Genomic DNA, 141809 nt, shown 5'->3' on the forward strand with positions numbered 1-141809 from the left:
AGGAAACACTGGATCTTGTGTCCCCACCTTCCCCAATTATTCTTGCTGCTGTTGCTTAAGAAAATGTGTGTAATGCTGCACGAATACTGAGGTTCCCTTTAGATTGCCATTTTTAGGAATTTTTATTAAAAAAAAAATTCTGTAGCAATTATATATATAAGATAAAAAATAATTAAAGAATGTATTGATGAAAAATGTAAAAAAATTTTCTGTGAAAAACTACAATCCAAATAAGGCCTGAATTTTTTTTTTAGCAGAATAGGAAAAGTAGCAACCACCGTCTGATCCGGTGGTGGTTCAATTCCCTCCGAATTACCCCAAGACCTCTTCAGGTCCTCCCTTCCTCATAGTATAGAAAACTATCGTATCGAAAAAAAAAAGTAGTATTATTATATATAAAATATAGCACTCCTTTCGTCCCATATAAAGAATAGGAAAAGTTGTAGTATTATATATAAAATATAGTGCTCCTTCCATCCAATTTAAAATATCACACTTTCTAATTTGAAATGTCCCAAAATATTTGTCATATTGAGAAAATTAAAGCGCCTTTTAGTCTCTTCTTCCAATATTGTCTCTCCTTTAATAATATGTATACTACCATTCAAATTCAAATTCAAATTCAAATTTTGAATTTGTCGGGATAAGATTAAGATTATAAAATGAAGTACAAACATTACAATCAAACCATTGTTTTTTAAAAAAGTGGATTCGTGAAATTTGACAAACTAACTGGGACAAAAGGAGCACTGGTAATACATTCTTTATGTTGATACTGGTAAGTGGTTGATACATTTCTTTTGAATTTGTCGGGATAAGATTATAAAATGAACAAATCATTGGGTTTGTTTGGATAGAGATTTATTAGCCAAAATTTATTTGCTTACATCATCATTACAATTTCCAACGCACCTTTTTATCTTCCCAATTACCTTTTTATCTCACAGACATCACATCACAAAAAGTGCTACAGTAAAAATATCTCAAATAATTTACAATCCAAACAGAGCCATTGTTTTTGCAAAAAGTGGATTCATGAAATTTGACAAAATAACTGGGACAAAAGGAGCACTGGTAATACATTTCTTTATGTTGATACTGGTAAGTGGTTGATACATTTCTTTTATGTTGATACTGGCAAGGAGTACTGGTAATACATTTCTTTATGTTGATACTGGTTACCACTTACCAGTAGCAGTATTATAGACTTAGTTGTGTTAATGAATCACAGCAAAAACAGGGAGTTTGTCCGAGTCGAAGTACCATTATCACCATACTGATATGGGCTGATGATACTGCGACTTCCTACTGTTCAACTCCACTCCATCACGCAAAGAAAGAAAGAAAAGAAACCTAGCCAGTTGCCTGCCAGTAGCCACACCTCTGATTTCGCACTTGTTTCCAGGTAACCAATACTACCAGTACATAGTAACTACTCTGAAAACGATCCAACATCTCACCATACTTGGAAATACAAATTTTTTTAAAAAAATAAAGAAGGAGGAGAAAAAAGAAGTTCTACTACCCTCAACATCAGACAACTAGAGAGAGATCTCTTGTGGGCTTTTGCTGTCTGTTACTATTAGCATTCACCACGAATATTCATTTTTGAAAGCAGCATTTGTCCTTTCCATATTTGAAGACTTGTCTATTTCTCAATACATGTCTATTCACCTTCACTACTCATCAGCTGCATTAAATCTTGTTGAAGCTTATATAATTGGACAGGGTGCGATGGTACTTATAAGGTTTTACGGCGGTGAAGTTACTGTTACTACGCTAGACAGCTTGGAATTCCGTTGTTACAGATGTTCCTTCTTTAGTTTCATCTTCTCAGTACTAGTTTCACATATTATAAGAAAAAAAGCGTCTACAATTCCGTGTTCTCCCGGCGGACTCCACAACAGCAGTACTATTGGCTGCACAGTATCTTGCTGAGCCGTCGAGATCAACACTGCATTTGACATATTGATCTCGGATGCATGACTATACCTTTCCAACTCCGCGTAAGTTGAACTTTATCTCAGATTTCTTTTGGATCGATTTTCCTTAGCTAACGTGATTTCTTCTCAAGATTGGTCACAGTATGGTTTGCTTGCATTTAGTTAGATGTTTCTAGGTTTCCTTGTGGAAGCTTTGTTTAGTTGTATTTGAGTACATTGCCCGGATGTTTGTGATGTCTCTGCAAATGAATCTCAACTATCAAGTCCAGCTGTCCAGTACAATATATTATCAGTGTACATTCTTAACAGTATGTGAATTTCTGTAGTACCAAACTCGACAACCACACGCAAACATTAATTTGACCATTAATCGACTAAATACGTTGTGCGGGATTAAACCCTTTCCGGTGCTGTTTTATCAAAGGCAGAAGCATCCATAGACAGGGACTTGTAGATATATCAAAAGATTTTTCACCACTCCTTTTTTTAGGGTTTAGCAGATGGCTTGACATGCTATATAGTATCCACAGGATTTCTTGGTGGAAGCTTCTTTTACATGGTTAAGAAGTAACAGGAATCTTGAATGTCCGAGAACTTGATAAAGAGTAATCTCAGAACTCACGAAATATGGTGTCTTGTGGTTGCTCCAGCATGCTTGGAAGTTTAATCCTCAATCATGTTGGATCACGTTCTCATATCCATTCATTCAAAATCTACAAGACGGATACTAATTAGGGCCTATTGTCATGTAATTCCGCTTTTTAAGGGGTACAAGAAAAAATGATCATTTTAAAAAGTTGTTTAGCTATTGACGTGGTGTTTTTGTCTAAAAGTTTGGTAAATTCAGACAATGTTCTTGCCAGTTGCCAGTAGCTATAGCTGTTTTTGAGAATCTGACTTCTCAATAAAAAAAAAAAAATGAGTTAAAACTTAAAAAGTAGAGAAGTAAAAAATGTAAACAAGAAAAAACCCCAAATCTGATTTTAAAATTAAATGCCCCAGAGAAGAACTACCGGGTGCAAACTTGGACATCTAGCTACCTGAAAAACGAAGAAATTTATTTGTGAATTGAAAGAGTTTACAGGGGGGAGAATTACTAAAACCTAAAAGTTCATCACTTTCTAATAACATGATGGGTATTAAACCCTTGACAGGCCGCATTTCTAATTTCTCTTTCTCTAATGCAGAAAAAGGCAACACCAAAAACAAAGTAGGAAAAAAAAAAAAAAAGGAGATAAATTACATCAGTAGTTTCTTCACCAGAGGTAAACGTTGATAGCCTATTGCTATGGTGTCAAATTTTCAGATGTCATCATGCAGGTTTTTAGCAAGTACGGTAGAAAAAATGTGATATTCAACCATTGCACTCTGTGAAACGTTCTTCCTTGAAAGCAACAAAATCTAGCAAAAGTTTGCATAAATTTAAGATTGTAAACAAGTGGTTTTCCTCCCTGGCATAATTTTCGTTAGACAATTTTTCCTAGTACTTGTTTGTAGCATGTATACGTGTCTACAAGCACACACAGAGACTCGTTTTTTTTTTTCCCCCGAAATTTAGTTTGAAAAACCACATCACATTTAGGTTTTCACCCAAAAAAAAAATCCGATTTAGGTAACCTGGATTGGTAGCTTTCTGCTTTTGATTACACTACTAAATCAGCATAAAATTCTAGAAGAGCTTGGGATATGAAGACAAAATAAAAAATACAATTGCCTCTTCTTTTTAAAGAAAGGAGACCATACTCCCAAGCCGAAATACAATTTCAAATTAGGATCAAGAAAAAAAAAAAAGAAAGGAGATAATACTAGTACAACCAAATTCCAACACCAGGATTCGTGAAGTTCAAATTAGGATATACTCCCAAGCCGATATACAATTTTTGAGCCATCCCTGTACAAGTGTCCGGGAATACAAAAATGAAGACAAAATAATGCCCTTGCCCATGTACTATATCACGGACATCTAGCGATTTCTGGCATCTTTTTTTTTTTTTATAAATTTTTTTTGGTGTAGAAAATGAACATTAAAGGAGAAGCTCTAAATAACGAGTCAAAGAAAGGAAAAACTTAAATTTCACTTTATAAGACTTATGGCCAAATTCTTTGAGCTTCTTTTAGTATAAACTCGTATTTACACGGAAACTTATGGATAACATGAAAGCCAGTCACAGTTATGAAAGTTCAGAAAATATTTGGGGGTGTCAAATAGCTCAACTTCTGCTTCATCAATCAAAACATGAGTTATATATGTTGATGGATCAGCTTATTGAGTTATATTTGTGAAAGAGGGATGCCCGCAACAACTTCTCATTTTTTGGCAGAATTAGGTGATGTGATTCCGAAGACAAACAAAGGTTGGCCAAATTAGTTAAATGTTCATTAAAAGGAAAAGGAAGTTCTGAATTGACGTGGTAACAAAACTTTCCATGTTTAGACTGGCTACTTTCACATAGCAAATTATATCCAAAAAAAAGAAAAGAAAAGAAAAGAAAACAAGAAAAAATTAGGAAAAAAAATTCCAGATATGGAGAAACGGATCATGAACGTGCAGTACAGACAAAGAAATATCCGCTCAGGAATACAAAGAAGATCAAAAGAAAATTTCACCTTCAAGATTACAGGGTTCTGGAGTTTCAAACTGAACCCCCCAAAATATAAATTGAAGGAGAATTACAAGACTTACGTGGATCTATGAATCTGCCTGCCACATGGAACTTGATTGTTGTTGCTTTTGTCCTCGGAAGGCTTCCCGCAAATTTGAAGTACTACAAAAAGATTTATGGGGATGAAGGAAAAGATCAACATTAAAGTGGTAATTGAGTGTGTACACAGCTTTACTTCCATATTATTCTTAATGGGTATTCTGAGTTACCTTTTGTTGAACTCGTGTTGGTAACAGCACATAAGCTAGAAGATGTCATGCTGCTACTAATGCCCCAATTTCCATTCGTAACAAGTGACCAGCTGTCGAAATTTGGACTTGCTTCTTTGGAGAGAATGAGGTTTCTCTGAAAACCTAGGATCGAAGAAGGCTTCGGCTTTCTTATGATCCTCGGGGAGTCTTGAGATATTTCTTCCGAGCCTATTGCGCCGGCTCGAGGATTAAAACAGAAAAATCCATCATCCTCTTGGATACTTGCATTCAACTTCAAGGAGGAGATCGTACCAAGCATGCTGGAGTCTTTAGTTTTGCAAGTGCCAATTTGGCTCCAGGCTGCAGGCTTTGTATGGTCTGGACTGAGGGGGATTAGATCAGGTGACTTCTGGTCAATACTCAGCTTCCTCAGGGAAATTTTTTCTCTTGTTCTTTCCCTAGCTCTTGCTCTCGCCTTTGCCCTAGACTCTTTTACAAGTTTACTTAATGCAACCATCTTTGGATTTTTGGCTTGATTAGTCTTCTTTCTCTTCCTCTTGGAAGCTGTCTTCTTTGATTCATCTTCTTTAGTGTTTGTTCCTGCAGCCACAACATTGCCTGCTTCAGACCAAAAGCATAGACACCTTGCATTTGCATCATGATCAGTATCCTTCATGTCTAGTAGTTCCTTAATGGCAGCTTTTGACTTGGTGAGCAGCCAATCTAGAGTTTGGCTTGCTTTATCATAGCCTAGCAAGTCTTGAAGACCGAAAAACTTTCGTGCAATGTCCATGGACAGCCTAACTCTCCTATCCCTTGGACCTTGGGCTGTACAAATCTTGCTGTGCCGATCCCTTTTCGCCGGTTGCTTCCTTCTATAACGTGTGTGGAGAGGAGTAGCACTAGATATTTGTGGGTTGGTGGTCGATGCAGTAGTTGTCTTCTTGGTTGAAGTGGGAGCCGTCATCGTGTTGGCAGTTTCGATCATGGGCGCTACAGCAAGGTAATGAGAGAGCAGATCCTGGTGATGAAGAAGAAGAAATGCTTCATTATTGCCATTGAGGCCCAGGGTACTGGAAGTAGAGGAGGAGGTGGTGGAGGAGGGAGGGCACAGGTATGGTGAAAGCTGTGCAAAATGTGTAATCTCACTGCCAGAAGAGAACATTTTTTTGTTTCTTTTTAGTATTGGGCGATCAGTTAGCTAGCAATCCTACCAACACTCAACAGTCACCTCAAGATTCTCAGAGATACAATACTTATGATTAGCAGGCTCCATGAACTTAGGCATTCATCAGCTTGAGAATACATATCTGTGTTAGAAATCTGTTTTTTGTCTAGGGCTAGGGTTAGGAAAGTGGTATTATTGAAGGCAAATGACGGAAAGGGGATTCAGAATCCATGTGCTGAGTGGGAAATGTTGGAGAGGGGTCAGTGTCGCCTGTCACGTTGATAAGTGATTCCATTTGGGGAATAAAATAGGGGCAATTAGCAATTTTTCCTTCCGTTCTGTTTTTAGCAAAATTTCCGACCAATTTCTAGATGGGAAATATTTTTGTACCCTATTTTAGCATAATTGCACACTATTTTTTTTTTTTTTTTGTGCTTCATCCTATAGTTTGATAAATAAAAAATATATGACTAAAATGATAGTAGGAGTGTGAATAACAAAAATAGGAGTACAAATAATATTTTCCTTTCTGAATCACTTGTGATTATTATAGATGGTTAATTATTTGTTGAAGATTTATATAGTCGAATTCAATTGTGTTGACAGATATGGATCAATTTTAAAAAAAAAAAAAAAATGCCCGAAGTTTAATAGTGGATCCTGCTGTTTCTATATATTTATGAAAATTTAACTGCACAATAAATCGAACCTTGCCTATGATTAACTAGTGCCTTGTGATGATTTCATTGCTGGATGGAGAAAGATTCATATAAACAGAGAGCAAATTGGGACTTAGTCAAGGAGCTTGACCTGCATCATAGTTGCTTCAGATGATGACTGTTGTATAGAATACTGATCAATATAATATGTGTATAGTACAGTTCCATCCTGATGCAGTGTTTGAAGTCTTTGTATTCCTTGTATGCACTCAATTTGCTGATCAATGAGAAGAGAAAATTTGCCCCAAAAAAGAATAGAAAAGAAAGATGATTACGCAAATGGCTATAGACAGGAAAGAAATTTATCATAGTTGAGTACGCAAATGGTCTCTTCGCTTTTGTCATATTCAATATTGTTGCTCAATATCAAGACCAGCTTCTTAATGCTTGAGTCCAAATTTTGTCATAGAATTTTCTTTGACACATAACATTACTTCGCCATATGTATGTAATTTCTTCAATTGCAGAAAAATGGCTACTTCCCCTGTGTATAATCTGTGTTGCATGCAGATGAGTGGGAGCGCAAAATCCAAATCACTACAAGGTCCTGTGTCACTTCGGAACAAGAAACTCTAGCGAAGAAAACAAGAATGTCACTCAAGAAAAATTTGAAAAACAAAAAAGTGGGTTTAAATCCAAACCTCTTAGATGACAATAGTTAAAAAGGAAAAAAAAAAAAAACACACAGACATACAACAGATACATAATAATACACAAGAACAGAAAGGAACATAATAAAGGTACAATGAACCCAGACATTTTTACAAAATATACACAACTAATGCCTAATCTAATCTGATCTAATCGCTAATTGATTGAGTCAGTCAAGGTTAATATCACCATGTTGACTCCTAATATACAAGATACATATCTTAACAGTAAACGTGCACCAACAACAAATGGTCCTCGTAGGGTTTCCATGTCCTTGAGCTGTACGTCGTGGGCCTGACGGTCGACCATGCATCAACAGTACAAGGCACAATCCTGGGGCTGTTCCTGTAACTGTGCAAGGAGGCTCCACGTATTGTCGAAGATCTCAAAACAAACGACAAATTACTACTTGTCCGTTGCCTTCGGAAGCATTCAACATCTTCATAAAGTATTGCCTTCTGAATCATTCAACATCTTCACAACCGCTGCTGTTTTCTGCTTTAGCGATATGCTTTGACACATCTTCTGTAATTAATTCCTGTTTGAACTGGCATACAGGTCTTTTTCTCTCCTTTTTCATGTACTCGTCTATCAACATGTAAGACCTGAGACCTTAAGCGAGTGAGCCGTAGTGTCTTTCCGTACAGGTAAGCTAAGAGCCAGCTTGTATTATCTTGATGGAGTATTTGGAGTCTTGGATATTACTGGTAGTCCATATATGATGTACCCTATCAAATAGAGATATCTCTTAGTAGTTCTTAACCGAGGATGTACAAACACCTATACCTTTCGACCCAAAAGTGGGATGCGTTTTGACGTTTTCTCATAAGAATGGTTTTCAGGTTGATACTTGGTAATTTTGCATGAATTTTTCTAACAACAGCACTCATTGGTTTAGTTAAACTTCACATTTTCAAAACAATACCCAACGCTTGCAACCTCCTTATTAATATTAGCATATATTCTGGCCTTCCTAGTCCCGTTAACCAGGTGTGATTTGATAGTTTCTCGAATCTTGCTAAATGGACAACTTTCTGCAAGTCATTTTAGGAATTTAACAAGCGGGGAACAAAAAGAGGATTTGAACATAGAATCCTAATCTTTTAGATTCCAATTTTAACCACTAGATCAAAACTTTTTTGGGCTACCGTCTAAATTGTGGTGCACTGCTATCAAGACTTTTTCGGCTACTGTCTGTCCAAGCTGTGGTGCACTGCTATAAACAACTTTGTGATCATTTAGGGACCTTGAAGATACTCGTAGGCGATTGTCATCGTTAGTCTCAATTTTTATTTGCTTCCCAGTATTGGAGGAGACGAAGTTGATCTGATGATGAATAATTTTTTTTTTTTTTGAGGAAAAATATGTAGCTATTATATGCCATATATATTGAACGACATCTTCCAGAGTTGGTCAGAAACGATTAAACCAAGAAAAAAAAAGGAGTTTTTAGCAGCTGATAGTAAGAACAAATTCTAAAACTTCTGATACTTCCAAAAACCTGATTGGATTTTCAATATAACAACTTTGTATATTGCGCATTAGTCCTTACCATGTTGTATGTCACCGCAGCCTTGTTCCATAAACCCTAACTGACGTCCAAAGGTTTAAAAAGAGGAAGCGTTGGACAAATATTTGGACTTTCTTTTAACCGAGTTTCCTGTGCGTTGTGGTGTATCTCGTCTTGTCTAAAATGAGATCCCTCAGCGGCTCAGCCCTCAGGTTAACGTAATAGCCTGCGAACGAGAAGGACATTACGGGAATCTGGAAATCGCCAACCTGTTTGATTTACCAGAACAATTCTCAGACCTCTAACCTTGCGGAGTGTTGTGAAAATAAAATAAAATAAAATAAAATAAACGATCAGTAATTGTCATACAGTACAGCAGTAGTAGGAAAAATGTGTCAGCTGCTCCAGAAGAGTCATTCCACCGTTCAAAGTCAAGCTGGACCTGCTCATTATCTTTATGTCTTTACTTATATCTAGTACCATCATTATTTCACTACCCCAATAGGAGGCTCATTATCTTTATGTCTTTACTTATACTACTATTTGTTAGCTAGTACCATCATTATTTCCCTCCACTAATAGAGGCTCATTATCCTTTACGTCTTTAGAACCATCATTATTTCACTACACTATTTGGAATAGGGATAATTTCAAAAACCTCCCATGAGGTTTTTGACTATTTTACTGGCATCCCTTCGAGTTTCAAGAATTACACTGACTTTCCTTGTGATTGATTATCTTGTAACATTTAGGTGCAGTTGATAATTGAAAATTGACATTAGGAGAGAGTGTGTATGGATATAAGATTATTTAAAATAATTATTTTAACGCTCTTTGTGATGCGATGTATATAAGATAATAAAATGATTGAAAAGATAAAAAGATATATTGAAAATTGTGTTTGTGATATAAATAAATAAACTTTTTTTCCAAATCATGGTTATCCAAACACACTCATATGATTCCATTATTGTCTCTCATATATTACATTATTTAATTAATTTAATCTTAACCCACATATTAAAGAAAATCACTAAAATTGTTGTTTAGCATCAAAAAATAGTACTATATCATTTGATATGTTTCACTTAATACAATATTTAAATTACTCTTGTTAGTTACATACTCATTGTCAAACGTGATTATTAACAAATAATCAAAAAAATTGCAATCAAAATATTACGCAGAACAAACTTTAACATCATAAATATTCTTGTCAACATATTAAAATTAATTGTTGGGATTTTTATGGTATTAAAATTCATGCTTTGTAATATTTTGGCTACGGGTTATTTGATTATTTGCTGTTGATCATGTTTGATAATGGGTTTGTAACTAAAAAGAGTAATTTAGATCTTACATTAAGTAAAATATATAAAATGATATACTAGTTTTGATACCATGTGTGATTTAATCTCTGATGATAAATAATAAATTCTAGTGTTTTTTAATATTTGGGCAGGCATTAGATTAATTAAATAATCTAGTAGATGAGGGGTAACGATGAAATTATATTATCTTATCCATTCTAATATTACTTTTTAATTGTTGGTTGGATTTAGATGTTACAAAATAATAAAATTTTAAGGGAGATTAGTGTAATTTTTAAAATCTAAAGGGAGGCCAATGAAATAGTTAAAAACCTTAGGGGAGCCTTCTGAAATTATCCCTATTCAATACCATTACTTTCTAATCTTAAGTTGGTTCGTTCGCTGCCAGGATGCTACAAGGCATAAAGATTCTAGTTACGGGGCAATGAGCCCCAGCGTGCACCCACTCCTTTTCGTTCCTCCTCAATTGTAATTACTTACTAGCCCTAATGATTTACGTGATGAGTTAATTGTGTGTGACATTTCTGTGTAGTTCAAACATTTTTTTTGGCGGTCTCCTGTTGACGAGTTCATCCACTTATCTTGAATTCCTGACATTTTATTATTACAAAAAAAATAAAATTCCTGACATTTTACAGTCATTTAATTTCCACTTCTTTATCCCAGCAAAATAAAGATTGGAGATTTGCATTGTCACATTTTCCAACTTTGGGCTGCCTGGTATAAAATGGGCATCTCATCAACAGTGTGAACATCTTGGGCCTCAAATAAGTAAAACAATTGCTGACCCAAGGACCAAGTGCAGACCAGAAACCCATTCTGTAGCTGGTACTAATTCAATTGGGTTAGACCTACGTTGTGGTTACAAGTGATGGATTTTTTTTTTAAACTAGCCTTCCACCCTGCAAGCCCCGCCCCAAGTACGTGTCCTGAAGGGGAAAAAAATTCTATATATATATATATATATATATATATATCTATGTATACTTAGAACATGATTGACTAAAAGTTTGTAAGGTCCTTCGGATACCATAATAACGTGGAAATGGGGTAGGGACGGTCATCAATTAATGGCCATGATTTGGTCAAAAAATTTTGTGTGCTCCAAATAATAAGTTGTGCATCGATTTTTACACCGTGTGTGGGGCCCGCAAAATTTTGTACTAAAGTTACACGTAGAGATGGCAACGGGGCGGGGTTGGGGCGGGGGACCCCTCCCCCGTCCCCCGCCCCGTTGCCTATTAGTTCCCCCCGTCCCCCGCCCCGTCCCCCGCCTCCCGCTCCCCCCGCCCCGCCCCGCCTTGCCCCGCTTCCCCCGCGGGGTTAATAAAATTTATATATAATAAGGGTAATAACTCTTGAGATTGCTGCATAGGGAGATTAATCTAAAGAATAAAAAAAAATTCTCCTATCAAGTTTGGGACTCAATTTGACCCCAAAACTAAAATCACTACTCAGGCGAACTGAAATGAACCTCCTATCTGGTTGGTGGCATCTGGAGGATTAATTGAAACCCAAAGAAGAGATATGATTATGGCTACGAGTCCTGACCAAACAAAAACAATAGTAGGCGTCCTTCCTCTTCTGCCCATGAGCCCCTTGGCAAAAGGGTACAGATGTGCTAGAACCCAGAAACTGAAGAAAACTCCCCCTAACAGGCGGCTCCATTGAGGTATAACACTATATATTGTCCGGCTAATTCCAACTGCTATTGCAATGAAGTTGACCATCATAATCGTTATCGGCGGAATCATGAGAGACGTCCACTTAACAATGTAGAGATCTGCAAACTCATCCTCCTCGTCATCACCAGCTGACTTTGAAGTTAAAGTGAAGGAAATTTCATATCCGGCAATCACTTTTAGTAGTCCCTGGAGCACGGCAGCCAAGTGGGCACTAGTCCCTCCAATCAACCAAAATTGTTCATTCCTCCACCAGTCCTGTAACTCAATGCCCGACCATTTAATCTCTAAAATAGCTAGCATGGAGAGTGTGAGAGTAATCTCAAGAGTTGTAACTAATTAACTTACATATAATATAAAGTCATATATATATATATATATATATTTTTTTTTATTTTTTTTTTTTTTGCGGGTGGCGGGGCGGGGGATGGGGCGGGGGAGTATACCCCCGCCCCGTTTCTAAGCGGGGGGAAAAAATTCCCCCCCGCCCCCGCCCCACCCCCCGCCCCAACCCCCGCCCCGTGAGCCCCCCGCGGGGCGGGCACCCGCGGGCACCCGCCCCCATTGCCATCCCTAGTTACACGTCGTGTAAACAAAGTTACGTGCTGTTGAAAATGGCCAAAACCCTGCAACCGTCCGTGCCCCTTGTCCATAATAACGTATTTATAGCCAATGATGAGCTGTGGGTCATTAAATAAGAAAATACGTATATTCCTTCTTTTTCTTTTTCTTTTTTTTTTTTGGAAACGGAAATATGGACAACACTTTATAAGAGGTCGATATGACAACTACTTTGCATTTTTTTTTTTCCCACATAGTGGGTGCTTCAACATAGAATTTATTTGAAGAATTGAACTAAGTAACAACTTTTGCATGGAAAACGTGTGGCATCCATGCTTTTCTCGGACTTAGATTTAAATTCGAAGGCTGGGAACATGAAAAGGACTCCATCTTAGAAATTAGAAAGGATTCAAAAACTCATATCATTTTTCTTCAAGTCCTCATATATGACCCCAAAAAAATGAAAGAATTCCCAAAACTCCCAAACTGGGAGTATTTGCTTTCTTTTGTCTAGGAATGCATACGAAAAATAATGCAAGCTTGTTTTGTGTTGGTCATAGTTGTATTTTTATGAGAACTAAAGTTAATTAACAATTAACCTTTTTTTCCACCTTTTTGCTTTGGGTAAATACAACTGGACTTCATTTACCAGTCTTAACGTGAGGGAATGATGGACGGAGCGGACGCGTTGATCTCATGTGCGCATGATATGGAGCAGGAGATAGTGATTTGTGGGACTTTGTGCTTACGGGCTTAAGCCCAAACATTTCATATATGGGACAAGTGAAAGGTCCCATTGCCTCACGCTTTGCTTGGTGATTACGTGAAACGTCAAATTCATGGTGGGCCTTGCGCACGTGATTGCAGTAAAGCTTCCATTGACCGTCAAAACCTTTGTTTCCCCAAAACATCTGGTGGCAACTTAAGGCCCGTTTGGATTGCATTTTTGTGAATTTTTTGTAGAAAAAATACTGTAGTAATTTGATATATATGAGATAAAAAGATGATAAGAAAATATGCTCATGAAAAATGTAGTAATTTTTCTGAGGAAAATCGCAATCCAAACAGGGATTGCAACTAAGTTGTCACCAGAGGTTAAATACTTAAATCATAATGATATATTTTTTTTTTTGTTTGGTCTAATTACGGCGCCGTTTGGCAAGTGAATTTTTTGAATGTTTGTCTAAAATTTTACTATAAATCATTATAAAAATTATTAAAAAACTTTTGTAATATGAAAAACTTTTTCTTTTTTGCATTTTCTTCCTTTCATTTTCTTTTTTATTTTTCCCCTTTTTTTTCTTTTCTTTCCTCCCTTCCCCTTCCCACCCCTATTCTCTCTCCCAAAACTGCCAATGAAGCAGCAAAAGAAAACTTTTTTTTTTTTGCTTTTTTCCTTTTCCTCTCTCCTGCTCTCCACCTCTCCTTCTTCACCTCTCCCCTTCTCCTTCCTTTCCCCCCGCCACCCATCTTCTCCCTCTCCATTCCCCCCTTTCCTCCCCTCTCCCCTTCCCCCTTCCCCTTCCCTTACCCGCCAACTCTCCATCCCTCCGACAAATAAAGCAACAACAGAAACTTTTTTTTTTCCAATTTTCCCTTTCTCCCTCCTCTCATTCTCTTGCTTAACAAAGTAGCGACAGAAACTCTTTTTTTTGTTGCAATTTTCCCTCTCCCCCCTATTCTCCCCTTTCCCCGCCACCCTCACCCTTCCTCTCTCCCGGTGCGATCTGGTCTCACAACCAGAGAGAGAGAAAGGAAAAAAAAAAAAATCGGCAGCGGAGGTGGTGATGGTGGGTGGGGGGGGGAGGAAGAAGAAGAAAAAATGAAGGAATTTTTTTTTTTTTTTGGATTTTAGGTATTTTGAAGCGCGTAGGTAAAAAATTTTGAGAAATTTTTTTTGTTACTATAACTAAATTTGATAAAAAAACTAGTATAAAACAAACTTAAGTAAAAACTCAGGTGCCAAACAGACCCTACACTTTGCGCTCCAATATGAGTGTCATTTGCACTTCACTTTCTTCAATGCGGACTATCAGTGGGGTTGAACCATCCTAAGTCTGGCGTGTTCAGTCTAAGAAAAAAGTCCACTAAATCTAATTTTTAATTGAGTTGGATAGAGTTTTGGATATGAATATTGATTCAAATTAAATGTGAATCAAGTTCGAACCTTACTAGGTTTATACTCCCGCATGTATATAAGTATAATTATATGTGTGTATATAAAACTTATAATTGTACATATTATAACATAAAAGATTAATAATTTATGTATATATAATTTTATAGTAATTCATAATTATTAAATACATATCATATATAATTGTGTACTCAATTATGAGTTTATATTGAACTCGATGTGAACCTGAAACTCATATAAAAGTGTGAGCAGAATTTGAACCTTCTAGATTGGGAACTTTTTTTAGATTCTTTAAAAAAAAAATTTCAGCACACATTAAATTTAAGAAGCGAAGAGGCTACAGAGAGATTAAAAGCTAATATCTCTGATTTTTAGAATTTCAATCTTAATCATTAGATCAAGATTTTTTCGATAATTTTTCTTAGATTATTTAGAAGGTATTTAGTTCTTCAGTCCACTAGTTATCTGAATACATATGAACACAAACAAGTGGTAAATTACAACTCTAATAAATACTTCCTAGCTCACTTATACAACCTAGAGAAATTTGAGAGAATTTCAAATTTTTTTGCCATCTCCCTCGCTCCAAATGCCTAATAAAATTTTGCGGAAGGCACAACTGTAGCCGGAATCCCCATGCGGAAGATAAGCCAGTTTTACCCCCATCGCGATCAATAAGATCATTTCCAGCTAATTTTGAGCTCAAAGATTCGGTTTCGATTTGTCATTTTATCTTTTGGAGGGTACAATTGGATCGATCTACTATTCATCTTTACATACGTCTTTCTTTCTCTTTTGGTGCTAAGGGAAATAGTGGTACTACTACCAGTAGGATTCAGTCTCGTCAGTGACATGATCGTAGTCCACGACTACTCACACGTGCTCTAAAGCTTTTAGGGAGTCTTGGAGACCTGACCCACGCCGACGACTCTTCACGCAAATGATCATTAATTCTGGTCTTACTAAAAAATAATTTTTATTTTATTTATTTTTTAAGTTTTCCCGGTGAGAAGTGAGAACTAATAAGAACTAACAAATGATTGGCGTACCATCATCACAGCTCAGAGCGGTGGCCAGTCAAGTCAAGAATAGCCACTTCCGGTTCACGGAAAATTGCTCGTGTTACTAACACTAGCCCAGGGGATGGGCAAACCCTCAGCAGTACTTCCGTTTGGATTGCAATTTTTAAAATTTTTTTGTTTATAAAAAATAATAAAATATAATGATTAGATACATGTGAAATAAAATGATGATTAAAAAATATGTATTTATAAAAAATGACTTTTCAAGGAGCATTGCTTCAGAATGTGTAACCTGTTTTTGGATGAATGAATTGTTGCCGTTTTAGACAAAAAAAAAAAACTTACTCGCAACCTGGTGAAGGATGAAGGTTGGAAATACTGCAGTAAGTGACACTTTTTTAGTACACTTGGGTGCGATTAGGATTCTAAGTCCAACAAATGAATTAATTCAAACACGCCTTCTCAATCAATCATAATACGGGAGATTAAAACTCGAGTTGGTTGAGCAAATCCAAATTCACAAGCAGTGTCCATTTTCGTTGATTATGGTGGCATCCTTCACAATAATATTGGCAAATTTTTTCTAGTGACTCTGCAAGTGGAATAGGATGCAGGCGTCCTCCTCGGCCAGTCAGGAAATGTCAGGCCTTGTTTGGATTGCTGTTTTTCGTAAAAAAATTACGTCATTTTTCGTGATCACATTTTCCTATTACATTTTTTTCCTCACATACGTCAAATCATTACAGCAATTTTTCATGAAAAATGCAATCCAAACACAGCCTAAATAAAGCTAGCAGTGATGGTTGATCATCGATTGCTGCATGAAAAGATCAACAGCACGGGCCACTCTTGCAAGTGTTCTGGAATTCTTACCCGTATCCCGCAATAGAGCTGAGATTCGGAAAAAAAAAAAAAGAAGTCGCGAAATTAATCAGGGGAACAGAAAATATGAATATAAATCTATACGGGACAAGTACTTCATTATTATTGTTTTTTTGTGCAGTAATTGTACTACACTACTATTTACACTGCTTCCGCAGTAAGTAGCCATGCTTCTAAAAGTTATTCAACAGTCCTGCAATTGTACGTATCACTGCACCTTTACGAGAGTCATCCCATGAATAATACAACCCTTCTCAGCTCTCCCCTCTTCACCAAAAGAAAGACTCACTGGAAGGAAAAAGTAAAAACCAAAAAATAAAAATAAAAATAAAAACTACAAAACTTGAAACCTACAGAAAAACAGGCACAAAAATCGAAACTTTTTTTTTTTTTATCATATCATATATCCAATCAGTAGTAACAAAATAATAACAATAATAAAATGCCTCGTGGACTTCAAGACTAGGTGTTCTAATTAATATATCTCTCTGTACAGCTTAATCTGCTTGCAAGTTGCATGGAGCCAGGAAAAGGATAAGAAAAGAAGACTCCAATTGGTGCTTTCTCGCATCTCTGCTTGACATAATCTTCTTAACGTCAATCGGTAAGAGTAAGAGCCTCGAAAACTCTCCCTGTTCTCCATGCAAGTTACGACAAGCTAAGTAAGGTAGCATCTATACTAATGCCTAAAGGCTAGATTAGCTTAACGTACAACTCTAGAAGATGGAGTCTATTTGCCAGTGTTTACAGTCAATTCTGGATGAAGAATGTTTGTCAGTGAAAGAGACCATGAGATCCCTCTCCAATCTTCAGGAACTTCAGTCATGCCAGCATAGAAGCATGACAACGCATCTTCTCACTATGTAAAGCCTCCCTCTCTGTTCTTTGAGAAATCTTCCAAGTCTTCTGCGAGTGTTTGACCACTTCTTCTTAGATCCTCCAGCGGCTGCTTTGCTGATCTTGGCATCCATATTTGATGGGCTACGGCTTTCTTGATCGAAATGTGAATATGGAAAGTGAAGGATTAAAAAGACTAAGGAATCGATAATGTGCAATAATATGCAATGATCTTTGTTTTAGCAGAATATACAAGAAACACTCGAGAGGAGGATGAAAGGGTGGGGGGCGAGCAGTCGTGTTCCAGAGGTGTGGGCAAAATGAAAATGGCCCCTTCTTCTTATAGAAGAGGAGGAGGAGACTGGAGAGGATGGCCGGGTGGTCCAAAGCAACAAGGCATTCCTGTAGGGGCCCCGTCTACATGACAACACTTGGAAATTGGAATCTCCTTCTCCTCTCTCTCTCTCTCTCTCTCTCTCTCTCTGCCACATCGTCAACCTCTGGTTCAAGATTGATTATTAATCTGACAAGAAGATTAATTTGGACATCATCCCACGAGATGGTTGGTCGGCCATAAATGACATAGGGATAACATCCTAATATTAATTTAAGTAGCCCTGTCTTCAAAGTTTCATTTGGCTCCAAACTTACTGAGATGTTCCCCAGCTCAGTAGTTAAAAAAAAATTATGACAACAGAATCATGTGTGTGCCCCGGCTATCGGCAAGGGCAAACACGACCGCAATAAATCTTTCTGCATTCTTGAATTAATAAGAGAATTAAGGATTTTACTGTCTTTAACTAATACTGACGCTGCAAAAGACTAAACAGAGTTTGTCTTGCAAGCGAAATGCTTAATTTATCTCTTGTCGCTTCTTCTCTTTTATTTTTGACGGGAGCGAGAGAGGGGTGTTTTTGCAGTGTCCTCGTCCTTTCACCTCTCTTTTCAGCTCGTCCAGGATTGGTATGGTCTAACATGCAGTTGTGCACGAGCAGGTTATTCAACGATCGAGAATCTAAGTCACTGCCGCATATCCATCCCCTGCCACAATAGTTCACATTTGAGAAAGGGACTCTTGAAGAGGGACAGCCTGGAGACATTTAGGATCTTCAAGCTCATAAAATATGATCATCAGCCGAAACAGATAAGCATTACAATTATTAATCAGGAGGGTTGCTTTTATTCAACCAAGTCAGCAAGCTGTTTAATTAAGCCATGGCAACCCCTTACACGTCTTGCCCGGTGCCAACAATTCATAAATAATTGTTGTCAGCTTTTATAGCAAGAGAAGTGCCAACAATACATTGATTTAGGTACTGGGCTATCAAGTTTGACCACCATCTTATTCAGTAATTCTAACGTACTTAATGTATTCATGATTGTCGATATTAAATACCAGAGCAATATTTGGTCCCCTGTAGCTCAATAGTATTAGCAAGATGTTGCAACGACTAGTTGCTTTCGCCCCCAGAAAATTCAGTACTACAATCTGTTGTGCAGAAACAGGTCAGCTGCGTTACTCGTCAGTGAAATGTATTCACCACCATAACAGAAAAGCATGATAAAGGAAAGGAGGCGAGAGAAGGAGCCTTGATCATCAAAGGAGACAATGAAGAGTTAAAAATTAAATTTTATACTACATATTTGTTTTGTATATAAAGCAAGAGCAGATAAATAACAACAACATTATTATTATTATTTAAACCGCTGAGAATTACTAACAGAGGGTGGTGGGCCAGTTTGGTCGAATTGGTTCTTGCTAATTTTGAGTGTAATATATAATCTGAGAGTAGAAAAAGGCAGCGTTGTACCGCACAGGGAGGACCATTGGCACTGATACTCCCGTGACAGATGTGGTCTCCTGCCTGCGATTCGAAAAGCTAAAGCAACCTGGAATTTTTTTTTTTTTTTTTTGTTAGTGTTCTTCGACCCTCGTTAGATGACTTTTGCTAATACTTTCCGCGTCTTACATAAAATTGCAGACACGAGGATCGTCTTCGTAAGAAGTGAAACGATTTGCAAAACCTCTGTTTTGATTAGTTCAAGAGATTCCGTATCTGGACTGGTCCATAAAATGAAGTTCCAATGCCTGAATATACAGACTCGCTGCAAAAAAAAAAAAAAAAAAAAAAAAATCTGCCCCTCCCCGGCTTCCTGGAAATGAATGACTGTCAAGTTCATTTAATCGGATGAACGATCTTCATACTTGCCGCCTTCCCAGCTTCCCTTTCACAAATTGCCGAGTATCTTCCCCTCTCATTTGACCAATGGCTATCAGTACTCGGGTGGATGAATCGTGAATCGTGTAGCGGAGCTACGACCTCTTAGTATTTGTTTATTTCCTTCTTTAAGGTGGGGAGAGGGAAGGGTTAATTATTATTAATATTTATAAAATAAACAAAAAAGTGACTTATTTATGTGGATATTCTCTTGTTGGGCCTAATGCGAATAGGGTCGACCGTGTGCCAGAAACGTGATACTAGCGGCCAGGCTAAGGTTTAGCATCCCTAGCTGTGATGCTGTCATTTGGGCCTAACGTTGGTTGGGCTGGGCAAGGAACAGTGTGTGGAAATCAGCAGAAAAAGGGGGTTCGAAAACGATTCGCCGTTGCCGGGGATCGAACCCGGGTCTCCCGCGTGACAGGCGGGGATACTTACCACTATACTACAACGACAAGTTGACGTCTACCACCACCATGCAATCTATAAGAACGAGAAGAAAGCCGGTTTAAAATGTTAGAAACTTGGAGTTTCTACTTCACGAAAAAGAAAAAAAGGTCAAAAGTCATCCTTCGGTCAAATACATTAGTGTGCTCCATTCCGTCTCCGTGTTTCCTTCCTATAAACATTTTTCAAGGCTCGTTTGGAAGAGCCCGTGAAATTTCCCCAACTCACTATTATCTTTCCGAAAGTTAATTAATTGTAGAAAGGAATAGTTTACTCGCAGGCTTTGATCTGCTAAAATTTTATTCAAGATTTAATGTAGTGTAGAATATTGAAAGATTCTGCGTCATCTTATAGTACTAGATATCAAAGTTGATAATTATGAATACGGGTATTTGTATATAACCATCAGGATAGTATGTTATTTTTATTATCATTTTTTGGGATAGAAAATTTCTTGTTTGGATTGTTATTTTTTGAAGGATTATATTTTCATTTTTTATGAGTACTCTTTTTATATATTTTTTAATCATTTTTTTTTTTACTTTGTATACATCACATCTTTAAAAAAATGTTAGTATAATAATTTCTTCAAAAACTTCACAAAAAATGCAATCTAACCGGGCTATAAGTTTAAGGGAGGTTAAGCCATTTCTAGACTAAGGCAATCGATCGGCCTCCAAAGGTTCAAATACGTACTTTTATGAAATTACCTACGAATGGGACTTAAATTGCAGCAGATTTCGAGCTTAAGGATGCAATCCAACTTTCGTTGGCAACTTTTTCCTTTTCCAATTGCATCGACATTATTGTTGTCAAGAAGATAGAGAATTTGCAATAACATCTACCTTCTATATAAGAAGAAAGCTAAGTTACTATAACAGCCCATCTTTTTGATATATATATATATATATTGCACATATTTTTGACAACTAGAATTTTGGTCATTTTAGCTAAAATTTTCTTTCACTTTTTTGATTCGATTGGGCCAAAATGATTAAAATATTTTTTTCCTTCAGAAAATCAACTTCATCTCTTCTTCTTCATCTTGCAGCAGCTGCTGTTATCCCTTGCTTTTTTTATTTCTATTTTTAAAAGCTAATATAACTAAAATTGTTGCCATGTTCTTTTTTTTTTTTTTTTTCCTTTGAGATGATTAACTACTTAGCAAAGAAAAGTCTTTATTATTTTTTTTCCCATTTTACGTTTTCTTTTCTTCCTTTTTTTTCTTCATCACTAATGTCTCATGTTTGCTCCACTCTTCGATCATAGTGTCATAGTTAACTGGCATTTGTTTGTTAACTTTGTAGGATGGCGTTGTAATTTGGTATTTCATCATGGGATAAAAATGTGAAATGTTCAATTATGTAAAAAGATCTTAAAATTCATTTTATACCATTGGTCATCTTCTATGAAGAATAAAATAAAAATTCATTTTTTTCTTTTCTCCTCCCAGGATTTGATTTCTTACTTCACATTTTTTTCCTTCTTTTTGTTTTTGGTTACATTTTGTAATTATCTATAATTTTGTGTATTTTTTTAGGAGAAAAGATATATCAAACGATGTTTCCACTGAGATAAATCTAACTAGGCATTCTTTACCTCTGTTTTTCTTTGTTTCTTTCTTTTCCTCCCATTTTTGCAATTACTTTATGGTCTATTCAATTTAATTGAAGGATGCAATAAGATTTTGTATGTATTTAAACTAATGTTAATTTTTTTTTGTTTTTTTATTACTCAAGTGATGTGGTATCAATTGGGTTAGCATACAAGGATTGTAGTTGGTGGTGGAAGTCATAATTGAGACTTTTAGCTTAGAGTGTGACTTGATAAAAAAATTGTTAGAAAATTCAATTTTGATCAGGAAGATGTTTTTGCAATAAAAAAATGATTCGATTCTAATTTGTATATGTAGATCATGAAACATAGCAATTCCTATTTTTATCTAAACTTGCTATTTATATTATAGATTGTGCCATGTCTTAGTGGCATTCTAAACTTTTTTTCATTATTAAAGTACTGGAAGTATTATGACTGCTTTTGATTTAGTTACAACTAAAACTGCTATTAATATAGCAATGCAGTTATATTGTATTTATTCTCTTTTCTTTTTGGGTATCATCATAATAGTCGTTCAAAAATCTTTATTCAAATCACAATAAATAGGGGGTTGATTTCATAGATGGAATTTTTTTCATAACAAATTTTAAGGAAAATTTTATTTATACTCCATATTTTGTTAATTATATTCTTACAATAAATAAAAACTATATAATAAAATAATAATAAAAATGTGATTAACAAAAATACGAGTTCAAATAATATTTGTCAATTTTAATTATTTTGATACTCAAATTTTCTCCTATATTTCTATTCATTCATCGTATGCCAAAATATTTTGATATTTCATGTTCGACTAAATTTCTGGCAATGGACCTAATTTTGCGTTAGCTGAAGAAAGATACTAGTGCGTCCAGTCATTTTCTTGAGTCAAACTATAGGAATCCGTATACATAACACTTCACCAATCCTGCAGTCCATAACAATGATGATATAGTATCTCTCCCAAGTCCCAACTTATTCCGCAACGACGAGTAAAGCGCATCAAACAACTTAAAAAAAAAAAAAAAAAAAAGCCTCTCAATAAATCCCTTCATTATATGGAACAGAACCATGATAGAACCCTTTGAAACTGCTTCACCAATTCCTTGTACGCGAAGATTCAGAAAGTTTTGTCATGGAGAAAAAAAAAAAAAAGAAAGAAAAACTACCCGAATAAACAATCAGTCAGCTTGCGGCTTTGAGCTTCTTGCCAATTTTTCCTGTCCATTTTTCTCTCCCTGTATCTCCTTGCCAGTGGACTAGACCCACCATCAGCCCCCCAGTTTCGACCCTCCTTTCCTTCCCCCCTCCTCTTTGGGGGGCCTGCCCAAAGTCCCCCTCTTTCGCTCTTTCTCCGCAGTCAGTAGTCAGCTTCCCTAGATAACCCACCCAAAAACAGCAGTGAAACACCTCCACAGACACACACACACACACCCACACACACAAAAACAGCTGATTCGGAGTTGGGATTTCTCCAGTTTTTCAAATGGGTAGTCAATTTAGCAAAACCAAGGGACAGAGCACGCTCACCCCACCGCATCGACAGGGCAGCAACTCCAGTCACAGCAACCATAGTAGTAGTAATGGGGAAAAAGCTGAGGATGTCGCCTCCGAAGCTGATCTGAGCTCCTACGAAGCCGCCTGCCAAGCCGATCCACAGCTCCGGTCTTTAGACGCCACTCTCCAGGAACGCACCAGCCGAGCCATCAACTCTATAGCGGTAGGCCTCGACTTCAGGGCCCTCTCCCTCGACTCCCTCCGGGAAGTCACCGAATGCTTGCTGGAAATGAATCAAGAAGTAGTCAACGTCATCCTCCAATGCAAAAAAGATATCTGGAAAGACCAAGACTTATACGATCTGGTCAACGATTACTTCGAGAATAGCCTTCAAAGTTTGGACTTTTGTACTGCCCTCGAAGCTTGCCTCAAGCGTTCCCTCCATACCCAATCCATTGTTCTCCTCGCCTTGCAGAAATTCGAGGAGGAACATGAAAATGCCCAAGCCCATTCCCAAGAAGAATCCGTCAATCCTTATCCGAAAACCTTACAGGAGTTGTCCAATTTTAAGGCCACCGGCGACCCTTTTACTCAGGAGTTCTTTTCCTTGTTTCAAGATGTTTATAAGCAGCAAGTTTTGATGTTAGAGAAACTGCAAGCTAAAAAGAGGAAGCTTGACAAGAAATTGAAGTCAATGAAGGGTTGGAGGAAGGTGTCTAATGTTATTTTCATAGCAGCTTTTGTCTCTGTTTTGATTTGCTCCGTCGTGGCTGCGGCCGTTACGGCTCCGCCGGTGGTGACGGCATTGGCTGCGGCAGCAGCGGTGCCATTGGGGTCGATGGGTAAATGGTTGAATTCTATTTGGAGTAAGTGCGAGAGGGATTTGAAAGGGCAGAGGGAGGTTATTTTCTCGATGCAGATTGGGAATTACGTAGTGATTAAGGACTTGGATAGCATTAGGGTGCTTGTGGATAAGCTGCAGATTGAGATTGAGGCATTGCTGCAGACAGCTGATTTTGCCATGAGAGAAGATGAGGCTGTGGTGATCGCCGTGACTGAGATAAAGAAGAAGGTGAGTGGGTTTATGAAAACCATTCAGGATTTGAATGATCATGCTGACAAGTGTAGCAGGGATATTAGGAGAGCGAGGGCAGTGATTTTGAGGAGGATTATCAATTATCCCAGTGGCTCAGATCAGAGCAACGGTATGCCGTTTTTGTCATGACAGTGTTTTGTTGACTGTCAGTTCCATTCAACTCGTGAACTCTGTAAAGTATTTTGCTGATATGCACATTGGGTCTATAATTTTTTTTCGAACCCAGTATCAATAATGATAAAAAATCATTAATCTTCCACAGTTGAGGATACCTGGCAGTTTACATTTTTTTCAAACATGTTCTATTTCTTATCAGAGCTTATGGACGTTAGTAGCCTTTTGCTTTTGTATGTTTCCGCTGGTTTAAGTTTTAGTTCTGCCTGATATTGTAGCGGAGCATTTGTTTCTAGAAAATATTAGCGGAGCATTGTGTCCGAATGAGTGTTTACTGGTGTTACCTAAACGAGAAGCTAACTCTCTGTGCGTGTGTGTGCGCGCGCGCGCATGTGCGTGTGTGTGTGTGTGTGACATTTTGGTGACCATATAGTCTCAGGATAAAGGATGTCTTATACAGGCTTGTTTCTGAGAAAGGTTTGGTTGTCTGCTTTGCTAATTTCTAAGGAACTCCCACTTAGGGCGCGGTTGATAAAACTGAAGTATGAAATCTCTAAGTCTGAATCTATTAAGTCTAATACATTTGAGTGCATATCGCGTTCAATGATAAGTGAATAGTTTATCATTTAATTTTGGGAGCAAGTTTTGTCTAGAAAATTCAGTGTCACTTAATTAATTCAGATGTTTAATTTTTTATTATCAAACTGTCTAAATACATTAAGATATGAACCCATTAAGTTTAAGTACTGAACTGGATTATCAAGTAAGGTCTTAGTTTTGTATTTTGGAAAGAAGTTCTCCACTGTTTTGAACCGCAAAAGAAATGAGCAATAAGCCCATATTTCCATTTTTCTGGTTCAGTTGAAACCAAATGCATTATGGTGAGCCTGAACGTTGTAGCTTTTGTTTGGGAAAATAGAAACAAAAAAAGATTGTGCAGTTTAGATCTATTTGACTCCATTTGACAACTAAAGGAGTTTAGATCCATTTGACTGTGTGTGACTGAGAAAGAAATACATGTGTTTTCCTCCTCCTGGTATGGTAGACCATCATCAATTACCACATTTGAGGGTACCTTATATGGTAGTTTAGCGTTCAGGAACAAAAGTATCACAGCCATCCATATAAACATCAAGGCTCCAATTGAAAATGCTCACTCTCTTGAGGCATGTGAGAGCATGAAAAATGAATATTTTGTTGGTGGCTCAGATAGTGAAGTTCCAGGATTGAGATCTTTGGATATGGTTTTTGTGAGCATCAGATTTCTAAGTTGATGAAACATGTAAAGAAAGAAGTGAGCATGATTTTTTCCCACTCTGAGAATGCTACTACAATTCCATTGCAAAACAAAATTGAAGGATGCGACTTTTTAAGTTTTACCTATTGTGGTGGTGTCGATGCCATTTTGGTCAATGATGTGAAAAAGGTTCTTGTCTAAAACCCGTATGTCTTGTAAGGACCAACCAAATAAGAAGTCTCCGGCGTCAGTGTAGGTAATTAACTGCTGGCTGGTTGAGCTAAATCACAACCGGCATCTTGTCTTTGGAACTGCAACTCCGGTTTGTTTCTTCATATCTCGGATCATGTGCTCATCTCTCGAAACTTTTCAAATTAACGCAGCATCCAGTTCTTTATTTTTTTTTCCCCTTTTTTGGTTAGCAGGGAGAGGCTAATGCCTCCTAACAAGCTATAAAGAGGGGCTAGCCACCCCCACAAACGTCAGCACCAAGTAGTTGTTGTGAGCATAGGTAATAAATTTAGGGCATACCTCAAGTACTCAGCCATTACTTCATCATCTCTCTCCGTCTCTATGTTTGTACTAAGTCGTAGATAAACTAACAAACGTTAGTTGGGGTGGAGAAAGGAACTAAACCTGAATCGCTGAGTGAATTGGATGAGTTTCGGTTCACGATTTAACTAGTTCAACTTGTTAATTGAGGGATTATTTTAATAATGTTATATGTGATTATGTAGGTCATATAAATATTCTAACATTTGTATGATTCCCTCAAGGGCCTCTTGGATAAACCTTTGATCGACTTGCGTACGAACAATTTCCTCAGCGAGACAATCCGCACTATTGGTGATGCTGGAGGTTAGGGGATCTACTCCTGCCTTCCACAATTTGGCCACAATACGTGGCTGGTTTTAGTTAACCATCCCCTTGCCCATTCCCCTGGATTAGGCTAGAGTAGGTTATACAACATCTATCGTTGTCGGGAAAAAAAAAAAAAGAGACAATCCGCACTACACCAATTCCCTAGAGAAGCAAGCGAACGAGAAACTGAGCTAATGTTGTTTCAACTTTAAAAGCGTTGTTGAGGGGCTGAATACTCTCAAATAGAAATATAAAAGAGGGCCGAAACTTGGGCAGGCCTGATCGCCAAGTGGTGTGACAAAATATGGATCGGGTTTAAGTCTTGGAAATTGGGTTGACCTGAATGTAAGCATGACAGATAGCGTCCAATATTCATTTGCTACAAAGGCCATAATTGTTTCTCTTATAATGCAATGTGCAGAGCTGGAATGAGCCGGGAGAAATGTTGATAATGGACCGTGACGCTATCTATATACAGTGGTGTAATACTTCTTCTCTCCCTTAAAATTGTTATTTTTTTTTATTTTGAGATATTTCAAAATATTTGTATTTATCAAAATTTATCCCTATCTTATTTATATTTTATCCTAAATTAAAATTTGAATTTTGAATTTTAGAGGGCAATCTTGAAAATAAATTTATTAACACTACAATCACGCCACTATTAATAAGTTAGAAGTAAAAAATGCGACCAATAATTTAGTATGGAGGGAGTATATGATAATGTTGTTTACTATAATTTTCCCAAATTTAACACAAAGGGGATGCTTACAACAAATCCAATTGCAAGACATGACTGATGCAACCGTGGCTTGCAAAGTAAGAGCATCACCAAAGGAGGAAAAAAAAAATGAATGACTTAAGCAGAACAGATTAGGGTTCGTTAATCAAGCAAAATAAGCAAATTATAACCCGCTCGTACATTTAGCAAACAAAATTCTGACATCAGATTATCATTCTTGATGATAATTATAAATTGGGTAAAATGCACGAAAAGGTCCATGTGGTTAAACAAACTTACAAAAATACCTCCTCTAGGTATCTCGTAACTTAAACTAATTTGAAAATGTAATGAAAAACGTCTAAATGAATGAGTTTGAGATACACGCGCCTTTCTCGCGAGTATTTGTATTGGAAACAAGTAAAATTTTAGTTGATAAATTTATTATATCCTTTAAAGGTAAAATGTCAGAAAAGCCCTTGTGCTTAAGCGAACATACAAAAAAAAATCCCCTATAATTTTAAAACTACATATTGGTATCTTGTAATTTGAACTAATTTGTAAATGTGATGGTTACTTCTTTATTTGTCCCTCCTAAAATATTTGAAATTTTTATGCTTATCAACTTTACTTCTCAATATTTTTGAAATTCTCTTTCTCATATATATTGTCCACTTAAAAATTTTTAACATGTCTTTCTTATTTACATTGGCCTCCCTTAATAAATTAAGAATTCTTAATTCTTATGCTTCATAAAAGTGTTAGATTTAATTAAGGTTAATTATTGACATAAATTAAAAAAAAAAACAATCTCTTTTGACGTTACCAAACTACCACTATATTATAACATAATTTAGATGTCAAAGTATAATTGAAATAATAGAAAAATATGCTTAATATAAGTGCTTTTTGATTGTAAATTTACTAAAATTATATTTGATGTGATATTGAAAATTGACCCATTTAACTTTAAGGTCTTGACTTCGCCGTTGAGGAAGAGATGGGGAAAAGTGAGAAAGAAAGAGAAGGAACGAGATAAAATGATGGAAAGGAGGATGGTAGCTGAAAGCGAAGATTAGTGATAGCAATTGGTAACTATAGGAGGCTTTTTTGGCTAATTGACTTAATTACAAAGGGTGTTTTTTTTTGTAGATTTGCGTAACTAAAGTGGTTGTTAGAAGGTTTTTTTACTTATATATACTAGGAGGAGTGCCCGCGCATCGCGCGGGTGTTTAATACTTGTGGAGAAAGAGATTTTTTTGTTGAACAAATAATAGTACATTATGAGAAGAAATAAAATTTAGTATGAAAACATAAACAATATAATCAATCAATTCACATAGCGTTACAGTAAAATTGTGTCAAATTGAAGGTCGTTGATAATGCAGAAAAGCAGAGCAATACAGAAAGCTAACCTTATTTCAGAATCCCCATCGAGAGCTCTTTCTTGTTGTTGCTCCAAACTTATAAGATTATAACTAATCCAGATCAATTGGGGTTAGGCAACACGAAAAATGTTATTTTGCAGCTAGGCAACGCGATAAGAGTCGCTAATTGTAGGTACTAAGAACACACTGGCAAAATTAAATGAGGAACTGAAAAATTGGGAGAGTGAAATCTAACCTCACGCTAAACCACCAGGAGTAGTTGGGATTGAAGAACATTCTGAGCTGATTAGTATGAAGTCGGGTAGAATTATCCCAATCCTGAAATATGAATAGGGAGAAACTGATAATTAACCGTTTAGGCATTAACATACCAACGGTTTGACAATTGAATTGGGTGTAATTAATGACGAAATAATAGTTAATTTCAAATTTGAATTCGGATGGAAAAGAAAACAATGAGACAAATCGTTGTAGATAAAGACAAAAAAGGAAAACTTAACTCCTGAAACTGAAAGGGTGTAAACTGACAAATGTTTGTGCCTTATAAATGCAGATTATAAATGATAGATAAATATGTTCCTACTATTGATAGAGAAATCGTTGGCTCATTTTCTAAATCTGATTGCCATTCAAACGTTTCAGACAAAGCAACATCTCAAACGGTTATCTGTGGTTGAAAAGGGGAATTATTGGTAGTTAAGAAATATTCCGGTAATTACACCAACATACAAGTATATATAGGTTGTACAAAATGTAAAAATAGTTGCACACTAATTACACATTCCATCAATACCCAGATGGCTCATCAATAACAACTTTAAATGTATTAAAATATGGTCATTTCAGTAAACATATCCAAATACATGCTTCCTTAACTTGTATTTAAAGATTTTATACTAATACACAACATTTCACATTCCCAAAAAACCCCCACCTATGCGGTTGAAATTCAACCTATTTTTTGACTAAAATTCAATCTTATATAGTATAAGAATATATTAAAATAATTGCGTCATTTTATTTGCTTTCGTTACTTTTGACGATTTTTATCATTGTTTATATTAATTCAAACCAGGAGGTTCCAAAATATATGATTTAAAAGTACATAAACCTCTTCCGTAGGTTAGCTTAATACACGAGACTTTTCTGTATTTCACCCTCGTATACTTGTGCCTTCGTTAGCTCCGGACTTGGAGGAGTGTGGGCTTGCACAGGCTTAATGATTGTACAGGTCCACTACATTTAATTAGTCGAGGGGTCAAATAAAGAATTGAAGTAGCTTCAGTTGAGATAAATGTGAGCATGCACAGAACTCCATAATATGTGAGAAATCCGAAGAAAACCAAAAAGGAGAAAAAAGAAGAAGCAAGCTAAAATTTGGCACCGCCATTGCTTAATCTTTTATTTTCCAACGAACTTTCTTCTTGGTGGAAAAGATCTTACGTAGCAACACACACAGTAGTTGATCCTGCAGCTGCTGCCTAGCTGTGTCATATTTTCCAATGAAAAATTTGATCTATGTTTACTTCACATGGCAGCAGTAAGTTTCTTAGAAAGTTCCAGTGCTTCGTCGTTGTACGCCTTGATAGGCCTAATGGTGGGTATTGCAAGATTACCACCGAATGTATGTATTCCTATCCAAAACACCAACACCCGGAACCTGTTCGACAAAACTCCCCAAAGACGAAGAAATCTTCCAGATTAATTAATAAACGAGATGCAGAGCCTAAAACATATATGAGGGACACCATCACCAAAATATCCAATATTTTGCGGTATTCAACATGGGATTCGGCTAAAAACCAGCTAGAGGGGCTTGCTATAAAGTGGGATTCTTTCACAGTTAATCAAGTTCTCAAGACCCATCCGCCAATGGAGAAGACTTGGTTGCTTTTCAATTGGGCCGCCGGGCTAAAAGGGTTTAAGCACGATCGTTTTACTTATACGACTATGCTGGACATTTTCGGGGAAGCCGGGAGGATATCATCAATGAAGTATGTATTTCAGCAAATGCAGGAAAAGGGAATAAAGATTGATGTAGTTACTTATACCTCTCTTTTACATTGGCTATCTAATGATGGGGACGTCGATGGGGCAATTAACTTGTGGCTGGAGATGAGAGCAAAAGGATGTCATCCAACAGTGGTGTCCTACACTGCATATATGAAGATCTTGTTTGATCACAACAGAGCTAAGGAAGGCGTCGAGGTATACAAGGAGATGCTTCAAGCTGGTTGTAAGCCCAACTGTCACACATATACGGTTCTGATGGAACATCTTGCCAATGCTGGTGGGAGTTAAACTTCTGAACGTCTTTCAAACTTTTTGTTTTTGCTGTATTTGTGTTTTTGTACCACTTTTCTTATTTCTTCGTTTTTAATTCTGTTTTACTCCTTATTGTCGTGCTCAGATTGGTGAATTTTACATATGGGTTCCTGTACTGTTACATTACATTTAAGTCTGGGAACTGCATTTTACTTTTTTTGATAGTTTTGCCTTAGCTTTTCTTTGGGGCTTAGCTTTAGAGATTGTAGTTTAATTTCCATTAGAATGACCGTACTTAACAACTAGCCATTGTTAGAGTGACATTCTGGGAACCTAGTGCAGTGAGCTGAATATTAGCCCGTTCCTTTCATTAGGAATGGTTAGCTTATATGACCCTTTGCCATGAATTTAATTTTGTTTTTACCTTTCCTACTGTATTTCCGTGTTTTTTAAATAAAGCTACTTATTCTTAGTTTTCATTTATTTCACTGAACATCAAAACACATAATGCTCATTTCCCTTCATCTTAGCTACAATTGACTGTACAATAATGCTGTAGATTTGCTAACTATACTGGGCTGTGGATGGACTTTATATTCATGCTGTAAAGTTTTCTTAATTGACTTCAGGGAGATTCAAAGAAGTTATGGAGATCTTTAGCAACATGCAGGAAGCAGGGGTACCACCTGACAAAGCTACTTGCAATATTTTGGTTGGAAAATGTTGCAGTGCAAAAAACATAGAGACAATGCAGCAAATCCTCCAGTACATGAGAGAAAAGGCTCTTGTCCTTCGTATTGGTGTTTATCATGAAGCTCTTGAAACTTTGATGGCTGCTGGAGAGAATGATATACTCCTTAAACAAGTTAATAACCATTTATCTGTGGAAAACATTGAAAATGTAGAGAACAATAAATTTGTAGGTTTCACTGGGGACAATATATCTTCTCTGGATAGAGCACTTGTTTTGCATTTATCAAGCAAGCAAAATCTTGTAGCTATTGACTGCTTGCTAGCTGACTTGAGAGGCAAGAGTATCAAATTGGACTCTGGAGTAATTTCCTTGATTATAGAAGTAAATTGCTCTCATTGCAGACAGGTTGGAGCTTTGACAGCATTAGAATACAGTGTAGAACTAGACATAGAAGTTGAAAGAACTGCGTATCTAGTTTTATTAGGTTTACTTATTAGAACAAATTCCCTTGCAAATGTTGTGGATGTTGTTTATGTAATGGCTAGAACAGGAGTATCTCTTGGTACTCACCTAAGTGCTCTGGTTATATATCGTCTTGGCTGCGCCAGAGAGCTTGGTTGTGCTGTAAAAGTATTTGGTTTATTGCCTGATGAACAAAGAAGTACTACTACATATACTGCACTAATTGCTGCCTACTTCTCCGCTGGTGATGTTGACAAGGGGCTGAAAGCCTTTGAAACCATGAAAAGGCTGCAAATTAATGTTGCACTGGGGACATACCGTGTGCTCATAACCGGCCTTGAAAAAAGTGGCCAAGTTCACAAGTTGGACACCTATAGGACGGAGAAGAAAATCCTGCAGGGCAGAAGCTGTCCCCAAGACGTTTCAAGTGAGGAAATCATATGTAACCTTCTATTTGCTAGTGATTTTCTAGTTTGACATGGAGGAAAACCAAATAGATGGTCTGAATGTTACGACTTTAATGGAGCATTGAGTTTATCTATTTCCAGCCGTCGAGCATTTTTCATGTGATTCATGTGGCAATTACCAATCGTAATAGATTGGCACAAGTTTTGAATACAGATTGATCAAGTCATTGTGCTTGCGATGCATATAGTTTCTGGATGATTTGTTTTTACTCTGATAAAGTAATTCATGGATCGTGACTCTTGGAAACGCATCATAACAGGTCGAACAAATCAAAGAATTACTGTCAGATAGCTGGCAGCACAAACAATTATTGCTGATAGAATGGGTTGCTCATACATCCATTTTTGGTTGGAAAGGTGTATGATGACTTGTTCAATACCATGCAAGTGCTAACTGCTTAATCATGTGATGCTTCTCCAACTCCAACTTACGGGTATGGTAGCGTGGGATTTAAACCTGGTTCGTATCTGAGGTGGTGTTCTTATGTCCAAGTGCTCATCTCTGCATTTGCTGTGGATTAGTAGGATTCAGAATGCATTGATGTTGAGCAGATGCCAAGACAAGAATAGGAACGTCTTCTGCGTACTCGTGCTCGTCTGGTCTGACATGATTGCTTGCAAGGTTGTAGCTATAGCAGTATTAAATTTTAATATTGTGAATTGCTTCCGTCAAAGCAGAATGGTATTCTTTTTTTATGGAATAATCAGTGTGACTGACAAGAGAAATGACTGCTCTAGGCATAATTATGTAGAGCCTCTTGTTTGGAGACATTTTAGAATTCAGTTATTATTTCGAAGAATTCATTCTCTTCTAGGAACATTTGCCGTCCGGTTGATGGATAACCTTGTAACTCGCTAGATTGCTGTTGTATGGACACTAGCAGGCTAAGGTTCTTTAGAGATTTCAAATTCGATTCACTTGTTCCATGATCTCAGATGCTGTTGGTTACGAGCAGATCAGCAACCTCACGATGTGGGCTTTATATATATTTATCATCTTGAAAAAGAAAGGGCATATGCTGAATCCGGCTTATCCGTTGTATAAAAACTTGCTCATGATCCATATTTTCCTACTTCGCTTGACCCTATAGTTTGTGTGATGCTGAGATCTTCTGGAAGAGTTAACCTTCGAAAATGGCAAAGACCGCGGTTTTAACAGCTCTGCTCGAAAATGGCAAGATTTTTCAGGTGGTGGCCACGCGACGCCTTTCAAAGCTCCCTGATCATAATCTACCGAACTATAAACGCTGCAGACTGCTCAAGTGCGGCATCTCATGTACTACTGTCAACCATCCACTGATAATCCAGTGGATGGGAAAAAGAATTGACTGCTGTCATTCAATCTCATCCTGATCACTCAAATCTTCTTTACTTCTCTTTTCGCCTGATAATCGCTCAAATTCTCTTTCTGTGATCCTCATCATATTTTGTTATCCGCCGTCTCTTTCTTGTATACATTCATAACCTACCAGTGCTTCTTCTTTCCCTTTTCCTTTTGTCGGGTTTGTGCTGATTTACGCCTTTAGCGTGTTGACCCATAGTAGATTCTGATCAGAAAATCCCCGCTTTCCTTCGATTGACCGGACCCAGATGTCATTTTCAAGAGATGAAAGGGGTGATTTAATAGCAGCATTTTTTCTTTAATGGAGTTTTAATTGTTGAAAAGACTAAATAAAGGGGGTAATGTCGTTCAAGAAGTAAGTTGGCTGTGCGTGACATCACCTCTAACTAAGCTGACAACAACTACAAGGGGGCGCATTCTTACGGCTATGAAGTATGGACAAAGTCATCTTAAATTCACAAAGTACAGGAAAAGAAACTGAATGATGAATGCACTTGCGATTATCTTGTGGGATGAAGTCAACAGAAGTGTTTTGTCGATTTTTCTCCTCTCTTTGGAAGGCGGCCATTTCAAATAGACTAGTATTTCCATGATTTGAACAACTTGGCCGATTCGCAAAAGTTGCACAACTTTGATTTTGACGGATCAAAGAAAAGCATCCAATCCTCTTAAATTATTACTGCTCAACAAAGGGAAAGGCTGAAATTCTTCTCATTGACATTTTCTGGCCTAGGAACTCGATTCTTCGAGTTTCACTCTTCCCTAAAATACGTTGAAATTATCCAAATTCTGATCATACAAGTTGTTAATGCAGAACCCTATGCCTCAATGATTGAATGCATAGCATTTGCAGTCTTTACTTCTTTTTTTTTTTTCTTTTCTTATCTTAGGCGGAATACTAGGTGATTTACTGAGAATGTCAATTGAATATCAAATTCCTAGTAAATTAGAGGCGATGAACAAGAAAGAGCCACACATAGTAGTTCCATGTGTCTGCAATAGAGATGTTAAAATGGATGACTTTGATGGATTTTGAGGGGTCATAATTGGGCAATGTAATGCGGATGATTGAGTCAACTTGTTTATACCCATTTAATAAAGGATTATGATATACCCAATTACTCATTTATGACTCGCTTGAAATTCTACTTATATATATATTTTTTATTTTTTTTTCTTGTTGTTTGATAAGAAACGACAACATTTTATTATGACTAGATTGGTTAACATAGAATTCTACTCGCCAACAATTTTATCCAATATAGTATGCTCTAGTCGCTACACACATTAAAAATTTGTAGAAAAAAAAAGAAAAATAGAACTCTAAACTTGCAAACCCATAGGAATTCAAAATGTATTCCAAATTGAAAAGGAAGAAGATAACTCTATCTCATAATTACATTTATTAAGCAAATTAGAAAAGAATGATGTTGTTTGGTGCCTCTTAATGTTGGATATTATGACAGTTATATATGTTAAAATATTATGTGCAGGGTTTCACTAACAAATGTTCAATAGGCATTCCTTCAGAGAGATCTGCGGTGCTCATCATTTTTGTACAAAAATGAAGTTAATTTGAAAAAAAAAAATCTAAATACAAGGGTGTAATTTTGGAAAAAAAATCTAAATTCAAGGTCGTAATGAATGTAATTGTATACATTCACACGTAAGTTACATTTATTTTTGATGTACTAATAAATACCCACTGAATGCGAATTAGAAGAAGAGTCCACCTAATTTCTAAACAATAAACGCAAATATATAATCTCTAAATTTAAGGTGGTTGCTCATCTTTTGCATTATTTTTGTCGATTAAATCGTATATTAATTAGGATGTGTTTGATAAAATTGAAATCTGAAAATTAAAATATGAAGTTTCAAGTTTGAATTCACTGAATTATTGAATTGTTAAGCACTAAATTTGATACATTTGAAGATTTAATAAATAAATAGCTTATCACTTATTTTTTTGAGCAACTTTTGTCCAGAAAATTTAGCTGTTCTATTTTTTTTTTATAATTATCGAACGCATCTAAACACGTTAAGATCTAAACCATTGACTTGGATTATAAAATAGGGCCATAGGATTTTCCTTAGAAAAAGAGTACACCTGCAAAAAAAAAAGATTGAAAAGCAAGATATTTGTAAGCAATAGAAACAAATATGGAATTTCAAAAATCAAGGACATATAGGATTTTGTCCACTCACAATAAATCGGACATTGCCAAACAAATATGAAAATTTTAAAATCAAGGAAGCGGGCATCTTTTACGTTATCACTAAAAATAGTCCCAAAAGTATTGTCACTATCCTGCTTGTGACATACAACTCAACTCAAGTTTTTAAAACTCAACTTTTAACACATTTTTTCCTATTTTAACAACTCAAGTCTTTTCTTTCTTTTGAAATCCTATTTTATTATAAGGAGTGATCTCGAAGAAGGGGATGGTGGGAGGAAACAGGGAGCCTTCTATTGCTGTCCTGTGGTGTACCAGCCTATCACTACTCCTTGGTGGAAATGATATGATGTTGGCAGGGTTCGAACTTTGACCAACATTCTAGGGAAGAACTTCAAGCTCGAACCCATCCTAAACTTAGGGGAAAAAATGTATATGTTTGGATATTAGATTATTTGGGATAATTTTGTGAAAAATTACTATAACATTTTTTGAATATGATGTATGTTAGATAAAAAAAATAGTTAAAAAATGTGTTGATAATATAAGCAAATAAAAATTTAGCAAATAATCTCTAACCAATAAGCCAATTTAGTGAATATGGTACATGTCTTTTTTTTTTTTTCTTTCTTTCTTTCTTTCTTTTGTTATAAACTCACAAAGCAGCGTAATGGATACCAATATACCCTGCCCACCCAAAACTTGGGCCGTGATATTTGAACCCACCAGCCTGTATTGTTGGAATATGTTTCTCGAATAATACGTCTCTTCAAACCCCATTCGCATTAAATGCTAATAAAGAATTTAGCATTGGTTAGGATTAGACAACTGGTCTAATTGAGGTTTAACGTCCGGCTTAAAATGCGTTGGTCTGCGTATGAATGCCAGGCTGCTAACGGATGATCATCAACTCACAGCACATTTCCACGTACGCGGCAAGTTTCTTACTAACTCCTTCTCTCTCAACTCTCAACTCTCAACAAACCGGCCGTAGACATATTCCAATCCACATCCAATACGAGAAAAGAAGCTCCACCAGGGGATAATAATATGCGGCGACACGGGACAATCTCCATTCACGATTTAAACAATTAACTCCACGTCTTTAGATATGTGGCGACGCGATTGCGTTAACCCTACTCAAGCACCTTTTTTTTAATGTTAGATTATATTTTTTTTTATTTACAGCGTCAACGCATTTTCTAATTGTCTATTTTTTATTTTACATATATCGTATTAAAAAAAAGTAAATTCTATATGTACTATCAGCGTATATATTATTACAGTTAGATGGATGGCACATGAATAAATTTTGAATTTCAAATTCAAATTTTATACATGTATCATATATCTAATGGTGATTGTGCATACACTGATAATATCTATAATATTAATCCTTAAAAAAAAAATACTCCTACATTATTCTTTACAAAAAAAAAAATTATCTAAAATAATCTACCGCCCAACGCAACATCTACTGAGTACCACTCGACAACGTCATCTGAAACTCTTGAAACGCGCTGCAGCTCTCCTCTTTCCTTTTATTTTTCCTATAGGCCATCCATCCAGCCACGTCACACGGAGCTTTCTCTTTGGGACTTTATCCTCTGCATCTCCCATAATTGTGTTAGGTTGACCAACGCCCTCCTTTAGCCCTCTATTCCTGCCACGCGAGTTATACTTATACATGGCCAAAAGTGTTGCCCAGTCAGCTCTGCTGACCGTAGTCCACATCAGGAGCCGGCCACCCCTTGATTAATTTTCGTTATAATCGGACGGCGCCGGACCCGTAACCATTTACCAGCCACGTGTGCGGTGATTCCTTGCACAATATTACCTGTGCCTCAGAAGATATACGAACCCCGTGACTCAGGCTGTAATTTCTTCCCAACGTAAATGCTGTATGCTCCCCCTCCTCCTCACGAGTCACGAGTCGCTCCCGAATTATTTCCCTCTTTCAATTAAATTAATTGCGGGTGTATTTTACTTTCTCTGAAGAACATATCCCAAATTCGTCAGCATATTCCATTCCATTGCGACCAACCCAATTTCTCGCGATAATTTTATTATTCTCATGGTTAAAAGTTCATTGCTTGAGTGGATCCGTCGTCCCCACCAGAGCGACCTATAAATAGGAATTTCGAGCCAACTCGGTGTTCTCCATTGTTGAAGCAAACCATAGCAGTCCTCTCCGCACTTTCGCGCAATAAGATCCTTACCTTACTGTATTATTATAACCGTTATTTATCAATGGCGTTAAAGAAAACCCTGGCTCAGCGTCTATTCAGTATTTACAGAATAACCAATCCATCTCTAGCGAGTTGCCGGATTACTTCATCAACGACGGCGGCGCTTAATAAGGCCTTGGCCCCACGGAGCCCCGATAAAATCGCTCCGGATCCTGGAGATGACGGGACTTTCCGGAGGTTCTTCCACCGCCTACCGATGGGGATCTCCCCGGGGCTCCGGTCGCTGCCGACCGGGGAGGGGTTGATAGAGAAGTTGAGGGGAATGGACATCGCCAGAGATAGAATAAGGCTCGACGGACTGAGGCCGCCGCAGCCGCAGCAGCAGCAGGAGGAGGAGGAGCAGGGGAAGATAACGGTGGAGGACGCGAGGAAGCTGCTAAGACTGTCGCAGCTGGAAACGGTGAAGGCGAGGCTGACGCAGATTGAGAAGAACTGCATCTCGCAGGAGGAATTTCTGGAGATCTGCGGGGACGGGTGTTGGGGTAGTGAACAGGCCAAACAGTTCGCAAAGATGCTCGATGAATCCGGCACGGTTATCGTGCTAGGAAATGTCGTGTTTCTCAGACCTCAACAGGTTGGTTTCCCTTCCTAGTACTTTGTTACTGTCCGATGTAATTCCAACAATGTTTATGCACATTTGATATTTGTGGTTAGTACAAGGCTTTACGCATTTGACGAAACATGGCCGTCCAGTGGTGTGGCAAACAGATTAAGCAATTTCTGTTGTGTTTTCTACTGTTTGATTCAATTTTTTCCTTGTTGAGGACTACCGAAATCTGATAAGTGTTTTTTTCATCATGTGGGGGTTTTTCTCCATGTTTTCTTGGACAGGAAAGTGAAACAATGTTACGCTCGGGTCTCTAAAACCAGATGGTGACACATTTGTTTGGGAACAATGGATCACTACTGTTCCCTGTGGAACTCTTTCTTATAATTCCCGAAAAGAAAATACTCTCTTCAATTCCTCCCCTCACCTCAAACCCCTTATTAAAAAAAAAAAAAAAATTTCAGAGAAACATAGTATTTAATAGTACTCTTGCGAATTTGATCTTGGGGAAATATTTCACGTATTTCAGTATTGGGTGAGGTTCGAACAAGGAGAGAATTATAGACGAGGAAGAGTGCCAGTGTTCTTGGGGGCAGGGGGTTTCTGGCTGGACTAAAATAATAATAATAATTGACCTCTTTTTTATTTTTTCCCCCTGGGACCTTGGGAGCAATCTGGGAAGAAATAGATGATGATTTAATAATTCCATGCTTCATCTAGAAATGGATGAGGTGGAGGCATCTTTTTACACAAATGTTTTTTGTACAATTTTTTGGTTACAGGTTGTGAAAGCCATCCAGGGCCTAATGCCTGCATCTGTATCAGTACCAGTACCCCACCCGACCGATCCAAGATTGAAGGAGGAGCTGGAATCAATGGAGGAGCAGAAGGCAGCCATTGACCAAAAGGCAGACCTGATGGTCCGCAGGGAGCTCTGGCTTGGGCTCGCCTACATGGTCCTCCAAACAGCTGCCTTCATGAGATTGACGTTCTGGGAACTTTCCTGGGACGTAATGGAGCCTATTTGCTTCTACGTCACATCCATTTACTGCATGGCTGGGTATGCCTTCTTCCTAAGGACATCCAAAGAGCCTTCCTTCGAAGGTTTCTTTCAGAGCCGATTTAGTTCCAAGCAGAGGCGACTAATGAAGCTTGACAATTTTGACCTAGAAAAGTATAATGAGCTCCGAAAAGGTTTCTGTCCTCAGTCATCGCAGCCGGCAGCCCCGCCGAATCCCATCTCATTGACTTCATGGACCAATAACGACGCCGAGAAGATGAGAGTTCCAACACGGGCATGAAGCAAAAATGTAAAAAAAAACTACCGCTATTTTTTTGGGGGCCAGGACTACTGTATAGGTTGCAACCTTTCTTTCTATTGCTTTTCCTGTTTACCATCCCCTAGTTATATTTTCTGTAACGGCCATTGTAAGAGCGAGCGAAGAAGAGGTGTAGGCTAAGAAAACAAATTCTTTAATATCCAATCAACGGAAGAAATCGTAAAAAGTTTTTGTTGTTTCCTTGTTAGCAAGCAGAATTAATCGAGACAGCAGCTGTGAATTGGTTTCTAGTTTCCGTGTCCCGAATAATTAATTTGTAGTTGCCCTAATCCACTGCTTGCCTTTATAGTAGCCATTGCAAATTAGTGGCATCAATCAACTAAAACCAAAAAAATCAATCAATTAGAATCCGACGCTGATAAAGGACAAAGGTCGCCCCGATGGCCTTGTATTAATAGTGTTGCACATCATCATCTCGATTGAATCTGGTGTTTCATCAAGTCGAGGCAAATTTACAAATGGCATCAAACAGGTTAACAATTTGTGGCCATAAGAAAAGATAATTCGGGATGTAAAAAAGAAAGGGAAAATGATAGGCGTACAACTTGTACAGATATTATTGTTACAAATGGCCTGCACATACTAGGTCATATTATACTGCCCCCCCCACCCCCTCGGGAAATAGATCTGTCGGTAGGTTTAGGCCTTGTTTGGATCAGTCTTAAATCCTTGGAGCATGAAAGTAAAATAATTAACTCTTGCAGAATCACATGTTTCAAAAAAAAAACTCTTGCAGAATGCAGAATCTTTTTCTTTGAAAAATATTAAGTGGGACTCCACCTATACCCCACTTGAAGACTTCTCATATGAATTCGGGGATCAAGTTAAGCAAGCACAAATTTAAACCTTACATTATTTATCTTGAGTAGAACAAAATATTGGAGTTGATTAACGGTTTAAGAAACAAACAGATAAATTAAGAAAAAAAAATGATATTGGAAGATAAAGTGTAAAATGCACTATATCTTAAGGGGATTTAGAGCAATTAATCATTCGGGCTATCAATAATGTCTTTTTGACATTTTCGTCGTGCAATGTTAGAGTTGATTAACAATTGAGGAGGTAAAGTCTTCAGAAGACAATGGCTTAGTTCGATGTTGTTGTTTAAGAAGGAATTCAAATGCTCGTGTGGGCTAAATAAGTGAATGAAAAGAAAGGGCCTCGTAGCATCATGGATATTAGTGCATGGGATCGAATGAGCTTGGGGGGGGGGGGGGGGGGGGGGGTTTTCCTTTGAGCTTCCAACTGTATTTTATTAAATGTGTCTAAATAAATACCAAAGAGGTTTGGACTGCCAGGGGAAAGTGCTACTGGTACAGGCGGATCCAGGCCAAAGTCAGCATGCTCAAACTTGGGCGGCTGGCCGCATGACCCTATTACATACTACATGGTATGCTACATGATCTGTTCACACAAAAAGAAAAAGAAATGAAGAAAGGAAAAGAAAAAGTCTTCTAAGTTCCCATTCATGAACGTAGAATTATACACTAGTACTATTGAGTTGATGTCCGTCTTCTATGAACCTCCTCAGACGCAATTGGCAAGATGATCTTATTACTTATCGGATGAGACAGAGGATCTTCAGGGCCATTTATGGCTTTTTAGTGCTTGGAAGGGGCGCTTTGATCATGGGGGCTTGGTTTGCCTTGCCCCTGTTTAATAAACTAAACTAAATATTACTGCCATTTAATCTTCTGTTATGGCCAAAAGGTTTTTTTTTTTTTAAATTTTAATAGAAGTTTTGTACTGCTAACTTGCAAAATGGAAAAAATTTTCGAATATCCAGAAACCACCGACGCCGAATATCCAGACAGATGTCCCCATTCTGGAGAATCGTAAAAGCATGCATATCGAATCTTGAGTTATAGCCATAATTATAGTACTTGTCGCCTCTACAAATTATAACATTCTGTCACTTCGAGCTATATTCATCTCAAGTTTTTAGCGTCGTTTACCATACGATTGAAACTAGTAAGGTGGTTAAAAAGAAAAAAGAAAGGACATTTGTTTATCTAACGCCTTCTTGCCAAGTATGCAGCCCTAATCAGTGAAGTAAGCATTTATGTATGGCAAGTAAGGTTTAATTAATGTATGGCTCTTATCTGATATTAGCTGTATGGATAGCGTTGAGCTTGAGAAAGAAAGCCCGATGTATAGAAAAAGGCTTGCATGATTCGCTGGGGAATATTAATAATGTGACTCAATAGGACAAAATGCTCCGTGATAAACAGCCACAATCCAGGGTTGTTCCATTCCTTTTAATGCTCTTGTCAAAATGGATCAATTTTCTGAATTTTTTAAAAAACATTATTGCTCTATAGGTCATAGGACAAAACTGCTCGTATCTATATCTGTATAAATTTGAGAATTGGGGTTTTTAACAACAAGCCTTCACAATTCTTTCCACTCTCCAATTCTATTTTTCTAGCTAGCATTTTACATTTAATTTATTTCGTAAAAAACATCATGGGCACATCACACGTCCACGTTTCCCTCAAACAAGAAATTAACTCCAACTAGACACTCCCACGTTTCTCTCAAACAAGAAATTAATTCCAACTAACTCTCCTCACACATCATCCCATTACAATTAAACCTATTTCAATCCAATTCCATGATAAGATTGAGCAAGATCTCTTTCCACTTGCTGTTGGTATCCTTATTAGCCCTGTCGCGCCCCACTTTTCGATGTGTGAAAAAATAAATGGTTTGAGAAAGATGTTTTTGATTGAATTTTTGATTGGAAAATGATTTTTTTTGTGAGTTGAAAAAGATATGGGTCTAATATGGGACTTGAAAAAAGCGACGATTTGACCCAAGAAAAATAGTTCAAAAAGGGTTTTTTCTTATATGAAAAATGGAGTCGCCACTTGGTATAGAGTTAGGGTGTACCAAGTCACCCAAAAAGTGAATTTTTTAAGGAAAAAAGTAAGAAACCCTTTTGAACGACTCCTAGTCCACGCAAACAAAGAAAAAGGTTCGGGAGTCACATTTGACGAAGGGGAAGGCAAGGATAAAAATCCAAGGCACCCCTTCGACCTAGCCAAGGCTAGTTGCGTGATTTAACCCTTATTTTCCTAATTTTTTCTACCCAAAGTATGTATTTGCAATTTGGACAAAGACTAATGAATGAGAAATGCAATCCTAAATTCTACGATGTCTCTCGTGAGGTTTTTGGTCCCAAACCACATGAATTGTGGCGGCCAAAAAAAGGAAACCTCATAGAGGTCGATTGATGCAAATGGTGACTCAAGTGCAAGTGTGCAAGTGTATGAAAAGATTCATGTATGAAATGGTGTAAAAAAATAAAGTGTTTGTGTGCGAATGTGTAAAGAAAGTGCATGTGTGAATTTGTATGAAAATCAAAGTGTTTGTGTGTGCAAATGAATGAAGATAGAGTAGTACATATAAGTGAAACTTGAATTTCATTTGTGAAGTAAAGTAATTAAATGATAAAGATGTAGTGAAAAATATGGATTGCGAAATATAAGAAAAATGTGATTAAAAGAGTATGGAAGTGATGAAAGTATGACCCTAGGGGAATGCAACAAGTCGGGTACGGGGGTTGACTTCTAACTTTTCGACTTCGATTTTCCCTTGGATTAGAAGGCGAAACTAGCGTGCTAAGGCTATCGAGTAGCCACACTCGCTCGTTTCCCTTATCGGAGGGGGACGCTCAAACAAAATGAACCCTATAGCTAGTATGGGATGCAAAACCCAAAATGAGGGGAAAAGGGGTTCGAGGATCATGCCAAATGATAAAACTAAGGAAAATGCGTGATATGTGGTGAACAAGCAAATGATGTGCTAACGAGGGGAAATCCCTAAGGGTCTAGCGTTGGACTAACCGATTCTATGAATTCCGACTAGCGTTGGACTAGTGGAAACGATAAAAGAAGTCACAACTAGCGTTGGACTAGTGTGGTGACGTACATTCATCCATTCCATTCATTCATGGTTATGAAAACAAGTAGACATGCCAAAACGCTCATAAACACGTAACACGTAGCACTTAGTATGCTCGACTAGATGCAAGAACCTAATAAAGCAATTAAACATGTAGCAACAAAAGCAAGCAACCAAGGGGAAGGGGAAATGGACCAGATGCTCTCCGAGCCCTATCTATTACAAGCCAAGAGGTGTACACATACCCCATAAAACTTAAATAAAAGTAAAAAGTAAGTAAATGCATGCAAGGAGGTAAGGAAAGCGAAGTAGACAGGCATATTCACATAACACATAAGGTCACATAGGAGAGACAAAAAGGGATAAGAGAAATTGTACCTCCCCCGTGTGTAATGCTAGTAAGGTGAACAAGACTCAACTTGGGCTATGGTCACTAAAGAAGAAGCTAATTTGGGCTAAAACCATTCAAAGGAAAGGATTAATGCACCAATATAATGATAAAAGACAAATATGACAATCGGAATCCATCAAACATCGAATCCGTCCTCACTTTGCAACTTAGAAATGACCAAATAAAAAACAAATTAGACCAACCGATCATCTAAACCATCTCAACATGAATATTAACAACCCCTCAAGTCCGATTAATTATTATAGAATTTCAAGAGCCCAAGATCAATTAAGGGTCAATGAGTGGTTTCACTTTGCATTTTAGGATCCAAAAGCAACCATCAATCAATCAAACCAAAACCAATTAAAACGTTTTAAGAGCTTTAAAGATCCAAAAGCAAGAAAAAGTCAAGTAATCAACTTATTTTAGGGAAATTAAAGGAAATAGGCAATCACAAGCTCATTTAGACACAAGGTTCACCAATCCATGCATTAAGCATCACCTTAGCAAAACATGGTAACCAATGAAAGCAAACAAGCAATTGAATTAAAATATTAATGCTACCAAATACTCAAATGTGAACATTAACCAAACACTCAAGCTTATCAAACACTTCTAGGCACTTCAAAATCCAAAGGCAAGAAAAAGGTCAAGTAATGGCTTAAAATTCAACTATTCTAAGATTTATTTGCAAAAATTAGAACTTAATTGAGCCTTTATAATATTGCTGCAAAAATCACAGGGACCCAATTGATTAGCCTTTTCAATTACTTGGGCCAAATTAGCATTATAGGAGACTTGGGGGCCAAAGTGCAATTTTGGAAATTATTTTCATGCAAAAACATGCAACTACGTGAAGCTTAAATTTCTGCAATTTCCAACTAAATATCTCTGCTGTAATTTTCTGCACACAAACTTCGGTACTCGATGCAACTTTCAGCAAACAAAGGTTCACACCAACTGAAGTTAACTTCACACAACTCAACATTTACTAACAAATGCAATCTTGGAGGCATGTCACGCAAGCTACAAAAATTAACAAGATTCTGCAGCCAGCCTTCGGCAATTGATGAAACTCTTGGCAAGACAGTGCAGCAAAATAAACTCAAGGTCTGCTAAACTATGACCTGAAATTTCCAGCAAAACACACCCATTTCATCATACACACAAGTTCATCAAACCAGAAATTATTGTCCCAAATCAAAACATGAAGTTTTGCTTGCAGGATTAAGATGACAAATCTGATTTGACTGACAACGAAAGAAAGAAAGACAACTGCAGCCAGATTTTCGACAACCAGACCAAGCGAACTACAAGACTCCACTGCTAAGCTCCCAACCATTTTCATGACATCTCAGGCAAATGGCAAGCAGATCAGACATGTTAAGCAAATCTAAAGGTTCAGCAAACCGAAGATATGTTCATGCTGCTGCAACAAGCCGAGAGTCACAGGCCTGTTGCAGCAGATTTTTGAAGATCCTGGCCAGGCAAGAAACCCAGATTCTATTTTCAATTTTTTAGTTCAAGCATTTGAGATTATACAACCTCCCAAACGAGATACCCGAACGTCATACTCTGATTTCAAGCAACAAACTCACAGCAAATCCCCATCCATATACACAAAGGAAACCTTTTGCAGCCATTTCAATCAAAACTAAGTCCACTCATGCGAAGAAGAAAAAAAAAACTCAGACAAGCTTCACAATAGACAAATCCCACCGTAATGATCTCAGCCCATTTAAAATCACACAACCCTCATAACATTGCCCAAGTCCAAAAGATCTAACCAGGTTGCTAATTACAGAAAAATAGACAAAAGCAGAAACTTGCGGCCAAATCAAAACTAGATTCATCGAAAGGTACTACTTTTCTAGCCGAATCATCTAATCATTGAGCATCCATTTACCGTAAAGCTTTCGAATTTCTCAAAGGGCATCAGAAATCATAGACAGAGGAACTAACAGATGCACGTACACGGAAAGAAACAGAGACGGACGTGATGAACTCAAACCCTCACAAGATAAATGATACAAAAACGAAATGGGTTACCTCAAAACAGCACGTTGTTTTTCGGAAATGAGAAACCAAAAATGGCTTGCTGCAGGAACTTTTAACGCCAATGAAGTCGCTCCTCCTTCCTCGATTTCCTCTTGCTTGGTTCCTTCTCTTCAGATACTCTCCCGTAGCTTCCTCTTTTAGTCCCTCTCTTTTCTCTCTCAGCTATCTCTCACTCTTTCTTCTCCCCGTTAGCTTTTTCCCTATAGCCGTTCCCTTTTTGTTCCAGACTTCCTCCTACACTAGTTCTCTGTGCTTTGCTTTTGCCCTGAAACTCCCTTCTCCCCAAAACCCTCGCTCAGTTTTTCTGTTTGCCTGTCGATGCTCTCCAAAAACCTCCTTACGGCTGCTCCTTTCTTTTCTATTTATACATCCCGTGGAACCCCCTCAACCCTCATCTCAAAGGTGAGGATGGGAGGTTCATTTTCCACCCCAAATTCCAGCCCTCCGATGTCTATTGAGGTTGCCCTTTGCACGCTGCAAAAAATTGCAGCGTGCATGCTGCGGTTTGTTTTTTTTTTTTTTTAAACACAACTTGATAATTACAGAAATGATAAAATATAATAATAACAAAATTACACAAACCAGGTAATAATAATAACAAAACAAAAATAATTTTAAACAAAAAACTAAACAAAAATGGCCATTTTTTAACTTTTCAATTTTTCATTTTTCATCATTTTCTTTTTCTCAAAATAACTTAATAAAAATAACTAAAGTGCCCAAAGATTGAATTTAAAGAAATAAACATATTTTTGTGAACAAATTTTCCTTTTTTTCTTTTTCTCTTTTTTTCATTTTTCCAATCCAACTAAAGCCTATTTTTTTTTTGAATTTTTCTTCTTTTTCTTTAATTTTCTCTTTTCTCCTTTTTTTATGATTTTTCATTTTCATTTTTCTTTCAAGGAAGCATTGAATAAAAACAAAATGACTAAAACATATTTTTGATGTTTTCCTTTTCTTTTTCCTTTTTTTTTCTTTTTCTTTTCTAAAAACTCTATGCTAAACTTAAAAGCTTAAACTAAAAACTAAAACTAAAAGTAAACAAGAATAAATAGCAAATGAAATAGGTCAACTAAAAGGGCGAAAATGAATAAAACTAAAATATCATAACAACTAATAGTGCAAAACACACAATAACGAACTAAAATGCAAGCAATTTAAAATGAAAATCATGAAATAGATGCTACATAAAATTATTCAAAATTTGGTGTCTACAGTTTGCCCCTCTTTGTCTGAGTTTTGAAAAAACTTGAGACAAAGAAGTAGACACCAAATACTTACCTGTGTTATTGGGCTGCAAAAGATTCCAACGAACAGGAATTCTAATACGGGACTGACCCGAGCATGAAAAATAAAACGGGACTGACCCGAACAGGAATTTAAACGGGACTGGCCCGAACAGGAATTTAAACGGGACTGGCCCGAACAGAATTTAAACGGGACTGACCCGAACAGAAATTTAAACGGGACTGACCCGAACAGGAATTTAAACGGGACTGGCCCGAACAGAATTTAAACGGGACTGACCCGAACAGGAATTAAACGGGACTGACCCGAACGGAATTTAAACGGGACTGACCCGAACAGGAATTAAACGGGACTGACCCGAACGGAATTTAAACGGGACTGACCCGAACAGAAATTTAAACGGGACTGACCCGAACAGAAATTTAAACGGGACTGACCCGAACAGAATTTAAACGGGACTGACCCGAACAGAATTTAAACGGGACTGACCCGAACAGGAATTTAAACGGGACTGACCCAAACAGAATTTAAACGGGACTGACCCGAACAGAATTTAAACGGGACTGGCCCGAACAGGATTTAAACGGGACTGGCCCGAACAGAATTTAAACGGGACTGACCCGAACAGGAATTTAAACGGGACTTCACTGGGGAAGTTTAAATAATGAATTGAGTCTTTACCTGGGAGTATTTCAACCCTTGGTACCAAGAGGGAGGTTTAGCTAAAACGATAGCTGATGTTGTTCCTTGTGATCATTTCGTTTTTGATTACTGAGAAGTTGTTTCTGACATTGATTTCTGTGTGAAGAGGAGAGTGGTTGTTCTCATTTGTAAATGCAACGTTCCTGCAAGGAGAAAAGAAAATATATGGACTTGCCACCATCACTTGATCCGGTTTGCCTTGAGAACCGTGTAAACATGAGTCTTGTGATGCTTTTACTTCGGCTCGGCGGCATCTGCCTTAGTCGAACTTGAAACCTTTCAATTTCTGAGACCGATAAAATACGGACTTACCACGTCACCCAATCCAGGTGGTAGCTTTGTTGTACGTTACTCCCTGTAACTGATGATTGAATCCCCTATTTTTGCACAAACCTTTGGGTTTATCATTCATTTGAATTCAATGGTGAAAGAGTGATGCGTGAAAATTTATCATATAACGATCAATGTATATGCTAGATTATTTCCTATGTCAGGCAAAGATGCAAAAGAATATAGACAATCATAAGCAGTCATACACAAATAATTGAGAACAACCAAAAAGGTTCATAAAGATACATTTTGCAAAAGAATATTTGTAAAGAACAATACAAATTTAGCCAACGGAAATCATATTCAAGACTTTGGATATTTTGCTTCGGAATCCGATATCGGCAGAAGTATCACAAATATGAGGAAAACCCTAAATGAACCAGGTCACCAGCTGTTCCTTCTTGCGCTCGTCCGTTGCGAAAAACCCTCCTTGGCGCCCTTTCGGGTTTTCACCAAGGTTGCCCCTACCCTTTTTGTTTTTGCTTTTCCTTTTCCTTTTTGTCTTTTCTTTTTGTTTTTGTTTTTCTTTTTGGCTCTTTTTTTTTTTTTTTTACGAGGCGCCCTTTCGGGTTTTCACCTAAAGAATAAAGACACATCTCGACCATGATTGACTCAGAAATATGAGTTAAAGGTTTCAGGCATCAGTAAAATGCACTTCCCTTGTAGATTAGGCGAAGGCATTGCGGACATCACTTGCCAGTTGATTATCAAATTTTGCTAATAGAAATGCAACACATGACAGAAGCCAGGACTTTGGGCTTTGTAATGAGGTCAGGTGGGGTGTTTTTCCAGAAAGGTTAAGGCTTGAAAGCAAATTCGATGCCAGGGGTAAAATAAATTGAGATTGCTCTATTCTGAAATCATTTCCGATTTTGAACGAAACCGGGGAAAATTTTGCCCCAGTTTGATCGGATTTTCACTCTTTGCATTTTCTTCATTGCATTTCCCTCACTTTTGCATTTTTCTTTGAAAACTAAATTTGCCCCAGTGTAAGGGTTCTTTCTTCTCTTTTTTTTTCGAAATAAATTTGCCCCAGTGTGGGGTTTGCAATTCTCAAGGGTTATCAAACGAAAATTTTGTCAATTCTGATGGCTCAAAGGGGACAAGTAGGGATAAAATATTTTAAGTGTAAAAGAAGATGGCCTGACTTGCATTTCGCCATTTGCATGAATTTCTGAAGAAAATTTGCATTATCAAATGAAAAACTTTTTGCACATATCTGAGTTGATGGGTTGAGGGAATGCTCGTCCGTCCATTTCTGCTAAAATAAGGGCTCCGCCAGGTAATACCTTTTGGACAATGAACGGCCCTTGCCAATTCGGAGCAAATTTGCCTTTAGCTTCATCTTGCATCGACAAAATTCGCTTTAGCACTTTGTCACCTTCTTCAAATGCACGCCGATGGACCTTTTTGTTGTAAGCTCGGGCCACCCGTTTCTGATAGCACTGACCATGACAGATAGCGTTGAATCGCCTTTCATCGATCAACGTCAATTGCTCATGGCGCTGCTTTATCCAGTCAGCCTCCTCCAATTTAGCCTCCATAAGGATTCGCAACGAAGGAATTTCAACTTCGGCTGGTAATACAGCTTCCATTCCATACATCAGTAAATATGGCGTTGCCCCAGTCGATGTCCGGATAGAAGTCCGATACGCCATTAGTGCATAAGGCAACTTGTCATGCCATTCGCGATGCCTTTCAGTCATTTTGCGGATAATCTTCTTCAAATTCTTATTCGCGGCTTCTACAGCTCCGTTCATCTGAGGCCTATAAATGGCGGAGTTGCGGTGTCTGATCTTGAACTGCTCGCATAGTCCATCCACCATGTCATTGTTCAGATTCTTGGCATTGTCAGTGATAAGCGTTTCAGGCACTCCAAAGCGACAGATGATGTGATCTCTCAAGAAATTGGCAACTACTTTCTTCGTCACATGTTTAAACGACTCTGCTTCAACCCACTTGGTAAAGTACTCAATCGCCACCAATATAAATCGATGTCCATTTGAAGCAGGAGCATCGATTGTACCAATCACGTCCATACCCCACATTGAACAGGGCCACGGGGCGGTCATGCTATGCAACTCAGTGGATGGAGCGCGTATAATGTCACCGTGCATTTGGCATTTTATACATCTCCGGACAAAGTCTATACAATCATGCTCCATAGTAAGCCAGAAGTATCCGGTTCTCATGATTTTCTTCGCTAGCAAATGGCCATTCATGTGAGGTCCACAAACGCCACTATGCATTTCTTTCATCATATATTGAGCTTCATCTTCATCAACACACCTTAAAAGGTTCAAATCCGAGGTTCTTTTGTACAAGACTTCTCCATTTAAGAAAAATTTTGAAGCCATTCTACGTAGAAAACTCTTGTCTTTTGTACCAGCATGCTGAGGGTAGGACCCAGTTTTGAGAAACTCTTTAAGATCATTAAACCAAGGAGTAGTATTCGAGGACTCGTCTGCAGCCCAGCAGTGGGCTGGCTTGTTTTGAAGTTGAATTTGGATTGGTTCGATCTTCAATTCATCTGGATATTGGATCATGGAAGCCAAGGTGGTCAAAGCATCAGCAAATGCGTTTCGGGCTCTCGGGAGATGCCTAAACTCCAAATTTTGAAACTGCTTGGCCAAAGTGAGCAGACTACAATGGTAGGGTAGAATTTTCGAATCTTTGGTTATCCATTGCTTCAAAGTTTGGTGTACGAGCAAATCTGAATCACTAAAAGCTATCAACTCCTTGATTTCCATCTCCAAAGCCATTTTGAGACCAAAAATGCAGGCTTCATATTCAGCCATGTTATTCGTGCAAGCGAATTGCAATTTGGCAGCGGCAGGGTAGTGCTTCCCTTCGGGTGACACCAAAACAACTCCAATTCCAGCTCCGAGAGAATTCGAAGCTCCATCGAAGAAAAGCCTCCATTCAGGACTTTGTTCACTTATATCATCTGCAGCGCCTACAAATAGGACCCTCTCGTCAGGGAAATAAGTACGAAGTGGTTGATAATCATCATCCCTTGGATTTTCCGCCAAATGATCAGCTATAGCTTGCCCCTTGACCGCCTTTTGTGAGGTAAAAATAATATCGAATTCTGAGAGAATTATTTGCCATTTCGCCAAACGCCCAGTCAGCATCGGCTTCTCCAAAAGATACTTCAAAGGATCAGACCGGAAAATAAGATACGTGGTATGACTCAACAGATAGTGTCTCAACTTCTGGGCTGCCCAGGCCAATGCACAGCAGCTTTTCTCAATGAATGAATAATTAGCCTCGTACTGCGTGAACTTTTTGCTTAGATAGTAAATGGCTTGTTCTTTCCTTCCAGAGTCGTCGTGCTGACCTAGAACACACCCTACTGCTCCTTCAAGCACGGATAAATACATAATCAAAGGTCGGCCCGGTTTGGGCGGCACTAAGACTGGTGGATGCAACAAATAATCTTTAATCTTGTCAAAAGCTTGTTGGCACTCCTCATTCCAATACAACGGCACATTCTTTCTCAATAATTTGAACAACGGCTCGCATGTGGCAGTTAGTTGGCCGATGAACCTCCCAATAAAATTGATCTTTCCTAAAAAACCCCTCACGTCCTTCTGAGTTTTTGGCACCGGCATATCTCGAATTGCTTTGATTTTTGATGGATCTATCTCTATGCCTCTCTTACTGACTATAAATCCCAACAGCTTACCCGCAGGTGCTCCGAAGGCGCATTTTGCAGGATTTAACTTCAAATTGTACCTCCGTAGTCTCTCGAACAATTTCTTCAGATCAACCAAGTGGTTTTCTGCCCTTTTAGACTTGATTATAATATCATCCACGTAGACCTCCATCTCCCGGTGGATCATATCATGAAATAGGGTTGTCATGGTCCTCTGATATGTTGCCCCTGCATTCTTTAAACCGAAAGGCATCACTCGGTAGTAAAATGTGCCCCAAGGGGTAATGAAAGCAGTCTTCTCCCTATCCTCCTCTGCCATCAAAATTTGGTGGTAGCCAGCAAAACAATCGCAAAAGATTTCAATCTCATGTTCGGCAGTATTGTCTAAGAGAATGTGAATATTTGGTAGAGGGAAATCATCCTTAGGACTGGCTTTATTAAGGTCTCTATAGTCAACACAAACTCTCACCTCTCCACTCTTTTTTGGAACAGGGACTGGATTTGAAAGCCAAATTGGGTAATGGGAAACAATGATGATATTGGTTTTGAGTTGTTTTTCAATTTGCTCTTTTATTTTGAGGTTCATATCTGGTTTGAATTTTCGGGGTTTTTGTTTTACGGGTGGAAAAGAAGGGTCTGTGGGCAATCTATGCACTACCACATCAGTTGAAATGCCAGTCATATCATCATAGGACCACGCAAATACATCCTGGAACATGGTCAAGAATTCAAGCATCTCCTTTTTCTGCCCTTCATTCAAATGAATACTTATCTGCACCTCCTTAACTTCATCCTCAGTGCCAATGTTAACCTTTTCTGTTTCTTCCAGGTTCGGTTTTGGTTTTTTCTCATATTGTTCAAGGTCCTTTACAAAAGAATCGAATACCTCCTCATTATCACTCTCACTTTGGATTTCGGATTCACAGACCTCCAAGTTGTGAGTGATATAGAGATTGCCATTATCGAATTCCAGAATAGTAATATCCAAAGGGTCAAACAGTTTTATTTTTGGCCATCTGAAAGAATTAACGAATGTGGGATAATAAGCAAATAAGCATACAACAAACAAATGAACAAACCACATGAATATAGACAACACAACATGACAAGAACAACTTGTGCATTTTCATAAAGACCTTTGATTGAAAGCAAGTGAAAATGAAAATTTAACAATATTTACATGCGCAAAAGGAAAATTGTTTTCATTGGCTATTTACAGATGCAAAAGTATTTTTCATGAATTCATATGAATGATAAACCCCTTTCAGTTTACCGAAACTCCTTCCGAATAGGCAGAAATTCAGCTGTCCAATTGGAAATCGACCCTTCAGGGATGTCAGGAAATTCGGCCTCGTTCGGGAAATTGTCTTCAAATATTGCCCCAATGAACAGTTGGGACAAACTATCCTCGATTTCTTCAGTTGAATTATCCTCTGATGTGATTATTTCAGCTGGCCGGGGAAAAGTATACCGTAGCGGTGGAATATCGAAAACCCTTTGCCGGCCCTCTTTTTCTGCTCTTTTACGCTCCTTCATCTCCTTGAAATCCTTGGCGGTTGGTCTGAAACCCAAACCGAAGGTATCCCTCTTTTCTACTATCTTCACTGGCTTCAGGATCCCTTGCAGTTCACGCCCCAACCCCTTGTCGAATTTGTATCCTCCACGAATCATTTCTCTGGCCATCATTACGCTGGCCTTTGAGAGAGTTTGTTCCTCCGTGGTTATCCAACTTACGGAGACTATATCGGATGTGCTGTGAGGGGACATGGTAACACTTTGACTACCCTCCTCTTTAACTCCAGAATCGGTGATCACCAGGCAGTCCTCTTCAGCAAAGATAGTGATTAGTTTGTCATTTACCACGAACTTGAGTAATTGATGCAACGAAGACGGCACGGCCCCAGACTTGTGAATCCATGGCCTTCCAAGTAAAATATTATAAATGCTCGGGAAGTTCATGACTTGGCAAGTTATTTGAAATTGGGCGGGCCCCATCTCGATTACTAAATCTGCCTCTCCTATTGGCTCCCTCTGCGCTCCATCAAACCCTCTAACGATAGTCCCTAAAGGCTTCAGCTTGATGTCTTGCAACCCTAGTTTCTCTAAGGTGCTCTAAGGACAGATATTCAGTGCGGATCCATTATCGATTAACACCTTAGGCAGCATTTTTTCATTGCACCTCACTGTTATGTACAACGCCCTATTATGTCCGATGCCCTCCGTCGGCAATTCATCGTCAGAAAAAACAATTTGCTTGTTGAATAATACGCTCCCCACCACGTTTGAAAAATTATCAACAGAAATGTCCCTCGGAATTTGAGCTCTTGTTAATACGTCGATCAATGCATCCCTATGCACGTCCGAAGAGAAAAGTAGGTCCAACATGGTTATCTGGGCAGGTGATTTGCTTAGCTTTTCCACTATGTTGTATTCACTTCTCTGGAGTCGTTTAAGGAAATCCACGGCTTCTTTCTCGGTGATTGTTGGTTTGATGGGTGACTCAAAACTATTGGCTTGAATTGGAGTAGTAGTCTCAAATGGATTTACAGTCTTCCCCGATCTGGTAACTACTGACACTTCCTTCTTTGCGGTTGAATTCTCCCCGATCTGTATGCTAGGCTCATCGTAATTCCATGGCACTTGTTGCAGACTTAATACGGGCTCCTGCTTCGGGAATTCGATGACTACCGGTTTCAAAGCTTCATTCTCTGCTGGCGTGAGGTCCAAGACAAAAGGCTTGTTATCTTCTTCGAATGGCAACTCTATGACAAACGGTTGGTCCGTGACCCCAAACACTTCAGCTTCTATTGCCAATTTCTTGATTTGTTCCTCGTACTCCGCATCGTCCATAATAACCCCAACATGCTCTGGCAAGGGGTTTTGATTTACGTTTGGCCCTTGCGGCTCCCTCTTTCTGATCACGATTTCTCCAGACTCAACCATATCCTGAACTTTATGCTTTAGCGCCTTGCAATCCAAAGTTGCATGCCCAGGGGCCCCCGAATGATATGCGCAAACAGCTTGCGGGTTATACCAGGCGGGCATGCCATACGGATAGGTAGGAGGGGGTACTGTGCCAATTTTTCCGGAGGCCCTTAACTGGTCATATAATTGGTCTAAAGGCCTGCCTAAATTGGTAAAAGTACGGCTAGGAGATCTGTTGTAGGGTTCAGTGGGTTGAGGATAGTTGTAAGCAGGTCTATTTGGAGGAGAAAATCTTGGGTTAAATGGAGGTCGAGGTCGGTTTTGGGGTGGATTTGGTTGAGAAATTTGAAAAGGGGCTGAAGGTGGGTTAGTATAGTTTGGGCGAGGTCGAGGGTGGTGGATGTTGGTAGTATATACAGGGTGTGGGTTTGAGTAGTAATGGTAAGGTTGCTGGTAGGTTGGGTTGTGCTGGTATCGGGGTCGGAGTGAAGGATTGTGGTTCCAAACAAAGGTTGTATCTCCTTCTTTCTTTTTGAATTGTGGTTTCTTTTCACTGCTTCCTCGCCCTTGCAAAGCTTCCACTTGCGATTTCAGGGCAGACACATTAACAATTTTTCCGGCTCGTACAAAGTCGTCGAATTCTTCAAGTTTATTTACAATTGCCGCGAATGAACATCCAGTCATACGGAAAATTTCTTCAAAATATGGAGGATCATGGGCCTTGATGAAAGTACGGATGATTTCTTCCTCGGTCATCGGAGGCTCCACCTTGGCAGCTATTTTCCTCCACCTCTTGGCATAAGTCTTGTGATCTTCGGAGGGTTTTCTTTTGGTTCCTTCCAAGGTGGTTCTAGTCGGTGCCAACTCACAATTATACTCATATTGCCTTACGAAAGCCTTGGACAAGTCAATCCAGGTTCTTACGTCTTCAGGTTTCAGATTTGAATACCAGTCAAGTGCGTCCCCTTCCAGACTTTCGGGGAACAACCTTAGAGGCAAGTTTTTATCGTCCACAGGCTTTCCCAATTTGTTTGCAAATAGTCGGAGGTGCGTCTTGGGATTACCCGTCCCATCGTATTTGTTAAACTTAGGAGTTTTGAACCCCTCAGGCAGTTGCACATTCGGAAAGAGACACAGCTCATCGTAATCCAAAACTCCTTGCTTGTTCAGCACCTGACTCTTTCTCATGAATTCATCGAAACGGTCCAGGCGCTTTAATAACTTCACATCAATGGGAGCAGAGGATCCTCCCACCTCTGGTTTGGTTTGAATAAAATGGTCCGGCAGATAAGGCTCAGTGGTGGGGTAATAAAAAGCTTGTGTCTCAGGTGGTATATTTGCAGTGACTTGAGGTTGTGGGCCTTGCATATGAGTAGAGAAAAATGAAGGATTAGGAGGGTAAGTGTATGGCAGATGAACGGTGGGGTAGGTGAAAGTCCCTTCGGGTGGACCTTGCATGGGAACAGTAGTTTGAACTGTAGGAATAACAAAGGGTTCAGATTGCAGTTGTATTACGTGCGGAAGCTCCGGCTGTACCCCGCTACTGACAAGCTCGTCTATTATCTTCTTTTGGGCAACCATCTCAAAGGCCATCTCCCCAAACTTAGCAAGTAACTCGGCCAACTGAACTCCAGGACTCGGGACTTCTGGTTGAGAAGCAGCAGCGGTCTTGTCGGACGATTCAGGTTGATTACTCATGTTTACACGATTCCTTTGGGCTCTACTTCGGGATCGCGTAATAATGGGGTTTTTCCGAAAAGCTATTTTGAAAAATTTTACCTGAGAACGCAAAAGACTGCTTTAGATAAACCAATCGTTATTGAATTTCTGCAATTTATTCAAAAGAGAAAAAGAAAAAGAAAAAGACATGAGTTATAACTATTTGAACAATTCGGATGCATGTCCTATTTGGGGGGCCCTTTTGTGCCAAGGGTAGGTCTAGCATGATGCAAGCCTTCGGGGTAAAATCCCATTTTCAAACCTGTAAGTGAACATAAAAGCAGGAATTCTCATTAAAATATGGATAAGCTCAGTCCTTCTTTACAACTTCATTGATGGTTCGACTGACCATTCTTACAAAATCTTCATGCCTGGCTAGTCTAGTGTGTTGGGATTCCCTAGAACTCCCGATACTAAGCTTTCGAATTTCATCTTGGATTTTATCAAATGCACTCAATGCCTTTTCCAACTTCTCGGTCTTCCTTGCCTCTTTCCTCAATTGCGCACGGGCTGCTTCCAATGTTTGGTCAGCCACCATGATCTGCAGCTGATGGTCTTCCAATTCTCTCCTCAATTTCTCATTCTACTCTTCTAAAGTAATAGCGACTGACGGTACCCTTTCTCTTCCTTGTTCTATTATTGATTTGATCCAGTCGTTGTACTCCAAGACGACCCTAGGCTCTTCTTTATTCACTTGGTCCAAATGCAGGTTGTCCAAACTACACAGATTCCCCCAAGCTTCCAACACCATACTTCGGCATTCAGCAACTGTATTAAGCTCGATACTTCCCATTTCTTGTATGATTGGCACTCTCTGCGGGTACCCGAACTGTCTCATAACTCGTTGTGGAATGTACATAATCAACCCACTGGTACTTGCTAACGGAATGAAGTCAAATTGCGTAGTCTTGAAAGCCGGATCCCTTACTTTCGTCCAATCGAGAACCCATTGTATCTTATCCGAAGTCAGAGCATTGAATTCCTGAATAAACAAGCTTGGAGACGCTATTCGATAGTATCTGCTAACCCTTTCTCGGTGCGACTCGACCCAGTTTGCTGTTGGAAGACAGGACCCCAATGGATTTAGCGCTCTTTTTGACAGATGTTCCATGGCCCACATTTGGAGCACCAGGTTGGATGCATAGAAAAACCCCCTCTTCTTTTGGCATTCAGTAACGGCAGTGAAGATATCAGCAATGATGATAGGCACCAAAGTAGGGGTCTTCTCCTTAATTCCTAGAAACACGTTTTGCATCATGTTGATTGTTGAAAAGGTAACCTTCCCATGCTTTTGCGGGAATAAAAGTAGACTAGTCAAGGCTAGTCCAAAGACTTGGACTCGCTTTCCTTCCCACTCCTCTTTGCTAATGAAGAAGTCGTCATGGTGTTGATCATAAGAGTCCCTTCTCCCAAATCGTTCGTACAATAACTCCAGTGGACATGATTTTGCGTCCGGGTGCTGGTTCATACTAGCTCGTCCCAAACCCAGAAACTTGCAAAACTGCTCTCTAGTGCCACTAGTTGGGTACACCATAGGGCTTCCCTTCCCAGGCATCTGCAACAATCCTTCTATCTCTTCTAGAGTGAGTGTTAACTCGCATTCCCCAAATCGAAAAACAGAGCCTTTAGGATCCCAATACTCAAGTAGTGCTTCAATGATTGCCATGTTTGGGGCTATGTTCAAAAGACTCGGTAGATGCCCTATGTACGGGAACAATCGGTTCACCTCATGCGCCATGTTGTTCTTCCAATCTATCAGCTCACGAGGTATATGGTTTAACATTCGGCATGGAGCCATCTGAGGAAGAATTCACTTTTAGTACCTTACCTTGGAATTTTACCCCGAAGGTTAAGCAAAATTGTAAACATGCAAGTCTCGTTGGATTAAGTATCCGAGACACAAGGTGGCTTATTCCTAAAACCCGGGATTCCCTATGTGGCATTCCCTTTCTATGGTTTATGCATGATGCCATTTATTGAAGCGATATAAATATGTGACAAATATTGCCTAAAGGATATAAATAATGCATCGGGGGGAAAAAGGTCTAAAATGAAATGTATTTATTGGAAATCAAGTGCAATAACTGAAATTTAAACATGTGAGCTATCTAGTGGGTGAGTCACTAAAAGAGTGCCAAAAAGGCCTCTTATTGCTAAGGCACATGAATGCAATCCAAGAAAACAAAAGAATGGTTAGTGCAATTGATAGTACACATAACACATTGGGAGCAATTAAGAAGAAAAAAAAAACAATAAAGCAAGTAAAAGGGGTGGAACCCCTTCCCTCGTGCCTATTGTGCTTAAAATAGGGTGAGGCTGACTCTAGCCTAGGAAAGTATGACCCTAGGGGAATGCAACAAGTCGGGTACGGGGGTTGACTTCTAACTTTTCGACTTCGATTTTCCCTTGGATTAGAAGGCGAAACTAGCGTGCTAAGGCTATCGAGTAGCCACACTCGCTCGTTTCCCTTATCGGAGGGGGACGCTCAAACAAAATGAACCCTATAGCTAGTATGGGATGCAAAACCCAAAATGAGGGGAAAAGGGGTTCGAGGATCATGCCAAATGATAAAACTAAGGAAAATGCGTGATATGTGGTGAACAAGCAAATGATGTGCTAACGAGGGGAAATCCCTAAGGGTCTAGCGTTGGACTAACCGATTCTATGAATTCCGACTAGCGTTGGACTAGTGGAAACGATAAAAGAAGTCACAACTAGCGTTGGACTAGTGTGGTGACGTACATTCATCCATTCCATTCATTCATGGTTATGAAAACAAGTAGACATGCCAAAACGCTCGTAAACACGTAACACGTAGCACTTAGTATGCTCGACTAGATGCAAGAACCTAATAAAGCAATTAAACATGTAGCAACAAAAGCAAGCAACCAAGGGGAAGGGGAAATGGACCAGATGCTCTCCGAGCCCTATCTATTACAAGCCAAGAGGTGTACACATACCCCATAAAACTTAAATAAAAGTAAAAAGTAAGTAAATGCATGCAAGGAGGTAAGGAAAGCGAAGTAGACAGGCATATTCACATAACACATAAGGTCACATAGGAGAGACAAAAAGGGATAAGAGAAATTGTACCTCCCCCGTGTGTAATGCTAGTAAGGTGAACAAGACTCAACTTGGGCTATGGTCACTAAAGAAGAAGCTAATTTGGGCTAAAACCATTCAAAGGAAAGGATTAATGCACCAATATAATGATAAAAGACAAATATGACAATCGGAATCCATCAAACATCGAATCCGTCCTCACTTTGCAACTTAGAAATGACCAAATAAAAAACAAATTAGACCAACCGATCATCTAAACCATCTCAACATGAATATTAACAACCCCTCAAGTCCGATTAATTATTATAGAATTTCAAGAGCCCAAGATCAATTAAGGGTCAATGAGTGGTTTCACTTTGCATTTTAGGATCCAAAAGCAACCATCAATCAATCAAACCAAAACCAATTAAAACGTTTTAAGAGCTTTAAAGATCCAAAAGCAAGAAAAAGTCAAGTAATCAACTTATTTTAGGGAAATTAAAGGAAATAGGCAATCACAAGCTCATTTAGACACAAGGTTCACCAATCCATGCATTAAGCATCACCTTAGCAAAACATGGTAACCAATGAAAGCAAACAAGCAATTGAATTAAAATATTAATGCTACCAAATACTCAAATGTGAACATTAACCAAACACTCAAGCTTATCAAACACTTCTAGGCACTTCAAAATCCAAAGGCAAGAAAAAGGTCAAGTAATGGCTTAAAATTCAACTATTCTAAGATTTATTTGCAAAAATTAGAACTTAATTGAGCCTTTATAATATTGCTGCAAAAATCACAGGGACCCAATTGATTAGCCTTTTCAATTACTTGGGCCAAATTAGCATTATAGGAGACTTGGGGGCCAAAGTGCAATTTTGGAAATTATTTTCATGCAAAAACATGCAACTACGTGAAGCTTAAATTTCTGCAATTTCCAACTAAATATCTCTGCTGTAATTTTCTGCACACAAACTTCGGTACTCGATGCAACTTTCAGCAAACAAAGGTTCACACCAACTGAAGTTAACTTCACACAACTCAACATTTACTAACAAATGCAATCTTGGAGGCATGTCACGCAAGCTACAAAAATTAACAAGATTCTGCAGCCAGCCTTCGGCAATTGATGAAACTCTTGGCAAGACAGTGCAGCAAAATAAACTCAAGGTCTGCTAAACTATGACCTGAAATTTCCAGCAAAACACACCCATTTCATCATACACACAAGTTCATCAAACCAGAAATTATTGTCCCAAATCAAAACATGAAGTTTTGCTTGCAGGATTAAGATGACAAATCTGATTTGACTGACAACGAAAGAAAGAAAGACAACTGCAGCCAGATTTTCGACAACCAGACCAAGCGAACTACAAGACTCCACTGCTAAGCTCCCAACCATTTTCATGACATCTCAGGCAAATGGCAAGCAGATCAGACATGTTAAGCAAATCTAAAGGTTCAGCAAACCGAAGATATGTTCATGCTGCTGCAACAAGCCGAGAGTCACAGGCCTGTTGCAGCAGATTTTTGAAGATCCTGGCCAGGCAAGAAACCCAGATTCTATTTTCAATTTTTTAGTTCAAGCATTTGAGATTATACAACCTCCCAAACGAGATACCCGAACGTCATACTCTGATTTCAAGCAACAAACTCACAGCAAATCCCCATCCATATACACAAAGGAAACCTTTTGCAGCCATTTCAATCAAAACTAAGTCCACTCATGCGAAGAAGAAAAAAAAAACTCAGACAAGCTTCACAATAGACAAATCCCACCGTAATGATCTCAGCCCATTTAAAATCACACAACCCTCATAACATTGCCCAAGTCCAAAAGATCTAACCAGGTTGCTAATTACAGAAAAATAGACAAAAGCAGAAACTTGCGGCCAAATCAAAACTAGATTCATCGAAAGGTACTACTTTTCTAGCCGAATCATCTAATCATTGAGCATCCATTTACCGTAAAGCTTTCGAATTTCTCAAAGGGCATCAGAAATCATAGACAGAGGAACTAACAGATGCACGTACACGGAAAGAAACAGAGACGGACGTGATGAACTCAAACCCTCACAAGATAAATGATACAAAAACGAAATGGGTTACCTCAAAACAGCACGTTGTTTTTCGGAAATGAGAAACCAAAAATGGCTTGCTGCAGGAACTTTTAACGCCAATGAAGTCGCTCCTCCTTCCTCGATTTCCTCTTGCTTGGTTCCTTCTCTTCAGATACTCTCCCGTAGCTTCCTCTTTTAGTCCCTCTCTTTTCTCTCTCAGCTATCTCTCACTCTTTCTTCTCCCCGTTAGCTTTTTCCCTATAGCCGTTCCCTTTTTGTTCCAGACTTCCTCCTACACTAGTTCTCTGTGCTTTGCTTTTGCCCTGAAACTCCCTTCTCCCCAAAACCCTCGCTCAGTTTTTCTGTTTGCCTGTCGATGCTCTCCAAAAACCTCCTTACGGCTGCTCCTTTCTTTTCTATTTATACATCCCGTGGAACCCCCTCAACCCTCATCTCAAAGGTGAGGATGGGAGGTTCATTTTCCACCCCAAATTCCAGCCCTCCGATGTCTATTGAGGTTGCCCTTTGCACGCTGCAAAAAATTGCAGCGTGCATGCTGCGGTTTTTTTTTTTTTTTTTTTTTAACACAACTTGATAATTACAGAAATGATAAAATATAATAATAACAAAATTACACAAACCAGGTAATAATAATAACAAAACAAAAATAATTTTAAACAAAAAACTAAACAAAAATGGCCATTTTTTAACTTTTCAATTTTTCATTTTTCATCATTTTCTTTTTCTCAAAATAACTTAATAAAAATAACTAAAGTGCCCAAAGATTGAATTTAAAGAAATAAACATATTTTTGTGAACAAATTTTCCTTTTTTTCTTTTTCTCTTTTTTTCATTTTTCCAATCCAACTAAAGCCTATTTTTTTTTTTGAATTTTTCTTCTTTTTCTTTAATTTTCTCTTTTCTCCTTTTTTTATGATTTTTCATTTTCATTTTTCTTTCAAGGAAGCATTGAATAAAAACAAAATGACTAAAACATATTTTTGATGTTTTCCTTTTCTTTTTCCTTTTTTTTTCTTTTTCTTTTCTAAAAACTCTATGCTAAACTTAAAAGCTTAAACTAAAAACTAAAACTAAAAGTAAACAAGAATAAATAGCAAATGAAATAGGTCAACTAAAAGGGCGAAAATGAATAAAACTAAAATATCATAACAACTAATAGTGCAAAACACACAATAACGAACTAAAATGCAAGCAATCTAAAATGAAAATCATGAAATAGATGCTACATAAAATTATTCAAAATTTGGTGTCTACAAGCCCGCGCGTGTCAGAGCGTGTCAGATGGTCGTCATGCCATTACTGATTCCCATAAAGGTAATTCAATTTGTTTTCACTTTATTTTATTTTATTTTTATAGTTTATCAATAAATATAGCGCATTGTGCAGGACTGTCACTTTATACTATTCGAGCAAGCAAATTGTATGTCAATTACTACTTGAATTTTGCTCAATATCTACACAGTTGGTAAGTTTTACAAATACCAAAATATTAAATTATTAATAATATTTCATACCCTTACAAATATGTATTTGAAAAATTTGCAAGTTTGAGAATGATAAATGTGTTCAGAAATTAGTGACGTGATTGCGGTCATGCAGTTTTACAATGTCCCGAGCATTATTGATATCAAATGCTAAGTGAATATGGATATCCGAATATGCAGTTATACCTACGGTACAATTCCTCTCAATTAATTAAGTAATGAACAAGTATCTACATATAGTTTCGAATTAATAATTGTAATTTATACATTCTTTGGATTGTTTTAGATTAAATATTTTCGGATACTTGCTTACATTCAAAGTATCAACATAGATAATATGTTCCATGAATTATGCAAAAATTGTGGACAACCATGTCTGTCTCATTTTACAAAAATGGTGTGTATCCATTGTAATGACGTAGTCGACACTATTGTCAGGTAATTATTTTCATATATTTTGAATTTTAATATAATTTTTTACATCATACATCACAATTTCTTTTTAACAGATGCAATGTTAACATAGAAGTTAGAGATTTCTGTAGTAACCTATACCTCGCTCTTCAAGACAGACACGCACGATTCATATTTCATTGTGATGCTTCTTATCTTAGAGATTTAAAAACAAAGGTATATATTTTTATACAATATTATTTACAAATTGTCTAAAAAAAAAGATAATTTTGAATTATGTATGCTTTTACTTGTCAGGAAAATGGAGGTGCATTGTTCGGCCAACATATTAATTCATGCAAAAATCGTGCATTCTCATTTATAGTATGAACTCCACAAAATCAACAGAATTAATTAAACCCCTAATACTGGCATTCGTACTCAGAGTTGATTGGTGTGAAGAATGTTCACACCTACGTAGAAGATTATCAAATCGAAGGCAAAATGTTTGTAAATATTTCATTTATTTATCAAATTAAATATTCAATTATATTTAATTGGACCCTTATGTCTCTCAATTTATGATATAGATTTCTATTTTTTTTTAGAATCCAACCTTCATCAAAATGATAGTTTATAAATAATGGCGATGTTTTTATCATATATTGAATTATTGTTACAAAGTTTCATTTTTTTAAATATACTTTCATGTGCCCGTGATTATAACATTTTACTATTTTTAAATTCCTCTATAGATTGTAATTTTTTTAAAAAATATAATCTACTGTGCGTTGCACGGGTATTTATACTAGTATATAAAAATGTGGATCAGGGTGCTTGCGAATTCTTCTGTGAATGAATTGATTATTCTTATCTTTTGCAGCAGTTGCTTAGCTAATAATGCTCATCTTGAAACCATATCCATTCCGGACTTCTTTTTTTTTTTTTTTCTCTGTGCAGAGGCGCCAACTTATAGATTTTGAATGCCGTATCACAATATTGCTTCGGGCTTGAAATGAAGGATAAGCATTTGAATAGCTAATAATCCATGATGGAACTTTTTTTCGTAAGAATAAGAGTTAGGAAAACTGTAAGAACTTTTTGACGTGCTCCATTTTTTGACGCCCAAATAGTCGGCTATGCATTACCATATCTTTGGAGGGATACAAATCACAAAACTAAAGAGATAAAGCACCCACTTGAGTATATCAGGTTTATTTAAATCACGTGACCCAAAATTTATTATACCACAACATTAATTCAAAACGTGAAGATGTGTCAAAATTTGAGTAACACGATCACAAAATTAGGTCTACCAAATTTTTGTCAAAGGATAAAGACTTTACATGGTAAAAAAAGTGTTTGTATTTTAGTTTGCTGTTTCACCTGGCAAAGGTTGTCGACATAGGTTGGTAGCTGACCGGCGACAATGGTAGACTCATAACGTTACCTATTCAACAAGGAAGTAAATTTGGTCTCTTCCAGTACATCGTTAGACGACTTGGTGGGGTCAAATCTCGATGACGGTTTTTAAGGCAGGACATTTTGCAGATTATAACCTCTTAGTGGCGGGTCTTCACTAATGTGTGTGTAGGTATATTAATGGGTTGGATATTATTAGGATTCAAATCCAATAAGCGAGTCACGAGTTTGGATAGCTTCGGACTTTCTATTATTCACATTCAAATTCAGATTCAAATCAGATCCAAAGGAGAAAATGTGAAGGCAAATACATGAAAGATTAGATGTGAATGCAGATGAAACTTTGAAAATAAATACAAGTAGTTGATAATGATTCTTTCTTTGAACTCATAATATTGCATTCAACTTCTTGAATATCAATTTTAATAGTTGAAAACATAAATTGGATGATGCTTATGTTATTTTTGAACCCTATATATTTTTAAAATATATTTATTTTAATTCATCACTGCATGCTTAAATAAATGCCCACAAATACTCATTAAATACCAAACCAATGAAAGATTAGAGTTTGGATTTACATTTTTATATCCATAAGAGTCTGGATTCGAATCAAAACGATCCAATCCAAATTTTGTTCATTGATATGCCTATGTGTATATGCGTGTTTGTTTGTTTGTTTGTTTTTTTACTTTAACTTTTGCTAATTGTAAAGCCCGTGGAGCAGCTCGCCAGAGCTAAAATCTAGTATTGTCGTGAGGTATCTGCCGCGGAATAGGAGGACAACAACCAAAGCTGTGGGCCTTATAAACTGGGTAGCTCAAGAATTAGGGAATGGCAAGGGCCACACTCTAAAGGCCGTCAACGAGCCGAGAATCCCCGAATCATGGATCCTCATGGCAAAGTAAAGTAAGCCCATGAAGCACAGACCAAAGGTACTTTTGGGGAGTATTTTTTACGATTGACAGCGAAGCAGACAAAGTACTCGAGAAAATCTCTTATGGTTTGCCTTTTTTCAAAGCCAGCTGAATGACCTTTGCCGCTATACTAAAATCTTGTGAGCGATACTACGTAAACTTGCTTGTTTGTGGTCCTGACTTTGACAATAATGCATTCGTATCGTATGGTTCAAACTTTGCGAAGGAAAACCAGAAGAAAAAGACAAATCAATTGCAATCCTACGAAAGCAGATTATTAATCACAATTCACAAGCACTTGAAATCCGAGTTCGACAAGAGAGTATACAAAAACGATCGCAGATTGGCCGCGCTCGAGGTTGAGTTGAGTGTTGGCTAAAATTCCAGTCCAAGAAGGTGCAGTACCGTTTCTGGTAGTGCTAGTAGGATGGATGGCGATTTGACGAGGAGGAGAAGCTAGTAGCAAACTAGGACGAAACGCCTCTTTAATCACCTGTCTTTCTGCGTGTTGTTCTTCTGCAGTCGTGCCAAAAGCCTCAGTTGGATCATTATTATGGTACCCCAGTCACTGTCAAATGTTTCAGAAATTGCACGCAATTGAAGACACTTTGATCTCTCGGTTTTTGGGTTTAACTGTTGAAGTAGTGAACCATTATTGAGTGGATTGAGACTACAGCGGAGAGGCCTCATCAAAAATTTCCCCACTTTTTTAGGGACACAGAAACTTTTTTTTTTTTTTTGGGTAAGATTCCGAAAAGCTGTTTGTCGCCACCAAAGGTTTAGAACAAGACGTAGATGGTTGAGCAGGTCAAATGAATTCAGCACCATACCATGAACACACAAAATTTGTACGTACACACGATTAGTAAGCATATGGTAAATTAGCGGTGTTAAATAAACGTTTTCATCCCCTTGGTTCAAGGTGGTATTTGCAGGACTATTCATCCTCTTGGGGTGGGTGTAATTCATTAATTATTTGGTCATGTTTTCCTAGCTCATTAATTTCCTTCGTCAGAATCTCCGTTCACGACAGGAGAGGGGTCGCATATGAGCGGAGCCCATGAAGACAGACACGGACTCTTAATGATCATGGCTGCCGATTTACAAGCAGAGCAGACCCACCTTGAAGTAGGAGTGAGACTGAGGGGAGAAGGAAGGCGTTTTACACAGCAAAAGTCGACTTGCAGCCAGTTTCGATACTCAGTAGTGAATTGAAAAATCTACGAGTCCATGGCGATGATTGGAGCAGATGGCCAAACTGAAAAGGGCATATGTCATTATCATTCGATTATTCAATTAGTCCAAAACTGATTAGTTTTGTCCCATGATACACCAGAGAAGACGCGATTAATTCCAACATTCCCAATGGCCGATTTTCCTTCCCGTCAAGGATGTACGACTCTGCAGCAAAGAGAAATTATTGGGTCCTCAAAACGACAAATCATTGCTGGATCACATTTACTACAGTAGTACTACAATTTTTTTCCCACCGTTTACTTCAGCACCGCGAAGGATTTGCAGAAGAAACTTCACCCACTTGTGGACCAGCCCAGCAGCAGACTGACTTATTATAGAACGACCGATGAATATGAACAAAATCTGCGTATATTATACTGGGGGTCGGGGATTATTCACTATATAAAGTACCCCCAACATTTGAAAGCCAGGATCTAAGAGAATAGTGGCAATAATATGTATTTCATTGATGATTATGAAGCAGAGTTTAAAAAATCTATATAGTGGAGCAGTACTTTAAAAAAAAGAGACCATCATGGCAACAAAAACTTTTTACAGCGTCCATTTTGCCCCCAGCCGCAGGAAAAATCTGCAGCCCCATCTTTTATTCTCTTCTTATGTAGATACATACATAACTCTGCAGGCTGCAGAAGCAGACCGGGGGCAGTGCGGGGTACGTAGACGTTCATTTAATTTTAACCCCCTTTATAATTTTCAGCACCGTGGTTAAAAAAAAAAAAAAAAAAAAGTACACAAATTTAGATATAAAATATATATATATATCGAGGGGAATCCTGGAACAGAGACAAACAGACCTCTCAAAGATCTTTATCTTTGACTGCGTCTAAATTGTTGTCAGCCTCTTTCCCAGTCATCGAGGAATGGAGATTCTCACATTCAACGCCGACTGCCTGCTTTTTTCCTCTCGTCCGCAGATGCGTTTTCACGTAGAAATTCAACGACAGCAAAAGAATTGCCCCGTTCAGCACCGAATTGAATGTCCACGCGTTCATTCCGTTACAGCCACCCTTTATTAGGTGCAGCAGAAGCACCCCGATGTGGCACGCCAGATTGCACCCCAACAAAACCATCTGACAGTTCACCACGAAGGGGAAACACGCGCTCGGCAGCCCAATTGCGGTCCAGAATCTGTACCCGTAGACCACGGCGTATATGGAAGTCGTCAGCAGGATGGCCAGGACTTGGAACGATTGAGAGAATTCCAGCCACAAAAATGACACGAAGATTAGGATGGAGTGGTTGAATATTTGGAAGACGGAGAGTTTTCTGCGCCGGAGGATTGTGAAACAGGTGCGGAAGCTGTGGAGGAAGCGGGAGAGGTAGTAAATGTAGGACCAGAAGAAGACGCGGCCCGAGGGGCGCGTGCCCAGAGGGAAGCAAAGGAGCCACTGGAAAGTGGTGGTTTTGGAGCGGCGCCAGAACCAACGGGTGTCGCGGATCTCGGCGGCGGTGGAGAGGAGGATCCCGGAGAAGATGGTGGCGGAGATGAGGGCCATGGAGAGGGAATGGAGGGCCGGGAGGGGCCCCAGAGGGAGGGGTCGGTGGTGGTTGCGGCGGAAAATCAGGATGTTGAGAACGAGGTGGAGGAAGACGGAGAAAACCACGTAAGCGGCGATGGAGGTGAAGAGGAAGGACCAGGTGGATCCCCACAACTCGGTGTTGCTCCACCGGAATTTAACGATCGAAGGATGTTCCGACAGATAATATCTTACGTTCTGAATCAGAGTCATCGTTCACGTGACGAGACTCAGACGAACGGTGTCGCCGTCGTCCCCGTCGTTCCTCCTTTTTTTTCCCCGCTTTTTGTGACCTCAGAGATTGCCCAACAAACGAATTTTAGCTTTTGGGGCCTTGGGATTCTGCTAAGTTGTCGAAAGAGATATCCTTTTGTAAATTTCTCCTATCTGCTTCTCCTTTTTCACGTAGGATACCAAAATGTGATTCGGAGAAACTGAATTGTTGGAAGTGTTCAGTCAGCCTTCCAAACGGCGGAGTAAAAATGTCAAAATATGGTGGGTTTGAGCATTTAGAAGGGGAAGGGGGGGCTTTGAGCTGTTCTGTTGAATTCGGAGACGGGGAGGATGAGTATGGTTTGAAGAGGGGCAAGGCAACCATTAGTAAAATTTATAAATGACTGGTGGATGGTGGTGAGACAGGGAGTTGGGCCACGGGGACTCCGGTGCACGACACGGACCATTTTTATTGGAGGGTGGATACGGGGAATGCAAGGGGCCTTATAATGCTTTCCCTTTCTCTCTCGCGCTCTCTCTCTGGACATTTTTCATCTTCAGTTAATTATATGTTACCTAATTTATACTAGCTAATTTACCACGTAAATAAGTGCCATTCACATTTATTCCACCCACACGTTTTTTGTTTAGCATCAATTTTCTGAAAAGTTAGTACCAACAATCTCTTTAATTACAGCAGAGAATAGTGTATTTGGTTACCTAAAATCATACAATAAGAAGTCGGCATAATGTTAATTTCAAGGGTAAATTATCTTTTACTCCCTATGTATGTGAGATAAAAAGTAGTTGGGAATATAAAAAGATGAATTAGAAAATGTGTTTACGATGCAAGAGAAATATTATTTGGAATAATTTTTAGCAATCCAAACACACTCATTAATGTGTAACTCCATATGGTTTAAAAATTTATATATAACCCTCTTATTATTTGGATTAAAGTGTCACTATTAGGTTTTTTTTCGTTAAAACTAATGGTCACTAGTAAAAAATCAAAATCAAACTAATAAATTGACAAATTTACCCTTTTATTACTTCTTGTTTTCTCCAAACACAAAAAATGAAGAAATTGAAATAAAAAAAATAGATAAATAAGAATTAAAAAATACAATTAAAGACCTGTAATGATATTTGTAGTAAAAAAGGATTGATATCTTTTGTTTCTTATTTATTTGTTTTTCATTTCCTTCCATCTGTTTTGTTTGTTATTTATTTATTTGTTTTATTTTCCTTCAATCTCTTTTGTATTTGAAGAAAATTGAACTAAAATATAGGTTTTCAAAATCATATCTTCTCTTCCCAAGAACAGCAGATTTTAAAGTAAATTTGTTGCATTTCACGAGGTTAATAACCTCAATGAAAAATCTAGAGCATGTAGCACAGCCTAAAAGAAAATGCGTGTGATATCAAAAATTGTGGGCAAAAAATATAAAATTAGATATAAAAAGTGCTTAAATATAATGAGAGCAATGATTTGAATACGTACATTGATTGAAGGAGCAACAAATTGTGTGCATTATCCAGTGTTTATTGTGGACAGTCGGAAAAAAAATCTAGCATAGCGTTTCTTGTCGTCTAACTTTCCGACCCTGCACGAAAAGCATACACCTTTTCCACGTTGAAAAGGAATGTGGCGTGGAATCTTCAGTAATTATCCGTCCCTTTTTTTTTTCCTTCCCACTGATTGTTTTTGTTTTTTTCCCCACCCCCAATTAGATGGAGACTGGCCGACGGAACTGTTTTCTGTTTCCTGCACCATGAACAGCGCGATATTCGAAAGGGGCAACTATAGTTCCTGATTTCGTCATTATAACCATGTGTCCAATCTTCGGTTCCCGCGATTACTCCTCGCATATAACAAAGCCTGGGAAACGATCCGCATATTCCAGCACCTCCCTATGAAAACTGGGTTGCTTCTACTGTGGAAAGTAGAGTGAACTCTCCACCGTGGGCAGAAGAAGTGTTAATGAGACAACGCAGCGTGGACATCTTTCACATGTCAAGTGGGGCCCAATTGAAATAAGGCAACCGGCTGTAGAGTTGGCTTAACAAACCTGGCCTTGATGATGGATGGAACCTGGAAATCCTGAGTGAATTAATAATGACTTTTTTGCGTCAAAACCTGAGTTTTGTTATTACTAACAAGTAACAAGGTGCTTAACATACTAGTCGGGTATTCAGAATTACGATCCCGAGCTTAACATGCCATGTTGGCACCAACTGGGTTATGGTTATGAAATTAGTTTCTTGTTAATTATTATAATAAGAAATATTTATAATTGAAAAGGATTCAATTCTTGCATACTGAATAATAAATATTTTTAGGGAAAATCATTCAAAATATCTTTCATATTTCGTTAAATAAATTTTTTCATCTTCCACTTTTAAAATATTAACTTTATATTCTTTACAAATTCAATTTCACAAATTTTGGTCCTAACCTAAGTTTCAACCACTTTTTAGTCTAAAATCACCGCATGACTCATATGCAATAGTTTTTATATATAAAAATGTCAGATTTTACTTTTTTTAGTGGCAAAAATAAATTTGAATGGACAAAAATGAATATGGTTTCAAGTTAGATTTGGCTTGTTTAAGTGCAAAAATGAATATGAATTTGATCATTTGTTTAATTACAAATGGGATCTAACTTTTTTTCCTATAAAAAAATGAACTTTCTTTTTATCCTCAAAAAAACTACTTTTACTTTAACTACCTATAACTATCCATGACTATTTTTACTTTTAACTATTTAAATATATGTTTTCAACATAACTACCTATAAATATTATAACTACTTACATAAAATTATTTTATGAAAAATATTTAAAAGATTAAAATTTGTTTTGATAATAAAAATTTTGTTTAAAATATATGATCAGAAATATTATATATTTTTTGATTGCACACACATTGAATGTGCATGAGCACTAGTTATAATAGAATACCTAAGAAAGTTTATGCGATAATAAATCATTGGGTGCTTAAAAATTATCAAATCAATATGAACTTGATATACTTTAAACTATTTAGATAAATAGATAGAAGACACACACTTCGTGATAATGTAGAACAAATGGGACCTAACATTAAATTAAAGTGAGATAATGAATTTTGTACATGCTAAACAAAAATGTCTTCTGAGTTCCCAAAGGATAAAGACGCCGCTTTAAAATAATTTGGGGACGATGCATTGGGTCAAGAGGATCTTTTTCATTTACTCTATCATGTACTGCAATGTATAAATATTTGTTATTATTTTGAAATGAAATATAAATCAATGCATATTACGAATCAAAATACTAGAATATGTTAATTTGAACGTGGGATTGTAATTGATATTTATCTATATATCATTGCTTTGCATGTTTCAATGGATTTGCTATCATTAGATAATCCATATCACAACAAAATCTTTAAATTTAGCACTTTCTTTTAAGAGTGAACTTTGATTTTTACTATAATTTGGTTATCCTTATCATTAGATAATGGTAATATATTAACAAATCTCAAAATTTGACACTATTTTACTAGTCAAATTTGTGATTTAATAGTCTGTTACGTCCAATACAACTAGTTGCGAAATTAGGATTTAAATCGATAACCATCTAGTTATTTCAATAGCGGAAAGGTTCAATTTTTGAAACATTTGCATTATGTGATTTATGTTTATGATTATTTTATCTACAATCTCAATTCTAATTTCTTGGAGTACTATTTAATTGTGTTTTTGATTACTCATCTACAAATTCGATATCGATTTGAAAATCATCATGTTACGTATAAGATTGCTTATCTAATTGCTAAATTTAAATTAAAATCTACCAGGTCAATAATGTCATGATTCTAGTTTCTTGAAATACTATTATGTTTCTAATAATTCTTCTATAATTTTGATTTCAGTTAAAAAGCCACTATCTATGCAATATATAAAGTTAGAGGGATCGCAATTAATGTAAACTTTTTTATGTCATTTTTTAAACTTTCAATTTTATTCTTAAAAAAAAACTAATTTTGGCTTTGACTACTTAATCACATTTTGCCAAAGGCTTGTTTGGATAGCCATTTTCCACCGAAAAATAGCCTTGTTTTCCGTGAACACATTTCCCTATCACCTTTTTACCTCACATACATCAAATCACTACAGTATTTTTTCAACGAAAAATTCATGAAAAATACAATCCAAACACACACTAAACTATGCATAACTACCCTAAATATTGTAATTAATAAATTACAATAATCTTATAATCCAAAATTTTTTAAATAAATTTTTAATAAATGTATTTACACAAAAATAAATTTTATATAAAATTAAATTCTTTTAATTATTTATGTATATAATTACTCATCTATGCCAACTAACAATTAAATTTAAATTGTCATAATTTTTTTTTGTCAAGTAAGCATTTATAAATTAAAATTGGAGTACACGTAGTTTCATTTTTACGTATTCCAAGGATTATTGCATCTGATCAATTTTTCCTGCTCTTCCTGCTCTTTGCAACTTATTTCCTGTCAATTAGGCATGGGGAGCTACTCCCGAATTAATGACAATTTTTAGGTGCATACAATGCCTGTACAAATGCCCATAAATTATCGTTTAGAAAAAAAAATACAAATGCCCATAAGTTGTTGATGGGCATACATGTTATTTCTCCTAAAAGTACGATAAATCTTGTATGAAACTTCTACCCGGTCCCGGTCACTACTTTTAATAACTTTGCTTTGCCCAGGCCCACAGTGATGTATTGTCCTAATTTCCTTTGCTCTTCCCACCATGCATAGGCGAGTCAGCTTTCCACCATAGACGGAACCATGAAAACTGAAACTGCCTCGTGTAAATAATCAAGCCTTTATTTTTATGTTACGCTGCTACGCACCCCGTGGCGACGATGATGGTGAGGTGGACTTGCAATTGAATCTATCCGATGGTTGGTAAGTTTAACTTGTGGTTCGCGTCTCAAGTTCGGCTCTAAATTATTGGAGAATTTCTTCATATATAAATATATACTTCCTCACTTTTTTTACAACTGACGTTTAAGAAATTTACTCTAGTGTACTTTTATCTGCCGTTTTATTATCCCCATACAATATTAATTATTTTTTTACAATTTTATCCTTTTATCTCTCTTTTTCCAATACAAGATTCTTAATTACTATTCATAGTAATTATTGTTTCTCTTCTTATAACAACTCTAGTAATTATCTGCCCCTCCGTATTCTTTCTTCTTTTCTCGCAGTATATTGAACCCCCTTTGTTCAACATGTGCTTGTGTGAATTCAATATTTAAATCTATTTCAAGAAGAGGCTGTTTATGTGTTTGAAGCCATGTCTAAAAGAATACAAATAATGTATTTTTCTTGAGACTAGTTTATATAGTGAAGTCCTTATAGCCTCTCAAAATATTTGGTGGGAGTTAAAAATGTTTAAAATTTTAGATTAAAAATTTAGGTGAAAATTTTTGGTGGGAAAGTTTTTCATTTTAGAAACATTTAATTTGATGGGAGTTAATTTGCATTGCTTTTTGCCTAGTAAAACAGCACCATTTAGTATTTTAGTGAGAGAAAATATGGGTGAATTGGACAATTAATGAGGGTACAAAAGGAAAGTAGTATACAGATTTAAGTAATGAAAAATTTTTCTTAATTGATGTGCAAAACCTTAAACGTCAGTTATAGAAAAAGGGAAGGAGTATATGATTGGAAGCAGGCCAAATCGCGAGGCGTACAAGACAAATTGCAGATACCACTACTGTTTCTTGAGATGTAACCGAAGAGCGAAGCAATTCATCGACCACCTTTTTGGTTGGGTCGGGGTAGATTAAAGTACACCTAACAAATCACTTAAACAAGGAAAAAGGAAGACGTTCGCTGTAATTTCTCCAGGGCTTGAAGTCATAAAAACGCTACTATTGTCGTCAAATCTTTAAAAACCGACTGTAGTATCCTATTATTGTATATACGTACACATTCCAGAAATATGTATATAAGTAACAAATTGATTGAATTAGAACTTCAGTTGGTCTTTGACTTTCTGTTAAACTCTTCCTCGGGTCGTGTTTAAGGATATATATATATATATATATATATATATATATATTTTTTGGGTGGGTCGTGTTTAGGGATTAAGTTGTGAGTGCTACTTGCTACCTACCACTGAGCAGCTGAAGAACAGTATAATCTACAAGAAGATTCCCTACTGAACAGTTTCCTCCTTTAAAAAAAAAAAAAAAACCGCTCTCTCTAATTTTTTTTTTTTTGGGAGAACAAATTTTGTGCTTGTATGATTGGGGGGTCAAAGAGTCGTGGACACGTGATTTAGGTGGTGATAGGCTTTTCATGACATTGGCAGCCTGTGAACGAGTTAGCGTCACTTTGTAATTGACATCTTTCGTCCTCTTCCTCTTTGTGTTTTGTTCACCTTTATTTTATTTTGTCGGGTTGCAATGTCAGTATACAGATGCATCTTATCGGTACTGCAATAAGTGCATGCCATGAAAATGCTGCGTGCATGAATGATTAATGTTGTGCTAATTTTTTTTCCCTTCAAGTAACTTCTTTCAACTATTATCTGCTTAATCTAATTAGCCCTGGGAGGCACAGACCCTTTGACCCTTTTTTTTTTTTTTTTTTTGGGATAAGTGAAGATATTTTAAATATAAAATCTCTCCTGCGTTCGCTCCCATAAACATTGATATATGGCAGTTGGTATTTTCTCGCATGCATCGTCCTAATTAGGGCTGCAAACGAATCGAGCGGCTCGAGTCAAGCTTGAGTCGAGCTCGAGCTAGCTCGAGTCAAATTCGAGCTCGAACTCGAGTTCAGAATATTAAGTCCGGCTCGCGAGCTTGAGTATACATATATATATACATATATATATTTTTTTATTTTTATTTAATAATAAAATTACATATATTATATATAATTTTTTAATTTTTTATTTTCATAGTAAAATTACGTATATTATATATAAATTTTTTTATTTTTTATTTTCATAGTAAATTTACGTATATATCCTTAATATTTTATTATTTATTAAGAAAAAAAATATTATTTTATTAATTTTTTAAAAAATAAAATAATTATTTTTTATTTTTTTCGAGCTTGACTTGATTCGAGTCAAACTCGAGTTTGAAAATTGCCGGCTCGTCGAGTTCGAGCTCGAGCTCGAGCTTGATAAAATTTAGTCGAGACTCGACTCGATTAGCTCAAAACTCGACTCGGTTCGGTTCGTTTGCAGCCCTAGTCCTAATATAACAGGTTAACAAACTCTGTACAATTTTCGGGGCAGGGGAAGCTCCCAAAGTAAACTAATTATGCGTGAGAAATGACATAGGAGTAAAAAACGTAACGGATTTTCTGTCCCAAATCTTGTGTCATTCTATGTCTTATTTTTTATTATCTTGATATTTCTCCTACATAAATACCATATTTTAGTTCTTGTTTATTTCCTTAAGATCCGATAACTATTAACTGAGTAATATACAAAATTTAACAAACTAAAAAATTCAAAATGCATAAAAAATGAGATTTAACAAACTAAAAAATTCAAAATGCATAAAAAATGAGATTTTTTACGAATTTTCTGCTGTATTTTTTAATTTTCTATTATATATTACTTTTTTGAAACTGTTGCATTTATTTTTTATTCAATTAATAGTTATTGGATTTTAAGGAAACAAAAAAAAGAACTAAAACATGATGTTTATGTAGGAAAAATAACAATATAATAAAAAATATGACAGAAAATTGCATAGAGCGTGGGACAGAAGATCCGTTGCGAGTAAAAAACCTAGAGAGCACGTGGAGATTAAAAAGCTACGACAAGATTATTATTGATTACCAAGGGGGAAAAAAAAAAAAAAGAAACATGTAGCAGATTCGGCCTCACGTGACGGTACATAAGCGCTTAGTTCTATGATTCTGAGGATTGCGGTGACTGAGTAGTGTACGCGTTGCTGACTTCAATATGAGGGTAGATGTAAATAGCAAAAAAAACAAAAGGCGGAGCGACATTTTCCATTCTTCATGGAAAATCGAGAATCAATCCCACGTGAATATGATTGCGACGGAAGCTTATAAGGGAGAAAGCTTTCTAACTTTCGACTTCTATCTAAATTCTAAACTGCGTTGATGATTTGTACAGCATTCATTCAACGACCGACTCATTATTATTTCATCGTTTTTTCTTTCTCTCTCTCTTTCGTTTTGGTGATATGATGATCGATTGAAATCCACAGCTCGAAAGGAAGCATGCATGTTTTGCTTTGGCCGGACAACAGCCTATCCTTGACTAGCAAAATGTCAATCTCAGAATCCGCCATGGGATCTTTCCAGGAAGCTCCTCAAAAGAATTTATTGTCCCCATAAGGATAAGGTGACTGTCATCCGGCAATCGCTTCAACAATTCCACCACAAATCAATCAAAGCACAACCCACTCCTATCCATCAAAACAACCCCTTCTCTCACTTATTTCCCTCAAAAAATAAGAAGAAGAAAAGAGAGACTTGTAATTTTTTTTTCTTCGTTTGAGCTACGTACAAAACCTTTAACTCAAGGCATTTGTTGAGTGGTGACTTCTGACTCGCGTATTTCAAGCTCTCCGTCTACGCAACCAGACCAGAGAGAGGGAACGAATTTTACACCTGACCTGGATTCTATTTTGGGTCATGAAGTGAAGCATACGCATTTTCCCTGCTTCCAAACCAATTGACGTTTGCGTTTGGTTTGTAATTTCAGTACTGGAACAGAAATCAGACTAAACATTTAAGATATTACTAATTCCATAATTCCTAAAGAGTTCTTTTTTTTTTTTCATATTGCTAAAACGTATTGCAAAGTAAAGCGAGGGCAATCAAATTTGTGTTGAAAAATCATAACATTTGATATTCATTCCAAGTAACCAAATTTGATAGCAACTCTAAAATTTTCATTTCATCCAACGGGTCTTAAGAAATTAACGGTAGTGCCTCAAATGCGTTTCACTGATGTTCAATCACGGGGGAAAGCCTGTCGATGAAAATATCTTTGGCGCGCCCCAGATGCTGTAGAGGAAAGCCATACAGCATTTTATGAAGGAAAACACTTCGAGAACAAACAACTTTTTCCTCCTGCATTACTCTTTATGGGCAAGACATCTGGGAAGGAGCTGGGAGATTTTTCAACTGGGGTTCGTCAGAGTATCTATAACTGGACCAATTCACCTACAGAATGTCAATAAGATCAAAAGAAGCTGGCCCAATTAGCCCAATAAATGTATATTAATTGGTTCAAGCCCAGTGACCATTTCGATTTCTGGGGGGTTGACTTCCGAATTAAAGGAGAATTTAAATGCCAGGTGAGAAGAGCCAGACGACTGTTATTTCTCCCTGCCTGCTTACGATGGAAAGAAAGGACTGGAATGTTCTGCACTTTGGTGCCGTTTGGTAAAAGGTTTCCAAATGAAGAATTTGAAAAAAATTTGTAATTATTATTTGGATTACTATTATCAAAATTGGGATTTTGGAATCATATTTAAAAATTTTAAATTCTTCAATTCCCTAGTAACTTGGAAGGTTTTGGACAAAATCCAAATCTAATTTCTATCTAATTTATTGAAAACTAGAGATGACAATGGGAGCACCCGCCCCGCTACCCGTTAAAAAAAGTTAATATATAATTATATACATATATGTAATTAAATATATATAATAATTATAATATTTAATTAAATATAATTATATAATATACATTATAAATATATATTTAATATATAATTTATTAGTATAATTAATATTTATATATATTATATATAATTATATTATAATATTAATATAATTATATTTAATTATATATAATATTTAATTTAATTAATTTAAAACTTGTAATAATGATATATATATATATGTATTATATAATGTATATTAGCATATATAATATAATTGATATTATCAATTATACTAATAAGTATACATGTTTACTAATAGAAGTTGTTATTTAATTATACTAAACTTACTAATACTTTTAATTAGAAAAAATTTCTTATATCGCATTTCAAAAGAATCAACGAACCAAACATCAATTATAATAATAATATATATTTGTGGTATTGAACCAAACAGATCTATTGAAATAACTAACTCTATTTCAAATCTAAAATGAACAATCCCAAATCCCAATCAGATTCCAAAAGTGCTAACCAAACGGTACCTCTCTTTTTTTTCTCCCTGCTTACATTGGAAAGAAGGACTGGAATGTTCTAAAGTATTAGTTACGCCTCTGAAATTTGTTTTCTGTTTAAGGAAGCGGGTCGACGCCCGCCGTCTCCGTCGCGTTTTATCTTTCAGCAGGGGACGGTCGAAGCCGAGCCATTAATATCGCCTTTCCGACTTTCCTCATCTCCACCCCAATTTAGGTAACTTTTCTTAATTTTCTGTGGATCTTTCTACTTTTGTATATGCAGTCCTTTTGAAATCATTTTGTTTTTGCTTCGTTATCTGTTCTGTCTCATGCTTTGGTGAATAAGGGCTCGAGTTTTAAGGGTTGGTTAAGGATTTAGGGTTTGTTATGACATCTTGTTATTCATCGAATTGAGGCGTTCTCAATTACAAATCCTTACTCGATTTTAGAAATTGGCGTGTATATCATTTGCAGGTTATGGGCTTTAGGTTAATGAGGAGTTGGGTAGAATTACAGGATGTGGTCCCTGACTTTGATCCTCAATTGTGTACCAGTTACATTGCTTCTCAATTAGTAAATTTTTTTTTTTGCCTCTTTGGTGTTTTTGGCAGTTTAGGATGCTTTTTGCTTTTGGCAATTTTATTCGTTGGCTTTAATCAAGGTTGTTCATTTCGTCTTCAGTTCAATCCGACTATTAGTTGCCGTTTGAATTGGTGGTTTATGGTTTTTGATGGCAAGTGATATTGGGAAATCTGCTACTGCTACTATGCCTGCTGGGACGGAGAACCTTTCTTCTTCAGGAACTGGTGATGGGGATGCAAGTGATTTTGAATGCAACATTTGCTTTGATATAGCTCAGGATCCCATCGTCACCCTTTGCGGTCACTTGTACTGTTGGCCTTGTCTCTTTAGATGGTTGCGCCACCACTCGCACTCACATGAGTGCCCTGTTTGTAAGGCCCTGATACAGGAGGAGAAGTTAGTTCCTCTGTACGGGCGAGGAAGGACTGCGACCGATCCTAGGTCAAAACCTGTCCCTGGTGTAGAAATTCCTGATCGACCTGCAGGACAGAGACCCCAGACAGCTCCTCCTCCTCATCCTCATCCCGATTCAGCTAACTTTCTGAATTTTGGTTTGGGACTTGCTGGAGGATTTCTACCGGTGATGACTGCAGGGTTTGGTAGCTTTGCCATGTTGGCTGGTTTTGGTGGGATTTTGCCGTCGATGTTCAGCTTTCAGATTCACGGATTTCCAACCGCACCTGTATATGGCACGGGTTCAGGATATCCACATACTTATCCTGGCGGTTATTATCATGGTGCTAATGTTCCCAGAGCTCCAATGACTCCTCAAGGTTCACAGGCTGAAGATAACAAGCTACTGATCCTTCTCCTTATAATTCTCAGTCTGGTTGTTCTTTCCTTGATATGGTGATGAGTGATAAATACGCATTATAGTTTTCAGTCTTACCATTTTGTAAATGTTGCGAGGCTTTGCCAGCCCTGCATGCTGACTGTTAAATTTGAATCTTGATAACATCTCTGCCCCTTTTTTGCATTCTTGGTGAGGTTCATATTTGGCACATAACGCTCTTCTCTAAACGAAGTTCAACCTTCTGAGTTCATGTTTACTACCTACTCAATGGAAAATGGAGGGAGGAGCTGTGGAGCGGTAATAGTTAAATCACAGCGAAACGACGCAGCTGCCAGTGCCAGGAGATGATTTGCCTTGCTCGAGTTGAGTTGGAGATCACCCGTCTGTACACTGCTCTTTTCCTCTTTGGCACATAGATGTGGTACCACGTTTTTCTGATGCTGTGATGCAATCGGTACTTTGTTGGAATGGGGAAGCATTCGCAGCGATGCAGTACGCATTTTTGCGTCGTGTGAACTGTGAATATTAAAGACGAAGTGCAAAGTCAGGACATTGCGAAATGGAGAAGGAAATTCTGTTGAAAGTCAGGAGGACTTTTCTACAATTATATGTAATGACAAAGTTCTGATGGTAACTGTTTCATCTGCCTCAAAAAGAAAAAATTGTAGAACTTTCGTAAAAGGTGCTCGTAAAAAAAAAAGGAAAGTAAAATCTGTGCTTTGCTTTATCGAAAATATGATTTAATTTGAGTACTTAAAAGGAAACTCTCAAAGAAAATAAAATCGAAGGCGTTAACCCATTAAATTCCCTCCATGGGGAGTTGATTGGGGTGCATCACCAAAAATTAATAGTTTAGAGGGCACTTGCGAACCAAAATAGAAGTTCAAGGATGTATTTTGCATCTAATTTACTTTGTAGATTAGTGCAGATGCAAGAACGTATAACAGAGCACTAGCATCACCAGTTGTATTTCATTACAGAGTTATTCGGATCTTGTGTGGCGCCATTGTCTCCTGTCTGACTTGCCAATTGCATACACACAGCCCAGCCCCTGAAATGCTTTGCCCCCCTGGCGAACCATTTGGTTGCGCGGCTGAAATAATTTCAGTGACTTTGCCTCTGCATCCTGAGAAATTTTCATGCGGCATGGGTTATATCATATATGCAAGAAAGGGTGTACGTGCTGCAAAAATAAGACAATCAGAAAAACTGAATGGCGCAATAATTACTTGCTTACTGTAATCCTAGGATGACGATGGGTTGCGTTTGGATTGCAATTTTCTATAGAAAATTGCAAAATATTTCTCTTATTTATATTTTCTGATCATCCTTTTATTTTTCATACATCACATCATTACAGTATTTTTTTTTTCAAAAATTTCAAAAAATTACAATCCAGACGGAAAGAGTTTGCGCAGCTTAGCTGAAAGCAAGAAATAAGTGATAGCAGAGACATAATTACGAGAAGATGAGAACAAATGCTAATATTGCAATTGACGATATTCTAAAGCTGTGGTAGACTTCCAGTCATTTTTCCTTCAAAAAAAAAAAAAAAAAAAACAGAAAAGAAAGACTTCCAGTCATTTTAAAAATAAGAGTTCAGAAAAAAAAATCTGCGAATTGAACCGATCTTTTACAATTATTAGCCAAATCTTTTCTAAATTTTGCAGTGTAATGCTTAATTCGCCTACCAGAGTGGGTCCTATGGTGCATCCATGTTAATCATTTTAACGCAGGCGTAACTAAAACATAGACATGGATAAGGGTTATATATATTAGTTTTAATGGCACATCCAATTTTAAAAATACATTACTTATATATGAATTAAACTTTTTCGTATTTGGAAAAAAATTTGATCTTTTAACTATTTTTTGTATGAGATTGTAGTTTGTTTGATAGTTATAGTACTATTGTAGTTATATTGGCAACATATAATGAAGTAGCTAAGTTTAAAGTTAATTTTGAAGGAATTGAATTAGTCATAGTGATGCTGTTATTTCCATTGGATGTCATTGTGAGGGAAAGGAGAAGTGGATAGAAGAAAAAAGGGGAAATGAGGGATGCTTTCTATTCTATATTCTATAAAGAGACACAAAATTTTAGCACTCACTCAAAGGTGCTCAAAGTTTATATATAGAAAGAAATATGTATATATGTACATACCGTTATTAACCAAATGTAGAAGTATCTACAGTTACAAGAGGATTTTCTAACCATTTGTTGATCAATACGTTATTCCTTTTCCTCTTTCTTGATGGAGAGGTGGAATCAGGTTGATGGTGGTATTTGCTTTTCTTCGTATTAGCGAGAAGTTTGCTTGAAAACCAGTTTGGGAGAAGTATTCCGGGCAGGTACGACAAAACGATTAAGTCATACTGAATAGTGGTAGTAAACAATGCCCTGGTCTTGCGCATATATATATATATATAGGACGTAAACGGCAGACCTTCAATCATTCCCGGGGCCGACTTTGAGGCGGTGGTCTTGATCTCACCATTGCCCACCACCGCCCACCGGTGGTGTCGGTGGCCGCGGTACACGTACATTAGAGCTGCTACTACTTACATTAACTTGGCCAAAGGAAAACCCCAAAGTACCAAGGACGACTCGAGTAATTAATCATTGCTAGGAGGTTTGCCTGCAGCGCTGTTCATTAGTTGGAGATTTGCAGCCTCTGCTTCTCAAAAAAATTTCTCAAATTTTTTTGACGGTGTGAAAACAAAAGCCCACATTGCTGTTGCATGGAAAGGCACATTTTTACAGAGCAGAAAAACGTACAATTAAATCATGTACAGGAGGCTGGAGACCAAAAAGGAAAAGAAGAAAAGAGAAGGAAATAGAAACATAGATGAATGAGGACCGATGAGTTAGAATATGACATGTGGAGGACATGCATGCATTAGAAGGTATGTTGATTCAGGAGGGCACTAATAATGAAGCACGAGGCGGCCAAGGGATGACAACGCCATAACATCGTCGCATTTGAGCATGCATGTTAGCTGCACATGCATTTGGTACGTAGTATACCATACTACGTTAACTCAGATTCTATAATTAGTAGTACACTATCGATTGAGTTTATGGTACTCGTACTTTTCTTTCCTTTCTTTCAACATTTTCTCGCGATTCAACTCTGCAACTGTGCCAACCATATCCGACTGTATACTTATTGATGCAGTTCTAGAGGGCTCTTCGTTCCAAACGAACTCTAGTGAAGAAGAAATTACCCGCAATGTCTGCTCCAGTGGGTGCTGTAACAGCATCTAATCTTCTGTTATTTACGAATCTGCATTTGTTGCCAAGAGTAATTTGATAGCAGTTGTATTGTACTACTTCTGTCCTATTGAAAGTGTCATACTTTCCTTTTTTGACCTTTTCAAAATACTTGTCATGTTTAATATTTCTAACTACTTTATACTCTGAAATTTTTCCTACGTCCATCGTTAATGATGCATAAAGACAACTGTGATGAGATTGCTTTCTACTTTTTTTACTTTGACCAATACATGATTAAGGAAGTGGAATAAGAGAAAAAATTTCTTGATGAAGTGTATTATACATAAAAAAACATATATCTCCAAACATGACTAAATATATGGGACGGAGGAGTAGTACATAGTACTGTAAAATAATATCAACACAAAGAGTTTGGATATTGGTGTTTCATTTGTTTCCAAAATCAAAAGACTGCAAACCAAAAATGAACGTCTATCTCATCCCAAAAGATAAAAGAGAAAAAAAAAATTGTGAAATAGCTGAGGTACGACCAGGATTTCGCACATGAACTGACTAATTCTTGGTTAAATGTTTGGCAATCGTCATTAAGTGAAAACACCTCTAACAAAATTAAGAAGAGTAGAGGCGTGAATGAGTGATCACGCCATGTATTCAGTTGATATTTGTCCGATCATTTACTATTTACAAATGGTTAATTAGGAGATTATTATTCTCACTGATATTCATTAATGAAATGACAAAGGCCACATTTATGATAGTGTGATTCAAGAAATGTTCGCGTTGATTCCAATTATATCGAGCTAGCTGTGTACTTATCCCATTATTACGTCCCTAACTGATCTGCATCCTAACAGCTAATACTCTTTTATTATTCCCTTTTAAAAAAAAAAAAAAATTCTTGTCTTTTTGTGAGAAAAAAAAAAGTTCATCAATTTTTTTTTTAAATGTTGGGGTAGAGCATCGCCCCTCGTCTTTTTGAGAAAATTATTTTTTGGGCTTAAAAATTTAGAAAATTTTGAAATTGCTTCCTATTTGCCTCCTTAAAATCTTTGAAGTTTTCTTTTCTGAGTACATTGCCCCCAAAATCTAATAATTTCTCTTTTCTAGTGCATTGGCCCCTTCCCTCGACCTCAAAATGTTAAAAATTTCACAAGAGTGTTAAAAACATCCATATTAATCCAAGTATAAACTTTGTTGATGTTTCTAAACACAAATTGGTAGTGATTTTTATTGCTAAATTTGAGTATAATTCGAACTTAAAAACATATTTTACATAGGAAGAAGATGTCCGTTTTGCATAGATTTCTATTTAATTTAATTCATTATTACTGCATTTTACACGCTGTCACAGATTGACCCTTCTAATCTCTTATTCTTAGGGTCTTGGCTTCGGCCCTAAGTCTAAGACCGAGTGAGTGTTTCGGGCAAGGGCAGCGTATAAGGCTTTGCACCCGGTCAAGCATCTTTCTTTGGCGAAGATTTTTTTTTTTTTTTTATTATTTCGAGCATATTAATGGTAAAGCGAAGCCATCACAAGAAGGTTGAAAAGGCAAACATGTCGCGATTGGGACGGCCTTTTTCACCAGTTTCTGGTTCAGCAGTCTATTCAGTCAAATTTCCGATCGATGGAGCTTTCATTATCTTCATCTACGCTCGGCCCACATGGCTCCTGAGAGCAAGCAGTCGGGTGGGTATGTGGCAATTTTCCAGTCGTGATTGCAGTCTGCAATTAAGTCTTCAGCGTAAATTATTGGCCAAAACAACAGAAAGGAGAAAGAGATAGACACACACACCCCGAAATCCGAATTCTTTTCCCTGCTGAATTCAGGGTTCGAATCCTATACATGTAATTAGGGATGAGAAAGGTGCGAAGAGGAGTGAAAAGGCAAAAAATAAAAAATAAAAAGAAAAAAAGAGGTCCTTGCTGGCTCGTTGTTGTAGTTGTCCTATATTCTGTATTATGTAACCGTATACTTGCAACTAGAGGTGGCAAATCAACCCACTTAACTAGATTTACCTATATCTGTCCATGAATAGATGGGTATGAGTATTTTAAATTTTTGTATATGGGTATAAATGGGTTACCCAATAATACCCATTTAATAAATGGGTATTATTGGGTAACCCATCAAACCCAATTAACCCATTTAAAATTCTCTTCCCCCCAAATCTCTTCTTTTCCCCTACCTTTTTTTTTTCTTCAAATTTTTCATGTTGTGATGATGTTAACATTATTATTATTATTATTATTATTATTATTATTATTTGTTGGTTTTATCTTATTATTTTATTTTTTCTTAGTTTGTTAACTTACTCATTTTTTAGCATTACCAATTTATGATAAATTTTAGCCTATTTTCTTATCTTTATAAAATGAAATTTTAAATTTATATATGAAAAAATGTTAGGGGTTCAAAATTTTTGGATTAAGTTTTATATTAATTTTTATAGTACTTAATTCAAATTTTTATATTCGTATTATTCAATTATTAAATAATAGGTAATTTTGTGACATAGAGTATAAATGAAAAAAATTGGTAATTAAGTTTATTGAATATTATAAGTAAATATTTAAAACTAATGATGGGTACAAAGAGTGGTATAAATTGATAACTTAGTTTGCAAAAATGAATTTAAATGAGTTTGCAAAAAGTTAAAATAAATGAGTTATAAATGGGTAATTGGGTTACCCAATTCATTTTTTGACTTATCCATTTATACCCATCTAATTAAATGGGTATAAATGAGTTGACTCACTTATACCCATTACCCATTTTACCCAACCCAAACCCGCCCAAGTCACCCATTTTGACACCTCTACTTGCAACGCAGCAGACACTTCAAGTCAAAAGCAAAATGTAACGTACTGTTCAATAATCCAATTTAACATTTAAAAAAATTGAACATTTGAATTAATTAAGTGGCATTTAAATTTCTAAACAAAACTTATTTTCAAAATTAAGTGATAAATTATTCACTTATCACTTGAACGTGATATGCACTCAAATGTATTAAATTTAATATTTAACAATTCGATAACTTAATAGATTTGAACCTCAGATTTTAGACTTCAATTTTATCAAATATACCCTGAATCGCTATACACAAGTTTGAGCAATTAATAAGTAAGTAAATTTGGCTGAAAAGTTCTCACATCATTTATCATCAGCGCTTCGTTTTAAAACTGATGATTGAGTTCTAGTCTTGTGAAATGTGATCGTAGACGCAGAGGGTTTTAGAAGATCCAGTAATGATGGTGGTAGGCATATGCCTCCGTGAATTGCTATGAATTGATGATGGCCTGGAGACACGGGCTCGAAAGTAGGCTCCGGAATTTAATGTTGCACTTAATATACGGAACAAAATGAGCGATAAATCAGTTGCAATGCTCGCTAACTTGTCCTTGTTTTATCAGTTGGGATTTGAGTTTTCCTTTCATGTTAAGCCAGCAATGTGGGTCTGCTTTCTCCGTACATCTTTTCTGTTGCACCTTAGTTTGGACTCTTTGAATCTGCCACCTGTTATCGGTCGTAGAAGACCTGCATAGTTACTCAGATTATCTCTCATCTTTTCTTCTCTGTCCTCCCTTTTTTTTTTTTTTTTGTTGGGGTTAAATTTTTCGTTCAGTTGGGTGAATTTCTGATCCTAAATAAGGTTGTTGCCAGCATAATTTGTTCCTAAGCTAATGCCGCAACGATTTAGCTTAGGGATGCTCTGCAAATGTCCAGCTGAAATGTTACATAGAAGACGTGACAGATCTGCTAGAACCGTCCACGACGTGGATGGCTCAACCAAATGAAATAGAGGAGTTAGGAGAGCCAGAATCGGAGCATAGCCGGTATTTTAATTAGAAAGTAGCATACTTGCGTTGCCATGCCAGGTCCCCGGAGCAAAAGTTGACAACAACCTGCCAGTACCATTGAATTCCTTTGCACCAAAAAAAAAAAAAAAGGGTGAATCCCTAGTATTGTTTTGATTGAATCTTTCAAATATGAATGAGAAGTTTATCACCTAATCTTTACTTGTCCATAGTTCACGAACTTTTTCAATGATTTCCACTTGACTTTTTTTTTCATTTGCGTACAATTTTCACTTTTACAATTTTTTCCTATTACCCTCCTCCTCATATCTTTCCTATTTCCATATCGTCACGTTCAGGATTTAAACACTGAACTTGATAATGAAGAAAATTCTAAGAACACTCCTTTGGCCACTGAGGTTATCTCAGTAGTTCAGTGATCAGCGGAGAACTCTCTATGCTGCCTAGTTCAAGTGAGTCTAATAGTTAGAGGTGGGAGTTAAAAAAAGAGAGAGAGAGAGACAAATTTTCACTTGACATTAGGTTCTTCTTTTTTAATGTCTATTTACCTTTTCATTCTTTTTGAAAAGACTTAGAGCAGTTTTAGAACTTTTTTCTTTTTGGGTTTTACTTGAGTACAAATTATGAAAGACAGGATGATATTGTTTGTCAACTTTGTACGCTAAATTTCCGTCGTTGGGGACGACAATGGAACCGGAAAGATTCACTCTCCTTGGACTTTACCTCACCCAGCAAAACTAGAGAGGTATTCTCTGTACTCTGTAGTAGTCTGTAGCGTCAATCTAGTCATCCTCCAAATTTTACTCAAATATCATCGAATCGACTGACATCAAAAGAGGGTCACATTATTAATTACGCTCAAAGTTGCTGCTGCTTAAATGTCACACATTGAACTCAGAAAGTACTATTAACTCCACGGCTTTGGGCAATAACTAGTGAAGGACAGACAGAAAGGAAATAATAAGAGAGAGACACACAACCGGACTTCCAACACAAAGAAAAGAGAGAGAGTCTTCCTCTCTCCACTCTCCCCTTCTCATCATCTTCTTTTTCCCATAATTCATTCCGTCGCCACTTGTATTTGCTCCATACGATGTCAAGATTTTCTTCATCAGTTAGCCCTGTCAAGATTATTTCTCTCCTCCTGTGGTTCATCTCTACTGCTCCGACCGCTATCAGTGCAACTACCAAAATCAACCACCTACAATTCAAGTTCAGAGAAGCACCACAGTTCTACAACTCTCATGCTTGCCATCACCTAAGCTACACCGCCTGCTCAGATAATGCAGTGCACGTAGCCATGACCCTGGATGTAGCCTACCTCAGGGGATCAATGGCTGTGATTCTCTCGGTTCTTCAGCACACTTCTTGCCCGGAAAACGTAATCTTCCATTTCGTTGCTTCCGCTTCCGCAGATATTAGCCACCTGAACCTCACTATAGCCGAGTCATTTCCGTATCTTAGCTTCACAATCTATCCCTTCGATGATTCGGCCGTGGCAGGATTAATATCAACCTCAATCCGGGCTGCTTTGGATTGCCCTTTAAACTATGCGCGTAACTACCTGGCCGATCTCCTTCCTTCGTGCGTTGGAAGAGTGGTTTATCTGGATTCTGATTTAGTCCTGGTCGATGACATTGCAAAACTAGTTGCCACTCCGTTAGGTGATCGAGCAGTTTTAGCTGCACCTGAGTATTGCAATGCCAACTTCACCTCCTACTTTACGCCTACGTTTTGGTCCAACCCTTCACTTTCTTTAACGTTTGCCAATCGTAAACCTTGCTACTTCAACACGGGAGTGATGGTGATTGATGTGGAGAGATGGAGAGCTGGAGATTACACCACAAAGATAATAGAGTGGATGGAGCTCCAGAAGAGAATGAGAATATATGAATTAGGTTCTTTGCCTCCTTTTTTGCTTGTTTTCGCCGGAAACATAGCCCCCGTGGATCATAGATGGAACCAACATGGTCTTGGAGGAGATAATTTTAGGGGCCTATGCCGGGATTTACATCCTGGCCCGGTTAGCCTACTGCATTGGAGCGGAAAGGGGAAGCCATGGGCTCGACTGGATGCCAACCGGCCATGTCCTCTTGATGCCCTTTGGGCACCTTATGATCTCTTGCAAACGCCATTTCTTCTTGAATCTTGAGGTAATCGATGATTGCATATTCCTTCTTCCTTTTTTTCTTGTTTTCTGCCCATTATTTTCAGATCAAGAAATGGATCACTAGTAAATTCATTTGGTCGCGTAATTTATATTGTGTTTCCTAATTATTACAGAGGTGTTACTAGCACGTAGATAGATTGAATCACAAGAGAAGGCAGAGATCCGTGGCTAGAGATCCTCCTCCTTTGTGAGTGAATTTTCCTACACAAATATATATATATATATATATAGTATTTCAGTTCCGTCAGCTTACTGATGATGGTGATGATGATGGCTGTTTGTATATTATACATATAGTACTAGATTTCTTGAGTTTTTGGCTGTGTATACGTGTGCCGCCTGAGAGGCTGAGAACAGGTTTTGAGTACAGCGGAACAAACTTTAACCAAAGTACAGACTTAGTCATCCAGAGGATCTCCTTTTGCGGCAGTTAATTACCTTGCTCGAAGTTTGTTGTCCAGAACTTGAATGTGCTATTGCCTATTGCGTTTGCTGCCAAAAAAAAAATTCCACCGAGATTAACATCCACCACTTCCGATTCCCTCGTAGTATTGTAAATTTTAAGTGGTTCGCTTTGTAAATAAATATTAAACTTAATAAGAAAGTCAAATAGAATATTTTAAGAGCATACGACACATGGTGGCCGACTAATATCCTACCGCCTCACTTTTTTTTTTTTTTTTTGTCAACACAGGGGTGTCCGGGCCTACTAATATCCTACCGCCTCACTTGAGTCCTATAAATTAAAAAGACCGTCCTTTTGATCATGTGCAACAAGAAACTCATCTGAATCCTTGCATCCTTTAATTAGCCATACTTCATTTGCATTTTTGCTTCTTTCAAAGTCGATGCGATCATCTCGGTACCTCTTTGAAGATCAACACCAATGATATAAGTCAAACTAGAAGAATTAAGTTCAAATGAGGCATTAGTTGGACGAGAAAATTTTTGCTTGAGCATATGAAGATGGAAAGTGTGGCACGATCCCGTAAGCATACATACATGTTATGCTTTTTGTATGATCCAGGGGCGACTTTGATTTCTCTAGCTATTATGAACACTAACCACGGGATAACTAGTGGCTGATAAATGACATGATCCGATTCCGGATAGGGATAGCTACCCTCCTCATCTTGTTGAATTACTTGATTTTATTTCATTTGAGGCCTTCCCCCCCCCCCCCCCCCCCCCCCTCTCCCCTCCCCTCTTTGTTTGAGGCTTGTCGAGGCAGAATAACGCCAAATATAGTTAATCCTTTTTTTTTTTCTTTTGGTAACAAACTTTTTTTTTGGATTGAATTCAATTTCGATCACCACCAAGATTTAGGTCATGTTTCCAGAATATCACCCACTAATACTAGTCTCTTATTCACAACGGAATTCAAACACACGATCACCTATAAAAAAAAAAAAAGTGATTCGAAATTAGTTGACCTATGGCTTGCCCAAATCGCTCTCATGACACTTGGCTACGTAAATTTTTCAAGGTTCTCGCCGATTGTACAACTATTACAACCAACTTTAGATATTTTTCTTCGATTAGAGAGAATATTCTTTTAATAGCTGAATGGTACCAACGAATAATGCTCATAGATTTGATTAACTGCGTAATTTGACTTGAGAAGCAAGAAAGAGACCCCCTTCCAATAGCCGGACGATAAGAATTAAGTGGGAAACTTGTAAGAAGACTTGAGAGTGTCGGTGCCATCCTTCTTGGGGCTAGGGGGGGAGACCGGCAAATGCTTTTGTTTGAAATATTTGACGACTTCGATCTGAGAAGCACATGGGAGAACAATGAAAAGCGAGGCCTTCATCACCATGCAGCCGTCTGATTGGATTCGTAATGAGGTAAAGATTGCAGTTGATGTTCAAAGTGGGTCCTAAACTAAAGCACCCTTTGGACAAGGACGACCAATGTCAATTACTGATAAATTTTTCTTTTTTGTTTGTGGGGTTATAAGTGGTAATGTCCCAATCAGACTTCCTTAAAGATACGTTTACAACCCATGTAATTCTACTGGAAATGAGTGCTAGGCCATTTTCTTTTTTCTTTCCTTTTTGAATCAAAAGGGTTAGTGGTATTACGTTCCTTTCAAGCGAGCATGTTAAATTGACTGCTGACTGCTGAGCAATGCTCCTACTCCTACTAGATGATATACTATTTACTAATCTGGGCTGGTTGTAAGTATTCATTGTCGGGGCCAATTATGAAATTTGCAGAATGCCCAACCCAGTCTTCAAATTCGGAGTGTACTTATAATTGCGCATAACATGTCGTGTAACTCGCAAGTCGCAGATCCTCCACTCAGAGCAAGAACTCAATGAAGTTTTGGTTCAACCCATTGGAGGGCATAATTCATGTAGCTGAATAATATGGACTCATTTGAGGTTTTTGATTAATCAACTTTCTAAGCCTTAAATCTCTCAGATTTTAATTGCTAAACACCTCAAAATTTGTAATTAACACCTTTAATCACTAAGATGTAACAGCTCATGATACTTTTTTTCTCCATATTTATTACGCTTGAAATTAATACTACCTTTTTTTTATATTAAAAAAAAAGTAAATATCTGCTGCATCCAATCCAAATGACTTCTTTTCAGGTATTCCAATGTGAGGTTTCAACTTTCTGATATTTTAATTATTAAATGCCTCAATTTTTGTAGGGGTATTACAAAGTCCAATTTAAAGACCAACATCGTTTAAGATCCAAATCACCAGTTGTTTTAATGATTCAGAAAAAACGCTCCTTGTAGTTGTAGGTAAGACATTGAGAAAGATCAGGGACGTGAATGGGTATCGGATACGACAGAAGCCTTTTCAGGACGAAATATGAAATGGACAGGTATTGCATGGGCCTATGCAGTGAGCAGACAATCTTGAGACCCACCCAAATCAATTTTGCCAAATAGAATCTGTTTGATTGATGTCAGATGATCAAGGGAAGAAAGTGGGTCGAGCTTTTGCAGGATCAAACCTCCACAAGGGACAAAATGAGGGGATAAAAGAATCGGTTCAACAATCTAAAGAATCAATCCTCCAAAATGGGGGAAAAAAAATGAAGGATTTTTTTTTCCCCCTTTTTGAGGACTCGAAATCCCCAATAGTTCCTCCAAAACAAGAGTCAGCTCTCAACATTAAAAGAACCGCGCACTAACCGGAGAACGCAATTCTGTCATCTCTGGCTCGTTAAAGCTTCAAACTGGATCAAGATTTGTAGTCATGATCTCTGTCGTCTCTGTTGCGCAAATATTTGTAGTATACGTACTGTAATATTATCTGTGGTTACGTCCATTAAGGCGAAGCATCCAAATGATTGATACTAGGGAAAGAGGACTAGAAGTAAAAAGGATTTTTTAAAAAAAAAAAAAGAAAAAGAAAAAAGAAAAGGGGGTCGGAAATGCAAAAATATTTGAGATAAGGATACAAATAAGTCCAGCAACACACAGGCGACGGCATCTAGCAACCACGGCATGTTGGCCTTAATTTTGTCCCACTCCGTGTTTCTCACCAGAATACTGCATCCATTAATTAGTAAGCAAATCCGACCAATGATTAAAAGTCCTTGTGTTTATTATTATCAGTAGTATTTTTCGTTTGTAAACGGTGCAGATTTGCTCATTAACAATTATTTACACACTTTACTGGCGGCATATGCATACCTGCCCACATAAGCGGCATTTGCAATCAGCGCAAAGATAAACATCAAAGGATTTAGGCCCTGTAAAGTTTGAAAAGAAGACACCCTAATGAGTGGTCCATGATTGAGGGAAGCTATTGGAAAAAAGTGTAAAGACTTGAAAATGGGAGTCAGAAAAGGTTTTTAGTGCCATACCTCCACGCTTCCTCTTTTGATCTGATAAAGCAGAACAAAGGAAGAAAAAAAAAAAACCAATAATCAGAAGAAAACCGTCATGGAATGGAAGGCGCGAGAACTCATTTTAAACCTGATAGTAATCATCTGGGCAGCAGAGAAGAACTTACGTTTAACCATATTTGAGGAAGCCGACCGCCCATGTATATGGCAGCCATCATCCATCCCAACCATTGCCCAACTGCATTACTTCCCATTCCGTGCTCCTGTTGTTGCCATACATAAGTTTATCAACTCTTCTTATCACGAAACGAAACAACTCCAAGCAAGGAGGAGGAGTTGAAATTTCAGCTAAGAAAAAATCATGGAGTGTACTTGTAATAGTTTCCTCCCACTGAATCCAATGGATGCTTGCATCATAGCCTTGGTTTGTGGAGGCATGCTCATCGACGTCGCTACAAAAGCACCATAACCAGCCTGCGAATAAGTCATGTTTTGCAGTCAAACAAATTTGGCGTTATAGGATGTCATTCCGCACTAACAATGAATGAAGAGAGCATTCCACAAAGAGTGCGTGCTTACGGATCGGGGGAGGATGGGTCTGCTCGTAGTGGGAGAAGCCTCATCCTCTGACGAAGAGCCATCCTCCAGGCCGATAGCTGAAGGACCACTTCTCACTGGCCATATCGACGAACGAATGGGAGGAGTGGCGCTGCCGGCCAAAGATCTGGCTGACCTGCAGAACCTCCGTCGAATACGTATAAGTGCACAATTGCATCTACCATTTTTTTTTTTAAAATATATATAAAAAATATTATATAGAGTTAATTTGTTTTCATCACAGAAGCTAAGCTAGCTATCAATTACTACTGCTGGGTATCATGCAAACCTTATCAAAAGGATAAAGAAATAAATAAATCAAACGCATTCAGAAGAAGACAAATACGCACGTGTAGTAGTAATCTCTACGCTGAGGAGTTTTGGTAGCGGCGGTAGGTATCGGAATTCCTGAATCGGTCGACCTCTGTCTCTGCTTATGCGGCCTCAGAGGCTTTTTCAAGTCTTCATGACTCTGATACACCACCATGAGAAATACTAAGCATTAATGCAGTAAATCATATATCACGGTGTAGTATTGGAAAAAAAAAAAAAAAGAAGAAAGAAGAAGAAGCAAGTGTAATTATGCAGCACAAGCTGGTGCAGTAGCTCAGAAGTACTGTTCCATTAGGAGAGAAAAAAAACCAACTGGATATAAGGTACCTCTTGTCTAGAGGTACTGTTCCTTCGAGATTTCCACCACCCGTATATGTGATCATAGTACAAGCTCTGCAATACTAATAGCACAGTAGTCGTCGAATACAGCTGCCCCCAGCAATTTTGACGACCAAAAAAAAAGAGTATCTAATCAGTTCAACTTCAAGATGGTTGTGAGTTGTGACGGCACACACATATAATAACCAATCTGTACATTTAACACTTACCAGAGCCGTGTAAAATTGTGTTGGCAACTGCGCCATCAAGAAAATGAACGGTCAGTGAGGGAGAGAGACAACAGGTACGATTTTCAACAAATGCTGATCTTTGCTGTATAAGAACCGCACCCCAGTTTTCTTTCTTCTCGGTCTTTGTTTTTATATTTTTTTTATCATTATAAAAAATTATACTACATGGAGTGATAATAAATAGTCCTAAAAGCAAGGGCAAACAGGAGCCTTACCGTTGCAGGTTCGAGAAGGCATCCGAATAGATTAAATATGTCACTGCATCAAGAAAAAAATAACAGAATGGTTATACAGGCATCGATTTTAACGATTCAGATCGCCGTCTTTTAAGTGAAAATCTCCACCAATACGTGAAGAAGCTCGATCGTGTCTGATTCAAAACGGAAGACAATAATACATACCCGGCAACCCATGTGAAAAGAAACAAGGGAGAAATGCCATGGCTGGACTTGGTGCGGAAGTTGGTGACGATTTGAGGGATTTCGGCCACTCCCCAACAGACGAGGCTAACAAGACCCAAAGCGAAAGACAAATCATCTCTGAAGTTGCATAGGCAATCCTTGAAGTACCTGTTAACCCATCCAACGCATGGTTTTTGCTCTTTTACACAGTAAGAGATTGATTTCTGCACTAAACCCTTCATGCTTTTCTCCTATATCTCGTTAGTGTTTGTTGTCGAGTGATATGATGAGAACGGCATGGCATGTAGCAGCAGGCAGGACTAAATAAGGACTCCCATCTCGTTCACCTTAAATCGCAGGGCAAATGCTGCTGAGACATCAGTATCTCTGTTTTGACCCTTCTACCCTTCTGGCCCCTCCAAACTCCTCCTCCCTCTTTTTAACCTAATAATAACTATGCATGGCATCATATCAAATATACCTTTTTATTTTGCGTCAGTTAGTCCGTCAAATTCCAAAAGTGATTTATTATTCCAAAAGTGAGGATACGTTGGAGAAGAATATGAATGTTGAATCAGTCATCGAAGATCTTGTAGTCTCTCTTTTTTTGGAAAATTCAAGAATTGGAAAGCCATAAAGTGCGAATGATTCTTTCAATTTACATATTCATATTTCAACATACGAGAATCATCTCATTAACTTCAGCTTTAGATGTTCAAGAGTTTTAGAAATTCATCAGCCTACGATCAGCATCTTCAAACAGCAGGGAAGAGCACAAAAATACAAGGAAAAAAGAAGGGGGGAAAAAATCGCCTACTTTTTTAGTTGAGGAATTGGCGCCTCCAAGTTCGAATCAACCGGGAAGAATCAAGCCAAAAACCCACTACTATCTCCTTGGTGGGGCGTGTCTATATATCTCGTAGGGACCACGAGCAGGAGCCGCTCGTAACGTTTTTGTGCATTTTACACACCGCGTAATTTTATTTGTACACGACGTAATTTTATTTATATAACGTGTAATTTTAAAACAAATTTTTGTAAATCTCACACACGTTATTAAAAATGAGATATAAAAAGTGATTTGGACTATACAATTTTTTTGATCAAATCTTGACCGTGAACGGTTCAAGAGCGATGTATCTGATAACCGCTCCCGGCCCCTCGTCCATCTCTTAGATTTGATAGATCATGTGGCTGTACTATTTTTTGGACTAAATGTATGTTTTCTTACGCAGAATGTTTGCCCTATCACTGCTAATTACCGGGTCCTGCTCCTGACATTCCCATCCATTAAACATAACGAAGAAACAAAACTGGAGAAAGCATCATTTGACAGAGTTGAGTATGTAGTATGGACAGAAACAGCTAAACAAGACAGGCCACGTTCAAGAATATTAGGCAAATCAATAGAGGGGGAAAACATCCTGGGTTATGCATCAAGTTGTTGGAATTTGACCCGGACAGTCATCCGCATTCAATCCCAGGGGGAGCTTACTACATTTGCACAATCCTCGTACAATATTCTAGTCCCATCGAGCATGTCCCTAGTGTTTTTTTTTTTTTTTTTTTTGGATAGAAATGAGTTTTCATTAACAGCGAGGAAAAGAATAGAAAGGTTCTACTTTTCAAAAAAAAAAAAAAAAAGAATAGAAAGGTTCTAGAGGACACTTTCCACTTCTCTTCTTGTTGTCACGGACTCACAGTTTTATAGACGGCTACGTGCTATACATTTGTCGTTTCTAAGCAGCGACGGTGCGCTGCAAGCTGGAGGAGAATGCGGTACACGTGTACTCATTTGTAAACACTTGTCAGCAAAACAAAGGAAGATTATCCTGAGAACTCAGAAGCCGTCGAAACTCGTCCATGTTCTCCATTCCCGTGCTTTTAGTTTTAGTCGGGCACGCCATTGGCCATCATTCCATTCAGTGGTTCTCGAAGCTGCCCGCCGCACCTCTTTTCCAGCGCTTTCTATTGTCGCTTTTTGCAGCTTCCTACCTGCCTCTCAACGCCAGTTGGTTCTATTACCACAAACCAATGCCCTGCACAAGTTGGATTTTCAAACATGTTTTAATGTTTATGCCATTTCAGGTTACCCTTCTCACTTCTCGCCCATCATATCGGCCTCCCCAAATGCATTAATGCCAGTTCTAGGGACTACTAAGCAAGTCAGCATGTTCAATGGAAATGAAGTACGCTATTTAAAAGTACCCATCTATTCAATTACCTGCAGCTGCATGGTTGGATGGTAGTAAAGTTTTAAGTAAGCAACTAAAACTATATTATGCGGGTCAACCATAAATGGGCTCCAACCTAGCCTTAATTTAGCGATGAAAATTAGTGAAATTTCTTGCATCAAACTCGTGTGATACATGATCATGAACTAATCAAAACATTGTTGAAATTGGATCAAGCTCTGTCAGCGGCAAGCAAGAGAAGTTTTTGTTCTTCTCATACAATGGCATGGAATACTCTTGTTAAAAGCAGCTCCAGTTGCATCGGCAACAAATGCTTCTGGTATTCTAGGCGCAGAAATTGCATAAATCCATTTTGCAAGTTAGCAGTACAGAACTTGTATGAATATTACCTGGCCTCTGCCAAATCTATTCAGCTATTAACAACAGAATCTCATGGACTTGGCGGATTGTGGACAAATGGACTCTCAACATGTCGAATTATGTCCTGCAATCCTGACCTATAAGTAGGATGGAGCAGCTTCACTCCCAGCTCTTCCTTCATACGGCTATTCGAGACTCGCTTCTCCTCGCTGTAGCCTCCCTCTGGGATGAGGGAGTCTGTTATTAGTGGATTGATGAGTGGTTGTCCATGGTCTGGCCACTTGCTCTTCACCAAATTCTGTGCAAATGTAAAGACTTCCACCCGTGGGGCAGGGTCATCATCAACAATGTTGTATATTTTCCTGACAGGGAACCATACGGAAATGACAAAAGGAAAATAAAAGAAAGAACAATTAATACAACGTTTCAGAGGTCATTTAAACAAAGAACTATAATGCATTATAAGCATGTTCGTCCATCTTAGAACAGCAGCACCGAGCCACTCAGATGCATTCACACATTAAATGTCCCAGTGATATTCCCCAGTATGCACATCAATTGTTCGCATATAGGCTTTTTTTACTCCAACATGCTTGAAGCCTTGAACCGACACTGAAACCATTTCTATTGCATCACAAACGCATTGTGCTCGAAACGCAAAACATTTCAAACTAGAAATCAAGAATTTTGAGAAAAGGATTCACCCTGCATTAAACAGGTAGCTGAACCAATACAAAGCTTCAGGGCACCAATGGTCATACAATAGAAGAAATCAAATCATCCCTAATTCGCACTTTAAAAATAAAATAAGGAAATAACAAATTCGCGGTTCTATATATTCATTCTCTCTTTCATAATATAAAACCTCATGGTCTGGGCCATGCAGGCAAAAAGATCTATGAAATTCAGTTTACCCTCCAGATGGTTTCTCTATGCTGGCATTGAGTGCTTGGCAGATGTCAGCAACATGGATCCTGGACGTGTAACGCCTCGATGATCGCATTCTCTGACTTGTGGACAGTGGCTCCTGCTTAATTATGGTATCAATGGCACTGTGTAGCAAAAACATTAACAGAAAATCAAGCTGACGCAAATAAGCTTGCAACAAATGAAGGCATTATAAGATGGCAGACTTATGGAGATTGACAGATAACAATGTGGCAATTATATTTAGGAAATCGATCAGACACTATAACCTTCTGCCAGGGCCATAGATACCTCCGAGTCGAAATATTTGTACTGCCACGTCCAGATCACGACCAAACCTTAACCATCCTTCCTCAGCAGCTAATCTAGCTCTAGCCAACTCATTAGTGGGAATGATAGGATGACTGGCAGGGAAAAATGCATTGCTTGTGAGCCTGCCAGCTATTCAAATATCATTCAATACTGTTAAAAACAAAGTCGTTGGTCAATGCAAACTTACTCTTCATCCACCCATGCACCACAACTATCTCCATATACACCTGCATGTCAAATCCCAGAATTTCAGATATCAGTCAGACACAGAATTGACCCCAAAAGTTGTAAGGGCAGTCATGTTCATGTATGCTAGGTCATCACATACGTGCAAACAGATAGCATTTTATGATAAGAGAACTTACGAGTTGATGACAAGTAACTAAGCCACCTAAGATTGCCTTGTTTTAGTTTACTTTTCAATAGCCCTTTATGATGAAGCATCTGCAATAACGGTAAGACAATTAATGGAGGCAGAGACACAAGTAAAACAAAATGTTTTCAGAAGCATTATTCCTTTGACTGTCCAATTTAGCATATACTCACAGGATCACCAAGACCCGCAACAGGAGGAATTGATATAACGAGATGACTGTGATGTTGTATCACATCAAGGACTTCCGGACTGTAAATGCAGCAAAGAAGAAACAACTCTTCAAGTTTTTTTTTTTTTTTTTGCCTTAAGCAAGGGGTGTTCAGATAATGTAAAAGGATTGTTTACAAGATTAACGTTTAATTGTGAAAAATAAACAAATTCTTTTAGGAAACATGATAAAGTTAAATTCCAGGTAGTTTCAAATTTTAACTAACAAATACTTGACAAGACCCAGGAAACAATAAATAACAGGAACAGCATAGTACATCAGCATTGTTCCTGAGCATATCAATTAACATGTCCGTACAGGCTTCAATGTCTAAAGCAGTCATTTGGGATAAATTTCAAGGAGATTCATAAAAGGTAATACAAATCCAATAGAAAGTTACTTACTACTACTACTACTACTACTACTACTAACTTACTCAGGGTCATTTGCGTCAAAGATGTAGGCATCAAATCCCATTTGTTCGAGTTTCGTTCTCTTAGGAATGCTGGTACAGGTCCCACTCACCACCCTGCGTACAGTTATATACTAGCAGAAATGAAATGAAAAACTTCAAATAAAATGCCCCACAAACAGGAAGCTTTGGTTCCAAATTTACAAGTGATTTTACCATCCTTTGTTCTTCAAATCAGCAGCAAAGAATTGTCCCACGAAACCCATGCCCAGAATAAACATCTGCAGATTCTGGGAATTTGGTATCAGACTTCCGGAGTTATCCTGCAGATTGCATCTCAGACGGAGGTAAGACGAAGCCGTCGGAGTTGAGATCGCGTGAGCAAAGCTGGGGGAAATTGCCGGCGACCGCGCCAGGGCCATGGGGGCCTATTTCCCTGGGTTCTTACTAGTGCACTCGACGTTGAAGTTGAAAGGGCCTCAGCAGCTGGAAGTTCTGTCTTTAAACTCTGTGAGCCTGTTACATATTGGGCTTCGTCAACTTTATTGGACTGCAACACCCTTTAAACTTGAGCAGGCCCACCATTATTATCCCGCTGAAAAATACACATGTATTTATCTTCACACAAGCCCTTTATTTATTATTGAGGTAAATGATCCGTAATTGCAAGTGCAAATTTCATTTGGGAAAAAAAAAAAAAAGCTTATGTTTAAGTAATTTGACAGGTTGGGGTGGGAAGAATTGGTAGTGTATGTCAGTATGCCTTTTGGGTTGGGTTATGGGTTTCTCTTAGGTAGTATGTGTTGTGTTATTTATGATTGTTGGTGGAGTGGGAAGAATTGGTGATTCGAGTCAAGGAAAATCGATCAGCTTGTTGGCTAGCAGAACAAGTTTGTCTCGTTGTTAAGCAAAATATTAGTAAACAAATCGCCACATGATCGATTTGTTATTGCACCAGCGTTTTAATCCAGAATGAATATAGATAACAATTGCGCCACCACCACAATAATAAAGAGAAATGCAATTGCATTGCATCATCGACTTTGGATTGGCGTGCTGCTGATGTCAATCAATTGGCAATTGGCAATTGGCAATTGTCAATTGTCAATTGGCATGGTCGGTTCCTTCCGCCCAACCAATCCATGTCACGGGTGAGATGACAAATTCCGAAAAAACGCACACACAAACGTGAAACACTGCGTTCTTTAATTATTTGTTAGTCTTATTATTATTAGTATTATTAGTTTTGGCATGTTTTTTTATTTTTATTTTTATGGTGAGTGCATTCTTCACGGAAGCTGCTAACCAGGACCGTGCCAGGCAAAGTTACATTGGCCTTTAATTTAATGAGAGCTCCCCAAAGCCACAAAGCCCATGTAATGTAAGTGCTGTTAGTTTGGTTGCAAATTGTTTTTTCTCGCTTTGGCTGACCAGAAGTAAATGTAATCCAACCGCGCTCGTCTACCACCGGTCGGAAGCAATTTCAGGCTTTTTGAGATGGGACATGATTTGATTTGTACGGGGGAGACAAATTAATACCTATCGTCTACGACGAGATTGTGAATTAGGGTGCTGCCTCGATCGAACACATTTATCTGTTAATTTTGGATACTTAATCCAACGTTTGACTTATACGTGAATAATTATGTGTTTCATGCTGTCAAATAAGGTTAAATCCAATAAAAGTGATTAATTATGATTTGAGTTTTAATGTATCTAATAGGATATTTGTCTTCAATTTGTGTGTGGAGACTTAAAGGGTAATCTCTATTTTTATGATGGGTTGAAACAGGAATCCATAACAGTACCACAATATAATTTTTTCCTGATATTCCATCCTTAGAAAAGAAATCATAAAGAAATTAAATGACTCTCAAGTGAATAGCAAATACATGTTGATTTGAAAGACCACTCCAAAATTTTTAGGGATTCGAGTATTAGTTTGTCAATATGAATCCAGGTACGCTTCCTCAATTTGCTGTTAATTTACTTCTTAATAATCGCCGTAACGATTTGGTATTTAATTGCTGATGATTTTCACCAAAAGTCAATATAAACTACCACCCAACATTAACATCACGGTCGTCCGTCTCTTTTCTTTCCTTCTTTTTTGGTTTGCGTTTTTTGGGGGTTAGAAAAATTCAGCCACTATACTTTTCAAGAGATGAACACGAACGTCAAATTAACGAATGCAGCCAAGCTGTCTGCATGTGTACGTCTTATGCCCAATATGAAATTAGAAACGGAGAAACTAATTTTTGAAGTGGTAGTAGTATTAAAGCTTCCCGTTTAGATTAGTCAGGGGGCAAATCTCATAGATACCCATGAAAATGAATGCTTTTATTCCACGCCTCTGTACGTTGGCTGGGGGCAAGCATAATACTATGCCAACAACTAAAAGTTTTAGCGTCAATTCTTTCGGGCCCGGAGGAAGCTGCCATGCAGTTTCCTCCCACCAAAACTTCACGTAATCAAGCACTGATGACTAAACTAACTCCCCTTTGCAGTTCAAGCTCAACACCACCTCTCTTCTTCTAACTTCCCCCGGACATGTATCAAACAAGCTACTAGTTTATTCTTTTGCTCTGCCCTTCCCCAGCAAAAATTAAAAAAATTCGCACTCTTGCAAACCACTATATAACGTGTAACGAGTAATTCGTCTCCTTCAGACCTTTTTTCCGTTATCAATTATCAATCCGTCCCCCTAATAAAATTTCAGCATCAAAATCAATATGGAACCCGAAAGAGTTCCCAAATCTTTTGGTTGTCTTCCGCACCGAAATCTCAAGTTGAGCTTAAGCCGGTCCAGATCCAAGTCTGCCTCCAGCTCGACCTCCAGTCCAAGAACTCCCAAATCACCCTCCGTCACCCCACGCAAAAGCACCAGTTCCAGTACGAAGTCCAAGGAAGACGAGTATAGAGAAGTTTTTCGCCGTTTCGACAACGACAACGATGGAAGAATCTCAGCAGTGGAGTTGAGGGCTTATTTTGGTTCGGTGGGAGAGTACATGTCCCACGAGGATGCTGAAGCCGTGATCCGTGATGCGGACACCGATGGAGACAGCCTCATCGACTTTCAAGATTTTCTGACGTTGATGAAGAAGGAAGGTTCAGAGGATGAGGACTTGAAGGCGGCCTTCGAAATGTTTGAATTCCAGAAAGGGTCTGGGAGGATAACGCCCAAGAGCTTGCAGAAAGTATTGAGTCGCTTAGGGGATGCCAAATCCTACGACGAGTGTGTTGAAATGATCGAAGTTCATGACACTGATGGCAAGGGGGAACTCCATTTTCACGAGTTCCAGCAAATGATGATGGCTTAACTTCAATCATCTTTGATCTTTTTGGCTTCAAGCCCCCCCCCCACCCCCCCACCCCCAGTTCTTTATTCTCCACAAAACATGCATGGTTCAGGGACGGGATGTCCTGAATCGCGATCTAAGAAATAAAACAATGAACGCCCCACCAAAAAAAAAAAAAATCGAATCATGTGCAAAACACGAATCTAGCTAGCTAGAAACTCGAACAAAACTCCAAATGTAATAATGTGATTGCTGTTTTAGTGCTGATTGCACTTTTTAAGTTTGTCGGGTCATGCTAAATATATATACTCCTGTTGTTGCGTTGATAAAGAGGTTTGGTCGAATCTGGATTTTCCCGTATTCTTGTTTTACATATGTTGGCTAAGTTTCATCGAGCAATGCAATTTACGAAATTAATTCGCCCAAGAGCAAGAGCTGCGAACCTACGTTTACTTCTTCTGGGAATGTAATTAACGCAGATTAATAGCATCAATTCCAGACAGGCTTCGACAGTAACTAATTGTACTAACTTTTTGTTCTCCATTTCTTCGATTCTTAATCATCACCAAGGCATATCTACAAGACAGTTTAGTATTCTCTCATTCCCCCCATACCTTCGTTCTTGCTTTTATGATCATCAACCGTGTAGAATCACTCTTAACTCTTTTGCTCCATGTTTTAATTTGTGACTAATCAAAGCCCATGGCTTTCTTTCTTTTATCGTGGTTCATTCGCTTGATTGATTAATTAATTGTGAGTTTGTTAATTGTGAGTAATATTTCCCCCCCTCACCCTAATGCTGGTGTTTTATACGAATGGGACCTTAATAAATAGTTTGGGCTTGATTTATTAAGACTTTATTGTGTTCGCGTGTACTCAAATTTGGATAAAAATGAAGATTCAATTAAACTAGGGAATTAGATTTGAACTTGTAACAATGCGGTTCGTCAAGGTTGGAATACTCTTTTATGTTTTTTTTATATATGTACTAATAGTTGAGAAATTAGATATTATTATTTATTGTATAAAATTTAGGGATAATTTTAAGAAACCACCCCTGAGGTTTCTCATAAATTTACTTAGCTCCCCTAAGGTCACAAAAATTACATCCACCTCCCTTACCCATTTAAAATGACAATAGTAACATTTATATTTTAATAAAACTCCCTTGCTACCATGTGTTATACAAAAGATGGATTTTATATATTTTTTTTCTTTTTATTCATTTCTCTTATAGAAGTATAGAAGAACCATTAATGTTGTCGCTAATATCTATCCAGATCAAATGTTAAACTAATAATATTTTTTAATAACTTTCAATATCATCCAATTTTTTTGTAACTTTTTTTTGGTATCAAGATCAAGAATAAATATTTAAAAATTAATTAAAAACAAATGACCCAAACTCACTGCCAAACTATAGTAATTCCATCAGTAAACTAGTTCATAAACTTTAAGAAAAATGAGATAACACTTTCTTCTGTATCTTAGAAAGAATCAATATCCCCAATAAAGCATTATGAAAAGTAGCAAAAGATTAATTGTTATAGTTGATTATCAAATAATAGATATTGGCATGGAAAACTTAACACTCTTTATGTGTGTGTGTGTCAAATTACTTTTATAAATTTTTAGAAAAACAAATTAAAATTTATAACATAAGGGTATTTTAGAATATTCATTAAAAATTTGACCCCATTTTAAGATTTGGTTACCAAAATATCAAATCAAGAGAGGTAAATGTAAATTTTAAAATATCAAGAGAGCTAAGTGAAATAGTTAGAAACCTCGAGAGAGGTTTCTAAAATTACCCCTAAAATTTATATGTATTATTAAAAACAAACATTATAAACATTAAAACAATAAAAAAAAAACTTATGAACTTTCAAATCTAGGTCAAACGTATTAGAGATAAAATCAAATCAATCTGGATCTTAAATTTTAAACTTGTATAGTATTCAAATACAAATTCAAAGTTGAGTGAAATTTTTGTGTTTGGATAGCAAATTAGTTACACAAATTTATTTACTTTCATTATACATATATTTTTTCAATTTCATTTTTATCACTTTTTTTTTTCAAAAAAATTGCCCCAAATAATCTGTCATCCAAACACGCTTGAATCAAATCAATCGATAACTTAAAAAAGAAAGATAGATCCTCAATTCATCTACAGTCCTACTCCTGGTTTCTCGGTCTCATTGTGGGAATGCAGAATTACAGAGCGGATCCTCAATTCTATCGGAAGACGCTACTATGATTTTCGCCGGGCCTTTGAACTCGAACGTGTTATTCCGCTTTGGACTTTGGAGGCGGAAAGTTGGCGGCCGGGAACGGCGGGGGTCTGTGATAACTGGATACGGGGCAGGAGCGGTCGTCAGGCCGACCGCTCCTGAACGGTCTCCTCACAATAAAAAATGTGAGGAGACAAATGAGCCAAGTCAGCAAGTCTTCAGCAGGGCAAGGAACGACGCCGTTTCAAATAAAAAAATATTGACTTCCAAACGGGAGCAGACGGAGCAAACGGAAGATTCGTGATTTTGAAATTCAAGTTAAAATTTTGAACTAGCCGCAGAAAACAAAACTTCAGCGGAGAGTCTTGGCGTGCTTGTGAAGGTAATCTACTCTGACCGACCGCTCACTAAAGGTAGAAAGCTGAAGTTCGGCTGGGCTTCAACCTACTGGGTGTTTCTAGGTGAAGTGGGTGAAGTCTACTCTGATGAAAGTAGTAATTGACAGAAAAGTGGGTGGAGAGGCAGGCGGCAAGGGAGAATAAAACAGAGACGAAATCAGAGTTTGTCCGTAAAACTGAATAGCAGAAGTAGCTATGGTCTTCAACTGGGTATGAGAGTGTTGTATCCATTTTGAATGCAACCAAGGCAGGCGGTAAGGTAAAAGCAAACAGAGAAAATTGAGCATTTCATGAAGCCAGATTTTGTCCTTCAACTTAATAACAGAAGCAGCTACGCTCTCCGACTTCGGTGAAACGTAAAGCGTATTAGCAGACCAAGGTAACGTGAGTGAACCATGCTAGTAACTGTGGCCAATAATTTGTCACCCAAATGCACATCTGTTAAATGAATGATGAAATTAGAGTCATTGAAGACATAATATGAAGATGATAGAAAAATAGTGAAATTGTACTATATTTGTGTGTGTGTATCGTATCGTATCTGTGTGTGTGTGTGAGCATTCAACTTTTCAGTGATGGACTATATTGGGATAGTAGTTATTGGAAGACCTTTCAAGTAAACTGTCGAACGGAATTAGGGAAAGATGAGAGAAACAAAGTCACATTTAACAAGTGAATTAATGTACATCCTGTTGTAAATTAGTTACATGTTATAGCTACCGTATTACAATTGATATATATCATTGTGCATGTAGTAGTTGGTTCATGATCATGGGGCAATATTAGTTTGCCCCTCTCGTGACCATGCAGTGTGTATAAAATGGAGGCGTAGAGTTGAATGAGGTGAAGTAGAGGAAAAGACATATATGTGAATAATAAATGGGTGAACCTTGTGTTGTAAGTAAATTACATGATGTAAGAAATATATTATAATGAGTAGAAAGTGCTTGTTTGGCTCTCAAAATGTAGAAATAATAGAAAATGCGGAGTTGGCTTATGCGGTTGACAGTAATGAATGACATAAGGTCCAGTGTGCTAAAGAACCTAGAATTAAAATATAATCACTAGCGTGGATGTACATTCAGTTAAAATAAACTTACATCATGTGACCAATACATTACAGTCTGTATAACTTGGTGTACATGGAGTTGTATTTGTACATAGATAATGCCGTTGTCTTAGAGTAAAAGTAAGGTGATGTGAATCATTAATCATATTGATAAGCGTAATAATAGAATTTGGTATACGAGTAATGTGTGATTTATAACACATTATGAATGGTAATATACATTTATGTTGTCATTTATGTACATACTATTCATGAAGTGTTGCAAATTAGGGTGTTTGATGCATAATTAGCAGGAGCAGAATAATGGATTGCAGTAAATTGGCAGAAGATCGGACCCCTAAGTTAGGAATGGAATTCAACAATGAAGAGGATGCGTACACATTTTACAACAAATATGCCTTTAAAATGGGATTTAGTGTACTATCTAAATAAAGATAAAGATGGTGTGACCATGTTTAGGAGATATAGTTGCTACAAGGAAGGTGTAAAACGCAAGTACGAAGGTGATGTAATGCCAAAGAGGACACGATCACCGACGAAAACGGGGTGTGGAGCTAAAATGATTATCGTGTTACTTAGAGGGACAATGAAATACCGTGTGCATGACCTTGTTTTAGAACATAACCATGAGTTGCACATTACTCAATGTTCGCACATGATACCATCACAAAGAAAAGTGAGTGAGGCTTAAGGATTTCAAGCTGAAATAAGCGAGGATGCTGGGCTTTCATTGAAACAGAGCCATGAGCTTATGGGAAAGGAGGCAGGTGGCTTGGGAAATGTGGGATATACTCGGGAAGATCTAAAACGATATCTTCGTACTCGACGGGAAAGGAGTTTGAAATACGGAGAAGCAGGTAGCATGCTGAATTATTTTCAAGAGCAAACACTCAAGAATCCATCTTTTTTTCATGCCGTACAGCTGGATTGTGAAGAGCAGATAACGAATATTTTTTGGGCTGATGCAGGAATATTAATTGACTACAACTTTTTTTGGAGATATAGTCACATTCGACACAACCTACAAAACAAATAAAGAATACCGGCCTTTTGGAGTGTTTGTGGGTTTTAACCAACATAGGCAATTTGTGATATTCGGTGCTGCCCTTATGTATGATGAGACTATAGATTCTTTCAAATGGGTGTTTGGTACATTTCTAGAAGCAATGTACGAAAAGCGTCCAAGTACCATACTAACCGACCAAGATCACGCCATGGCAGCCGTTCTTTCAGTTGTCATGCCTGAAACATTTCACGATCTATGTACGTTTCACATAAGATGTAATTTTATGAAACATCTTGACAATCACTACAAGGAAAATAGTGACCTTCCATACATGTTTGGTGCCTGCATGTATGACATTGAAGAAGTGAAACAATTCAACAAGTTGTGGGAGGCGATGGTGAAGAAGCACAATCTTGAAAATAATGAATGGCTTTCCGGGCTGTATCGAATTCGTGATAAATGGGCAAGGTGCATGATGAAAGAAAGATGGACCGCGGGAATGCGAAGCACCCAACTTAGTGAAAGTCTAAATGCAGCAATAAAAAATTATTTGAAACTGGATCACGACCTTGTGCAGTTCTTTAGACATTTCAATCTGGTGGTTAATGATAAGAGACATAATGAACTCATTGCAGAATATGAAATGAGGCAAAAGCTTCCCATGGTAGGGTTGAGGCAAACACTTATGCTTGTGCATGCAGCAGAGACGTATTCACCAACCGTATTTGTTGCATTCCAAAATGAATATGGTGAGTCAACATCTATGGTTATATTGAGACAACAAGATCCAAGGATGTTTGTGGAGTTTGCGGTAATGAGGTATGATGGAGGACCTGAAAGAATAGTGGTATTCAATCGGACTGATCTAAGTGTACGCAGTAGTTGCAAAAAATACGAGAATGAAGAAATTTTATGTGGGCATGCGTTGAAAGTGTTTGATACCGTGGGCATAAAGACAATTCCTCCGGAATACGTTAAGAGGCGATGGACAAAAAGACCTCGAGCTGGGGACTGTTTTGATCGGCGAGGACAGGAAATTGTGGTTGATTCAAAAGTAATCATTTCAACTCGTTATCGGGAACTCGCTCCAACCATGATTAAGGTCGCAACTCGAGCAGCAATGTCGGAGGACACCAGCAAAGTAGTAATCACCGTCATATCCGATTTGGCAAAGAGAGTTGAGCTCCTCCTCTCAGAAAGTGAAGAGCAACCTTCACAAAATCATAAAAATCTGAATGTGGAGGAACGAGATAAAATTGAAATTGTAAATGAAATGGGAGAGGCAATAGTCGCAAGAGGCATTAAGAAACGAGGCTGTGAGAAGAGAAGTAGAGTGATGCGAAGTTGGGTCGATAAATTTGATAGAGTAAAAAGAAAATCTAAATTGTCAAGAACTACAGAGACTACGGTATGGATCCAATTTTTGTGATGGTAAATATTTATGGGAAAAAATTCTTATTATATAACCGTTAAGTAAAGTTTAGGTACCATTCAGTATGAAATAACATTAATGTCGTGTCAAATATACAGGTCTCAGAATCGGAGCCGACATCGATTGAATTTGATGAACACATATTTATGGGATGTCGCTCACCTACTGACTCAGTTTCGATTAGTATAAAATGATCAAAGCTTTAGCTTTTATTTAAATGTTTCTAACAGCATAATTCGTTATATGGATGTTACATTATGTGATAATTTTGTTACGCCTGTCATCCTCCCTGATATATTTATTTTGTCTGTTTTATACAATTATTTGGTTCTTCAAAACTCGTAGGCGCATTCAAGGAGCCAGTCAGTGAATGGCCCTCCAAATGCTGTTGCTCCCGAAATCGAAGAAAGTGAAATGGTATGCATACATTTAGTAGGAAAAATAAAAACTTTGTTATTCGTATCGTATAACTCCTTTAGGCGTTTTGTCATGGTCAACACCCGGACGTTTGAAAGCATGTATATTATTCAGTTAACGTATGCTTGTTTCTATAACAAAATGTTTTGTATTATCCGAAAGTTCACCGTTTGGCTAATCAGGGGCCTCCTGCAACAGTCCCTACAGAATGAATGCACCCCAAATTTTCTATTTTTTTCAAGCATAACTCCGTCAGAGATATATTAACGGTTTGATATATCGTTTCTTGTTATAATGTCTACTCCAATTTAACTTTTGAACCGAGAAATATAGGCACTGGTAATGATTTGTTAACAGTTGAATATTTATTTTATATCATATAGGAGGAGCGTGCGGCAATTTCAAGACACTGTGATATTGATGGATATAATGTATTTTCACCATCACCACAGGTGACAAACATTTATCATTATATCACATCTTTATGTAGTACTGTTAATTGGATATTTGGCGACTTGGATATCGTATATTATTAACCGTATGTACCATTAGGTGTATTAGCTGATTTGCCATCGTTACATATTTCAGGAAAGAAATAACACCCAGGGATTGCGACTAACTGTTGACGTCGCCACCCCTCAGATGCAGGTTGATGAATGATGTGTACCTCTAATTTTTTAACGACACATTAATTGGTTGACCAAACTATTGAGTTCTAATTATCCATTCATCAAGTTGACCTCATTTTTTGGTGTTAGTACTTCTCTGTTGAAGATATTGTTCAGTTTCAATCGCTTCGCTATTGTGAGTTTCTTTTAATAGACAATTTGGAAATGAATTAGTGCATGTCTTGAATGAGATTTGCGGCGTTTTTGGAAGCTCAGTTGTGATTGGACCTCCATATCGTCCTGATTGGGAATGCTGCATATCTACGTTACAAGCAGTTAATAAGGTGTTACAAGTTATTCATGTGCTTGTACAGACACCTTCAATATTTCACTGTGTTCAAATTTAGACAAGTGGATAGAAAGTTTATAATAATGTCCAGTGTTAATAGTCATCAAGTATTTTGTAATGTGTTGTGTAAAGTTATTAAGAATTTATAAAGTTTACTGAAAATTAGAGTAACAATTTTCAATACGATTGAACGTGCTTCGCTATGTTTATGGTATTTTTTCATTGAATACCATAACAAATGACTGTTGTGATATATATACCATTGTCCAGCATTCAGTTACAACCGTAAATAACATCTTTATTGCTCGTTGATGGCACTTAGAATGGTTAGATGTATCATATAGCAATCGGCCTTTACAAATTATTATTATTTTGGATAAGTATGCGTTGCTGAATTATTATGTGCCATTTAGTCACCAAAAAAATTACTTTTGGCACTACATACGGGTCAGATTTTCAGAACGAACGGTTCGCACCATTTGTAATGATGTACTACAGGCACTTCGATAGGTTTTACAAGAATCTTTCAAATTGAATTATGATAAAATAAACTTTCAGGCCAATAATGGGAAGGTAATAGTACAAGGGATAGGCTAATTTCCAACAGTTAAAACTAAGTTTTATAATACAACAAGTATTCATAACGAAGCGTACAGAATGTGTTACAACCAAACTTTTGTTGTTGTGGGATATAAAACTGCAACCACGCCCTTTTATAGTCCGCAGGACCCTCCCAATGTCCTAAAATATCAGGGGCCAACGTAATGGGTATGAGAGAATATGGGTATGAGAGGATAAAGTAATGGTTGTGGGTTCACCGGGTGAGTATCACACGGGTGGCAGTTAATATGTAGCTCCAGAGATTATAAACTAGCAACCATGGAGTCAAGTTTGCTGCAAGTCTTTACGTACAAACCGTGAAAGCGGCATTACAAGACATTCGAACAGTGTTACGATGAGTTACTGTAGTGTTACGAATGTGCTTTAGTATTTAATATTTGTTGGTCAACTAGTTACGAATAATGTAATCGTGCCCAGGTTCAATTTGTTTGTGTAAGTAATTACTCTTGAAATCTGTAAAATTAGATTAGAGGATAAGGTTTAGTCCTGCTTGCTTCAACAAACAAAAGGGTATGCGTTCGTGATAAAAGTAAAATTTAGAACCAAATATTATGTAAAGACTCCTATGCATTAAAAGGGTAGGTCTCCTAAAATCTGAACTTAAATTTTGGACAAAGTTACTATGTAATTGTAACATTTACCAATCCTTCAACTTAATTAGTCGTGCCATCATTTGAGGTTAAGTGGTCATGGTAAAAGGTCAACTTACAAACAAATAACATCTATAATTACTCAGTTTGCATTGAAAGATTAGTCATGGAATCCTAGTCGATTTTGTTGTTAAAGATACAGAAAAGGCAGTGTAACTAAGGCCACATATGTTTTGTTCCCAATAACTATGATAATAATGCAAACAAATTTTATAAAACCTGTTTGTTAGTCGACATGTTCGGGTCGATGTTGTATAACAATGCACGTGCACTAACTTCATATGTGCTCAATGTAACAAATTTTGAACTACGAAAACTATTCTTGGGTCCAAACGTGACCTGTATGGACCCCATACTGGGTCCAAGTTTATATGAAGGATGTTGTATGGACTCCGTACTTTATATGTGCTATGTTGTAACTTTATATGTACTCTTTGTAACAAATATTGAACTACGAAAACTATTCTTCGGTCCCTAATTTATGGGGAGACATCTATGGACCCCATACTGCAATGTGTTCATCATCGAAATTTAACAACAGGTACACTTATGTACATATGATGACTGTCAAATTAAAAGTTCTATTAATCTACAATAAGGTTAATATAGTCCTTGTCAATATACCCCAAAACGTAGTCTACACCAATTCAAAAGCTACATTAGACACATAACAATGTACAAATGGAAGAACATCCAATTTTGTCCAACTACAGTCACATCTGACTAATTGAAGTTCAGGCAATACCAACAGAGTCACTGCGCCCGTTTTGGTACTTGTAGGTTTGCAAAGCTATCCGGAAACTTAGAGTTCTCCGCTGAGGTACACAATCGAGCTGTGTACAGCACTCGATACTTGCCAACATTTTCTTATCCAATTTAAACGTAATAAATATTTTCGAAAGCAAAGGCAACAACTATAAACCACAATTTCAAATGTAAACTAGAAAAAAAGGTTGTGTCATTGTAATACCTCTGTAAGCCGAACAGCCAACCTTCCGTTCCAATGCTCTAAGAATATCATAATAAAGACACCACTATCACATCTGTTCATGTTATCTTCTCATTAGTCAGTTAGAGTGTATGTGTTGTAATAAAATATTTGGATCTCTAACAATAATGGTGTGAGAAGTGAAACTATTTACACTTTATTTGGTGAGTGATGAGGTACATCGGCAAGTGCCTTCGAGAAACTGGAGAAGTCAATTTCCTTGCCAAACTTTGTCGCACGTTTCTGTAGCACCAAAGATTATGTAAAACAGATTAGAAGCACTAATGTGTCATCCTCTTCTCTTGTAATGCATTTAGGTGACAGTCCAACATACCAGTCGATTCAGTACACTAATATCTTTGCTCTTTGCTTGATCGCTATTAGGGTCTAGCAGGTGCACTTCTCTCTGTGAGACATCAAAGCTGTAGACAAACCAATACCCCTCTGTGCATACTGGCACAAGTATCTGAAATGAATGAGGTATAAAAAAGGTAACACACAAAAGGTATGTAACTTGATTCTACATTTTTGCATATTCAACATCTAATAAAAAAAAGCTTTCGGTTAAAGGTGGTAATTGCATACCCAATTACAATTCGCGGGATCAACCCCCGTATTGTTATTACGAACTTTGAATAGTTTTTCAGTTTAGCAGATAAGCTGGCATTAGACAGCTTGTCAAATTTTTCCATTTTTAAAATTCCTTCCTGCAACCAATAATATGGGCGAGTAGGAGCAGTGTAGATGACATCAGTAATAGTGCGTTGGCTCGTAATACCAATTTAGATATGATGCAGAAAAAATTGTAACACATAATAGGATGCAGTCCAAATTTCAAACTCACAACAGTGAGAGGTTCAACGATGTAGCGTTCAAACTTTCTACTTTTGGCAGTTCTTCCACCCCAATTCATGAGACGGGCTAATCAATATCCAAGGGTGTCCAAAAGATGTAATTGATTGTTACAATTGCATTTACATATCACTAATCGGATCAATAAATTCATAATCAAACTTTTTGAATAAACGTAATAAACTACTGACCCGATTCGACACATGCATGCCATTTTCAAGTGTCTTCAAGTGAAGCCGCGTCAGCGAGAATTGAAACATTTGAATAAGTATGTCCCTATCAGATCCGGGACACAATTTAACGATTTACTAATAATTAATATTCGTATTCCAACAAACAGATATGTAATGTATATGAAGTCAATGCTCATCCATTTTCATACAGTTTTCCTGTGCCATCTTACAATGAACCACATACGTAGTTATTGAAGTGAATGGACAACAAGGTCGAATTAATAGTTTTGTCAAGAATCTTACTTGAAATTTTTGTCAGGGTCCCATGCATATGCAGCTACATTTTTTTCATACATACTTACTGTCACACGTGCTGTTAGAATGTACTCCGCTGATCGCAGAACGATGCTCTTCTTTGTTGCACGTGTAGACTTGTGCTTTATCTCAATGTCAAGACCTCCTAAAAAGTAAAGAACATGCATTTCAAATGCAATTTTTTTGTAGTTGTATAACACATTGTAAATCATTTTGTAACACTCTTCAAACAGTTCTGTATTAATTTTTAAACACACTATAATTTCCCAAGAACTATTTTGTACCAGTCTTAAACCTCACTATAACTGCTAAAATAACTATTGTATAACAGTTTTCAAACACGCTGTAACTTCCCAATAACTATTTTGTGAGGAGACTTCAAACACGTCGTAACTAACAGTCTTCAAATATGGAATTGTGTATTAATTTTGCACTGTAACTTCCCAAATAACTATTTTGTAACAGTTTTTGAACACACTGTACCTTTCCAATAACTAGTTTGTAACAACCTTAAAACATTTCGTAACTAACAGTTTTCAAATATGGAGTTTTGTATTAATTTTCAAACTGTAACTTTCCAAATCACTATTTTGTAATAGTTTTCGAACACATTGTAACTTTTCAATAACTAATTTGTAACAACCTTCAAACACGTCGTAACTAACAGTATTCAAATATGTAATTTTGTATTAATTTTTAAACTGTAACTTTTCAAATAACTATTTTGTAACAACTTTCGAACACACTATAACTTTTCAATAACTAGTTTGTAACAACATTAAAACATTTCGTAACCAACAGTTTTTAAATATGGAGTTTTGTATTAATTTTCAAACTATAACTTTTCAAACAACTATTTTGTATTAGTCTTCGAACAAACTGTAACTTTTCAATAACTAGTTTGTAACAACCTTTAAACACGTCGTAACTAACAGTTTTCAAATATGGAGTTTTGTATTAATTTTCAAACTGTAACTTCCCAAACAACTATTTTGTAACAGTTTTCGAATACACTGTAACTTTTCAAAAACTATTTTGTAACAACCTACTAACACTTCGTAACTAACAGTTTTCAAATATGGAGTTTTGTATTAATTTTGAAACTGTAACTTCTCAAATAAATATTTTGTAACAGTTTTCGAATATACAGCATAATTCTCAATAAATATTTTGTAACAACCTACAAACACACTGTAAACAGTCTTCAAATATGGAGTTTTGTATTAATTTTCAATCTGTAACTTTCCAAATAAATTTTTTGGTAACAATCTTGAAAAACACTGTGACTTTCCAATAACAGTTTTGTAACAGTTTTCAAACAAAGTATAACTAACAGTTTTTCAAACACACTGTAATTTCCAATGCAGTAAAAATACGGGGCAACCAATTTTACAGCGACATTTCAAACCCATATAGGTAGTATCATTATGGTATAAATACGCTTACCGTATGTGTGTATAGCTGTTCATCATGTTACTTGAATTAGAATCTTATAAATAATACAACTGTACCAACCTTTCCGCTTTCGTCCATATGATAACAACCTACGTGGTGTTTCTGGCTCATACAGATGTGGCGTCGATGCACTAGCGTTCAAATGTAGTTGCCCCGTAGATTGACCTTCTTCGGCAGGTTCTGTGACATTTGACCTATATTGCTCCTGCTCTTGCTCTTGAAGGTGTATAATGCTTCCATGCTTAGTTGTTGTCATGGTGGCCCTTTGTTGCAATCCCTGACTGATGTTTTTGGGCCCGACTGATGAGGTAAGAATTGGATTCTCCATGTCCATTATATCTTCATTTAGCTCTGGGTTTGGGATGGTTTCAATATTTGTCCTCGTATTAGCATCGTCTTCTTCATTCTGCGCTGCATTATGCTCGTCTTCTTCAGACCCTTCCGCATCAATTTCATTAGCATCATCATCCTCATCATTACCCCCTTCTTCGGCAGATTGAAATTCCAACTTTTCTTCGGTATCAGGACTCTGGTGCATTGTATAGTCCTCCTGTACAGGTTTTTTTCCTTTGTCCAATGTTTCAGACCCAGAAGTGGAAGCTTTTGCTCTCGGCTGAGAAAAGAGTATTTCTGCAATCTTCAATATCCTTTGTTGGCTACTAACAGCATTGTTATACAGCTCATTCAGTTCAGCCTGCAGTTACATGACGACATTACCAATCCATAAATGAATCACATGCAGTCAAGAATGGAATACAATACAGACATATACAATAGTACATCTAAGTGAAAGTTATAAATTTAACATTTGTACTGCTGGCATACGTTCTATAACTGTAAGTTCTATGGCAATAAATAAAATGGTCACCGTGAAGATTGAATGTTCATTTATTTATAACATGATTATCCAAAAGATCACTATATTTATTTATTTACACGCATGTGACTTAATTCAAGATAACTTATTTGTTCAATATAATATTGGGATTGGTTTCATATATTAACATGTAACTGTATGTAGTTACAAGCTCATAGGCCTATTAATGATCCATAATGTTGACAATAATATGCAGTAATTACGTCAAATCAAACAATAAATTTCGCTAATCATGAAACAGGTCCACTTACACCGATATCGGCATGCCCGCTGTTCATCATCATCCCTACCAAATCAGGGTGTAGTTCAGTACTCCACACACCATATTCATTCTCTTCCGGATCATTTCGTCCAATCTTTAACATCAAATTAAACTAACAATTTCAATACCAAAGTCACGTAATACATACACCAATACTTTTTATATGAAATGAGGTAAACAATAAATAACATGTTACCAGTTTTTCTTTCCCATAAGCCCCAAGATTTCTAATTTCCAATGCATCCCTTTCAAAGATTAGAGCATCTGTCCATGCTGTTGCTCGTGGCGTAGTCCTTGGCACTTTATGCTTCAGTATTTGCACTCGGTCAAGATAATGAATCTGCAATACAATAGAGCAATTAATTCAACTACAGATAAATTTTACCGCATATGAGCATCGTTGTACACACATTCATTTGAACATAATCTAATCAATCCGTCGCACTAAATTCAACAGAACATGAAAATGCATACAATAGTTTACATACACTCAAAAGTGATTAATCTCTGGTGCATTATCTAACCATTAAAGCATGTTTCAATCATGACTACAACTACCTAATCTTACCAGCAGAACGAAGATGCAACCGCCAACGTATTGGTGCTGCTTTTCACTTTTCTTTTGCACCTCTAGCACCTTATTGCACAGTACGATCCTGACATACTTAACCCAATTCAATGTAGCCACCCTATCAACCAAATGCGTACACATCCAAAGCTTTATTTTGTGCTCGACTCTAGTACTTGGAACCAGTAGACATCCACAAGCAAATGCAACAATAGTCGTATGAATTCATCCTCTGCATTCATGGCTACCAACTCATTTGGCAGTTCTTTCCATTTGTATGTCCTACGACTTGGTTCGGTTCCCCCAACCTCGGTTGTATCAGTGTCTTCAACTGGAACGTGACCTTCGTTTGGGATCCCCAAGATTAAACTAATATCCTTTGATATTAAAGGCAGTACACCATCTCCATGTACATTCAAACTGCTCAATGTCGGATTAAAGTTATCGACGAACCAGGTAGCTATGCCACTAGGAATCCAGTGACACTGTATGTCTAGCAGCCCTTCAAACCCTATGTCTTTAATCTGTTGCTTCTTTGTTTCATCGATTCGTGAAACTAAGCTTGACATCTGCTTTGGCGAGCAACGGATAATGTACTTCCGATTCTACACCATTTTTTAGATATATGCGTTAGAAAAATCGAAAAGTTTGATTAAGTGTTTGACGAATCGTGACGTGTATTTACCTTAATTTGAACCCGTGCCTTTCGCACTATTGGCTTTCCAAGACGTTCCATTTCTTTCTCGTACTTTTCTTTCTCTTTCAAATACTCCTCCTTTTGTTTGCTCAATTCTTCCTCACTCAACTTATTATATGCTGCCCGGACAATGTCATTGTACTGTATTGAATAATCAAAATCAAAAGACACGTTAAACTAAAACATAAAACAATTGCTCGCTTCACTATTTTTTTCTTAGGCAACCCATCAGTTCAATGATTGTAGTGTTTATTTTGTTAGGACAGCATACCTCTGTCAACTTAACACCTTTTGCCGAAACCGTGCGTTGATACTCTTTCCTGTCCACATTCAAAATTCCAAAGTTATTTGTGTTATTTAACAGCATTATTTTTTCCTCAAATTCAATGCTTTTACCTGAACTTCATCCATGGATTCAATGGTGGGACTGGTTCTGCAACCTCGCTTGTTTTCGCTGCCTGCATTTCTTCCTCTCCATCTAAACGATCATTTCTTTTATTGGTTCTTTTCCTTCCTATCCGGCCCCTGCATAATCAACATTGTAATACATTATAATGATGACAAATCTAATCTGCCACGACTATACATAAGTACTGGCCACTTACCTATTCAATGAATTGGGCGGTATCCCGTGTTCTGTAGCACCATTTGTTTCAGCGAGTTCTTCTCTGTTTCCTTCCTGAAGTCTGTTTCCTATTCGCGTTCTTGCCATGTAAACTAATGTTTTTTACAAATAAATTGTACTTCAGTTCCAAAATTTCATTTCCAGCCACAGGCATAATATATGATGAAGTACTGCTAAGCATAATATATGAGCATCAAATATTAGTTACACTAGCTGTAATACAACTTGTAACAATTTTTCCCACACTGAGTAAGTCATTCTTCACAGTTTGTTATTTATTTCAACTACCACAAATCTACATAATCTGTTGTCCTACCTATCAACTTCTACTTCGGATCAACTTCTTCTTCTATTTATTATGCTATTGTACAATACCAATGCAGTAGAAATAGGAAGCAGCCAATTTTACAGTATCTTCATGTAATTTTAGAGACCAGTTGTATTACTGTCATTTCTGACCTATTGTGCGTACCAACTATCAAACATGATGTCTAACCACAACAATTACTGTACTAGTAATCTTCCTTTTCACAATTTTTTTGCCACATCACCAAAGTTTCTGTTACTTATGCCTCATTTAGTCATACCATAATCTATTCTCTTACCTATCGAGTTTGATGCAATCCCCTTCTCCTTTATTTATCACCCTATTCAGCAATACGAATGAAGTACCAAACCCGTGGAACAATTTCAAAGTATGTTCAGCCAATTTCATAGAACACTTCTAATAGTGTCACTACTGCATCACTGCGTGTAACAATTATCCAACATTATGTGCACCCACATTAACTAACAAGATTCGTAAAGCATGCCAAACTTCACAATTTGTTATTTTTTCTGCCACACATTGTCAAATTATAACATACTCTCCTACTTATTGAGTTTCATGCAATAAACTTGTCTATCTAAGCACTATACTAGTATACAATTCCAGTGGAGTGACAATCACTTTCTTGCAATTTCAGATTATGTTAGCGCAATTTGACACACCATTCTCAATGTGTCACTAGTGACTCATTGCATAAACGAGTTATCCAATATGATGTGCAAACACAATACCTATCAAGACTTGTAAACTTGTTTCCACATTGAGTATGCCAAACTGCACAGTTTGGCATACTTTCTACCTGTTATTGTCAAATTATAATCTTCTATCCTACTTAGCGTGTTCGATGCAAGCGACTTCTTCTTCTACTCCCCGTGCTATTGTACAATTTCAATAAAGTAACAAACACAGGGTGCCAAATTCGCATAATTTTGTGACATTTTCACACACCACTTCTGATGGTGTCACCGTTGACTCATTGCATGCAACAGTTATCCAACTTCATGTCCAAACACAATATCTATCATGACTCTTAACCTTTTTTCGACACTAAGTATGCCAAACTACATAGTTTGTTATTTATTCTACCTATCATTCTTGAAATTCAAAATACTCTCCTACCTATGAAGTTCGATGCGATTCACTATTCATTTCTTTTCTATTCATTCTTGTGTTTATAGCATGAAGTAAAAAAAAATGAAGCATCACATTCATGCTTTGTACGCATGTTCATTTCCCTAGCCCCTCTTATTTCATACTTTTTTATTCTATTTCCTTCTATTGTTTGGTGGATGGACCTTGATTTAATTTCATTCAATTAAGGGATTTCACTCTACATCTGCATAACAATTTCACTCCGTGTTAGTATTCTTTCACATAAATTAATACATTTCCAACATGCTATAAACGACGCCCTTAAATGAAATATCTTGTAACCATTTCACTTCACTTTGTATGTCTCCCTTAACAGTATGTACCATCTTAGAATCCCATGTCATGTTTAGTCTCCACTCAGGAAGCATTACGTAACAAAGCCTACACCAACTTCTCCCTTAACAGTATGTACCATCTTAGAATCCCATGTCATGTTTAGTCTCCACTCAGGAAGCATTACGTAACAAAGCCTACACCAACTTCATGCACAATAACCATAACAATCCCCAACCCATGCACGCGATTTTGCAAGCACTTGGTGTGCAAAATTTCCAATACCTTTCTTCCCCCCATGTTGGTAGTTATAATACCTATTATGTGCAACCGAAGATTCCAGTTTGTTATCCATTTTCCACTGTATTACACAATTATTTCAACCAAAACTGCAACAAGTATAATCAACCCACTTGTTCACAACGATGTATACAACAAAACGCAACTACAAGTCAAATCGATCCACAATTTATATGATACCATTGATGTTTCCTTACCTGTGTTTCTTTTGCTTTGTCTCTTCTCCGGATCTCCCAAACTTGTACTTCGTTGGTTTCCCGTTCACCTTTCTCAACCGCTCTGAAATTTGAGTACCAACCCTAAACTCTCTCCTTCTGCCACTACTTGTTGCTTCTCCTCACCGTGATTTTCCTTCGCACCCACTCTATTTCTACTACTTCTTCCTATCACTTGTATACTACCTGGCGATTTCCAATTCTGTGATGTTATTTTCCCCTTACTTTTCTTTCTTGCTTTGTTTTTACAATTGTGCATCAACGAATATGGGCAACTATTTTGGAGGGAGTGCGACTTACCTTTTCGTTTTGAGGGTTCACTTGGGCGGGAACAGACCAACGTTTCATGAAACGGTCCGTCAACTCTTTCTTTTTTTGTTTTTCCCGTTTCTCCTCAACACGGCATCGTTTTACCCCAGAGAAAGCCTTGCTGACTTGGCTCATTTGTCTCCTCACGTTTTTTATTGTGAGGAGACCGTTCAGGAGCGGTCGGCCTGACGACCGCTCCTGCCCCGTATCCGTGATAACTGGCAAGTAGCAGCCAACCCTGTCCAAAGCCGCGATGAGTTGGTCAAACTTTGACCTGGTCGTTTTCCGACTTTCTCGGATCATGGATGTGTTCATCTTTTTTTGTGTTACATGCTTGTTCCTTTTATGAATCTCTCGTTGTGGACGGCCACAACCAAAGATGAAAAGCGAGAAATGTGTAAGATCACATTTGTACCAGTAGAGCTCAAGCCCGTGAAAAGAATTATTTGTTCAAATAATAGACAGTGCAACGCTTCCTATTTGATTGATGGGTTAATAATAAAATATAATGAACCTACAAATTTTCCTTCTATCAAAGTGTTGGCATTGGTATGATATAATTGATGCTTCCATGCATCAATTAGTTATAGAAATTCTCCTTTTTGTGTTTCTTAAAATTTCAACGCAAAAAAAAAAAAAAATTAATTAGACCGGTTACATCCCAAACCCCAAAAACCCAAAAATAAAAAATTTTTTTTTTTAAAAATTTTTCTTTGAATGAATGGAGTCAATGGAGCAGCTGTTCATTTATAAGGCTTGCTCACGCATGGCCAACGAAATTGATAGGAGTCTGTTTTAGTTGGCGGGCGGTGGACCTACTACTCTTCATAATTTTTAAAATTGGATCAAATTCGCGGAAACTCAGAAAACCTTCCCAAGTCAAAGAAGCTCCCAAGCCAACTATGGAGAGGGGGGGTGGGGAGGCGGGTTGACGATCAGAATTGATGCATTTGGACTGCGTCTTCTTTCTAACTTTCTAGAGATAAGCCAATTCTGTGCGCGCTCCGCCGGCTCCCTCCCCCAAAAAACAAATACTCTCATAATACGCTGACCGCATCACATTTCTCAGACGCAAAATTTTTGCGCCAGTAATAGTTGGAACCTGTGACGAAATATGGATCGTTTGCATCTTCATTTGGCTCTTTTCATCTTTCTAATCTGTAACTGTTCTTTGATCGAATCCCAGCAGCCGTACATCGGAAAGGCCACAAACAGATGCGACAGCGCCGATAATTCCACTTCTGTTCTGGGCTATAGTTGCAATGGGGTGACCCAAAGTTGCCAAGCCTATCTCACCTTCAGATCTCTACCACCTTTCAACTCCGTTTCTTCCATCTCATCCCTCTTAGCAGCTGATCCATCCCACCTCTCCCAGCTCAACAAGGTTTCTCAAGACGCAACATTCGAGACTAACAGGACCGTGCTTGTTCCCGTCAACTGCTCCTGTTCAGGTTCGCACTATCAATTCAACACATCTTACGTTATTCAGCACGGCAACACCTACTTGTCAATTGCCAATAGCACTTTCCAAGGCTTGTCCACCTGTCAAGCTCTACAAGCACAAAATGCCAATCTTAGTACTGTGAACTTGATTGCCGGCACCAGGATTAGAGTTCCGCTAAGATGTGCTTGCCCGACTAAGAATCAAGCCGACGACGGCGTCAAATATCTGTTGAGTTATTTAGTCACTTGGGGTCAATACGTTGCTGCGATTAGCTCAATGTTTGGGGTGGATACTGGGAAAACTCTCCAAGCCAATGGATTGTCTGAACAAAATTTTAATATTTATCCCTTTACGACTCTCTTAGTTCCGCTTCAGAACTCGCCATCCAGTTCCCAAACTGTGGAGCCGCCTCCGCCACCGTCGCAGCAGTCACCGCCAACTTTAATTGCCCCTCCTTCAAACAGTAGCTCAAGAAAAACCTGGGTCTATGCTCTCGTTGGAACTCTTGGCGGGTTAGCTCTAATAGCCGTATTTGGGCTGCTTATATTCTGGTCTCGTTTTGCTAAAAGAAAGAACAAAGAAAAGGATTCATTTATTGCATCAGAAAGCTTTGAATCAATCGAGAAACCACTCGAGAAGAGGAAGAAGTTGGAGGAAGAAGACATGTCTCAGAATTTCTGGGATAGTTTACCTAGTTTTGCTCATTCTCTTCAACTATACACCTATGAAGAACTTAAATTGGCAACACAGAATTTTAGTCCTAGTAGTTTGATTGGTGGATCGGTTTACCGTGGTACGATCAAAGGGGATTATGCTGCAATTAAGAAAATGAGCGGAGATGTGTCTGAGGAAATTAATCTACTGAACAAGATCAGCCATTTGAATCTTATCCGGCTTTCCGGGGTTTGTTTCAGCGATGGGTATTGGTATCTTGTTTACGAGTATGCTGCCAATGGAGCATTGAGTGATTGGCTCTATGAAAACCAGGACAGACAAAAGAAGAAGTGTCTGGATTGGAAGCAGAGATTACAGATTGGCTTGGATGTGGCCACGGGGCTTAATTATCTTCATAGCTACACTTCCCCTCCCCACGTGCACAAAAATCTAAAAAACAGCAATGTTCTTCTTGATGCTGATTTCAGGGCGAAGATCAGTAATTTTGGGCTAGCAAGATCAGCAGATGGGCAAGGAGGCCAGTTTGCCTTGACTAGGCACATTATTGGGACGAAAGGTTACATGGCTCCTGAGTATTTGGAGAATGGTCTGGTATCCACAATGCTTGATGTTTATTCATTTGGGGTTCTCCTGCTGGAGACTTTCACCGGGAAAGAAGTCGCTGTCTTGTATGAAGCTGTGAATGTGAACTTGGCAGAGATTCTGAGCCCTGTGCTTGACGAGAAAGACGGGATCGAGAACTTGAGCCAGATCATGGATTCTTCTCTCGGAGGAAATTATCCTTCCGAACTTGCAATTTTGCTCATCAGATTGATTGCCAGTTGCTTAAAGAAAGATCCATCTGCCCGCCCAACCATGCATGAGATTGTCCAGACTCTGTCCACATCCGTCACTGCCACAACATCTTGGGATTCCAAACAAAGTGCCTAAAGCATATATGCCTTCGGATAGATGAGTTGTTTTGGAGTTTTGCAGCTTCATCTTTTTGTCTGTTATTCCTGATCTGTACATATTGATTCAAGAAATATTTGTACTGATAGAGAGAGCCACAGATCATTCCCGCTTGATGGATTCAAGATTAATGTTTCAATCACTGCTGAGAGCTGATCCTCTTTTTACTCCATAATGTGAAACGTTTTAATTCCACAATTGTTTATGCTTGTTGACACAAATTTCCTTTCACACATGCCAGCAATATCTGTTTGGCATTACTTTGGTTTTTCTCCAATTCAAATCAGACTACCAGATATTCTCGTGTTGATGGGCCAGAATGAGGAATAATAAAATAAGAACTACCCTTAAGCAGCCCTCATTAAACAAATATGGGTCGGCTGGTAGGCATTTCAAATTTTCGTGAACCGACCGACCAGTAAACTTTCTACATAAATTTGCAGCAAGAGGGCTTTGAAAGGGGCCATATAATTATGTGCGTCCAGGCAAGCTAGGAGTAGGAAGGAACTTGGAGACCTGACCTGCTGACAAGAATTAGCAAGGACGTAGGAGCATATACAGAATAGTTTGAGACATTCAGAACTCTACCACTTAAGCAAGAAATGATTTTGCAACCATTAGTTGCTCAACACGGTAGAAAGGCAGAACATCCCTTACTTATATCTTTCCAGCCGTTTTTCTGTGTTTGGGGTGCACAAGAAGATTAGAGAAGGATCTCATAAAATACCCACACAACCACGGTAGCAACCAACACAAAGATTAGACCTTGATCGCAGACTGATTATTTAATTTGTTAATGACAACATGTAGTATAAAAAGGTGACCATTCAAATTTCTTTCAACTGATGAATGGAAACTTGAATAGCTTCCACACCAGGCAAAGGTTGAAGAAACAAGTCACGTCCGTTAAATATGCAACCGCGTGATACACAACATAACAACTTTGAGATTGTATGGTGTTTGAAATCTCGTTTACACTAATTAATAAGCCAGTGTCAAAAGCATTTCTTTTTATATAATTATTTTCTTGTTTTGTTCCTTTCCTTTTGGTAATTCAGTCCATAACCATTTCCTTCCCCTGCTCTGAAGGTTGAATAACATGGCTCAACAGCTGGTGTCAGAAAACCAGTAGCCAATGTTGTTATTGCACGAATGAATACTTTGAAACATTCCTCTGATTTTTAAGTAGGAAGGTATTTTTCATGTCAAGAAGGTGTGTGTGATAACCAGTTGCATCTGGTGAATCAAATGCTTATGTCTTCAAATACACTAGTTGATTTAAACTTCAAAAGGTCACTTTTGTGCTCTAAAATCGAGTTGCCTTGAGAGTAAATGCGCTCTATCATGTTGTTTAATCATGTTTGAGTTGCTGTAGAAAATGATACCAAATAGTAGTAATAGCTTTTCCTTTCAGAGTATAAACTCCCCACCTGCAAGATGTTCAACTGGTCCCTTACCAGTTTTCATCCGCTCGACTTCTAAAAGTTCTAGTCAATAGGTACAGAGTTATATCAAAAAGTTCATCATGAACGAGTATTTAATCTGTTTCTTCTTGATTGTGGGGCATTTGGCTTCCAGGTTGAATGGCCAACAACAGTATTCTGGAAATTCTGTTTTGAGCTGCAACAACACCGATAAAAAAGGACCATCTCCAGCATTCTTATATTCCTGCAATGGCGAAAAGCATTTTTGCCCAGCGTTTCTGATTTTCAGATCTCAATCAACTTATAATTCACCCACCGCCATCTCGAACCTCACATCTTCCTCTGCAGTGGAACTTGCTCGTATCAACAATATCTCGATATCTGGGGTCTTGCCTCAGAGCAGAGAGGTGATTGTTCCCGTCAATTGTTCGTGTTCAGGTCAGTACTACCAGGCTAACACCTCTTATCTTATCCAGAGTGACTACGATACCTACTATACAATAGCAAACAACACTTATCAGGGGCTTTCGACTTGTGATGCACTTAAACGGGAAAATCCCTACGGTGCATTGGACATTGGACCTGGTATGACTTTGCGGGTGCCACTTAGATGAGCATGCCCTTCAAAAAATCAGACAAGAAATGGCATAAAATTTTTGCTGACCTACTTGGTTACTTGGAATGATAACATTGCTGATCGTAGTTACAGGTTTAACGTGACTGCCAGAAGTTTAGCTGATGCCAATGGATTTTCTGAAAAAGATCCAGTTCTTTATCCTTTTACAACTATTCTGATACCTCTGTCAGCTGAACCGTTTAGTTCCCAACCAACGGTTTATTCTTCAGTGGATGCGCCTTCTCCATCCACTCCTCCTAGAAGGCGCAAGGAGTCCCAAATAGGGATTTATATTGGGATAGCGGTTGGAAGCTCTTTTGGTATTCTCTCTCGTGTCTTGTTTCTTATCTTTTCCCATTCCGTGCGAGGCAAAATTAATGAAGCTTCTTTGAAGAACAAAGACGGGAACAAGATGCAGAATTTACCTGCAAATATTCTGGATAAAATTGCTGAATTTGATCAGGAGCTGAAAATTTATGAATTTGAAGAACTGGAGGCAGCAACTGGAAATTTTTCCCCACAGAAGAAGCTGAGTGACTCTGTCTATCGTGGTGTTCTTCGTGGGGAATTGGTGGCCATTAAAAGGATGAGCAAAGATGTCAGGCGGGAAGTCAAAATTCTTCAAAAGATAAACCACTTCAACTTGATTAGCCTCTATGGTGTGTGCGAGCGTAATGGTGTTTACCACCTTGCTTATGAGTTCATGGAAAATGGATCCGTGAAGCAATGGCTCAAGGAAAGGGGTTTCCCTGAGATTCAAAGTTGGAATACTAGAATTCGTATTGCTCTAGATATTGCTAACGGGCTCGACTATCTTCACAATTTCACTGCTCCAGCATATGTGCACAAGGACATAAATAGTGGCAATATTTTACTTAATGGTGATCTGAGGGCCAAAATTGCAAATTTTAGCTTTGCTAAGTCATCTGAAGGAGGTGAATTTAGCAATTCATCGTCTACCACATTTTTTCCGGGAACAAAAGGTTATATGGCACCGGAATACTTGGAAGATCAAAAGGTAAGTCCTAAAATAGATGTTTATGCCTTCGGGGTTGTTCTTCTCGAGTTGATCACTGGAAGAGATGCCATATTTGTAGAAGGTGGCCAAGATGTTCTGCTTTCTGAAGCAGTAATCTCAGTCATGGCTGCCACAGATGCAGAATATGCTATTGGAGACCTTATAGATCCTTGCCTGCAAGTAAAGCATCCTATTGGTTACATCATTGATCATTCAGAACTTGCTCTTCGCCTGATAAAATTAAGTGTAGCATGCTTGGCTAGAGAGCCGTCAGAAAGACTAACCATGGCTGAAGTAATTTCTAGATTAATGAAAATTCAGTTAGATGTCCAAAAAACAGAATACTCCTTTTCTATAGTATAGGGCAGTTAAAAGTGATATCAGAAGTGGACTTTGACCTTCTGAAGCAATGTCATACAGGTTGTACATGCATTTAGATGCCTGTAAGCAAACAAGAAATAAAGGATTACAGAATCCTTTTTCTACGAAAAGAAAGTGTGTCATCAAAATATTATGTACTACTTTTTCCCCTGCTAAAGAATTACGATAAGCTAGTCCTTCTTGTTGAAACATATACAAGAGCTACTAATTATTTCTCATTTAAGAGTTAATACTCAGTGTGATTGTATCTATTTACACTTGTGTTCACATCACTTTGCAAAATCAACGAGCTATAATTGGAGTGACAAACTGAATGGCTTCATCTGCTTCTCCGAAAGTCCAAGACCTCTCATGAATCCCAGAAGACGATTGAGAGAGAACACACAGGTGGAAGACGACTTCTGCCATTTTTGGTCGCTCAAAAGACTTGTCTGATGTGCAGGCTCTTGCCAGGCTTGCCAAGCTCAGAGCTCCATCTATGGGATAAAAGGTCTCTAACTGTGGATCAATCCATCTCCTTAATCTCTCCTCTTTCTTCTCTTCAACTTCCAATATTCCCTTTATTTCTTTCCACAGCATCACTATTTCACCATTGTTTTTTGTTTCCATTGATTTCCTTCCTGAAATTAATTCCAAAAGAAGAACCCCAAAAGCAAATACATCAACCTTCAGCACTGTAGGACTCGTAGCAGGTGTGGCCAAGGAAAAATTTCCAATCTTGGCCTTAAATTTTGAATCAAGAAGTATGTTACTGGCTCTGATATCCCGATGAACAATACTTGGTTGAGTATGCTCGTGCATGTATTGCAGGCCATTGGCAACATCTAAAGCAATATTTACTCTTTGACTCCAATTCAGGACTGAAATGGACCCAGAAGATGGTGATGACTTGTGGAACAACCACTGATCCAGCGACCCATTCTCTGCATATTCGAAAACTAGGAAGAAGGTCCTCTGATTGTCTGCTGATATACCCATTAACTTGAGCAAATTTGCATGGCTTACTTTCTGTAATATATTCAGTTCCTCTGTGGCATCTTTGGTCTTTTTTACAGCAAATATCTGATCATGTATCTTGGCCTTGTATACAGATCCTCCAATCCTGTACTGTTCGCTGAGTTCCAATGTTGCTTCCATAATTACTTCCATTTCATAAACTATCAGCTTGCCTAGATAGCCAGAAACTCCAGGAAGGATCTTATCCTGATTTGTCTTTGACTCAAAGGAAGCTCTCCTTGTCCTTAGAAGGTCAGAAGTTTCCACGGAGGAGGAATTACGTCCCATTGCTTTCCTTCTCTTCAATAAAATATGGATGCGTGACAAAGAAGCTAATAATATCAGTAAAACAGCCACGGAAATAGTTAAAACAACAATAAGAGTCCTCTTATGTTTGGATTTTCTAGTTGAAGGAGGAGGGGGGAAAGTTTGCAATACAAGTGGCTTTTGTACTGGTATTAGAACCGGAAGACATGCTGCAGCAGAAAAGTTGCGATGATTGTTTTCCGCATCAATAGCTATTGGTGATGTGTTAAACATGGCACTCATAGGAAGTACTTCATCACCTGGCTGCCATACATAGGTAATAAGATATTGGAATCCTTTCTGTAAATCAGACTGTGCTGGGCACTTACAGAGCAAAGGGAAGACCAGTTCTGCACCAATTGTCAAGTTCACAGGATTCACAGTGGGGTTCATGTCTTCGGCATACTGATACTTTGTCAGGTTTTGGAAAGCATGGGTTGAAACTGAATAAAAGTTATCACCTCTCTTGATCTGGTAGCTAACATTCGAGAAGAAATAAGATCCATTGCAACTACACTTGATTGGTATCAGCAAGAGTTGCTTAGGTACAAGTTGAGCATTTTCAGACACCAGCTGGCTGGCTTTTGCTATGTTCAAACGGCTTGTACCAAAGAGATCAGAAACACGCCCCAAATCAAGATAATCGGGAGACCAAGCGCGGTACGTGACAAATGTGTCGCACATTTGAGTTGAGTTTGTGGAACATGAGAAGTCTGTATCTGCAGTAGTAGTCGACTGAGCAGATACATTTGAGGCTGACAAGACGAGAAATTGGAAAAAGAATGCTTGCATGGAGAGAAGAAAGGCAGCCATTGCTGAAGAGTCTGGAGGTACTGTGGGTGGCTAAGTCAGATAAGATGTGCTACCGTTGTCATTGTGATATAAAAGTCGAAAGAAAAGCTGGAAATTTTGTATGTAGTTTACTGCAATCAGACCAGGGGATTCAATGTTGCCGAATTAAATAAGATCTTTGGTTTGTCTATTATTCTGCTGGTGATTCTCCCGTTTGCTCCGCCTGGTATAGTGATGTGTATGTCTGGTGACTGAAGCTTATGGAACAGTTAAATAGTGGTACAAAGAATGCCTAGCCAAAAGTAGATTATTTACTTGACAAGGACATTTTCATCACTAATTGGCAATTTTCTGTAATGGTTAATATCCCAATAATGTCTTTGAGAAGCATAATATGTACTAATCTAATACGATGACACAAGTCAAGACGGCAAGAACTCGTCCTTCGCATCAAATTTTATACAGAAAAAACTATGTGACAAAGTCAGAAAGAGTCAGTCCGAGGAGTTAGGCAGCTGCATCCTTGCGGTAATCTAGACTTCTAGAGAGAGCGCCCAAAAAAGGAAAAAAAAAACAGATTTGTATAGTGATGTGTATTTCAACATGATTATATCTTTACCAGTGCAGGGTAGGATAGTGGAACTGCTTCTTGAACACGGCCATTGAGGCATGCGCATAATTGTCCTACAGGTTTGGCCTCCATTGAATCATTCATCAGTAATTTGGTAATTGTCCAGATGCGCTCAGCAGTTATTCAGAAGAGGACAACAGAATATTCCTTAACGTGGGTTCTTCTTGAGTCTGACATCAGATCAGACTCAATTGTCCAAACCAACTACATTTGGATTTTAAAAGACTCGAACTCATAGGAATGACCTGTCCCTCTGTCGCCCTACCAGATGATGACAGGAACCCACGCTCCATTGCTCTGTGCTCTGAGGAACACGTTCATTTGATCAAATGCAAAACAACAACGCCCCTTGAGCAGCCAAAAACCAGACCAGGTCTCCACGTATATATATTTAGAAAAAGAATGAAAAAGACTTTGAATTTGTTACTCAGTCAAATGCATACGTGCGCAGTTGCCTTAATGAGCAGGAGATTCTGACACACCCAATTGGCAATTGAGGCTTTTAAGCCTGGTGTCCTCACCTCTTCAGTCTTGCACCATAAGTGGAGTCCCCAGCATTCTCCTTCACAATTAAATTAACATGGGAATCTCCTTTCAGGGCTCGGACTTGGCCCCTTACCCTTTTGAGTTCACCTTGAGATATGAGCTCAAGCTCAGCAAAACAGAAAAAGACAACCGAATTATTGATAGACTGACCATGATAAACTCACACTGCATACTTCAAAAAGATTCGATAATGTCTGAAATTGGGAAATAGTTAATGGTGGTAACTAACTACCCATTGCATGGCGAACCCTTTTGTCCAAAAATAGGGCCTATGCGTTCGTGTGTGGTTGGCTCATCTTCTTTTTGTGCAGGTTGTCTCAGTCCGCATAACAAAGTCAGACTGGATGTGGATTCCCTAGGACAGGAGGGCCTGGACGGTATGAAACCTCAATCTCCCAAACGAGTCCAGCAGGGGCGCCGATTATTTACCTGCGCCGTGCTTCTCTAGTATAATTTGTACCGGAATGCTCAAAGCAGTTCATTTGTTTTCCTCTTCAAATCCGAGTTACGCCTCAATTTCGGTTGAAATTTTTCTGGCGTCATCGGATGGACACATGTCATGAGGAAAAGAAATTTTCAAAAATTATGACTTATGTTGCTGTTTTTGGTGGCTGTGTTAGTATTTTGTTAATTGAATCCCTGGCAAGAGCCTTCCTTGCATTTGCATGGCCTCATCACAAAAAGTGTCTTTTCCCGTGCTACCAAGATGAGGAACATAGTTATTAAATCCGGCCCTGCTAGAAGAATTGAGTCAATGGGTCACTAGTTGAACCACTGAGTATTAATTTAATATTTATAAATATAAAATAATAATTTTAATATACATAAAATATATAATAAAATGCTTTTAGGTACTAATTATTATACTTAGAAAGACATCTAATAAATATATAGATATTAATAGAAGATTTAATTTCATTTTATTGTACTTTTAAATAAATAAATAATATAGTCAAGTATAAAACAAAATTTATATCGCTTGTTTTAAAAAAAATATATAGCATTTTTTCATTTTTTATTTTTTTGCTTAAAAATAAAGTAATTTTCTAACCAATAAAATTTTGTCAATTTAAAATAATTAATTGTATAATAAAAAATAAACAAATTTATTTAAAAATATATAGTTATCAAATAAAAACTAAGCAAGTGGTAAAATCTTATACATATTTAAATGAAGATTTAATGTACAAATCTTATCAAAAGCTTATATACATTTTGTTTCAAAAATAAAGACTCACAATTATTTTTAAAAAAAGGTAAATAGGATCAATTAAAAAATCAAACGAATTTTCGATTGAACCACTGGGCCAAGTGAGTTTATCCAAATTTGGCCGGATCAATTTCTTATCCGGTCAAACTAAAGATATGGGCATATCCGGTCAAACTAAAGACCCAGCCCTGGTACGATGCCCAGATCTCCGGGCCTAGCCGGTTTTTATGATGATGATCACGAGAGAGGCTTTGCGTGAGAATGAAGAGATCACCGAGTCCACTTGGGATCTTCGGTGACATGTTTTTTATGTCAATCAATGACACCAATAGTGTTGCGCTAAGTGTCATGTTATTATTTACACTTTAATTTTCTAATAATTCAATTTGGCTTGGTTTAACACAAATGTAAATAATAACATGACATTTGGCACAACACTAGTGGTGGCATTGAATTGACATAGAAAACATGTCACCCAGGATCTCAAGTGCACCGAGTCTAACTCTTAAGTCGGAACTAAAGGAAAAAAAGAGTTCTTAGTTTTTCATTTTGACCGAAATGTAAGATAACCTTATCCGTTGTCTTCGAAAAGTAAAGGCATGCCTTTCCACACCAATCCCACTTGGTCCGATGACCACGATTCAGAAACATATGTTACTGCCGCTCACCGGTTGGACGTTGACCTTGAAAACTACTTCTAGTTCTGCCCACGCTCCACAAACTATTATCTGCTTCACTAAAGCTGATTTTTGAAGTTTTATTAGGCATACCTCTTTTGTTCTTGATTCGATTCTGTCAAATGAGAACAATTGAGAACGCGCCCCATGCATGATTGTACGTCTAGGGGCCAAAATTTGCTAACCAAGGTAAAAAAAAAAAAAAAAAAAAAAAAACCGTCTCCAAAGCTGGCTTAAAATGGCTTTTAAGTTGTCTCTGCACTAGAGATGCAAAAACTGATGGATTTGTCCTTGTTTCGAAGGACAGAAGAAAACAGACGGATGTGTTTGGATATGGATAGAGTGTTATTTAAAATAATTACTGTAGTATATTTTGTAATATAATGTATGTGAGATAAAAATGTGGTTGAAAATATAAAAAAGTGAATTAAAAAACGTGCTTACAATGCAGGCGAAATAGTATTTGAAAAAAATTTGATATCTGCAGAGGCCCCATCCTGGGCCTGGACACGTGGCAGCCCAGACAAGGCCGAGTTGGGCTTCGGCCCCTGGCCCATGGCAGCCGACCTGGGCCGCACCACTAGGGCTCCCGAGGGGGCAAGGGTCCATCCCGAAGAGGTCGGGGGCAATCTCCCTGAGTGCGGGATACCGACTATTCTGGGCAGGTCCCGAAACGTACGGAGGTCGGACTCCCTCGCAGGTATAAATGGTAGCACACGTCAACTGTACAAGGTACGCTCACAATAGGCAAATTACTCTCGGTTGTTATTACTTCCCGTGAATCCTACTCATCGGAAAACTAACTTGACCGTCGGAGTGCCCTCGGGAACGACCCCCGGGCCCCCTCTCCCAGTTCATCCTTGTTTGTTTTGCAGACTTAGGACCAGCTCTTCCATCAGCACCTCGAGCTCGTCAGTCCAGCTCGATCCAGGGAAGCTCAGCGCTTCTTCAATATCCAAACGAGTTTCATTGATTTGCCACAGACGTGCTTTTTTTTACCTTTTCGTCAACGATGCTTGTCATGAATATCTTTACGTATACAACTTTTTATAACCCAAAAACTTTTGTGAAAATGTAGAAAAGGAAGCGTTCATAAACTAAAAACACACAGAGGCATATAATTCTCAACAACAAAATAAAGTAAAAAACAAAAAGAAGAAGAAGGAAGCAGCTTATTGAAGCAAGTCAAAATGAAAAGGAGGAAAATTTGCACATAAAAAATGACCGTGTATATTCATTTAATTTTACGAGTATGTGTCTTTCTATTATTTATCAACACATGTTTGGCTAATAGTAATGTACTCCAAGGACTCCAATGTTGAAAGAGTATCAATTACATGATTCACAAGATAGCAGCATTTTAGCATTTGTTGTCTGATATGTTTGGTTTGTAGGCGCTTCAGAGCTGCAGAACTGGTATACAAACGACCAGAAAAAGTATTGATGATTAAGTGACAAGATTGAGATGTCCGAGCCATTTATTACGGAAAGCATTCAGTAAGCCGGATGTGATCAAGGGTTCTCCTCAGCCCATACTTGAGAACTGCCTTGTTACCTTCTCTGAATCCATCTCCATAAGCTACTGAGGTATCTGACTCGATCTGATGTTTGAAGAACTCACCAAGTTTCTTCTCAAACTGAGAGCGTTTGCCCTTTTTCGAAGAGTTTGAAGAGGACGAGGGGGAGGCAGATGATGAGGATGAAGAAGTAGAAGCAACATTACTACCAGAACCAGCTATGATCTCAGAGTCCAGCCACATATGAGCTAAAACCTGGCAAATCCCTTCTTCAACCTCCGGACTTAGATTGGAGTAACCTGAAAAGCATCCAACCATATTGAATGCGGTCAAGCATATTGTAGAGTAAGAGAGAGGAAAAGTAAGGGAACTATCTCAGTTGGGGTAAACAAGCACCTTTAAGCCTTAGCCACGCATGCATCATCTCATGAGCCAAGATGGACCCAGTCAACAACCTACAGTAATATCATAGTGTACATCATGAAGGAACAATCAACTGTAGCCGCAAGGTAGAGGAGAAACCGTTCTTACCTGGGGAGACCATACAAAATGAGGATTGCTGTCACTTCACATCGGCGGATTAGCCTATACGGCTCAGTGAACATGTCTATTATTCGATAACCACCAATTCTTGGCCGCCTTAAAATCTGTATTTGCGAGTGAATAATTACAGAAGATAAGCACAACAATTACATGCATGCAGTTGAGTTCATTAAAATTAAATGTCAGGGAAAGACTCCTACAGTGCTAACGGTTTGTTCTTCTGACAGGCAAAGTCCTCTGGTCTCAGGCATGTGATGATGACCCTGGGTGCAGAATAGGTACAAGAGAAATTAAAATAGTTTTTCAACAGCTAAATAGAAAAAACTTGAAATGGAACAGAGCAGGTTTTCAATGGAAAGAGGCACAATCTGGAACAGGTAAAAAGATTTCAGAGCATAAAACTAACATGCTTTTCTCCTTCCATGGCTTCATTAAGTGCTTGTCTCTCAACCAAGAGCAAAGGAACTTGCTGCTCTACTTTCATATTTAGACCTTCATAAAAATCTTGTATTTCAAGGTAAAGAGGTTGGCATTCATTAGTGTCCATTATTGCAGAGTCTAAACACTCCAGACACAACTTTCTACCATCATCAAGGATAAGGTATCTGGCATCCACTGGCTGCATCAGTGAAAATGTCTCACATCAGCAAAATAGCTACTAAAAGAAAGTTCAAATTTTATTTAGGCACCTCTTGATAGAGTTCATTTTTGTCATTTTCTGGTTTTTTCATTTTGAATCTTGCAATTTCCTATGTTCAAACAGTTTATGTTCTGTTAACTAACCTCCATTCTCTCACAGCTGCAACAACGAGGAGTTCCATCATGCTCATGAGATGGGCAGTACTTTTGTAGCCAGAAAGGATGTGCCCTATACTCGATGAGACCAGCTGCATTTGTTGGGATCTAAACACATGATGGGGAGGGGGAAAAAAAGAAAAAGAAAAAAGTGGTACCATATGGTCAGCATGATTCAATGAAGTAAATATTGTAGCCACACCGAAGTGTTAGCCACAATCTAATATAACTTTGGGATATCATCCTTGAGAATTCAATCACCATTCCTTTCAAAGTACGAAACAGCAATCGACAAGTTGTAGCAGAACCAAGAAATTAGAGAAATGTTATGGACGAAAACAAGTTGTTATGACATATCAGATATTAATTTAGAAAATGGACTTACAAAATTCTTGCAGACATCACATTTAGGGTGATGCAGCTCCTTGTAACAGGATTTGTGGTATGGCCGATTCTCAGACATTGAAAACTGTAATAAAATTTTCAGAGACAAAATCAGTTAAATACCTTCATAATAAGCACCAAGACATGTAATTGAAGTGATTCTGCAAGCAACAAACTGACCTTGAAGGAAAGACTTAATCAAGACAGAAAAACTACTTTAGAAACAGGTTCAGTAAAACTTTGGACAGCTTTAGTAAGGTTCTGACCTCATAATCAGATATTGGTAGCTGACAAGCATGACACCGAAAGCATTCTGGATGCCAAGTAGCTCCCATGCAACTCAAAAATCGTCCATGACCAATTTCAGCCTTACAACCAGCACAGATCCTAAAATACGATTACATTCACTAAATGTCAGGTTTAGCATGAATTACAAAGTCAGACCCTTAAGGGGACAAAAGAATCCTTTTTGAAAGTAGTTTCCACACAGACTACTTTATGCAGGACAAAATAACCATCTATACTTGCTTCCTGAGATCATGACACACTGCTCTAACAATAATGACAAAAAGTGCTTGACACTTATTGATATTCAGCTGTCTATAATAGTTAAGCCACCATAGGAGACACAGGTGCTGATTACCTGTACCCGGATGGATAGAAGAACTGATAGGGTGGGAAAAAACTTCCATAATCATATCGAGGTGGGGATGGTGGAGACTCCACATTCAAACTTTCTTGAAGAGCCTTTGCGAGTTGCTCATCTTCCTCCAAATTAGGCTCATCCTCTGTATTGTGAAAAATATCCAGGAGAAAGATAATATCCAAAGATTAAAGAATGCTTAAACGACAAAATTAGCAACAAAATTGTAGAAGGATTCTAGCTCCAATTCAGCAACTAAATCCAAACTCAAAAAACAGATGAAGTTAGTCCATGATGGAGCTGAAAGATAAACTGATACTGCTTCAATTCAATGAAAAACTTCTGAACTGAAGAAGCAATCAGGAGTTAACTCTAAGGCACACTAAAAATCCCAAAATAATTAATTCATACACTGTTGGTAAGAATTTGTTCAGAGGCTGTATTGTGCAGCAATGCCGACTTAGTACTGCAAATAAATCTATAGGGAGTAAAGGAACAATATCCATATTCAATCTTGTGCACAAAGAAAGAGGCAACAGTAACAAGAATTATTTAACATATTATGAAAAATTCCTTCCAAGACTGCAGCAATAAAGAAGCAGCAAACAGCAGGAAGCAATATGCAATTGCTTTGGCTCTAAGCTTCCACCATTCTATCTTTGGGTTCTAGAATACCAGGGAACAAATTATTTCTAATTACCAGAATTTTCAACCTAATATTTGCTTAAAATGGTACATCTCATGTTTTATGGCCATGTAACTCACCAATCACTTTCTTCCCTTTGTGATCTTTTTCTTCCGGAGCTTCTTGATGATCTTCTTCTGCAACAGCTCTCTGATCTTCTTCGTCACTAGCTTTTTGTTCCTCTTCTGCAACAGCTCTCTGATCCTCGTCTGCAAGAGAAAGCGCTATTGCATGATCAATTTCTTCATTGTCAAAATCTGACCAGACATCCTGGGTTCAAATCACAAAACACTGAGTTAGCAGGGAAGAAGTTCCAAGAGAAAAACTATGACGCAATAAAGAAGAACCTGTCACAGCCCCCACCAAACACCCCCCCCCCCCAAAAAAAAAAAAAAACAACGGCCCCAACATTGACAATATAAGAAAGTTAAGTCAAGTATCAATTACCACTGAAGTAGAAGGTCCTTCCCAAATTGCATCATCTTCATATTTTCCATGATATTGCCCTTCCCAGAGTTTGTGGCTGGAACCCTTGAAAATCTTGGTTAGCCAACCCATGATGCAATCTATTATCCACCGGCAGGTCTGCAATTATGTCCTGCAGATTAAATTATTTAAACTTACAAGAAAAATAAACTAGAATACAACAACATGAGAATTTAACTTCCATAAACTCTAAAGAGGGGTATAATTCTATATCATATCACAGAAACAAAACTATCATCAGTTGGTGATCTTCAAAAAAACTTATTTTCATTCCCATCCGTTGCAGGTCAATTGGATTTGATAATTACAAAAAAGAGATGGTAAGAAGATAGTATGCTACAAAGATGAAGTCCTTGAAATAAGCAATAGCTGATCAAGATGATTTCAATACAATTAATTGATCAATGGCTAAAGCAGCTCAGAGGAGAAACGGAATTAATGAATGTTCGAATAATGCAAATTGTAAAATTAAATTAGCAACCTGAGTTCATCTACATGAATGTCCCGTCCCAATAACCCCGTGCCATGAAGATGTATGCATCAAAATGTGAGGAGAAACAGAATTGAAAGGACAAGGCAAAATGATCTCCATTACATGTCAGACAAACAGAACTTTCCAGCACAATAAAACACGGGAAAAAGAAAGCAAATTGATCGCAATCAACAATTCCATAAGGAGAAAAAGAGATTGATTCTTGAAAGTTGGGTGGCTTCCTCTAAAGTTGGATGAGTGGAACTCAAAGATACTCGGACCCCAGAAGAAAAGAGAAAAAAGGAAAGACGAAAAAAAGAGTGAATTGACCACCAAGACAATAGAAGAAGTAAAGAGAAGAGAACATCAAACGTACTGAACCTCACCTCAAACAGTTGAAGAATCAGCAGAATCCCTCGGAATCTGATGAAACCCAGATCGTACCAAGAGCGCAACTCAGTTGATTGCATAGTCACCACAAAGTACAACTATCAATAGAGATGACGTAAGAGATATTCTTCCATCTCCCCGCTTATCAATTCTGCAAATTTAAAACACCCCTCAAGCAACTATTAATGAAAATATATTTAAAAAATATGTTACATGAATATTGCAATCATATTTCTCTTGAAAGAGTCAGAAGAACGTTCCAGTTAAAAAAGGAAATAGTGAAGCAATTAAAAAAAAAAAAAAGTTAACAGAAAAAATGAATAAACAAAAGGCGTACGGCACTTGAATTCTACGCAAACACAAGCAAGAAGTAAAAAACTTTTCCCCTTTTCTCGATGAAGTGAAGTGATGATGTGAAAATTATTCGACTGACAATACCTTTGTTGAAGATGGAAGAAAGACGGAGGTATACTATCAAACTGGGAAAAAAAAAAAGGGGGAGATAAAAGCCCAAGTGGGAATTTCAATTGCAAGGCTTTCATACTCAGGAGCTTTATTCAGCACGTGGGACCTTTTCAGCCCCCATCAATTTTTTCCTACCATTAGTCCACTACATGTCAAAAAGCCATAACAGTGAAACCTTTTCCCATTGACAAAAGGGATAGGAGGCGTCATCAGTGAAAGCCAGGATCATTTTGGGGTCTTCGTTCGGTGTTTTATCTCTTGGCTTTTTCTCCAGTCCACAATGGTGCGTAGACCGTGAAGGGAGAGTGAGAGGGTGGAATAAGCAAGGACTCCCGAATTTTATTACAGTATATAATTTGTTGTTTCTCAACCACCGCATCCTCCTCCCTCCCGCCGAGTCTCCTAAATTTCAAGGTTGCTTTCGGAGCAGAGTTGAGTCCAAAACTGAAGATATGGAGAGCACTTTAAAATGTGTGGCAGAACAATGCGAGTTCGTGGCCTTCCGTGGAAGTGTGACATGTGGATTGATGTTGGCCGAATTTGTCTATGGCTTCTGAAAAAGGTCACGGTGGATGCTGCCCTGGAAAATCTTTTCCTTTTGTTTTATTTTTCTTTTTTCTTTTGAAAAAAAAAATCCTTTAAAGTGTCTTTTTTAACTTGTTTATTTATTCTTCCAGTTTCCAAACGAATCCAAAATTCAGGTTTCGGGATGAAGTTCCACTTCTTCTGGGTAGAAATTTTGGTACCAAAGCGGCGCGGCGATGTCTAAGAAAAAAATAAAGAGCGAATAAAAGGGGAAAAAACAACAACAACCCCAAAAAAAAAAAAAACACTTTCTAACACCAGTTTAATTTGAGCATTTTAACCAAACCTCCGTCAGATTAGATTAAAGTGCATGGTTGGAACCATCGGTTAAGACCATGGCGGCTGCGCTACATCCCGCCATATCCTTAAGGTTTGATGGGATTACAGGTTTGAATCTTATCTTCTATCAATTATCATAATACGCGGTTTCTAAAAAAGATCCGAGTGCACTCGGTTGGGCCTTCCTACCATGACAAAAGTACTACCACGACTAGTAGCTAACAAAAAGGTTTTGTTCTATTTTCTAGCTTCCATCTCTTCTTGGTATTGGAATTGGATTTGTACATGCGAGAATACAAACATGAGCATGAAAAGTTTCCGATGTCACATTCAAAATCTCAGCTAGCAAATGTTTTACAACGTGGTTTTGATGAATTTATATCACCATTCAAAGGGGAAGGTAGATTTGATGCTCAAGAATTATTAGCAAACACTAGTAAGTATTTCATGATGCTTTGGACTGAAGCAAGATTGGAACTGTATGTAGGAATTAGGACATTTCATTAACCTTGCCGTCAATAGCAACTATGGGTAATTTAAGGATGGCAGAAGGAAGTGAAGGATGATGATGTTGACTGCCCCTCTTTACTCTTTTTTAAGTCAATTCATTAGGTAGTTTGTGTTATGAATTATGAAGAATTATGATGATGGCTCCTCCGCCCTTCCTGCTTTTAGAATCTTTCATAACAGGAGTACTTGGTACTGTAATGTTCTAACGGATGTGAAGTTTGGTCCACTTGAGCGGCTTTCAAATGCGACCAAGCAAGCGAGCATGGGGCGGCTGCGTTTGTTGCTATATCTTCTTGTATTAACACCTTTAAGAAGGGAGAAAGGGGGGATGGGATGGGAA

General features: G+C 37.7%; 16 protein-coding genes, 1 non-coding gene and 1 pseudogene across 23 annotated transcripts; 9 read left to right on the forward strand and 9 right to left on the reverse strand.

The window, feature by feature from the left end:
- Positions 1-2283: 2283 nt before the first annotated feature.
- Positions 2284-6058, reverse strand: LOC113698915 (transcription factor CYCLOIDEA-like). Its single transcript, XM_027218867.2, has 3 exons — positions 4816-6058; positions 4627-4708; positions 2284-2656 (listed from the first exon to the last, which is right to left on the reverse strand). Exons 1-3 carry the CDS (start codon positions 5960-5962, stop codon positions 2650-2652), a joined length of 1236 nt encoding a protein of 411 aa, XP_027074668.2. The 5' UTR covers positions 5963-6058; the 3' UTR covers positions 2284-2649.
- Positions 6059-16895: 10837 nt separating this feature from the next.
- LOC113700124 (small polypeptide DEVIL 4-like) lies at positions 16896-17616 on the reverse strand. The gene has a single exon (XM_027220595.2). It carries the CDS (start codon positions 17429-17431, stop codon positions 17279-17281), a length of 153 nt encoding a protein of 50 aa, XP_027076396.1. The 5' UTR covers positions 17432-17616; the 3' UTR covers positions 16896-17278.
- Positions 17617-19899: 2283 nt separating this feature from the next.
- Positions 19900-19971, reverse strand: TRNAD-GUC (transfer RNA aspartic acid (anticodon GUC)). Its single transcript has one exon. It is a non-coding gene; the product is annotated as a tRNA-Asp (tRNA).
- A 2641-nt stretch (positions 19972-22612) lies between these two features.
- On the forward strand, positions 22613-24416 carry LOC113699147 (UPF0496 protein 1-like). The gene has a single exon (XM_027219283.2). The coding sequence runs from the start codon at positions 23049-23051 to the stop codon at positions 24282-24284; it is 1236 nt and encodes a 411-aa protein (XP_027075084.1). The 5' UTR covers positions 22613-23048; the 3' UTR covers positions 24285-24416.
- A 5196-nt stretch (positions 24417-29612) lies between these two features.
- LOC113699146 (pentatricopeptide repeat-containing protein At2g01390) lies at positions 29613-33437 on the forward strand. The gene is made up of 2 exons (XM_027219282.2): positions 29613-30766; positions 31371-33437. The coding sequence occupies exons 1-2, from the start codon at positions 29995-29997 to the stop codon at positions 32372-32374; spliced, it is 1776 nt and encodes a 591-aa protein (XP_027075083.1). The 5' UTR covers positions 29613-29994; the 3' UTR covers positions 32375-33437.
- A 4553-nt stretch (positions 33438-37990) lies between these two features.
- LOC113698201 (calcium uniporter protein 2, mitochondrial) lies at positions 37991-40197 on the forward strand. Its single transcript, XM_027217915.2, has 2 exons — positions 37991-38706; positions 39462-40197. Exons 1-2 carry the CDS (start codon positions 38134-38136, stop codon positions 39978-39980), a joined length of 1092 nt encoding a protein of 363 aa, XP_027073716.1. The 5' UTR covers positions 37991-38133; the 3' UTR covers positions 39981-40197.
- A 17342-nt stretch (positions 40198-57539) lies between these two features.
- LOC140010291 (uncharacterized) lies at positions 57540-58694 on the reverse strand. Its single transcript, XM_072056849.1, has one exon. The coding sequence runs from the start codon at positions 58692-58694 to the stop codon at positions 57540-57542; it is 1155 nt and encodes a 384-aa protein (XP_071912950.1).
- A 9287-nt stretch (positions 58695-67981) lies between these two features.
- On the reverse strand, positions 67982-69766 carry LOC113698214 (fatty acid elongase 3-like). The gene has a single exon (XM_027217938.2). It carries the CDS (start codon positions 69284-69286, stop codon positions 68354-68356), a length of 933 nt encoding a protein of 310 aa, XP_027073739.1. The 5' UTR covers positions 69287-69766; the 3' UTR covers positions 67982-68353.
- A 9672-nt stretch (positions 69767-79438) lies between these two features.
- Positions 79439-81024, forward strand: LOC113698027 (uncharacterized). Of its 2 annotated transcripts, none has more exons than XM_027217694.2 (2): positions 79439-79701; positions 80078-81024. In XM_027217694.2, exon 2 carries the CDS (start codon positions 80197-80199, stop codon positions 80899-80901), a length of 705 nt encoding a protein of 234 aa, XP_027073495.1. In that variant the 5' UTR covers positions 79439-79701; positions 80078-80196; the 3' UTR covers positions 80902-81024. The 2 variants fall into 2 exon arrangements, with proteins under 2 accessions (XP_027073495.1, XP_027073493.1); XM_027217692.2 differs by having other exon boundaries at positions 79443-79701; positions 80148-81024.
- A 7720-nt stretch (positions 81025-88744) lies between these two features.
- LOC113698453 (probable galacturonosyltransferase-like 1) lies at positions 88745-91200 on the forward strand. 2 transcript variants are annotated; one of them, XR_011817663.1, is made up of 3 exons: positions 88810-90052; positions 90183-90256; positions 90764-91200. XR_011817663.1 is itself a non-coding variant. In XM_027218277.2 (2 exons), exon 1 carries the CDS (start codon positions 88993-88995, stop codon positions 90049-90051), a length of 1059 nt encoding a protein of 352 aa, XP_027074078.1. In that variant the 5' UTR covers positions 88745-88992; the 3' UTR covers position 90052; positions 90183-90697. The 2 variants fall into 2 exon arrangements, 1 of the variants encoding a protein (XP_027074078.1); XM_027218277.2 differs by lacking the exon at positions 90764-91200 and having other exon boundaries at positions 88745-90052; positions 90183-90697.
- Positions 91201-92968: 1768 nt separating this feature from the next.
- Positions 92969-96668, reverse strand: LOC113700153 (vacuolar lysine transporter YPQ1). 4 transcript variants are annotated; one of them, XM_027220659.2, is made up of 12 exons: positions 95787-96664; positions 95601-95643; positions 95365-95391; positions 95144-95245; positions 94834-94955; positions 94466-94619; positions 94259-94360; positions 94054-94149; positions 93905-93925; positions 93732-93790; positions 93497-93587; positions 92969-93348 (listed from the first exon to the last, which is right to left on the reverse strand). In XM_027220659.2, the coding sequence occupies exons 1-12, from the start codon at positions 96026-96028 to the stop codon at positions 93277-93279; spliced, it is 1131 nt and encodes a 376-aa protein (XP_027076460.1). In that variant the 5' UTR covers positions 96029-96664; the 3' UTR covers positions 92969-93276. The 4 variants fall into 4 exon arrangements, with proteins under 4 accessions (XP_027076460.1, XP_071913276.1, XP_071913275.1 ...); XM_072057175.1 differs by lacking the exon at positions 92969-93348 and having other exon boundaries at positions 93355-93587; positions 95787-96230; positions 96604-96668; XM_072057174.1 differs by lacking the exon at positions 92969-93348 and having other exon boundaries at positions 93355-93587; positions 95787-96240; positions 96604-96657.
- Positions 96669-97227: 559 nt separating this feature from the next.
- On the reverse strand, positions 97228-101071 carry LOC113697741 (uncharacterized). Of its 2 annotated transcripts, none has more exons than XM_027217314.2 (9): positions 100793-101071; positions 100601-100693; positions 100127-100205; positions 99946-100024; positions 99768-99807; positions 99538-99672; positions 99256-99393; positions 98371-98703; positions 97228-97825 (listed from the first exon to the last, which is right to left on the reverse strand). In XM_027217314.2, exons 1-8 carry the CDS (start codon positions 100996-100998, stop codon positions 98412-98414), a joined length of 1062 nt encoding a protein of 353 aa, XP_027073115.2. In that variant the 5' UTR covers positions 100999-101071; the 3' UTR covers positions 97228-97825; positions 98371-98411. The 2 variants fall into 2 exon arrangements, with proteins under 2 accessions (XP_027073115.2, XP_071913278.1); XM_072057177.1 differs by having other exon boundaries at positions 100601-100710; positions 100793-100932.
- Positions 101072-102955: 1884 nt separating this feature from the next.
- On the forward strand, positions 102956-104205 carry LOC113698682 (probable calcium-binding protein CML41). Its single transcript, XM_027218578.2, has one exon. It carries the CDS (start codon positions 103309-103311, stop codon positions 103894-103896), a length of 588 nt encoding a protein of 195 aa, XP_027074379.1. The 5' UTR covers positions 102956-103308; the 3' UTR covers positions 103897-104205.
- A 4122-nt stretch (positions 104206-108327) lies between these two features.
- Positions 108328-111091, forward strand: LOC113698916 (protein FAR1-RELATED SEQUENCE 5-like). Its single transcript, XM_072056850.1, has 6 exons — positions 108328-108433; positions 108582-109990; positions 110113-110187; positions 110360-110431; positions 110815-110883; positions 111020-111091. The coding sequence occupies exons 1-6, from the start codon at positions 108328-108330 to the stop codon at positions 111089-111091; spliced, it is 1803 nt and encodes a 600-aa protein (XP_071912951.1).
- An 11748-nt stretch (positions 111092-122839) lies between these two features.
- LOC113701134 (lysM domain receptor-like kinase 4) lies at positions 122840-125316 on the forward strand. Its single transcript, XM_027221643.2, has one exon. It carries the CDS (start codon positions 123163-123165, stop codon positions 125095-125097), a length of 1935 nt encoding a protein of 644 aa, XP_027077444.2. The 5' UTR covers positions 122840-123162; the 3' UTR covers positions 125098-125316.
- Positions 125317-126643: 1327 nt separating this feature from the next.
- On the forward strand, positions 126644-128728 carry LOC140010259 (protein LYK5-like; annotated as a pseudogene).
- Positions 128552-130865, reverse strand: LOC113701880 (serine/threonine receptor-like kinase NFP). The gene has a single exon (XM_027222761.2). The coding sequence runs from the start codon at positions 130670-130672 to the stop codon at positions 128840-128842; it is 1833 nt and encodes a 610-aa protein (XP_027078562.2). The 5' UTR covers positions 130673-130865; the 3' UTR covers positions 128552-128839.
- Positions 130866-134921: 4056 nt separating this feature from the next.
- Positions 134922-140239, reverse strand: LOC113701787 (protein DA1-related 1). The gene is made up of 13 exons (XM_027222585.2): positions 140069-140239; positions 139627-139781; positions 138730-138867; positions 138363-138552; positions 137598-137742; positions 137221-137341; positions 136956-137039; positions 136559-136678; positions 136182-136394; positions 135976-136038; positions 135764-135879; positions 135629-135687; positions 134922-135531 (listed from the first exon to the last, which is right to left on the reverse strand). Exons 2-13 carry the CDS (start codon positions 139708-139710, stop codon positions 135197-135199), a joined length of 1668 nt encoding a protein of 555 aa, XP_027078386.2. The 5' UTR covers positions 139711-139781; positions 140069-140239; the 3' UTR covers positions 134922-135196.
- Positions 140240-141809: the final 1570 nt, after the last annotated feature.

Source organism: Coffea arabica, chromosome 7c (genome assembly GCF_036785885.1).
Source record: "Coffea arabica cultivar ET-39 chromosome 7c, Coffea Arabica ET-39 HiFi, whole genome shotgun sequence".
Taxonomy (NCBI): domain Eukaryota; kingdom Viridiplantae; phylum Streptophyta; class Magnoliopsida; order Gentianales; family Rubiaceae; genus Coffea; species Coffea arabica.

Bases quoted from the DNA above. Each gene is read 5' to 3' on its own strand.
- LOC113699146 (XM_027219282.2), top strand. From the start codon at position 29,995: ATGTTTACTTCACATGGCAGCAGTAAGTTTCTTAGAAAGTTCCAGTGC. The intron at 30,767-31,370 runs GTGGGAGTTAAA...AATTGACTTCAG, and splicing joins GGAACATCTTGCCAATGCTG to GGAGATTCAAAGAAGTTATG.
- LOC140010291 (XM_072056849.1), bottom strand. From the start codon at position 58,694: ATGGCGCATGAGGTGAACCGATTGTTCCCGTACATAGGGCATCTACCG.
- LOC113697741 (XM_027217314.2), bottom strand. From the start codon at position 100,998: ATGGCCCTGGCGCGGTCGCCGGCAATTTCCCCCAGCTTTGCTCACGCG. The intron at 99,673-99,767 runs GTAAGTTTGCAT...TTTCCCTGCCAG, and splicing joins GGTGCATGGGTGGATGAAGA to TCATCCTATCATTCCCACTA. The intron at 98,704-99,255 runs GTAAACTGAATT...GTTCCCTGTCAG, and splicing joins ATAGAGAAACCATCTGGAGG to GAAAATATACAACATTGTTG.
- LOC113700153 (XM_072057175.1), bottom strand. From the start codon at position 96,028: ATGAAGGGTTTAGTGCAGAAATCAATCTCTTACTGTGTAAAAGAGCAA. The intron at 95,246-95,364 runs GTAAGTGTTAAA...TGCTGGGGGCAG, and splicing joins CACAATTTTACACGGCTCTG to CTGTATTCGACGACTACTGT. The intron at 94,620-94,833 runs GTGCGTATTTGT...GAGGTTCTGCAG, and splicing joins CGTAGAGATTACTACTACAC to GTCAGCCAGATCTTTGGCCG.
- LOC113698915 (XM_027218867.2), bottom strand. From the start codon at position 5,962: ATGTTCTCTTCTGGCAGTGAGATTACACATTTTGCACAGCTTTCACCA. The intron at 4,709-4,815 runs GTAACTCAGAAT...ATCTTTTTGTAG, and splicing joins CAACACGAGTTCAACAAAAG to TACTTCAAATTTGCGGGAAG.
- LOC113698453 (XM_027218277.2), top strand. From the start codon at position 88,993: ATGTCAAGATTTTCTTCATCAGTTAGCCCTGTCAAGATTATTTCTCTC.
- LOC113701880 (XM_027222761.2), bottom strand. From the start codon at position 130,672: ATGGCTGCCTTTCTTCTCTCCATGCAAGCATTCTTTTTCCAATTTCTC.
- LOC113700124 (XM_027220595.2), bottom strand. From the start codon at position 17,431: ATGGATGCCAAGATCAGCAAAGCAGCCGCTGGAGGATCTAAGAAGAAG.
- LOC113698214 (XM_027217938.2), bottom strand. From the start codon at position 69,286: ATGACTCTGATTCAGAACGTAAGATATTATCTGTCGGAACATCCTTCG.
- LOC113701134 (XM_027221643.2), top strand. From the start codon at position 123,163: ATGGATCGTTTGCATCTTCATTTGGCTCTTTTCATCTTTCTAATCTGT.
- LOC113698027 (XM_027217694.2), top strand. From the start codon at position 80,197: ATGGCAAGTGATATTGGGAAATCTGCTACTGCTACTATGCCTGCTGGG.
- LOC113699147 (XM_027219283.2), top strand. From the start codon at position 23,049: ATGGGTAGTCAATTTAGCAAAACCAAGGGACAGAGCACGCTCACCCCA.
- LOC113698201 (XM_027217915.2), top strand. From the start codon at position 38,134: ATGGCGTTAAAGAAAACCCTGGCTCAGCGTCTATTCAGTATTTACAGA. The intron at 38,707-39,461 runs GTTGGTTTCCCT...TTTTGGTTACAG, and splicing joins TGTTTCTCAGACCTCAACAG to GTTGTGAAAGCCATCCAGGG.
- LOC113698682 (XM_027218578.2), top strand. From the start codon at position 103,309: ATGGAACCCGAAAGAGTTCCCAAATCTTTTGGTTGTCTTCCGCACCGA.
- LOC113698916 (XM_072056850.1), top strand. From the start codon at position 108,328: ATGGGAAAGGAGGCAGGTGGCTTGGGAAATGTGGGATATACTCGGGAA. The intron at 109,991-110,112 runs GTATGGATCCAA...TCAAATATACAG, and splicing joins CAAGAACTACAGAGACTACG to GTCTCAGAATCGGAGCCGAC. The intron at 110,884-111,019 runs GTGACAAACATT...TACATATTTCAG, and splicing joins TATTTTCACCATCACCACAG to GAAAGAAATAACACCCAGGG.
- LOC113701787 (XM_027222585.2), bottom strand. From the start codon at position 139,710: ATGCAATCAACTGAGTTGCGCTCTTGGTACGATCTGGGTTTCATCAGA. The intron at 138,868-139,626 runs GTGAGGTTCAGT...ACATAATTGCAG, and splicing joins TGATTCTTCAACTGTTTGAG to ACCTGCCGGTGGATAATAGA. The intron at 137,743-138,362 runs GTGAGTTACATG...TTCACAATACAG, and splicing joins CAAAGGGAAGAAAGTGATTG to AGGATGAGCCTAATTTGGAG.